This window comes from Myiozetetes cayanensis, unplaced genomic scaffold (genome assembly GCF_022539395.1).
Source record: "Myiozetetes cayanensis isolate MyiCay16 unplaced genomic scaffold, myiCay2020 scf5-8, whole genome shotgun sequence".
NCBI lineage: Eukaryota > Metazoa > Chordata > Aves > Passeriformes > Tyrannidae > Myiozetetes > Myiozetetes cayanensis.
The window spans coordinates 37,077,839-37,221,620 of record NW_026087742.1 but is presented as its reverse complement, the minus strand read 5'-3'; the positions used below and the strand labels follow the sequence as shown (position 1 = coordinate 37,221,620).

At 43.5% G+C, this 143,782-nt stretch overlaps 3 protein-coding genes across 4 annotated transcripts; 2 read left to right on the top strand and 1 right to left on the bottom strand.

Moving 5' to 3' along the window:
- The first annotated feature begins 50,177 nt into the window (after window positions 1–50,177).
- SESN3 (sestrin 3) lies at window positions 50,178–95,808 on the top strand. The gene is made up of 10 exons (XM_050331388.1): window positions 50,178–50,362; window positions 73,576–73,641; window positions 76,691–76,888; window positions 77,566–77,748; window positions 78,146–78,382; window positions 79,914–80,061; window positions 82,301–82,416; window positions 84,796–84,986; window positions 86,270–86,414; window positions 87,237–95,808. Exons 1-10 carry the CDS (start codon window positions 50,267–50,269, stop codon window positions 87,321–87,323), a joined length of 1,467 nt encoding a protein of 488 aa, XP_050187345.1. The 5' UTR covers window positions 50,178–50,266; the 3' UTR covers window positions 87,324–95,808.
- Window positions 95,809–102,243: 6,435 nt separating this feature from the next.
- ENDOD1 (endonuclease domain containing 1) lies at window positions 102,244–112,071 on the bottom strand. Its single transcript, XM_050331389.1, has 2 exons — window positions 111,394–112,071; window positions 102,244–106,352 (listed from the first exon to the last, which is right to left on the bottom strand). The coding sequence occupies exons 1-2, from the start codon at window positions 111,685–111,687 to the stop codon at window positions 105,219–105,221; spliced, it is 1,428 nt and encodes a 475-aa protein (XP_050187346.1). The 5' UTR covers window positions 111,688–112,071; the 3' UTR covers window positions 102,244–105,218.
- A 12,438-nt stretch (window positions 112,072–124,509) lies between these two features.
- CWC15 (CWC15 spliceosome associated protein homolog) lies at window positions 124,510–142,420 on the top strand. 2 transcript variants are annotated; one of them, XM_050333190.1, is made up of 7 exons: window positions 124,510–124,627; window positions 127,372–127,510; window positions 129,275–129,387; window positions 130,307–130,395; window positions 131,153–131,263; window positions 141,316–141,434; window positions 141,974–142,420. In XM_050333190.1, exons 2-7 carry the CDS (start codon window positions 127,380–127,382, stop codon window positions 142,101–142,103), a joined length of 693 nt encoding a protein of 230 aa, XP_050189147.1. In that variant the 5' UTR covers window positions 124,510–124,627; window positions 127,372–127,379; the 3' UTR covers window positions 142,104–142,420. The 2 variants fall into 2 exon arrangements, with proteins under 2 accessions (XP_050189147.1, XP_050189148.1); XM_050333191.1 differs by lacking the exon at window positions 124,510–124,627 and adding an exon at window positions 125,486–125,504.
- The last annotated feature ends 1,362 nt before the right edge of the window (window positions 142,421–143,782 follow it).

The window sequence follows — 143,782 nt, the reverse complement described above, 5'->3', positions numbered from 1 at the left end:
ATGAACAGTTCCTTACCACTGCAAGAAACTGTGAGGTTTATTTTACAGCATTTCATTCTTCATCTAATCTACAGGGCAAGAAATAGCATCTTTTTATCCTAAACTTCAAGCGGAGACAGATGCACAGAGTTAAACAATTACCTCTCACCTCCATTAAATGCAATTGATACTTTCCTAAGCGGCCAGCTATTCTCACTTCACTTTGCTTCCAGGTGCACAACCCAAGACCCTTCCAGAGGACCTATTTCTTGAGACTGGGGTGTGAACGAGGCGCTCTGGACATCTTAACCTGGACACCTTGTTCCTGATTCACACTTGTCTGAAAACAGAAACTAGACCCAAGACAGGCATGGAAGAGCCAGGTAGAGAAGCCCACCTTCCCGAAGGGAGCCCTCCCTGCCTACTCAGGCAGGGCAGCACTTCTCTTTCCAGCCCCTTGGATAATTAATTGCAAATAATTCAGTCAAACTTTACTGGTTAGGATATTTCAAGCCATCCTTCAGTGACAAAGCAGTATGTACTTGCCTAATAATCTTGAAATTACCATGGACTTTGACCGAGCAAGATTTTCATGAGTGGACATTAGAAAAAGCTTGAGTTCAGTGTAATGGGGTGAGACATTCACCACTGAGATGTGAAAGCTAGTTGCTGCAGTGCAGTTATTTGTGGCAACTGAAAGAAAACAACCATCAGGATACTAAAAAAGAAACAGACCTAATTAACACATAGCTCCTGTGTTCACTTACTGGATCACTGCAGAAATCATCAGGGATCAGCTATCTGACCCCAAGGGGGGCAAACACAGCTCGCTGAAATGCATTTCACTTTGGAAAAAAAGCAAATTAATTTTTTGCACAAGTCAGTGAAGAGCAATGGGACTTGAACACAGTGCCTCAAAGAAACTGGTGGACTGTCAGCCTTGATACCCCAGACAGAAAACTTCACTCACACCAGCACAAGGGGAATTTCTGCCATTTGACACCAGCATCAGTAGACTCATGGCAAAGATGAGACACTGGCCTCTAGCTCTCTGGCTGCTGAAGACCAGTGCTGTGAGTCAGGTGCTAAGGTTTTTTTTTTCCCCTCTGCATCAGCAGCTCCCAGGGCACGAATGTAAAACTGACAGAACACAAAATCCATATGAAGAAATTCATAAGGCTCAGCACTTCAGACCTGGAGTCTGCACTGCCAGCGACACCTGTATAAACCTCAAAGCGGGCGTCACTGGAGCTTGTGCTTGGCTTGTTGGGACAGGGAGCTGTGCAGGAAGGATTAAGTACAGAACTGGATCGGGCAAGCAAGTAATGTAAACCTCAGTTAGGCTGTGGAGTGGATGGGGTGGGAAGTGCTGCAAGCAGTATGACATGTCTTCATAACAAACCACTGCTGGAACACGCAGGTGGGCTTGGAGGAGGGACACTCATACCCTCACAGTGCCATACTCCAACTAGAAACTACCCTGCTTCTGGGCTCTGATTTGGGAAGAAGTAAATCCTTCATAAGGCTTGGGCATGGTCCTGAGGGCCATGGCAGCCCAGACTGAGCAAAGAGGTGCTTTGCATTAGGAAAGGCACATAGTAATGATACTGTGAACACAGGGAGAGCAGTCCTAGCCCCAGCTCTGCTGCTAACACTGGCAAAGGATGTCACTACACAGGGTGTGTTTCCACCAAAGAATCATTTGAATGAGAGGAACCAGGGCACAACTGGCTGGAGACAAAGCGTGGCACCCTGGCATATGGGTTATGTTTCCACTTACCAGGAACACTTTGACTTTCAGGCTCTTCCTGCCATTGATCCTGTCAGGTTGTGGTGTTTTCCCTTCTCATCCAGGCTGTGAAATGCACAGTGTTAATAGCTCCCTACAGAGATAATTTTGAGGTACATCTAAGCCAAATCCCATCCTTCATGGGTATTCAGAAGCCCAACACCTATGGACAACTTAATGCAAAGTTCTGCAGGGACTATGTCGTGAGACACAGACAGGGACTTTGACCAGTACCAGCCAAGCCTTAGTGGTGTAGTGACCAGCCAAATTACTGTCCTACATGCTGATTCTCTGCTAAGAGATACAACTGTTGCAAATCTTACTTAATCAATATCTGTCAAGACTCTTAGGTGGAAGGTTTTCTAGATGTAGATAGTCCCAAATCAATCCCACAGTTACTCATCAGGGCAAGGACTGTGGTAAGATGAGTGTGTTTGCACTGCATTTAATGACTAGAGCCTTGGCTCCGACTTGGGATCATGGTCCTACTGCAATGTAAATACAGAAGAGTAATGATTACCAAGAGAGGGGTTCTTGAAAGGCTCCATCTCTCACAGCAGAGATTTTTGACAGTGACTCAATGTTCTGTCTTTCATAACCATAATGACTCACAGCCCCCGGACAGAGAACGAGTGCAAGACAGCAAGTACTATTGTTCCAGAACCCATCAAAATAAGCAAGGTCATTTTCAGCACTTAAAAGAAAATGACAAGCCATTGGATTATCATGTGGTGGGGGAAAAATGCACAGAAAAAAAATAAAAAGAGGGATGAGTAAATTTTCAGATAATAAAGTTCACAAGGAGATACAAACTTGGATACAAACCACAAGCAAGACAGATCAGGAGCTTGACTTTGATACCATTTGCTCAGCTATAAATCAAGATTAACCCCATGTGGATTTATAATGGGATAAGTCTGGCATACAACAAGAAAAGGATCAGGCTTTGAGCACTAAGTGCATCTGGGTACCTTCTGCATTGCCTGATGCTATGAGGATGAGAGGGACTGTTTCTCACCACTGCGTGGCCTTACAACTTGGAGATGCATCTTAAGACAAATAAGTTATCTCTGAACATGTAGGAAGGATGGCTTAGACACAGGAGATAGCCTGCACCAGCTATAACACTCTCTGTGTTATGATCTGAATGATCTGCAGCTCCTCGAATCAGATGTCAAGGTCATGGGTTGAGATGGCTGATGCAATGCAGTTTTGAATTAGTAAGCTGGATCTTACATAGCTGGAGAGCAATGCTGATATCTGAACAAGGTGGACTGTGATTTTTTTATGCGTTCCTAAAATGGAAACTTGCTTGGCTAAAGGGTTTGATTTCTCAGGATTGCTGAGTATCTACCAGGAGGTCATTGGGTACTCAGTGCACCCGAAAATCAGACTAGTCAAATGATGCCACGTGGGAGAAGAGCTTCTTTAGTGGGGTGGATTCTGGGTTCTTGTCTGATTTCTGGAAGATTTCTGAAGGTACCTCCCACAAAAGAAGAGTTTTATGCATGTAAATGCCACACAAATGAGTCTCATCCCTCTCTTTCACAGAGTTCCTGTGCATACCATTTAGTTTCTGTCGTTCACATGGTAAGCTACAGCAGAAGGGGCAAATGATCCATCTCGGCTGACTGACAGCTGGACAACATTTCTGTCCTTCCTAAGAGTACACATGATACTCTTTGCCTATCAGAGAAGCATTTCAGCCAGTAGAATGCCCAGATCAGTTTCTTAGATCACAGGAAAGTTGTTCCCTCATGTTGGTATCATGTGGCCTGATCCTGCTGGCCCTGCTCAGGCAAAATGCCACTGCTGGATACTCCACAGCGCTGGGGCTCATCAGAGGAAAGGATCTGCTTTGGAGCAAGGTGACAAGTGCTGAACAGCAAATGCTGGGTATAGCTTTCCAGCATGGCTGCAAGAGAAAGCACAGCCCAGCGTCCCAGAGGAATCTATGATTCTGTCAGAGGTAGCTCCCATCCAGACCCCAGCCACTGGAGAAGGCTTGTTTGACCTCTGTTTGCAGAGAGGGCACTCCGATATCTCAGAGAGAAGACCACAAAAAGTTGTGAAATGTAGCCTGCATGGTCATTGTTTAAGCTTGATGCTTTTTAGTGTTCCCTGGCGCTGCATGTAGTACCAGAAGCCCTGTGCACCACCCCTGGGAAGAGGAAATAGCACCTACAAATTTGGAGAAGAATAAGGGGCAAGTTTGACATTTGACCCCCGGTGGTAGGCACTACCTAGGCAAATATTTGTAAAAGATAGCTCCGGCTCTTTAAACAAGGAAGGGAAGTGGAGGGGCAGGGACTTGCCCAAGGTCAGTCAGGCAATCTGCAGCAGATTGAGAGACCTTTGGGTCCCAACCCAACCCCCACAATGCTGTCCAGACAGCACTGTGTTTCACCAAGAATCAACAGCTTCACTCCTTGCTTTGCCTGTCTTATGTTTCCTTTCTCCTCTATGCTTGGGCCTTGCTTTGAAATCCTGGACATTCTCCCACTTTCTCAGATCATGTTTCTATTGTCATGAGCTGTGCTTCTGGGTGCAGTCGCTTGGGTCACTGAGTCCAAAGAATCTGAGATCTGGGAATAACATTATGCTTCAAAACATTTAATCAACAAGTCTTTCCTCTCACCTATCGAAAATACCATAAAGCTTATACATGTTGTTTGCTACAACCAACCTGAAGCCCTTGATTTCCACCAAGGACTGGCATCCCAATTAGTGCTTAATGGAAACTAGAAATTGCTTCTCCATAACACATAGAGTAGGTCACTGGGATTTCCGAGACATAGTGTTCTACCTGGAGTGTAAGGTTTGGAACACATTAATACCTAGTATATTGTTGACCTAAGTTTCCCATAGAGCAGAAGAGAGAATGAAGCTAACTAGCATTTGGATGAAGAAGAAAGTAAGCCATACTTTTCCCATCGGTAAGTTCTGGTCCTAGGTTTAATGTGACTTTATGCAATGTTTGCTGAAAGCTGTGGGATTTGCCATTGACTTCTCTGGGCTTTGGACAGACACTGTAGTTTGGAAGGGCCAAAACAGCCCAAGCCTGATACAGACATTTCAAAATGCCACGGGGGAGGTTTTACTTCTGGTTTTCAATGTTTTCTTAGTGGAAACCAGGTGCTACAGTAACACTACAGAAACCTCATAAAATCCCACATCAAGCCTTGCTTATCTAAATATGAAAAACAGCTTCTGCTCTGCAATGCTTTCTGATCTACATTTTACCTGAAGCCTGCAGATAATTTGCAGTGATGTGCTCAGTCTGCACATCAGCCACCCACTCTCACCTGCCCACTCCCTGGTACACAGGAGCAACGATCAGCAGAGGGAGAGAAGGAGGGCTCCATTATGCAGAGAGAAACTCCCAGAAAATGCTCTTTTACTAGAGAAATAATTGCTGCTTAGCACAATCCTCCTTGTCCCAGATTTTACTGAGAGTCCTCTTTTTTTTCCTAGATCTGAGGTGCAGAACATCAGCCGTGTTGAATCAGCTGATAATTGCACCCACATTGCTCATACAGAGCCTCACATCATCCTTGGGGTTCTACTGTACACCAGGTGTGTTCACTCTGTCTCCTGCTCAGCCTGGGAGGCTCCTTGAGGCACAGAGCCTCTCTGACTGCTTGCTGGGCTCCTTCCCTGCCTACCAGCAAGAGAGGGCTGTGATAAGTTCTCTGCATGCCATGTTTCCCTGCTCCAGAGCCAGGCCAAGCAGCCAGGCACAGCTCCTGTACCCGTGCTGTGCCACCTGAGGCTGCCAGGGGGTTTCCCACACGTGGGGCACAGGCCCCGGCATGCTCCACCACCACAAACACAACAGTGGTAACAAAGAGCAGTAAAAAGTGCATTTCTTCCCAAAACTTAGGTCAGATTTTGTCTCTTCACATTTAGAGCTCTAAGTTGCAGACATCTGTGACTTTTTTGACTGTATTTCACTTGAAACAAAAAAAAAAAGAATTAAAGCACTTCCTGTTACCAGGGTGAAAATTCAACAAAGGGCAGGATTTTGCTTTTTTTGAAGCAAGAAGGTCCAGTGTTGGGATGCAATGGCCTTGTGGAGGTAGAAAGTTTTGCAGCCCTTCCTAAAGGTTATCAGCCTCTGAATTCATTTGGAGAGGCTCATCAGTGAGACTGCTCCACTTGTAACCTCAGTGGCTTTATCCAGGTCTGCCAGCAGCTAACAGGCACCACTTGGAAAGCAGGATGGATGTCCTGCTGTTAGCCTGGTAGGGCCATCAGCTGTCTGGCTGAACCATAAAGGCAGTACTGATAAGGCATGTGGTAGCATGGGTGGTCCAATACAAGCAGAATATTAAGTAAGGAGATGACTATAAAAAGCAATTAGGATCCATTAAAACAAAATATGCTTTAATAAAGACTGATTTGTATCTGCTAGTACACAAAGCAAAGTTCAGATGATTTAAGACCAGAGCTGAGGAGCATCTCTTCAAAGTACGCAGTAAGAGGGCTTAAATGACCTTTGGATATTTAAACAAGAGAGCGGTGATTACAACAAGGAAGGTGATTTTACCTCTTCATACGGATTTGATAATTGCCATAAAGCTGTATTCAAGTTAAATGTCGGCATTTTTAAAGGCCTTTTGAAAAAAAATTTTAAAGGTGGCGGAAAATACTAAAACAAACAATGTGAAGGTAAGGAGAAATTCCTGCAATAAGAATTATGTGAGTCTTGCATTGCTCAATTTATCAGGAAGCAAATTGAGAGATGTTTCTGACTGGAGTGGGTAAGGATCCTTGCCAAGAAAAATGGGGGGATCTCAGATGGCTATTGTGCTCAACAGGACATGAAAAGACATGAAAAACTGGAAACCTCCACTCAGATAATGAAAAGGGAATCAGAACAGGTGAGGTGTTCTTTATCCAGTTGTAAGCAAATGGCCTCAAAATGGAGGTAGAGAGGTGATTACTCAGTGGCTGCAACAAGTGGTAGACCAGGCTGTTTGAAGAAATGCTAGACAAGCTTTAAGTCCAATTAGCTGATCTTCACCTCAGAACCCAATGTCAGGGATTGCTCCATGCAGCGACAGGCGCTGCTGCAGCCTGCAGGAGGCAAGGAGAAGGTATGAAGCAGGGTACAGATGGGCCCTCAGAAGAACAGACCTACAACTGAGACCCACAATGTCGGTACTCCTGGTCTTGCAAATGCAAATGGCAAAAAGCCTGGGAAGCAACTAGCAATGTTTTTTTGGTTTGTTTTGTTTTAATCCTTTGGAAACCCTAATAAATGTATTTTATCTCAAGCAGCTGAAGGTGTTGCTTACCTGGCGAGGGGCTGCATTACTTATGCTGTGGTGGAAAGAGAACCTCAGTAGCGAGGGAAGAAGGGGGGTTTTCTTCTTCCTGTGATGAGAAGCACAGGACCACAGCTTCTCCTCCAGTATACCCTGTGCTGCTCTTCTGGATCACTTCTGGCACAGTCTCACATTAACGAACCTCTGAAGCAATTCTTGGGCAGAAATCAGATAATGAATGTAGATGGGGCTGTCGGTGTGACCTGAGTGGTACAACAGGATTTTGGGGGACCCTTCAGTGGAGAAAAAGTAGACACCTAAGCTGATTCTGAGCTGGCAGCCTGCATCTCAGAATATTGGGAAGTATAACCCAAAGGGCAAAAGCAGCAATGACAATAGCTTGAGGAGTTTTTCCACCAATTAAGCAAAGATTTTATTGTGTGCTCATGTGAATAACTTACATACATACAACCAAGCTCTTGAACAAGAATTGTTTGCTGTTTCCACTACAAAAAAAACCCACACTCATGAAAAATCCAATGTAGGCCAGTAAAATAGATGAAACAGTTAAATTGAGGGCAATTCTTTCTGCCATCAAGGAAACCCCTGTTTTCCTGAAGCTGATGGCAACAGGAAGTGTATGTTCTGCTGTGGGGGTTCAGTAGGACAACAGAAGTATCTAAAGGTTGATAGGACTCGGAATTCACAAACCTGAAGCAGAGCAAATAACACCCATTTTGCTCCTCCAAAGCTGTTGTTGGGGAAAGGAACTGCCTCTTCTCTCACACACAGAAATTTTGGGGATCCAGGTCCAAACTGCCAGCATAAAAGTTAGTAACCAGGTCCTCCAGCTGAGGATGTCTCTTCCCTTGTCTGGCTCCACCTGAGGGGCTTGGGATCTGGGCAGAGCTCAGCACTAACCCTTCACCACACTTGGTTGAATTTCTTCTTTAAATGTGGGATGTTTGGGGCTGAGAAGACATTGGCACTGCCCAGCACTCACTGGTTACAGCAGGCCATCAAGTGCAGGAACGAGACAAGTGTTTGAAGGACAAGTTAGCCCTGCTTTCTGCAAGAAAATGATTTCCTTCAAAGTTCATCCCATATGTGTGCAGATTAGGTCAAGAAGGGTTAACATTCAGCAAAATTCATGTCACTAGCTTGGATAGACATGGCCATCCTGAAGCCTTCAAAAATCCTTGTATGTCCTATGTAGCAGAACTTCACCGTTCACACCTCTGCCACCCTGTCCCAACAGAGTTGGATCTACTCTAGGTAAATTGCCAGGTAAAATCAGAGACATTTCCTTCATGGTCCTTAGAAATCTGCCTGCAGCAAATGCTGATCCCCAGTGTGACTGCTACCTCTTTCCCAGGCATTAAGTGACCATATTTACTTTGGTTTCCTTTTCCTCAGCTGTTGGGCTTTGATTCCTCATGTCTGCTCCAGAGCTGAATCACTGCTGGATTCCTCCTCCTCTGTGAACCCAGACCCAGCTGGTATTTAGAGGGATGCAAAACTTTTGCTGCGGTAACTCACAGGATACTCATTTCAGAGAGGGTCCCTGTCAATATCAACCATGGGCAATGTTGCAGTGTAGGATTGTATGCATTATCCTTACATAAGACATCAGCAGATGGAGACTGGCTTCTTGCTCTCTAAACCCTGAAAGGGAACATGTGGCTTAATGACTGCAGAATAGGACTCCTCCAGATTAACTTTTTTTTCCTTCAGTCTAGAGAGACTTTTATCCAGATGTAGCTGGAGTCATCTGCACTGGGATTTTGCCTAAACTAGATGACATTGGCACTGGTGGTTTTTTATTTGGTCTGTTCCTTGAGATCCTTTCACAACTGTTATGCTGCCATGGATGGCAGATTTGGTGAGTGGATTTAGGAGATTTCATCTCCCTTAACAAATCTCATCAGTGGTATGGTCCCATTCGTATCTTCCCTGCTTGCCTCCAGTTCCTCAACACCATCTGTTAGACTAAAGAAGAAAGATGTCAGCTGCAGTGAGCTACCAGGGAAACAGGACATGGAAGACCACAGAGTGGTCTTGTGCCTTTCCCCAGTCAAAGTTCCCTCTACACAGTATACCTTGCCAGGTAACTCACTGTGAGGAGACCTTCTGTCACTATAAGGGTATGGCAACTCTCCTCTTTCCTTCTCACTAGGAAGGACTGACCTGTGTGGTTTACTTATGCCTAGATCTCAGCAAAACCAAGATCCTTTAACTCTTCACCCTGTGTCTTCAGTAAACTCAAACAGGGATGGAATGGACTACAGGTGGGTGCTAGAGAGAGGCAAGCAGCCACGGCATGGTGACTGTTGAAATGTAAACACTTGGCTCTTTCTTATTTCACATTCACCACTAAGCACCAGTATCTGCCAAAGCAGAACTGGTAAAATGCATGTCATTCCAGCACTGTCCTTGACCCAGATGCCTCTATGTTACCTGCCATTTATGGCAAACAGACATGTGCCACTCTGGTTAGAGAGGAGTTGTGTGAGGCTGGAGTAAGACTGGCTCTGTTGTGTGAGGAAAGTAGTAAGAGCCTACTTGCATAGTTCCTTCTTTACCAGAGGAATTTGGAGTTTCGGAGGAGCACAAGGTGAGGCGCCTCTTGTTCAGGACAGTGTACCACCACAAGGCAATGAGCCAGTCAGTGTAATCCATATGTTTTCATGTCTGAATGGCTCCTGTCCTTGGCCCAGGGGTACAAGTTCAGTCCTTCATCTTGGTTTGTGCTGATGGTCACTGCAGGCAGCTGTACCACAGAGCCTGGACTGAACAGTCCAAAGCAGATAGACAGGACGGTAACCTCTCTTCAGGTGCCAGCATGTCTCCACCACATTAGCTTATTACCTGCTAGGCTTGCAATATCCCTTCGACCAATCAGACAGTTGGTATAAACAAATTCTTGTCTCAGAAGGTTTAGAAATAGACTTTTTCCACAGTAGCTTCTTCCTAACAGGGTTTCTTACATCATCTTCTGAAGCGGCTTAAGTTGGTGCTTCGCTGTTGTTCCCTCATCTGTGCCGAAATCACAGAGTGGAAGAGTCCAAGTATTCATGCAGGTTGCAAGTGACTACCCAAAAAAAGGTGATGCTAATGACCTACAGCCCCTTCTGTGGCTGCTGCCTCTTGACTGCTGTCACCTCACCTCTGTCCTGAGGGATTAGCAGAGGACCTAATGGAGGGTACCACCGGTACCATGATCATCTGAGTCTGTAGGATGAGGCACCTACGTAGGCACCCTCAGATCAAAGAGGATCCCACAAGGACCTCACACTTACTGTGCTTCCCCTTACTGCTGCTGGACCATTGTGTTCATCCTGCAGAGTGGAAAAAACCAGCAACCTCAAACCTTATTCCAAGCAACCCACTACTTGAGCAGTTTTAAAAACAAATAGTAACAGATAAGCACCAAGAACCCTATCCTCTGTGATGACTTAGATGAAGGAACACCAGACATGGAACAGGATCTCTAACTGCAGTCTGCAAAAACATTGTCACTGTATGCTCAGATCTTCAGTTCATGTTTTCAGGTTGCCACAATTTAATACACTCCCTTTTTTTCAGAAGTGCAGGAATGAACCCTGTTTGTGAGAGTTCTTATTCCTATGTAGCTTTGCACAATGGTGATGAAGCCAAATGGGAATGCACAGGGCTGCAGGCAGTCTTAATTTCTTGAGCCAAACCTGAACTCTATAAAATCAAACTTGGACCAGCAGTGTTTATGTAGGACAGCATGTGGTCCTTCTGCTTTGGTGTGTGAGGTAAGCATAAAGACTTCTCAGCTCTGTAGAGAGGAAACAGGAAATACTTTAATTGAATGCATCTTTAATTTCCTTTATTTTTTGGATTATTATGTGTAGCCACAAATTTTTACATTTGCTACAGCTGGCTACTTCTATCAGAGACCTGGGCTTTCAAATGTTCTCCAACAATTTCTTGAAGTATTTTGGTTTTCTAGCGGTTTTCTCTTCCTGCAGGTGAAATTTAAACACATATGAAGCATATGGCTTCACATGGTCTCAGAACTGCATCTTACCCTCTGTCCACGTCTCATTCAGTGTAAGGCTAGCACAAATACCCTGTGGTCAACAAGAGTTAATTATCTTTGGTGAAACTGGGATCAATATCTGTCCTTCATATGCACTTTCCACTCTCTGTTGAAAAGTTCTTTATGGGCTGCCAGGGTCTCTTCGCTGGTGGGCTGGCTTTAAAATGTTTCTCTTCTTGGTAGCAAACTGCCTTTTCCACTCTCCCGTGGTAATATCTAGATTTCCTAGGCCACCTTCATAGGTGGTCTAATTTAGGCCAGATGCACACACTTGTTAACATGTCCGTGATGATATATAAAAGCTCTACATTTAGAAACACCTAATAGGGTATTTGAATAGTAAGAATTAAAAAGGGAAAAAAAAAAAAAAGTAAAATGAAGCTCTGTTCTGTAAGTCTATGCAATGCCAGTAAAATAACTCAGAAAAAGGTGGCTTTTGCTGACTGCTGAAACCAGCACTAGATTTTAGGTGCAGCAATGTAGTGGGAAATAACCCTGACAGTAAATCGCCCCAATCACAGATGCCCAGCTGAGTGCTTTACAAACTCAGAGAAGCTTTGGGATCCAGGCTCAATAAATCACTCCAGGTTCGGTTGTCATATTCATTGGGATAACACCCTAGGAAACCTAGGAAGACAGAGCAATGCATTTCTTTTGATCTCATTTGAATCATCCCTGTTGTAATCTTAAAACTCATTTTTAGGCAAGCAGTTGAAGACCACAAGAAAATATTTACTGCAGTTGCTGAAAATACTTGTCAGTCTTGCTGAGCATGCATCTTTTGGGACGATGGACCAAATCTGGCCTCATCCTTATTAAGGAAAGAGTTTGTGAATGCTGGCTAGTAAGCTCATATTTGAGCACCTGTTGAGCTCAGCTACCTAAAGAGATCTTTCCAGTCCAAGTGATAGCAGGTACAAGACTGAACCAACTGTGAATTGCAGCAAGCTTCTCACCTGTACTGGTGTAAACCTGGAATATCACCACAATCCCTTTGGTGCAAACCAGACTAAGTGCTATGAATTGGATTAGGTTCTATAGGGTTTAAATGGTTACCCATTTGGATTGACCCAGACAAAATGGAAAACATTTGAAAACATCTGTAAATGCTTATTTTGTAGTATTTGCAGGGCACAAGAACTCAGGAGGGTCTCTACATCTCTTCACATTAATTTGTGACATTTGGTTTTCTACCTCAGAGAAGGTTTCCAATTCAACTGATTTAGCAGACTGGACTTATTTGCTGTGCTGTGCCACATGATCCATCTCCATTTCTTACTCATCAGATGCAGCAATTGTCCTCTGGCAATCTGCTAATGAAGAACACTCAGATAAGAGAGCTGACCATGCTGCATGGAAATATCCTGATCCATGCACTCACCAGATGTGATGGGGAACCACTGCAACAAACCTTCAGAGACATCCATCTAGTTTTTGAAGGACTGCTCTGGATGGTAGAACTATCCTACCTGGTGTAAAACTTCTGTGTAAGATGTCCTCATAGAGGCAGAGGAGGTGAGGTGTACAGCTATTCAAGAAATGTACAAAATTCATTAAACAGTAAATACTTCCCAAGCTATAACCACCTAAGTCCCCAACACACACACATGGGAGGTGAAGGCTGACATCCTGTGATACCAGAACTCAGACATTCCCTTAAACTGTCTTAAAATCTTGGAAAATTTGAGTGCCCTTCATAACATGAAGGTTATGGTGAATGTACTTGAAGGGAGAGAGGAAAAGAGCAGAACATGAGGTCCCAGCCCACATTTACATTTTAGTGATTTTTCCTTAAAGGACATAGAGACTAAAAAACAAAATCTAGGTAAGAATATCCCAGGGTTTGCAATACTTGAAATTCTTGAAAACTTTGCCAATTAATTCTTTCCTTCTAAAGTCAGGAAATAAATCAGCAGCCTTAAACTCATCCTTTTTTACCTTACCCTGCCTCAAATGGGGTAGTCCAAACTTTTATCTGGAAAAAGGGAATAACTGGTTTACACGAAGACCTTTCGTTTTATTGCCAGCGCTCCATCAGTATTTGTGGGGAGCTAGAAACAAAACAGGAATAAAACCACAAGCTTAATTCAGGTTTCTCAGCTAAAAAAAACAAAAGGATGAAACCATCACCTAGCTGCCTACTCAGCGGGGACTCTCTGAGCTAACCTCCATGAGCTCTCAGCATATTCTTTTTCCTTAAAGTGGTCTTGAGCTGCCATAGATTGGAGTAGTACTATCTTAATTTACCCCAGATGGAGATCTCCCTTTTCTCCCCCCTTCTCCCTTCCCTTCACCACAGATTTTAACCAAGTCCAGACTCTGAGAGCCTCTGGCCCCATTCCTATAAGCCTGCAAAATTTACAATATTCAGAAGCTGCAGTAAGCAGAGGCTGAAGATAGTGATGCTCACTGCTGATCCAGCCAGGATTTGCAAAATAGCAGGAACCTTATGACAAAACCATGTGAGCACAAGCAGATGACTGTAACAGTCTGTAACAGCAGATGACTGTAAGTGCATCCCTATACTATCTATGATAGTGCCCAGATGGCGCACAGAACCAAAAATACATTTTTAGGATTTTAAACCTAACCATTAATTTTCTACATGTCATAATCAATTGCACTAATAATATGCATATATTTTATTTTTCCCTTCCTCCTTCCAGGTCCGAGTAATTTCCTGTACATATGGTAAATATTGGCTTTTTAACCAATTCTCTTTGTCAAATTAAGCTTGATATCGCTCCCTCAACTTCAGTGGTTTTGCTGTTTGTGAGCTGAGATGGTGTAGGGACGTAGTAGAATATTATGAATATTTTGTACCCTTTCAGTCCCCCCCAACTTCCACAATTCTACAATTATTCAAACTACATGACCCAAATGCTACTATGCCCAGTGTCCTCTTAAAGACTGAGTATAGGCCTGAAGTCCAACCTCTCTTGTGATGGTCTTTTTCATACTTTTTAGCACAGGGCCATGAATTTAAGCAGAGCTGTGGACTATCACTGGTTTAAAATGGTAACACATCATACCTTTACGATGCTCTGCCTTTCCAAAGGGCTGCTTAAGCAATAATTAACTCAGTGCAGCATCAGAGTACAGCAGGTGGGTTGGTATTCGCTGTGACCACCTGACAGAAGGGAAAAGCACAGTATGGAGGCTGAACGAACTGTGGCAGTGCTCCCTTCTCCTGCTCCCACGGGCAGGATATGGTCCTGCTGCACCGCTGGGCTGAGCCGTGTTTCGGCAACGTTCCTTGGGAAGCAAGAAGAGCAAGCAGGCCCAGCAAAGCCCTGCAAGGATGAAGCTCTCCACTGCCCCTCAGTGCAACCTGTGCATGACATGGTGTTGGGCCACTGGTGTCTTCAATGTGTCCTTCCTCCACAAGTCAGTGAAGAAGATTGTCCTCATTGCAAAGGAAAAGAAAAACCACTGGATAGGGAAGGGATTCATTCTGTCAGTATATTGATATATAAAATATTGTGACAAGTTATAACTTGCTATCTTTTATTGATGAAATCACAGGCTGGTTGGTAAAGGCTGTAGTGCTCATCTAAGAGATCCCCAGAAAGCATCCAAATGGCTTATGCTTGGCACTGTGACTCACAGACTCAAACAATGGGAAGAACAGCACAGTTCATGGTTGAACAAGGATTAAATGTTAGAATGAAAAATTTCAAATCTAAGGCTAACCAGGGAGACATCGTCAGGCAGGGGCAGGATCCCATGAGACTTTTCTTGAACTTCTGTTATTTAATATTTTTTACTATGAAAAGAAAAGTTAGTTAACTAAGTTGATAGCATATATATGTGCACAATAGCAACTAACGAGGATAGAGTAAACATCTAACAACAAAGACTATTTGTTTTATATACATGAAAGACAATGCTATGGAAAACAATGACTAAGGCCACAAGTGGGTAAATAAAAACTTGTAGCCAAAAGCAAATGAAGCCAACGTGACTGAATGAACACAAAAATGCTGAGTACCTCATGCAGGAATTGAAACAACAAAGGGTTCGCCATTCTCGTGGGAAAACCTACAACACGATCCAATGTCTGTAAGTTGGCATTTGACACACTCAGAGTAGAAAGATGAAGTTTAATAGGGAAAGTGTTAATCACCAGAATAGGTCACTAATTGCTATGAAGAATTCTCTATCGAAGGAAAATTTAAAATCAGGGCTCATGTTTTTCCATAGAAGTCATGCCTTAGTTCTGGTTGATTCATGGAAGTCACAGATTTAAAGATTCTGGCTTCAGTGAGTGACTAAAACCTGTAATAAGCCCTGTGTTGCACGAGAGATCAGACACCTGATATAATTTCTAAGTTTGCAGACTCTTAACTGAGAAAACCAGCAGATGACTGTTCTCCAGTTATGTGTTTGGGTTTGTAAGTGTACTCCGAATTGCAGCTAACTCCCAAGTTAAGACCTGGCTGATAATTAATAACTCCTTTCTCAAAGCCTTTAAAAGCATAAAAAGTTAGAAATTCAGGGGATGCAGTGAACTAACTTGAACTTTTTAGGATAATGATCCATTTTAAAAGTGGAATGAATTTCTTATTTCTCCATCTAAAGGTTAACAGTGAGGTGAGTTACAGATTGAGACAACTTTATGAGGGTGTCTGCCATGCACATGCAAGCTGTGTGTCAAAGGTCCTCCATACCCACAGAGATCTAGAGACTTGATTCATATAGGGCAGGTATTGGAGATGTCCCAGGGTATCCTGCCTATCCTCCATCTGCTTATCCAGAAGGTCTCAGATCTACCTCCAATCTACCTACCCACTGCGGATATCTTGATATTGCAAATCATCTCATATAGCACTACATTTCATGAGCAGGCAACAAAATTTTACCTCAGCCACTGGAGCCTAGGGACTGATTCACGTTACCTTTAAGTAGCTATCTGTACCTGCCCACCTTAATCTCTATCTAGGCTCCATTGACTGCAGTGATTAGATCTTCCCTGACTACAGTGAGAGTTTGGACACTCAACTCCCATGTAGTCAATGTCTAAAAGTAGGTGTCTGAATCTGCAGCTGCAACCCACCCTCAAGATTTAGTTTTGTTACTCATCTTGTGCCACATGATGTGTCCCTGACTGTCCTGCCTGCCTTCCAGCCATCACTCATTGGGGCACTCATGTCCACCAGCCTCATGCAGGTGTCTCACATGCCCTCAAGAGTATCAAATGGCACAAAATGCTGGTTTCAGGTAACCTAATAATGACCTAGTCCTCCATGTAAGGTAGTGAGCAAGTAAGGTAGCAAGCATACTGTGAGCAAGACAGCAGAAAGTGGAAAGAGAGGCTTATTGCAGGCTTGGAGTGCAAAGCTGACTGAGCCTAAGTCAGCAAGGTCTTTCTCCTAAGACAGGCTGTACAAAAGTGCTTTCTACCCCAGCCGTAGGAGGGAAGGAGGAAGAGTTTTCAAAGGAGCATTACCATCTCTTGAACACGAGGCTGTTGCCCTGGAAAGTTATGCTGTTTCCAACTGTGGAGGTTTCCAAAATCCTACTGGATAAAGCCCCAAGTAACCCAGTCTTATCTGAGAGCTGACTGTGCCTTTGAACAGTCTAGGTTCTCTGGACCACTGTTGAAGAACAAGAAGTACATTCAGAAGGTGATCAATCCCCTCTGCTTTTGGCATCTCTTTTGTCATTACTTGTCTTTCAGCACAGCAGCCCCACAATGTCCTATTGTTTTAATCTAATCTTGAACATTACATGCAAAACCTTCCTAACAACTTTTTCCTCGCTTCCTATCCATATCTTTTTGTCCGAGAATCTGCCTCACATTGACAGAACAATTTCCTATAGTCCAGCAATCAGCCAGATCAGTCAAATAGGAGCTGACATTTGCAACTTTCTTCCTTTTCCCTTTCAGCGGGTGGGAATAAATCGCTGAGCACATGAAAATGGATCCAGGCATCTTATAAAGGAGGTATGAAAAACGGAAACTGTTCAACAAAAGGCAAGCATTTGGGGAAATATCTGTTTCTGTGGTCAAGCCAAAGCCTGCACTCAAAAGCAACAAGGTACAAGAAATAATCCTTCAGCAAAACAAAATGGAAAAGGAATCCTTCGGTAAGATCCGTGGTCTCACGATGGGCCTTCATGCATCTGAGTCATGCCCAGCACCAGCTTGACATGGGCAGAGGGTAGGGTTCAGCCATGGCAATGCCAGGCTGATCCAGGAGCTCTCTAGTTCACTAGCACTGCTAGTCATCATCCAGACCCCCCAGCCAGGGCTGGGCTTGGCATGCTGAGCAGACACACTGCCAAAGCCTTCACTAGCTCATTTTGGAGTGCAGACATGCCCTGTGCATTCAGTCCTGGCCCTAGCAGACGGAAATAATGCTGACAGCAGCTTCATGGCCCTCCGCCAAGGGTTATATCATTCGATTCTTTTTAATAGGAAATGTATGTCTTTCTTCATTTACTTGCTGCCATCCAAGCTTTTAGAGCTCCTCACTTTGACTGCAAGCTTCGTCTTCATCTTTAAAAGTCAGACATTCTCTTAAAAGACAACAGTTGATACTAATGCAAGATCACTTGTTTCAAGAAGCTGAAGCTTTAAAACAGCAGATACTCAAGAATAACCAGCAGATTGAGCTCTGTCTGCCAGGCACCCACTGGTGTCAATTTGGCGTAGGGATGAAGAGAAGTGGGTCCACAGTCCTAAACCCAGGCATGGACTCTCGTGTAAACAGCAATTCTCCTGTTCTCTTTTACCTCCTGAACTACTGGTATGTTGACCCTGTTTTGACTTTAAACCTTTCTAAAAATCTTGCGTGCTAGCAGCCTCCCATGGAAACGGCAACAGTTGCACTTACTATTTTCTAAGCTATCATGTGCATGTCTAAATACTGGAAACACATACACCTATTTATGAAAGAGAAAGAGAGAAATGAAATTTCCCTCCTGCCCAGTTGCTTGAGACTACTTTTTCATGATTAGTAAAAAAAGTTCTTGATAAACTATGAAATGCAATGATCTCTGTTAATCTGCATGCTGAAAGTGGCACACAAAGCTATAAATACAGAACAGAAAAATCAGTGATCTCAGCAAGGCAACTGCCAGCAGGTGAACTAATGAAGCAGACACAATATTAACGTCACTTCTGCAGTCCTGTCTGAGTGCTGGTAGAAATAAGAAAGACTATTATCAGGTTGACATCATCTCAGTCTTTGCAAGCACACATCTAGGGGAGAACAAGCCAGGAGGGTCTGCTGAGCTTAATGGCCCTTTGTTCAGGAGCTTCTCAGTGTTCAGGCAAACTGCTTTATAAATTATGGGGGTCAAAATTGGGTAATTCTGTGAAGATGGCTCTGAAGAGCCTTGCAAACACGTGTCTAGACTCCATTTGATATGCACAGCATAAAGATTTCATTGCACAAATACTTGATGCCATATATCACACATGGCAGAGCAATGCTTGGATCCAAAGTCTCTATAAATCCATGAAAACTCTTGATTAAGGCAATAACCAATAGCAGTCTTACGAGGAGGAGCTGAGGGAGCTGATAACCCTTAGCCTAGAGAAAAAGGAGGCTCAGGGGAGACCTTCTCGCTCTCTGCAGCTGCCTGAAAGGAGGTTGTAGCCAGGTGGAGTCAGCCTCTTCTCCCAGGCAACAAGTGACAGGACAAGAGGAAATGACCTCAAGTTGTGGCAGAGGAGATTTAGATTGGATATTAGGAAAAATTTCTTCACTGAAAGGGTGGGAATTGCCATGCCTGTAAGTGTTCAAAAGGTGTGTGGTTGTGGCTTTTGGAGACATGGTTTAGTGGTGAACATGGTGGTGCTAATGGTTGGACTTGATGATTTTAAAGGTATTTTCCAACCTTAGTGATTCTGTGATTGATAAACAAATTGTGGAAGGCACCCTAAAAGGGACCAATTCCACTCTATGCCCCTCAACTTTTGACTTGCATTTTGTGCATCTTCTGTCCAAAAAACAAATCTCAAGCACAGTTGAAGGAGTTAATATTAACATCAAATATTCCTTCCAGACCCTTTTGTGTTAAGTTAAATATTTGTTTCTGTAAGTTCAGCTTCACAGGACTAAAACCAAGAAAAACATACAATTAATGAATTTTCAACACCTTTAATAATAATGTAAATTAAGTTTTCTGGAGCTAAAAATGTCATGACTTTAAGGTCTGCTCTATCTCATCTCGTCAGTCAATGTCAGTGGTCCTTGAAGAAGGCTGAGAATTTATCTTCTCCTGTAGTATAAAATTCCCTTTTTCTATCCTGCTTACTCAATCAGCAGTTGGACCTCAATCTTATTTTTGGTCCAGGATTCAATATTGTCTAACCTGCATTTCTATGGGGTGTCTCTTTGGGGTGGGTGGGAAAGGAATTTCCCAATGGAGGGGAAGGCATGAAGCAGTTTTGTGGCAGGTTGATCTTACTTCAATAACCATCTCCTGCTGGCAGCCTCAGGGAGGTATTGGAGAGAGAGAGAAGCACTCTTAGGAAATGAATTAGTGTGGCCAAGCATAGCGAAGGTGGTCAAAGGTGCACAATCAATTTATCAGGATCACTGCCACTGATTTTGTGTGCGTGTGTGTTTACGTGTGTGTTTACACCTATGCACAATGTAATACATCCACATTGTTGGTTAAAAGGATCACTGCCATCTAGCCAAATATTTCATAATTTTTTATGGTCTGCTTAGCCTTGGATCGGCTGATACATCGAAACGTACCATTAAGTGCTGTCTAATAGATTGCAGACCTCTGTGAAAAACCACTATCAGTGTTTTAGCAGTGCATGGTACATGTGTCAGAGAAGTGCACTGTCAGCAGGATAGCATCTGGGCATCCATCCACATTTTTCTTAGTTTTAAAAGAGCCTGTAGCCTCTTAGAGGCCTTGATCAGAATGGGATGAATAAAAACTAGGTTATGCATTGTAGCTCTCAGTGCAGCTTCTTTCATTGTGCATAAAATGGTCTGCATGTCCATTTGCGGGCACGAAGACCATGTCTGAGCACTTCTTGGGCACTCGGTGGGAATTCATCCTCACAGTCTGCTACCCTGCTGCCAAGAGCAAACTGCACCTACTGTGACAAGCTTCAGGAAAAGGATTTGCAAAGCTATAAAACAAACCAGCAAAAAACAAAATACACCTCCAAAGCACAAAACTCTGCTCACATATCCAGATTGCTTTTTGCTTTTGGTTCCTGCTTGCTTCGCTCTACTGAAACCTCATTGTGTGAAGGTATGGGCAGAATCTGCCTGCTGCTACATTTTGGGTATTTTAAGAGCCACGTGTTTACACAAGATATAAAAAGCACCGGGTGCAGGAGGAAAAGAGGCAGGAGGCAGAACAAGAAGGAGGCTGAGGAGATGCAAGGTAAGGTTAGAGAGTCTCTAGATACCGGGCATTTGGTGCTTCTTCCTAGTACTGGGAATTGGGTCACTCAACAGCTGCCAAAACCATGCTATGAGCATTACAGGGGGAAAAGGCATGCTGGATGGGGGGCCACGGGGCTCAGACAAGGGACCTTGAAACACTCCTTTTGGGTCTTAAGGTCTTCAGAATCACTGGAAATTCTTTCACTGATTTCCTTGACTTTTGGATTGGGACTTCCATCCACTGAGGAGCACTAGCAGTGTCAAAGTTGGAACGAAGGCTACAGGATTTCTCATTAAGCTCAGTTTGAGCCTGTACCAGACTGAACCACCAATCTCTACCAGGACTAGTGGAGCTTCTAAAAGTGTCCCAGGTACTTGCCCAAGTGGTAATGAGTCAGGGATCACTAGGGACCAGAAAGGCTGATCACCATTAAAAATCCTGCACCCTGGCTGGGCATAGAAACTGATTCCAGCTACCCTTGGTAAGTTAGGAGGTATCAGACCTTAAATCTCTTGCTTCTTGTTCCCATATCTTACATCTGGGACCGATCTTGTGTTTGTGCTCACAGAGTCAGGAGCTCTGCCTGTATTCAAGCCTGGGAAGGAGGCACAACTGCCCCATCCTGCTATGATAACTTGGGTCTCTGACTTGCTGCTGAGCCTGTCAAATGTCTAGATAGTGACCCTCTGGTGAAAATCCAAACAACTGACCTGACTGCATCCTCCACTGTGCTCCATTGCTGCTTCTGGTGGCTTCCCTCTTGCCCTGTGACACATGCCAGGCGTGGACTCGATGTGTGACCTATCTGGTGTCTCAGCATGGGGCCAGGGACAAGCTGGGAACATGTCACCTTGCAGGGCATTACATGCAGATGTAAATACATCCTTTCTCAGAGGCATCCTCCAAGTCTGAGCACTGTAGCCTTCCCTTTGGAGGAGCAATTAACACAGGGACCAATGGCAGGGTCCATCTGCCACGGCACAGAACACTTCATACCCCCTTCAACAGCTTCTGAGGTGTACAGACTCCTTGGTGCTGCAGGGAGGAACAGAAGCAGAAGGAAGGATCTGTAAATGGGTCAAAATGATGTATTACAGTCAAAACTGAAGAGATTTCTAGGCTTTTTTAGGAGGCACGCCATGCTCAGAGAACACCTGGGATAAGGGCTCCTTGGCTTTGGAGAAGCTCAAAGTATTGTTGAAACAAAAATTATAAATGCAGTTTTCAGAGCTTTCTAATGAAGTTGGAAGCACAGGAGCAGGCAGCCTAATCTGTCCTCTTCTAATGGGGAATTAACTCTTGGGGCTGTAGCACTAAAACAGACCCTCCTTGCTCACTGCATCCCAGCACAGAAGGCAAGCAAAGCCATTAGCTCCAGAGGCCGCATCAACAAAATGTAGCAGAGTTGCTGGCAGGAACAGCATGAGCTGCCTAGGCTCCCTGAGGCATTAGGGTTACCTGCAGCCACACAAGGAAAAGCTCAAGGTGCTACAGAAATTAAATCAGCTGTCAGGGTATGGTGACAGTCACACACATAACGATTTGAAAATGTCCCCGTCCCAGCCTCATCAGAGGCTGCCACCACACTGAGTCTCTACCTGTCTCACTTCTTTGCTCTTATCCTTCACCTGGTGTCTCCTCCTCACTTCTCCATCTGTGGGGTCCCACAAGTGTCCCCTCCTCAGCCTTAACCATTACTTGGGAACACATTCCCCATTCTGTCGCTCTTGGGTGTTACCATCCCCTGCTACCCAGCCCACAGCTTGAACCCAGCTAGCACTAGCCCCTCCCAGTGGTGGAGTACTGGGCACACCAGGAGGGCCCTCTGGCTCACTCAGTGTCAGTGCATGCCACTCTTTGCAGGGCCCTGCGACTCATCCCTTACAGGGGTACAAATATGATAATCAAGGGCAAAACAGGACATTCTAATGTGAAAACCACAGAGAAGAAATCAAGGGGTATTTTTACCACTGTCTTCTGCAGGGCAGGGCTAGGCCTGTCAAATTTGAGCTGTTTTAACTCTGTTTTCTTGGAATGTTGCTTTTCAGGAAATTCTATATTCTGGCTGTAAACCTATGGCAACAGATCTGGAAAGATGACCGGGGTACGTGCTCCTGCAGAGAACAGCAGTGGCAGGAATCCCTCCATCTTGCAGAGTTTACAGGGAGAGTGCCACTTGCTTTTTCTCAGTAAAAGACACTCAGAGGTAAGCTATCCTTTCCTGACAGCACGCTCGCCTTTCTCCTCTGCTCTCTCCGTCACCCCTGCCAAACTGGATGAACTAGATGCCTTCCCAAGATACACCCCAAATTTAAAGCGTTGTACTGCTGACATGGTCTAATTCACATCTCACTTCATCTCCTCTGTGTACAGTGGCACAACCTCTTTTGACTCCCAGATGGACAGGCATCATGCACTGGCCTGAGGTGCCGCACGGTGCAGGAAGGCAGACTGTGTGGCACTCGGAGCAGCTGGGCAGAGCTGGGTAGATGTTTCTCTCTGGATGATGAGGCAGCAGCAGAGCTGGAGGCAGCACTTCCCCAGCTGCAGGCTTGTGCATTCTCCGTGGGGTGTCCATTCAGGCTATCAGTCGTGTTCCTCTTCTACACTCACAGTTTCCACGAGGATCACAAGTGGTTTAGGACACATGACAGAGCAAAATGGGGTCTGGAAATTACTGTAGCAGCAAAAGCAGCTCGTATACTTTCATTATGGGTTTGGTGCCTTGACTGTGAAAAGGTGGTTGGTTTACATTGATGTAGGAGACAATTGACTCAACCTTAAATAGGGAGATCGTGGGGACCAAGGATGAGCTGCTCCACAGCATCTACCTCTCCTCCCACCGGGGACTGATGAGAGCCCTGGCTTGCCTTCATCCTTGAAGACCCTTGTCCCCTACACCCAAACCTCCCCAAGGACAGGACTGCAGCACCTGGGGTTTTGAGGCCCTGTACAGGACTTGGTCTCCAGATCCTCAAATGTACAAGAGCAATTTTGTGGCCTTGGTATTAATTTATTCAACTGTCATGGAAAGAAATTGGGTCATATTTTGAGGAGAATAGGATGTGCGTGCAAATAATAGCTCTCAAAATTTCATTAATTCTTTTAGCTTTTGCTGTATTTGATCTGTGATAGTCCAGCACCCAAACTGACCTTTAAAACAAATGAATAGGTGTACTTTTTCACCCAACACATAATTAAATTGTAGGCATGACAATTGGAGGCCAATAGTTTACGCAAGTTCATAAAGGACAGATCTACCAAGGGCTGCTGAAAATAATGTTCTGGATACAACCTCCAGGCCAAGAAGATCTTGGACTGCCAACTGTGAGAATATTTATCTCTTTCATTGAAGCTGCTGTTACTGACCAGATTGAACCCGGACTGAGCTGTGTGGACTTTTGCCATGGCTGCAAAAGGGGTTCTTCCCTCCATGCACAGCCTCTCTGCTGTGAACATAAAGCTCTTTTTCTCCAGTGCACCTTCTGCTGTAAGGTCAAACATCAACTTGTTCTGGAGGGGTTTTTGCTTGCTTGGGGTTTGGTTGATTTTGTTTTGCAGAGTGATGAGGTTAAATAAAAAGAAGTGCAGGCTGGACTCTTGCATTATTCATCAGTTAGGCAATCCCAAACAAAAGCCAGGTTGGCATTAGCGGGAGTTTCATGCGTAACTCGTTCCTCAACGAGATCTGCTCCAACAGTGCTAATTTGTAGCCTCAATACCAGGAGTCCACATCTCCGTCTCTGACTTGTCCAGGATATGACAACATGGGAGCACTCATGGCTGCTCCAGCCACCATCCAGGAGTAGAGAGGCAGCTAACCAGGTTGCAAGAAAAAGGAGAGGAAGGTGAGATGGATGAGTGAAATCGGAATAGGAAATGGGTAGATTGGGTTGGGTTTTCTTTTTGCATACAGTGCACAACAACAGCAAGATGTGCAGGGTTGTAGAGCAGATGGTGACAGCTCAGTAGAAAGCTCATGGAGCCAGTGGAGATTTGCTCCGCTATCCCTGTGTGGCATGCCGATGTGTGACACACCATGGGCCTGACTTATCCTCATGCTACTTTGGTGGATCCCCTTTGTTGTCAGGGTGGCAGCATCAGTACAAAACAAGGAATCACAAAACAGTGATTTTGGGAGCTGGGGAGCAGTGTTTCCACTAGAATCAGCCTCTATTTGCCATGGTCTTTGCTGTGAAGAACAAGTAAGGCTGTGGCATGAACTGAACTTTTAAACCCAGGCTGTTCAAGTTCATTTGAAATTAGGACTGTCCTTACTTAATTAAAAATGAAAGGCTCTTTACAGCATTAAGCTACCCTTTGATACAGTTAAAACTGTAAGAAGGGAGAAAAAACAGAATCTGAGTTCAGGTTTGGAGATGTAGTTGTTTCACCTCAGTGGAGCACAAGTTGTTTACAAAATTGATGTTTATAATAGGAACAAAGCACCCTCAGACAAAGCCTGAAAACCCTGTTCACCTGTGGAGAGAACTCGTAACAGGATGCCTGAGTTAAAATCCCTCATTCAGCAGGGCATACCAAAATGAGTTATTTTGTGCTACTTTCTGTTGATTTAAAATGAGATGACACAGAGACAGATTAGCTGAAACCACAGACTTTATAAATTGCGATTTGGTCTCAAAAGCTGAAATGCTTTGATCTGTGATTCAGTTGGGGCTGAACTGAAGTGCATTTAAAGAGGGGGAAACATGTACAAGGCAAAAAGAGCTTGGACATAAACAACATTTTCTCAAATTACGGTAGCTGACCTGAATAAGTCTTTGCCATTATTTTCATCGGATTTTAATCAAGTCCACCAGGAAAGTTGTACAGCAGCATCGCCACAGAGAGATTTTAAGACAAAATATGGCAGTCTCTGGTATGTTTATTAAGGACAGGCATAGAAAACATTTCATCTTTGTTGCCCAGTTTGGGGCTCATATTTGGTCTGGTCTTTCTGTGAGAAGTGTGGTAAGAGATTTTGCAGCTAATACATAAGCAATGTGATATTTTTTTTTTTTTTAATAGAGTCAGAAGATCTTGGATTTGGCAGCTTTGGAAGTTCTTAAGGGTTAAGAATATGCTTAAAGTTAAGTAGGTGAGTTGACGTGTGCTGAGGCAAGAGAGACACTGTCCTACTCTCGGGGGAAAAGGATTCTTCGTCTCTCCCTCCCTTGCTTTGGAAAGGTTTCTACTCTGGACAGCCCTCCCAGAATACACAGCACATTGTGAGACAGAAACCTGACTCATTTTCTCGGTAATGTGAGCTCCTCTCACTGCTCTTTGCACAGTCTGCCGATCTTATTCAGTCTTTTGCAACATCTATCTTTTGAAATAGCGTTTTATTTTCACCTTTTGAGCAGACCACCTTTGTGCTCCCAATCATCTTGACACATTTCACAACTCCTGCTTTTGCCAATGTGAAAGGGCAAGTCACAGCAGGGGGAGTTTGCCAGCAAGGGACTGAGCCTGACCACCCACATGAGCTGGGCTGAAGGAGGGAAGTGGTCCCTGAGCAGCTGGAAGTCTCCTCAGGCAACAGCTCAGGTGCTGGGGCAGGAGCTATGCTAGAGGACAACCCACATCTTTCCTGAACATCTCTGGAAGCCACCTCAAGGCCTCTCTACATCCCGATGTCAGAGTATATCCAATGGAGCCTCTCTGGAGCAGAGCAGAGCAGAGATGTCAGATTTGTTTTGTCACTGGTGGTTTAAAGACAAAGGATTTTCCTGATTCCCAGTGCATAAACAAAGTGCACCAATGTCCTTGTCCTGCTGACCTTGTTTCTGCCTAGCAAGCATTAACACAGCCATGTGAAGAACTCTTCCAGATCCATCAGTGCTACTTTTTCCTTTATTGGAGGTACAGTCATACCTGTATTTGTTTGTACTGCTTTTCAGAGGCTTACCAGTACAGTGTTGTCAATACTAACTCAATCTGAAGAAATGTCCTTCCAGATGAGAAAAGAGCCCTGGACTGGCAGGGATTATCCTAGACTGGAGGCAGGAGTCTTTCGGCTGACGTCCCTGGTGGCGGCATTTTGTGATCCAATGGTCTAGTCCCATGTCTGCCATGGCATTGACTGAGTCAATGCACATCATAACTCACTTGGTTGTTTTGTCCCAGCTTCCCTTTGGCAAAAAAACGGCACTCATATATCACAGGGTAATTGCACTGTTTAATGAGACAGCGGCCCTTGTCTTGCTCCTCTTTATTTAATTGCTCCTACTGAAGACAGACCCATCTTAGAGTAGGATTAGCAGGATTTAATGCACTATTTGCACAGACCTGTGGTATGAAACGCTGCTAGGGAAGTGTTTGAGTGGGAGAGTAAAGATGAACTACTTTGAAAAAGGCTCAATTTGGAGAGATCGATAGCTTAAATTTAGATACCAGTTCAACATATTGCCGAACCAAATGCCGCTCTTTTGTGTGCAATTCCACTCTTACCACTCATGTGCTTAAAATTAAACATATGCTTAAATACTTTGCCAGAGGAGGTCTTCAGAGCTCCATTAGCACTGTATGTTTTTGCTCTAAATTCACTGTAATTGTTTCTCATTGAATAGATGCTCACTGAGTAAGATATAAAAAGAGCATGGGAACAAAGGGGCCCTCAATCTGAGACTTTGATCCACATATTATTCAAATACATAATGACTGCTTTGATTTATGGATTTATAATTCTATTGAGGCATTCCGGAGATTACCCAAAACATTCCAGCTCCAGTCGATGCTGGAGGGTGTTAACCAGAGCCCCCGCTGGAATTAGATGGATGAAATTTAGTTGCCTGTTTGCTGCTGAGATTACATCACAGATTGCAGGATAAGAGCATGGTTCATGGCCATGCACTCACTTATATTTGGTGCTCATTCCAAAGGTTTTTTTTCCCTTTGTCACCTAAGAAAACATCTGAAAGTAGACACTCTCTTCTAGCCGCAGCATATAGAGTTTTGGCAGTATAACAAGACAGCAGACTACATAGTGGGTGTGTTGAAAGAAGGAGCAGATGGTGGATTGCTAGCACAAGGATTTAGCAATACATTTAGAAAACAGATTATTTTGGAAGATGAGAAATTGTGAAGCATGATTAGCCCCCTCCCTCCTCTTTACTCCCACTCCCCTCCCCAAACATATCCCCACAAGATGTTAGCTTGGCCATGCAGTGTAGGAGTGACTCAGCTCTGACACTGACTAAGACTTTTGCAAGAATTCAAACAGGTGACAGCTGTGAGGAAAACAATGCCCTGTTTCTCATTTGCATCAATACCAGTTTGGTTTTTAAAATTCATTTCACTTTACACAGCAGACCCACCTTGGTAACAGAGAGGATTACTAGTAAAGGGACCTGGCCTTTAAGAAGGACTCTTCCTAGGCAGTGTGGGCTAATCACTCAGGTCAGGAATTACCTGCTGTTTGCTTTGCTACAGACGTTTCTCAGTCAGTGGGAACTCAGATCTAGGTTGAGGACTTTCCTTCAAACCTCTCTGGCTGTAAAATTTCCTTTTCCCCAGTCGTTATGTATTGATTATATTGAGGGACAGGATACAGTGTGGTGGTTCTGCTGTGTGAGCAAACAGAAAGAATAAGACTTCATTAAGTGCTGAAACCCTAAGGTAATCCACATAGAAATGGGGGCAGTCTGTACCTGTAGACCCTAGGGAGCCTTCTAGTTACATAAAGAGTCCTCTCTTTCTTTAAGGTCTTATCATGGAAAGAGGAGAGCAGAGATGAAGGGCTTTGTACTGCAAATGAGTGAAACCCCTGGCACTGTGAGACAAACTGGTTTTGGGTTCCTCCCCACTTCTGGGACTCTGGCACCAGGACTTAGGGGCTAGCCAGAGATGAGCTTAGGGAGTGACTGTTAACATTTTCCTCTGTTTGGCCACAGTGACAAAAGGGGATTTAAGAAGGACATAAGAGGGACTGTAGTATAATATCTGGAAAGCCCTTCAGTGTGATACAAGGAGCAGGAGCTGGGCAGGAAATATGAGTGCTTTTCTAGTATGGTGCTGTGAGGTCACTCTTGTTATCAAATTCTGTGTTCAACAGCTGCATCTCATCAGAGGCTGCTGTCACTGGTACAGTAACAGGAACCCCATCTGAACATCAGCAAGGGAGTCTCCTGTCCTCAGTCACTGTGGCACCTTGAAATGAGGTAAGGGCAAACCATAGAGACAATATGGATCCTGGACAAGGAGTTTAATTTTGGTCCTTTACAGTTCATACTCTAAGGATCTCAAAGCCTTGGGACAAGGGGGAGATTCACCTGGAGACCTAGATCACTTTGTTTGTTTCGGTTCATGTCATCCTAAATAAGAGGGCTAAAGTAAAACAGGTACATTGTATTCTGAAGGTATCTGTTTCTTCCAATATCTACACACAAAGCCCAGAGTAATCAGCTCAGATGTTGCCTATTACTGATGGGTGAGATAAATGCCACCCAAAAATCCTGGTTAACCACAAGAAGTGTTCTCTTGGTAGAAAAATCAGCAACCTGCAATCCAATAAATAAATGTAGTATGCTACCTATGCACAACAATAGTACTGAACATAGTTGTCATTTAGCAATAAACCAGGATTTAAGGCCATTAGGGAGGAGGCTGTACTGATCCCTGAAGGGAGGTTCTCTTTGCAGATAAAAATGTCTACTTCAGCATGAAATGACACTGGGTTTAGTATGTTGTTTCCTCAGATGCACCATCAGGTTAGTTCATGTCACTTCACAACTTAAACGAATTCTACAGTGCAGTGACACTAGACATGGTCACTTGGGGCGATGTCCACCTGCCTGGGAATGACAGAACTGGGAAGCCTGATGTGAATTTCCTGATCATCAAAGCACCTGTGTCTCAGTGATTACCAGCAGATGAGTGTTTTGGTCTCATTTTCAAGTAGGGAGTGGAGTATAGCAAACTAGATCTTACATCATGCATCAACCACTACTTCAGCATTTCAGAGTGGAGGCACATCCCTCCAGAAACCACCTCTTTTCCATTGATGCTACAGCTGTGTCCTTTTCACTATCCAGAATCCTGGGAAAGGTTTCTTCTGGTTTTAGATAGACTGGTAAGTCTGGATGGTCTTGATCTCACAGCAAAGCCAGGTGATTATAAGGAGTTGCTTTTTTGTGGATAGGGCTGATCTGGTGGTGAAACAAACTCACAAGGTAACACAGTACTAATCTTCTCTTGTGGAGGGTACTCATAAGATAATGTAGAAGTTGGAAAAAAATAATGTCTTGCATCTGTGTTGTCTGTAGTGGATGAAAGCTGGTGGAGAACTATCAGCTCCTTGGCTTAGAAGTGGTCAGTACTACTTTTGAGGAAGACAGGTTGATTGTGCTTTGAAGGACTCAATAAAGTGGTTTTTGCTCAAGAAGTCATTGCTGAGTATTTTTAATTCTTGTCACTCTCAGCTACAGCATTTTCTTTCTGGGATTAGATTGTGGAGAGGCAGCTCACAGAGGAGCCAAGTGTCTTTGCTTTCCTTCACCCTCCTCAGTCTCACTATGGCCCTGGCTTAAAAACCTCCTTTTGGAGACTTGGAATCACCAGGGACATACTGCCATTGGGCTTATTGCTGACTGCAAACTTTCCAAATGAAAGTTTTTGTTTGCTCATTTTTTTGTTTGGTTGGGTTTGGGGTGTTTTTTGTGGGTTTTTTTTAGGGGGTGGGGGATGGTTGGGATTTTTTCCCACTGAAAATGCTGACCTGACACAGAGTAAACAGACTTTGGGAATGGGATGATTTTGACAATACCGTGACAGAATCTAGGCAAGTTTCCAGTGCAGCCTCACTTGCCAGGTGGGTTTCCAAACCCTCCCTGTTTCTTGTCAGCTCACGCACAGCACCCCTGGCAGGCTGCCCTGCTGAATCCCAGGCACAAGGATTGTGGGTACAGCAAGTTCCTGGAGTTTCCCTCTGCTGCATCAAAAGAGCCTAGCAAAAGTGACCAGTCTCAGGGTTGTCGTGCTAAGAAAGCCATCCTCCCTGAGTCTTCTCCTTGAGAGTTTTGGGAATACTTGTAAATGGTTGACACACAAAATACAGTCTTAACACTTTCTCAAGTGACTTTTGGAACTTTGCCATTTTTACTGTTTATTTGCTTTTGGAGTAAACTTTTTTTTTTTTGTTCCATCTGTGGAACTGAGCATGGAATAAAATGTAGATCCATCTGTTCCAACTACCAGTTACCTCTGACTCCATCAACAGCGAGGTGTTGCTGCACTGCCTGCAAATGCTTCTGGGACTAGACATGACCTCTCCTCAGCAGCTTCATTCTTTCTCCTTGGAAATCTCCACAAATTATCCCACTCCCCACACATCCTCCCAAAGGGTTCTTGACTGTGGGGCACCACAAGGTGTTAATCCTGACAACCTCTCGCCCCTTGTGGCCGTAATGAAAGGCTATTCAGCAAGATGCAGCATTCTTTTCTTTTTATCAGGCCTACGGTGGCCAAAATCATGCCACTGTATCCTCTGGGCTGGAGAACACAGGTCAGCCTCTGTAGGAGACCGACTGGTAAACTGCCAAGGATAACCCAGAAGGAACCCAAAGGTGAGATGAGGGTGACTATGGCAGCATAGAGACATGGTGAAAGACATGCCAGCTCTTTTGACTTCTGGATTGCACATTCTCATAATTCAGGGGAAAACTGCAGTTCAGAACTGATTTTAGTTTCCGTGCTTGTTCCCTGATGGGTTTGATTACAGCAGTGGCACAGACATACTTGCAGAGTTTGGGTCTGCCCAGCAGGCTGTGAAAAGGGGCAGCCCATATTTTCCTTTCTTTTCTCACCTGTGACCAGGTGACTGCAAAGTCCCAGAGTGTTCAATGGATGCTGCAGTCAGAGCCTTGCAAGAGCCTGGCTCTCCTGCTCAGCAGCTTCTCTCTAACCAAGTACATGAAACACGCTGGTTCCCAAGAGGAATTTAAGAAAACCCAAATTTAAAAAAAAAAAAATTACATTAAAACATCTGGTAATTTTTAAGCCAGTCTGACATTTTTGTGTTGAGAGAGGGGTGGATCTTGGGAATTTCATATGGTGCAGTGCCAGGCACAGCCAGGGAGCAGCTGGAAGCCCCTCACTGGTAAAGGGCTGGGCTGGCAGCTGATCGAAAGCACTTGGTTCATTCTTTAAAGAAAAACTTGAAAGGCTCCACCATGGGGAAAGAAAAACACAAAAGCAGTGGTATGAGGAGCTGGCTGAAGGGACAGAGAGAGGCTGCAAGCTGGGGTTTAGTAGCTGTAGTCTGTTAAATGGACAGATCAATCAATAGCCCTTTTAATAGGAAGGAAAGATCAATCTTTTTCTCTTTCCCTGCAAGGGCAACAAAGCTGGTGAAGTTTATATAGCACAAGTCTTATGAGAAGCAGCTGAGGGAGCTGGTTTAACGTGGAGAAAAGGCGTTTGAGGGGAGACCTTATCTGTCTCTACAACTACCTGAAAGGAGGTTGTAGTGAGGTAGGGGTTGGTCTCTTCTCCCAAGGAACAAGCAATAGGACAAGAAGAAACAGCCTCAAGTTGCACCAGAGGAGGTTTAAACTGGATATTAAAAATTTCTTCACCAAGAGGGCTGTAAAGCACTGGATGAGGCTGCCCAGGGAAGTTGTAGAGTCATCATCCTTGGAAATATTTAAAAGATGTGTAAATGTGGCATTTAGGCATATGGTTATGTGGTGAATGTGGCAGTGCTGGGTTCACAGTTCGACTCAATGAACTTTGAAGTCTTTTCCAACCTAAACAATTCTATGTTTCCATGATTCCGTGGCTTACTGTTACCCCAGCTCCCTTGTATTCACTTCCTATAACCAGGTAAATCCAGAAGAGCTGGACTTGGGAGTCTGGATTTGGCCCAGAAAATTTGCACTGGAGCAGGACCCTGCTGGGCTGTGCTGGATGCGGCAGAGGTCCCCACTCCATCCCAGTATAGCCAGTTGGTACTTACCAGCCCCTGGCACTGAACTTTGGGCTGCGCAATGGCCACATAACTAGGGGCAGGGAGGTGGGAAGTTGGTGACAGCCACGCTGGTATAACTTGTTAAAAAATTATACCGTTAAACATCAGGGTCAGACACAACACCTGGTTTTGATCAGAATCAAGTGAAGGAGAGACATCCTTATGATTTATATCTGCAGCTGAGGGGGCCACTTTTCTGTTTCCCACAGTGAGCAGTGGTGGAAGCTTAACAAGGGTCAAGAACCTCTATCAGTAAGCAGATGTGGTCTGTCCTGACTTAGCTTCAGAGAGATTAGCTTCAACCCTACCATGTTGCTTCAGAAATGTTCTTTTCAGCATTTTCAAGGATGTACTTGTCCACAGGCAAGCAAAAAGCCTATGAGCCTCAAGAGACTGGCCTTCAGCCATGGCTAATTCTCTGCCTACTTAACTTGTAAAGCTCCTGGGCACAGGCCTGTGTGCCTGCCTGATTGCAGAGCCCCCACAGAAACATGCAGTGTTCTAGACATGATTTTTATTCAGTCATGAAAATAGTCCACCCAGTCAGACAGCTTTGTATTGTTAGGAGCTGGTTCCACTGGGGAATTTTTGAATTCAGATTGCCCAACTCTAGCTCGGCAGGGCGGGGTGCCAAGGTATTTGGGCACAAAATGGTCAAGTGAGGTTTCATTCTTTTTTTGTAGACAGACAATATTTTTATGCCCCGTCATGGCTGGGCAATCAAAACAGCAATTAGGTTGCATCAGCAGATGTGCTTGCTTTTAGTGACTGTCGGTCTCAGCAGCGCACAAGCTATATTCTGTTTGGTACAAAGATCTTTTCATTTCCAAATAAATCTTGGACCTTTGCAGTGCTTTGTCAACCATCTGAAAAGCTGAGCAGGGTTGGCATTTGCTTTTAGCACTCTCAGCCCGGAAAAGTGCAGATGTTTATCTTTAGCACTCCTGTAAGGTGAGCAGAAAATGGAGACCTTGAACCTGTTCGGTGAAGGCAGAGCACAACTTGTGCCCTCGCTCACAGTCCTGCTGAGGAACAACAGAGCAGATTTTGTTTTCACATCAGCACAAAATCAGCCTGGCTTCCCAGGTCTGGCCAGCACAGCTCCACGTTGTTACTCTCTCCTTGGTGTGGTCTGGCCCAAATCTAAGCAGCTGTCCTTAGAGTCACATAACGTCCCTCTGTAACTGGGGACAGTGGCAGTGCTGCAGGAGTAACCTGCCATGAGTTCCCCAAGTTCACAGAGAGAAAGGGTGACTGACATGGTCCTGAGCATCTTAAACAGAAGGGAAAAACCCTCTGGTGAGGACTCTTGCCTCTGCAGCTGACTGGAGGAGAAGGGCCACCAAAACACTTACCTTATAGATGACCAAAGTTAGGTGCCATGAATCCTAAGCTCTACCTATACATTGCATCCATACCCATAATTTCCCAATCATCCTGCATTCCCAAATCCACCAAGCAACAATGAAACTTGCTGGTACCTGTCACTTTGGAAAGTCAGGTCTCAGCCATGCCTCAAGCTTTACAGGAATTTTTGCAGGTTGGAGCAACCAGGGGATTAAGTACAATAATATTTAAGTACATAAATTTCACTCAGATTAGCTGAGATGCAGCAGTGTAGAGGTCTAGGAGAAAGATTGTCTCCTGCCAGCCTAGGTCATCGTGGACACAGCCACGTGCTCATCCTGGCATGAAGGGAGGCCAGGAACATCCACCTAGCAACATGGGCACCTTGTTTTATAGCACACCACCCTGGAAACATGGTGCAAGGAGACAGTGCAGGGAAAGCTCAGGGTTTGGAAAGCACATAAGAAAATAAGGATCTATTTTCATTTGAGCTTCTTTGGTACTAACAGAATATGATCAGTTTTAACAGGCTATTACATACAACAAGAGTACAGCCTTGTCATCTTTGGATTGTCTGTAGGCTGCCTGCGAGGAGAACAGTTTCACCTCTTCACATTGCATCATTTCTAATAATTTTTGAAGTTAAGATAAAACCCTTATTTTTTTCATATTGATCTTACTTGTGTTGTATTCACTTTGCTATTTTTTCCACCTCTGTCTCCTCCCAGGTCTGCACATGTGTATTTGCACTGAGGATGATCAGCTTGTATGAAGTACATCATTAAAGGGATGCTAAAGGGACTGCCTCAGAAATTAATTCCAAGTCTGAAGTCTGAACTAAGGCAAGGGAAGGTCACCTGAAAGTTTCTTACTGACTTCAGAAGAATGCTGGATACTTCGTACATGTAAAAAGAAAAAAAAACAAAAAAAAAAAAAAAAAAAAAAGAAAATGAAAAAGAAAAAAGAGAGATAAGCAAATTCTGAGCCTTCTGTATTTGGCCCTGGCCCATCAGTTAGCCACTCCCTTTCCAGTGTCCAAAGCACCAGCTTTGTGGTGAACATGGGACAAACTGGAGAAAATATTCACGAATGCTGAGAGGGCAGGGACTTCTCCATACGAAGCTGAGGGCCCTGAGCTAGGGCTGATGGAGTGGCTGTGAAGGATGAGCCAGCACTGAGGGCCAAAAGGCTCCAAGGGCGCCAAGGGGGCTTTCTCCCCAGTATGTCCATTGTGGGCAGATTTCATCAGATGCAATTTAAAAGATATCAAGCTCTTTCCTAACTTCATTTGTCTGTATAAATAAGTACTGCAGTTGACAAAGGGCTGTTCTGGGGTCTCAAAAAGGATGGCAGCTAGTAGTCAGAGCTGGAAATGGGAGGACAGACTTGCGATAACAGTATTTTTTGCAGATGGACTGTCTGGGGCATCCTTTAAGCCTTTGCAGCACCCTGAATCCTCATCACCTCCTGCAGCACAAGGCTGCAGAACAACCCAGGAACTGTGGGGTGTCCCCAAACCACACTGACTGCAGTACTAGTGGGAGCATGGCTACGTGCACGGAACACATCTACAGTGTAAGCAGAGATCTTCGCACTTAGGCTAACAGTGGAACCCAAAGGCCAGGGTCAGACAAAAGTAAACCCTGAAATACTGATATACTGTAAGGTTTATGCTCATCCTATATCACCCACAATTATAGGAATTTCCAGTGATTCTTCGGATATCAAATAGGCTGATTTACCTTTTGGAAAGAACCATCCATCCAAGCTCACTGCAAAGGGAGTCCAGCATATCTGTGCTCCTAACTACTAACACCTTTGCTCTACACACAACTTAGGTGAGCTGAATAATGCCCATGAGTTGTCCATGAACTGTGCAAACACATGATGAACTCCTGAGAGGAAAATGTTTGTTCATTCCTTGATCCCTTATCTGGTGCACTGGAAATGTTAAAACAGGCCAAGGAATTCAACTCAAGAATAGTGATGGACTAGGAATGGAGATCAGCTTTGTGTGCCAAACAGGGGTTCTTGATGCAGTGGCATTTTGAAACAGGTGGCAAAAGGAGGGTATGAACTGCAAGCAAAGGTGCAGTTTGGTTTGAAAGCAAGCCTGAGGCTTTTTTTTTTTTTTTAAATACAAATTCAGTTTCAAAGTTGCCTAAGCATCTTTTCTTTTATCCTACCTCATTTTTACGTGATGGACAAATGTAGAGGGTAAGCAGGGGAACTGCAGCACCCTTTGTGAGTCATTTGTGTCCCTCACCATGCTCTATGTTTCAGCAACTACAGCAGAAGTGACCAAATGCCTACCAGAGCAGCTTGTAGCAAAGTGCTGGTGTTGCATATTTTCAATTAAAGCAGCCATTTGAACATCTTATTCCACCGTGGATTTTTCAAATCAGGTTTACATCCAAGGACCTGCTTTATTTGAAACAACTAGACAGAAACATTAACAAGAATAACTTCTCATAGCAGTGGCTGTTATAAAAATACTATTGTTCAAAATCTCCATCTCACTTGTTGGATGCTATCCCTTTAGATGATGATTTTGCAGTACCACTGGGATATCCTGTGCGATGCCCTTAACTAAAGAGCATCTCTGCTGGCAGCTGATTTTTCTGCTGGTGGGGGAGAGCTCACAGTACAATATAAGTAAGAGTACAGTCAAATCAAATGGTTTCTAGAGTGCACCACTTTAGAAAGAGAGATCCAAAAGTTCAGTTCTCAGCTGTGCCCATGACCTGGGCTATGACCTGTGCCAAGTCACTTCATTGTCTCATGCTTCCATTTCCGTTCCAACCTTTTTGCATTTATCCTTATGGCTTGTGAGCTGGGCAGATGAGTTTCATTGTGTCTGCACAATACATACTAAACCAGAGCTGTCAGCCTGATTTGTGCCTCTTGGCACTGCCAGTGTTAGAGTTCTTGGGGGTTTACTGAAGGTCTGCATGTTTGGAGGCTCTCCTGAAGTCTCCTTTCCTGGGATGTTGCACTGAATTAATTTTTCATTGAAAAGGAAAGTAGATTTTTGAGCAAGCTTGAAAAGGCAAGCACTAGCAGTTCATACTTCAGAATATATGTAGAGGTGAGGTGGTGTTATTTTGGGTATGATAATCATTATTTTTAACACTTGGTGTTAGCAGAATGGCAGTAACACGAAAAGAGCACAAATGACATGCCTACAACAGTAAAATTATTCAAAATGCTCCTGTTTCAAAGGCACTAGACAAACAAACATCTGACTACCATGTTTCAACAGTATGGAAAACCAGTTAATTTACCAGGGGTTGCATAATGTGTCTGCATATTCTCTTTACAAAGGAAGATGCTGCCATTCAAAGGCTGTGGGGTTGTCGGTGGGATTTTATTATGGTTTATCAGGCCAGCCTCACGCTCCTCTGCACTCTGCCACACACAGCGCTGGCGGCCCAGCGCTCCTCCCCTCCTCCAAACAGCACTGCCGAGCCAAAATCTGCCTGCTCCCTATGTGCTGAACAGGGCAGCTCTCCAGAGAGTAAGAAAAGGGGCTGGCAAAGAGGAAACATAGACTTTCTATTTTTTTGTTGTTGATTCCATGGCTAGCTTCTTATAGAGTGTGACGTCCACTAGCCTGCCTCTAAAATGGAGATAATGAGTAATTATTCTGCCAATAACAATGTGTATCTTTATTTAATTCTCCTCCCAGAACCCTAGTTGCCAGCAGGTGATGCAAATGGCCCAGAGTGGGTGACAGGGAGCAATTGCCAATCAGCTGGGTGAGTTCTGGGTGCCTGCGAAGGGTATACATAAACCACGCCGCCAAGGTGACACCTCCCAAAAGCCACCTCACCCACTGGCCTTTTGGGAAGGTTCTGGAGTGGGAATCATCACCCCAGAGAGCTGAGCACAGTGCAATGTACTGGGGAGAGGTGGGAAGCCCAGGGGCAGGGCTGCAGTCCACAGCCAAATGCCTCCCCTTACATTCACTTGCCTGAATAAAATACAAAAGCAGGTTTATGGAATTGCCCCTCCCAAGGTGGGAAGAGAAATTGCTTGCCCCAGGGTCACCCCTGGAACCTATGGAAAAGTCCAGCCTGCAGGCAGATTTGTGAAGGGAGTGAGAGATGAGACCTTCCTCAGATCTTATCCACCTGTATACAACATCCTGAGACTGCAGGGGGAAAAACTTGTTAACCTACAAATAATTTGATAACTGTGCTCAGATCCATCCTACCTTGGTAGTTTATGAGTTTCCCTGTGTATCTGACACTGGATGGGTGCACAGCGCAGCCCCACCGTGCCAGCCACCGCTGTGCTGTGCTCTCCCATTGGTACCTGCTCAGTCCCAGCTCTGCATTAACTTGGCGTCAGATCTCGCTGTGCTGGTGTGCTGTGTACAAACCATTACATGCAATAACAAGCAAAGTGCTGCTTGAACCTTAGCACAAAGAAGCAAAAAGCCAAAACAATAAATGCATTTTCCACAAGGGCAGAGACAGCAGCCTTTGAATAGGAATTGCTGGATCGGCTTATGACTCAGCTGGCTGCTCCCAGAGCACTTTAGCACATGCTCAGCTTGGGATGGCAGATGAGGCTCTGCTGGCTTTGTTGGATTCAAAGTGAAATGCACGCAGAGATGCATTGTAAAGAATGTGGTAGCGGTCTGCAGCACTGTTGGGGCAGTGGGGATGTGCTGCCCACACATCCTCCCTCCAAGCAACGTGGTCACCCCAGTGCAGGCAGCCCCTCAGGAGGAGCCCGGGTGTGAAATGGCGGGCGAAGGGCAGCCCATGCTGCACACAGGGCTCAGCACGGCGTGGGGTGCAACGCACAGGACTCGCGGGATGCGTTTCACCACCCGGGTCAAGCCCTGCTTGTTGGAGTAGGAGGAGGGAACCAGCCCAGGCGCCAAAATGTCTGTGACTCTGCTTAGATCATACTTATAATGTTTTTCTGCACAGGGATCTACGTAAATAGAAAGGAACCATTCATCTCAGCTGGGAGGACTGGCAGCCTTTGGAGTCACCCTGTCCACTGATATCCAGCCACCTTACTTCTTGCCCACTCTTTGATTTCTGCCCTCCTCCCCCCACCAGCGCTGTTCCCAGGGCATTGCCTTCATGAAGTGGCCTTTTGTTCATAGGTGCCTGAAGCCGACGTGCCTCTTTGACTGGCTGCTTCATTTCATGCTGACACCCTTAACTGCTGGTTTCATCTTCCTGGTAGCGATTGTCTCAGATGAAGTTTCAGTATCGCTGTTTCTCATCTGCGGCTTGAGAGTCCCATTTTCAGCAGCCAAAAGCCAAAACCCTTGCACTTGCCTGACCTCTGCAATTACCGGCAGGACTCTTGCTTCACAGCACTGCAGCCTCTGGCCATGGGGAACCTTTGGAGCAGGGGCCATTTGGATAAGGCACAGGAAACATGGTGCAGAAATGGTGCAGTTTGTTTAAGATGTCTAGTTCTTCCTGCAGTTTCACTCAAATTCACTGCTGTGACCTCACTTGCGATTACAGTGTCATTTGAAAACTGCCTGCCATGGCAGAGTGCCTGTCCTCACCTCTGGAGCGTTCTTCTCATTTTCTACTTTTTTGCTTCTTAATCAAAGAGAAAAGTTGCTAGCCACCCTAGGCTGCAAGTCTGCTGTGGATCTTCATGGGCAAGAGACGCAGCAGAAGTGCAAAGGAAAGCATTAAACAGATTTAGGGGATTTCTTCCCTCCAGTGCATATCTGTGCGAGAACTTATGCAAGTCTCCTGGTGCTGCTCAGGATATTCTGCTAGATGCACACCACCTTTAGTTTTCATTATACCATGAGCATCCCTGTTACTTCAACCAGCAGCTTTTAATAGCTCTTAGGCAAACCCCAAACATTTGCCAATGCCTTCAGTGGTGTGAGGAGCCTACAGCATGCATTTCTGCCATCCTTTTAAAAGATGAAGAGCAAGGCATCTTAATACTTCCACAACAGATTAAGTGGGAAAATGGCAAACCCGCCACATGCCTATAATGGTCTTGCACAGAGTAGGTCTGTTTCTGATTTCAGGTAGCACATTTCAGCTCCAGCATGTGGCAGTCAGGGCTGGAAACCCCCTGTCATGCTATTGCTGCACTGTGGGCATGTTCAGGCCCAAATGTAAACTTTGCAGATCAGTAAAGCACCCGAAAGCTGGTGGCCAGTGCAGTGCCCATGGGAAGCCTGGCATTGGACCAGATCTCCATAACTCCAAGTCCCCTGGAAATTTTGCAGCATTTTGGCAAGACATTTAGCATAATCAGAGGACCTGCTTGCCTTCCTACAGGCTCTTCTAAGGCAGATCTTTGTCCTCTCTAGAAATAGGATGCAATGAGATGAAGGCCTATGGTTCTGCTCGTTGGCTGGAAGAGGGATAGGCATTTAACCCAGCAGTGAGGAAATAATTGGCTCAGCTCATGAATCAGCCCCAGCACACCACTGTCCTGTGTGTCAGTACAAGCTCTAGGAAACACAAGCTTGTTGATCTGGGCTCCATGCTCCAGCACAGTCTATGGCCATGCCTTGGCTTACCCAAGATAAGAAATAATCTCCTCTTCTGACAGCACGCCATCTTTCAGGGGTGGATGCAACCATGGTACTGAGAAAGAGAGAGAGAGAGAGAGAGAATCTGCAGCTTTTCCCCTGTGCTAACTAGTGGCAGCTAATTAGATGGCTAATGTCCCACCAGGCCTCATGGCTGTCCTGGGAAACCATGACTTGGCTGATCACTTCAGCATGAAGTGCAGGAAAAGTGTGGATAGCAGAAGAAAATGAGATCATGGTAAAACTATCACAGTCTTTCTTGTAAGAAGAATAAAATTCATTTCTGTCAGTCACTCAGATAACTTCAGACACATTGTGCATGATCTCTTGAGTTCTTCCCATTGGTGCCACTATCAAGAGCTCAGCAACCACATCAGCTTTGTCTTCAGTTTGAGTATTTTCCTGTTTTACTTTCTCTGCAGCTTATCAAGTACAGACACTGTTCTTTGATAACTCCACAGATAACTGCTCTTTCTGGACTTTCATTTTCACCATTCATGAAGCACCTTACATGAGTGGATCTCCACGTACTTCAGGAAGCATTGAAAGGGAGTATCAGGAGGCAGATGGGGTCAATTCTCAGACTTGCATCATGCTGCCCTTTATAATTACATAAAGCTTAAGGACCTTCAAAGCAGTCCAGGCATGGGAAACAAGTATCCAGTTTCACAGAATTACAGATCCTGACTGCTTTTCATGATGAAGGTGGATGCTGGTGAGTATTGTGTCTCCAGAGAATATTTCTTCCACAAAAGAAGACACAAGAAGTCTGTGGCAGTCCCAGAAGGCAGCAGTCAGCTGTCCCAGCCCCCTTGCCTTGCTTTAAGAGAGAGCCTCAGCACACAGAGCCAGTGGAGACTTGGGCTCGGGTACCAGACGGCTTAGGAAGATGACAGCATTTTTAGTATTTAGGAGTTTCATTACTGCCCGGATGCCCACCCAAGACAGATGCCTCCACAGCAGCCAAGCAGCATCCCTTCTTGTTTCTGGGTGATCTCTCATGTCCATCATCCCAGTGGGAAAAGGAAAACATGCTGCAGACAGGACTTGCTGCGATATTTTTTTTTTTACCGGACAACTATTTTTTCCAATCTTTTCCATATTAAATATCCATTTCTCTGCTTTGGGACAGCTATCTATAAATCTGCAAACCAAAAAATGTGATTTATTCACTTGTGACCCTCCCTCTCACCCACAGTCAAACAAGTTGGCAATGCTTTAACAACAGCTGCACATGGCAGCTCAGAACACAACCGACAAAATTACCTGGCACAGTTGCAAGTTGTTCACCGCACTGACAAACAGTTACCAGTCACTTTCTTCTGCCTCCCCTAGCTTAATCCTGTTACAGACACCGCTTGTAAACCACATCCTTCTGCTGCAGTATGACTTGTTCCCACTGCTTACTATATGTTTTCTCATTAAATGCATGAATGCCATGTTTTATCGCAGGGAGAAGTCGTCGTGGAGGTTTGGAGGATCCCCAGTCTGCACAGAGGATGTTTTGCCCACCAGCTGCAGGAAGTTGCTTGAGGCACCAGGACCCCCTTTGCCTTTAGCCAACTGCTATCTTCATCCAGTGGTGGACTTTTTGGCACTCTTTCTCCAGCACTGTTGGCTCACACATTACTTGCTTGATAGCATGTCACTGCTGCTTTACTCAAAGGAAATCTAACAATCCTGCCAGAGAAATAAGGAAAGAAATTTACTTCTCATAAACTGACTAGAAAGAGACAAATTCTCTGCCTACCAACAGGAACGTGCCTATGAATAGTCCCTGAGTAAACACAGATTGCATACTGCAGAATGACATCGAGCATGGTTACTGCCAGCCATCTCTTCCTGAAATTCAATAGACATTGATATTTATACCCAGCCTTTGAGGTTTAGCATGCTTCAGCACAAATATACATTTATTAATACCGCATAACACCAGGCCTTATCGACTCTTATTGAGTCTCCTTTCACTCACAGATATACATATTTTCCAGGACTGTCATGCTCGAAATAAGTTAGGCCAGGAGCGAATGATCTTTTAACAGAGTAAGTAATATGCTTAAGGCCACATTCAACATTATTTCCCTTACTTCCCTTGACCAAAGTGATATTTATAGAGAGGTCTACATTCTGCTCAGCAGTAGATTAGTGCTTATGATATATGACTCCAGTGGTTTTAGCAGAGTGTGTCTGAATGTATATTGACAAAACAGAGAGTGTGAATTTGGCCCAGAATTCTCAGAATAAGAGCACTAGGACTGGAGTTGTGCCAGGGAAGAATTTGGTCCATACTGCTTCTGAAGCAAGAGAGCCAAATAATACAAAAAGGAAGCTGATCTGTAGTCTGTTTACAAGAAAATCCATGATCTCTAGTGATTTAAAGAGTCCAGATAGAAGAAGGTTAAGTTTCAAAAGCAATACAACATTACTAAAATAAGTTATTTCTCCCTGTAAATGGACATTTTAATAAAAATGAGGACAAATAAAATTCTTAAGACATGACCTTGCTGTGGAAATACAATCCTTTCATGTTTCCATCTCAGATCCTGCTCCTGTGCTGTACAAAGACATCACTTTGCCTATAAAGCAGTCATTCCTCTGCTTCTGCTGTCCAGCATTCTCCCAAACCTTTGTCAGTATAAATGCTTCAGAGTCAACAGTAAAGTAGACCAGTCTGTATGCCTGAGGTTCAGTTGTACCAGATGGATCTGGCAGTTACCAGAGCAAGGTGCAATGACCCCTGTTATTATTTATTTATTTGCCCAAACAGCAGTTGGTTTCTGCCATTTCCACTCAGGAGTCCCAGCAGTGAAGCAGTCAGTGACTGCCAGCACCAGCAGAGCAAGGTGTATTGATTAGATTCTTTTTTTTTTTCCTTCCAGACTGAGCCTCCCTTTTCCCTCTCCTGACATTATAAATAGAGCTCACATCTACTGCAACGCCAGGCTGAAATAGGTCAGGGAGCCTTCAAAGGAAAATCTACATGCAGGAGTCATGCATTTCCGTCTGGCAGCAGACAAACAGGCAGGCTAGAGGAGACAGGAGCAGAAAGGAGTTGGCTGATGTTGGTCCAGGGCAACTGCTTCTCCTTTTCTCTTGCTCTGCAGTGCCAGATGGCTGGGCCCATCGTGCTTGCTGTATTTTGGTGTATCGCAGCAGGCACCACCTGGCTGTGCAGGAGGGAGGGAGGCAGAAGTGCCAAGGTTAGCAGGTTGCATGGCTCTGCACAGGCACACTGTGCTGCTTATTCAGTCGGTCAGCTCCTCTGCAGGGGTCTTTCTTTAAGTCTGAATCTCAGAATTTGGGACCTCTCCTGTCCAAAACATCCCCAGCATCCAGACAGTGATCAATGAAAGAAGAAAACACACCATGCAAACAAGCCTTCAGCACTTCGCTGATTTTACTGGGAAAGATCCCATGTGCTAACTGCCTCCACTCACACGCCTAATTGCTTCTAAGTGTAGTACCTTCTGGCAAAATCCCACTTGCACTGACACTCTGGCTTTTCAAGGTGTAACCATCAGAAAAATAATTAAATAGGGTAAAAATATTTTAAAAATAAAAATAACCCAAGTCCATAACAGATGCAAATCTTTCAGCACTTCAGTTCTTCTTTGTCCAGAAACAAAGAATAAAACTATGCCATAATTCAGCCTGATCTTTCAAAATATATATGATCATATCTCATGGTCTTCAGTGAGAAATTAACTTAAACTATGTGCCATATACCAAAAGCTGCTGAGTTTTGTATTTGTTTTTTCTGTATTTTTATTTTGTATTTGAAAATAATGAAAGCCATAACTTTACCAGTGAACACAGGAAGCTAATTTCACTGATCAGCTCCATCCTTAATGTGTCATCATGCTGTACCAAGTGCTTCATTTTCAAAATACAAATAGACAAGTTCACTGCTTGAGAAGTTTTAGGGTTTTTCAGTCAGACAAAGACATTTGTGTGCTTTTCACTGGCCAGGCACAGACCCGAGCCAAAGCAGTGGGAGGAAACAGGCAGCAAAACCCCAGGTTCCAGTTCACCTCCCCAACCAGCAAGTATCTGAACCAGCTGCGTCCTGCTTGCCCTCTTCTGTCTCCTTGGCTTTTGAACTCTTGGCCTCATGGTATCCTGTCTGCAAAAGGAAGGCTTGAGGTGCTTTATCCAGCCTGACATGGTTAGGTTGAACTCTTCAGTGATATGTAATGTAGCCAAAGCAATGCAGCCAAGGCAGGAGCTCCCACTTTCCAGCCTAAGGCCAGCAGCATTTCTGTCTTCTGGAGGAAATCTTGCCACTTGGACCAAGGCCCACAGCACTGGAGGACACCTACCTCTCACAGAGATGTCGTAATTGCATCTTTGATGCAGGCACACACGTTTAGGAGAGGGATGAAACCTCAGGCACATCCTTCCCAGTGCTGCAACTTGTGCCTTGTGTTGTGGCTGTGCAGCCAGTGCAGAGATCCAGACTTGTCCCTGCTCCACGTGCATGACCCCAGGCATCTCTGTGAACTCCACCTCCAGTCCTGGAGAGGAGAGGCATTTCTGTTACCAAAGGTAGTCCTGCTGCTGTCATTAAATCTGCATGGTAGGATTACCTTCAATATTAATAAGAATACATTACAAGAGATTACTTGCAATTCTCCTTTTGCAGGGCGAAAGACCAGGGTACTTTTGTTCTGCTTTTCAGAAACTTTTTTTTTCATTTAATGCATTTCCCCACTGTATCACTCCCAAAAATCATACAGGCTGAAATACTTCCAAAGTTAACTTGAAGCGTAACATATTTTTTTTCCAGATGATCCCTCTTTATGGACTTGCAGCATTGGCCAGTGTGGTCTCAGAAGACTGAATTGAAGTAAACAACATGTTGAAATATATTTAGAGAATTATCTTGCAAACCACAAAAGAACATGAAGAGAGAGAGAGGAGAATAGGTTTCTTGGTTTTGTAGTGATTTCATATTTTTTAGAGTTATTTAACTGTCAAAGAAATTAGCTATTAAAAAGGCATATTAGGTCAGTGAGAGCAGCCCTCATGGGCCAGGCTATAATTGTTTTTTATGATAAACATAATTTCAAGTGCTTTCTCTAGTCAGGGTTTAAACTCTGCAAATGAAAAGGCAGGCACCCCCACCCTCAAGGAAGAATTCCACAAATCATCCCATATCCCTGTCTCACACAATTATCTGAACACCCATTTTGCAAATTAGGATGTGTAATTGTAAGGATGGGAAGTCATTTTGTAGTGGCAAAGTGTGCATAATATCACTCAGGGCACAAACTTTACCTGTTGCCCTTCCTTCTCATAACAACACAATATAAATTCTGTGCAAAGGATATTAAAACGGCATAACAAAAATTATGATAATGACAGCAGGACTATCACTGAATTGACATCATGTCAAGAGACTGGATTTTTCGCCTGGAGCAACTACATCTATTTTTCTGTGTATACCTGTTCAGTATGGCTTTACTGAGTGACTCATGGAGTCATGAAATGTAAGGCATGTGACATGTGTCAATCACCTCATTAACCAATGCACATAGATCTTTACTGTGGCAGGCAGACAGGGAGACTGGGTAAGGCTCCAGAGCTGGCTGCTCAGGCATGCTCTCTCTTCCTGCTTCTGGGCAAAACTTGAGGATCTTTTAATTTCGTGTGGGATTTCTAGTCTTGCAGCAATCCAGTCAGGGCTATTGCATGGCAGCTGCCCCCTCCCATCCTTTCTCTCCAAGCTGTCTGTGTATCCCAAACGTTTTCACTGCATAATAAGTTTGATTTTACAGCACTTGATCTTGTCAATCCAACCTTTTCAGGGCGCATCAAGCTGTTCATTAATGTATGAACAACAAAAGCACTACACGCTATTAGAGTAGGTGCATATCTTAGGGAAGCCTCTCGTGGGTTTTGCAAGCACTCGCATAGCATCTGCACAGCTCACTGCAGCCAGGCTGACTGTTCTGGGACACACAGCGTGGTCAGTACGGTACAGTCAATCTACAGAGCATCTTCTTTTTGCTCTTGAAATAAGTAGATGTTTATCGCTCTGTGCTCTCTCACAGAATGGTGGTGCAGTGGATGGTTGTTGGGTGTGATGCTTTCTGGAAGACAGCAGAGACGCATTGTGTCCAAATTCCTGGTGGAAATATTGCAGCCCAGCAGAAGTTCAAAGCTGGCATCACACTGTTAAACCACAGTATGAGTACTTGCTCTGGGGGAGGAAAGCAGCTCGATATTTGGATGCACCTGTGTCTCTGAGCTGATCCATTTGAGCCATGTTAGCTTGAAGGCTGCATAAGGTATTAGAAAAACTTTGACCTTCTAGCAAAGGCCATCACACCTCATCCAATTCTATGGCAAGGGCAGCAGTCCATGCCTGGCTGCAATGTGTCTACCAAAAATGTACCTGATGATGTCAGGAGGCAGAGAAATCCTTACTTCCTTTGGAAGTTTGTTCCTGCCTTCTTTTTCCATCATGGTGCTTGTTTTTTAAACTTTGAAAAAGTTTTGATCATTGATGATAAAAGTCTATTTAAACCAGGATGTGATGGTCTCTAACCAGTATGCTCCATGTCATCAAGATGGATAAAAAAAGTCTCCACCATATCCTTACACAGCAATAGCTCACAGTCTGTCTAGGTGACCTCAGCCAAGAGGACTGATTTGGTTTACAGAATTGTTAATCTTCTTAAAATTTTGAGGCGAGTCAAGATGCTGTGCTGCTTGTAACTCAAATAGATCTTAATTTTAGCATTCTGCTTTCCTTAATGACTCATTAGCTGGGCAAAAACTGAAGGAAATCCACAGCAGTGAATGGAAAGTGAGATGCAGTTGGATCATCTGCCAGACAATTGTAAAGGAGCACTGGATATTTTTGCATACTTCTTTGAGAAATAAGTTTACAAGGAAAACTTTCAAGAATGTGGATATGTTCACCAAGAAACCAGTTTGTACAAAGACAGGCTTTTATTCTGCAGTACTTATGCACATGTTTAGCTCAAAATGGAATGATTCAAGAGCTCAAAATCAGGACCACATGCACAAGCCTTTGCAGGCAGCAGGACTCTGCAGATGGCACATACACAGTATTTTACAGGATTAGTGTTACAAAGATCACGACAGTTCATTTCCAAACACCACATCTAGACAGACTTGAAAATTCTGATACTCTCTCTAGTTTATACACTAATTATGTGATACCGGGTAAGCACTGTGTCTGGCCCTGTTAGGTATACTTCTGATCTCTATTAGGCATTAAAATTGTTTATACAAAGAAAATGTAGTGGGAAAAAACGAACTTCAGAAAAGATATTTGAAAGAATTTTTGTTGGGTGCAAGAAAAGGTTTTAGGCAGCTTCCATTTGCTGTATTGTTTCCAAAAACAATGAAACCCTTTCAAAGTTTATGCTTCTCTTGACATTTCTCAGATACTAAAGTAGGGAAAGGCAAGACTGGGAGCCACAAAGGTACTTAAGTGCTTATTGTTTAAGTGAGGGTTAGTCCACCAAATGCTTCAAGCATCTGGGCATGCATGTCCCGCTCTCTTTCACAAGACCTTTGTGGCAGAACAGAGACTAGATATCAAATTTTTTTAATTTTAAATTGCCTTACAGGCCAGCCTAACTTTCATGCCTGGCTAATGCCAAATTTTCCTGGGTTTAATGGACTTTGCTAAAGATCTGAAGTTGTCACTCAAGGCAAAAATAGTTTCAGCAGGGGAATGGGACCCCAACTACATTTCTGAGGATGTCTAGTCATGTCTACTTGCCATTGTTGACATAAAATAAATGAATGGATGCTATTAGTGAAATCTGAGTATTTGCCAATGTTCCAATGTTAAAAGTAAGGAGTAACACAGCCAAAATCTTTCCCTTATATGTGTTTCAAACTTGCCTGCTACCATCTTTGCCAGTGGGTTTGAGTTTCGAACCAGACGCTTTAACAGCAAATGACTCAAAGTGATCTTACTCGAGCTGGAGAGTGAACTCTCCTGTGCTTGTGGCTTAATAACTCTGATCCTCTTCTGCTTCTTTTAAAAATTCTTATTTCAGATAACATTACAAGGGAGTTCAGCAAGAAACAAAAAGCCATTTACAGCATTCACATTGTTTACTTAAATATTAGCATTGCATTCATATAAGATGATGGAAACTAATCTGTTTGGCTACACTTTTTCCCTTGTTTAAACAGCACCATGCTGCAGTATGTGGGATTCAGACATGGCACAGCAAGTACCTGCACTCGAGTAAACTGTTTTCTCGTGTTGAGATGCCATTTCTAGTACACTAGAGACAACCCTTCTCCATTTATTCCTCTCCAAGCATTTTGTATGGCTGCCTGTGCCTGTAACATTTGGATGCATTCCATACTGAATTGAATGGCAGTAGCAGAGTCCACAGAGCGCCAGTCTGCTGAAGGCTTCATTGCCTGAGGAAAAGATCCCTTTGGAAACTCATGGAGGGGAAAGGATGGAGGAGAATGTTACTGTGGATGGGGTTTTGTTTACAGTGGCAAAGTCTGATCTGAGAAACTTTTCAAAGTTCTCAAAGACAGTCAGATCTAGGTTCAATTAGTCTCCTTTAAGAGATGTAAATTACTAATTGCATTGTGCCCTTTTTAGCCAGTCAGTTGACTAAATTACACAACGCTTCATTTTGCAAAAATACAGAGTATTCCCAAACAAAGCAGATCACAGTTCTCAAGCAGCTGATTTAAAATCGTTTTGCCAGGAGAAACCTTGAAAACAATATAGCACTCCAAATCTGCTTAGAAATTTCATAGGGTAACAGCGTTCTGTTTCCATAAAATACCCAAATCCTTCTATATCATCATGTTTCAAAATAGGAATTATATAACGCTCGACACTTAATGAACCTTTATTGACGTGGGTACGACTACTCATGTTAAAGCTCTTCTATGCGCATTTAAAAGCTAAGGAGCACACGGGCAAGGAAAACTGCAGCGATGCCGTGATGCAAAAGAGAGGTTCATAGCCCAGCTCTCCGAGCCTGCAGATTACAGATTTGCCTCTGTCCTAATTATACACTCCATCTCCGCGCATTAGCATGGAGCCCAGAAAACCTGACTCATCATTCCTAACAATCCCGGCGACCTGAGGCAAACACACACACACACACACACACACACACACACACAAACATACACACACTCGCATGCGTGCTCTCAACTTCCCCTAGAGCAAACACCTCATGCTGCTCTGCCTGGCAGCAGGGCAGTCGTGTCCCTGCATGTGCAGCCCGCCGCCCCGGGAGCGCAGCCCGCCCCGCGCACAGCCAGACCCCGCCACGGGGAGGGGACACCCGGCAGGAGGAGGGTGGCGATGGCCGGGCACTGGATCTGGCCCCGGGGCCGGCAGGCCAGCAGGCAGGCGAGGCGGGAGGCTGACCCCAGGCTGGGGATCCCTGGGGACGCTCCCGGAGGGAGCGGGAGCGGGATGGGGAGCGCCGGGACCGGCCCGCGGGGAGCCGAGGCCGCCGCCGAGCCCCCTGCCCTGGGGGCGGGGCCTCCGCCGCCGCGTTTGCATAGCGCTCACCCTATTGGCCGGGGGAAGGCACGCGCCGAGGCACCGGCCCCGCCCCGCTCTCCCCAAGGCTGCCCAGAGACGCGGCCGGCCCCGCCCCTCGGCAGTGGAGGCCCCGCCCCTGTCCCCGCCCCCTCTCTCAGGCTGCCCGGAGATGGGAGCCGGGCAGGGCGCTGCTCATTGGCCGGCGGCGGGCGGCCCGTCGTGATTGGCCGGCGGTGTCGGCGCTGGGCGGGGCGGGCGCTGCGGATTGGCGGGGCCCGCGGGGGTGTGAGCAGGGGGCGGCGGCGCGGAGCGGGCGCTGGGGCCGCGGCCGGGGATGGGGGCGGCGGGCGGCGCGGGCAGCTGAGCGCCGCGGACACGGAGCGTCCTGCGCCTCCCGTCCCGCCCGGCCTCGCCGCCACCATGAACCGCCTCGGCTCCGGGCCGGTGGGCAGCACCACCGCCGCTGCCGCCGGGCAGTACCGGGTGTGCGGCAACTGCCGGAAGGTGCCGAGACAGGTACCGGAGGGCGCCCGCTGAGAGGCGGCGGGAGCTGCGGGGACTGCGGGAGAGGCTTCCAGGAGCGATCGGGGGAGCGGGCGGCGGTGGGACAGAGACTTGGCTGGGGCGGAGGGGAGGGTGTACACGGACGGCGACAGTGGAGTGGGGAGAAATGGGCCGTAGGGCAGCAGTGGGGCGGGGGGTGGAGGAGGGCAGTGGGGAGCTGGGGGCAGTGGGCTGGGGGCTCTGCCGGGAGGTGGGTGCCTGCGGAGCGCGGGGTGGGGGGCAGCGGAGGGGCGAGGGGGACGTAGCCCCAGGGGGTGCCGAGGGGTGCCAGGTCCGAGCCCCCATCGCCCCCGTCCGCCTCGGGACGGCTGTCACCGGCCCCTGCCCCGGGCTGCCCCCCCACCGCATCCCGGGGGCTTGGAGGGCGCCCAGCCTCCCTGAAGGCTGGGGTTGTGGGAGTGGCGGGGGTGACTTGGAGCCCAGCCGCGCTTGGAAAGTTTATTATCCACATATTTCAACGGTGAAATTCGCCGCCGCGACCTCCGTCAAGTGCGGGGGGCTCCGAGCTTAGAGCTTTAAAAATATAAAGGCACCGAAGAACCCCCCGCCCCCCAGTCCACTAAGCCCCATCCATCCCTGCAGTGCCCAGCCGCTTCCCTGCGGACCCCCCGTGCCCCCGGAGGGGTGGGATGGCTGCACCCCCTGCTCCCGACATCTGCCTCACGGAGAGCATTAGTGGAGGTGCTTTTTGTTTGTCCAGTGCAAATGAATTAAAATTGCTGAGCTGTTCAAACGCGCCGAGTCCCCGAGCGCTCAAGATGAACGCGATGCCGGTTTTGGTTTTATTTTAATTCAATCTCTCCCAACACATTTTGCTCCAGGTTGGTTCTTGCAATTGCTAAGAAAGCCTGTAAGTCAATGAGCTCAAATATTTGCGCTCTTTGTCCAAAAAGTGTTTTTCTTCCTCTGTGGGTCAGGCCAAGTGCCAATCAAAGTTGTTTTTCAAGCCTCTCTTCCCTGCAGTAGGACTGCTTTTTTTCTTTCTTCCTTTTTTTTTTTTTTTTTTTTTTTTTTTAAGGGTTTGGTTTTTGGAAAGGAGGTGTGTATTTAGGGGAGGGGGAGGAGAAACGTTAAAAATCGGTGGAAGAGAGAAGCAGATCTTAAAAATCATGTTTCTTGAATATTTTAATGGAAACAAAATCTTATTAAATGTGCATGCTTGGTATGTGCAGTTATTTTTTCCATAAACTCTTGGATCATATTACAGTTGATACTTGGTGCTCAGCTCTTAGCTCAGCTTGCAAGAAATGTAATGGATCAGAGAAGCACACATCAGCAGAGTCTGATTTTTAACCATTTCGTTGCAGGATCGAATCCCTTCTTGGCTTTAGCTTGCTGCTGTTACAGCTTTAAGAAAAACAAGTACTTAAAAGAGAGAAGTTCTGCGGGGTTAAAGCCTGAAACAGCTTCAGACTTGACATATGTCTAAAGACATACAAATTAACCGGTGCCAAATATGTCTGTGGAGAAAGCAGGGAGGGTGCTTGCTTTGTTCTGCCAAATAATCAAAATGTTTTGTTGACAAATAAAGTGGTGCTTGGCAGCACTTGTAGATCTAAAATTAAATTTAAATTATTGGATTTTTTTTGAAGCTGTAGTCCCATCCTGCTGGGTAGGACTTTTTTTGTATACCTCTTTAATATCAGTGGGAGGTGGGAGGGGGGGACAGGGCTAGATGGCCCTTTTCTGGTAACAGGAAACTTGTATGGATTTTTTTTTTTTAATTATTTTATTTTAAAGTAATTTAGGGATGATGGTGAAATATAGGTACCCAGCTGGGTCTGTTGAGGAGGCAGCTTAGCGCTGTCTTGCTTTGTCTATGGTCATTTCACCCACTCTTACTGCAAAACTGAGGAAAGAATAAAGAAACTGAGTGACAGCCTGTAAAAACCTCTTGAAACATAGTTGTTCTGTGCTTTCAGTGGTTGTATTGGGACATTGTTGGATCTGTGTTGTAGGCTGAACAATAAACATAGAAGTACAAAGCTTCTGACTACATCTGTAATTATTTAAAAGTTGGTATAATAAAAATCACTGTAAATGTTAACCTTTTGCACTTCATTGGCAAGCATGCAAGTAGAAAACATGAGGGGGAAAAAAAAAAAAAAAAGAAAAGGCTTGATGGAAGCGAGATGCAAATTTGACCTGAGTCTCAGAGTAATAATCTTCAGATGAGTGCTGCCTCATCTGTTCTTTTGATGGTGTTGGGGTTTTTTTTAATGCTCATGTGATAGCATACCGGAAAAAAATGATAGGCCTTGAAATGTGTTGAATCTCTTCTGCCCTCCTCAGTCTTAAGTCTTTATTTAAAGCCACTTGAACACTCACAGTTTAGGTAGTGCTGTTGTCAAAATTATAAGGAGCAAGGTAAGCTTTCTACTCAGTGGCATGTAATGAAATTTGAAATAATCTCCAAGTTTTTGCATTCTCATGTGTGAAGGTAAGTTTCCCTTTCATCAGGGAAACAGGAAAAGCTAAATGCAGCACTTTAGGTTTCAGCCAATTTCAAACTAATCAAAGTTACATTTTATTCTGGAAAGTTCTATCAGGGTAGCACTAAGAATACTGCTAAGGATTCAAGGGTTAAGTTTGCCTATGAAGAAGGTTTTTCATATTAAAAAGATACAATTTCCAGTTGGGTTTATTGTTACAGGACATTTTAGATAACCAGATCTACTTGCAGAACAATTGCTGCTAATCAAAAGGGCTTAAACAGTCATAGATACAAGAGCTACATCATTATTTGATTGGGGGGGAGGAGGGAAGTGCTTAAAATGGCATGTGAGTTCTGTTCCCGTGAATTTCCTAGAGGTGGCTGCGAGTTGCTGCCATTGCAGTAACCAGCACAGCTCCAGCTCTTCCATTTGAAAATGCAGTATGTAAGAGAGACCCTGGGCAGGGGAGAGCTCCTGGGTGTAACCCTGGAGGGGATCTGGAGCCTTATGGGAACCCAAGGTTCTCCTGCCTAAATTAAGTCAATAGCCCAAGCGAGAAGAAAACATATAGGAAGGGCTCAGTATTTCTTTGGACAATTAACTGCTTCAGAAAGGCTTTTAGGAATAAACAAAAAGTCTTGGGGGATGGAAAAATCCTGATATGTCAGGAAGTGTAGGAACAGGGAGGGTTTGCCAACTGTTCAAGCTTAGTTGCAAATTGCAAAGCATGTGAAGTAAAAGGTTCTTTTTCATGTACATACAGGTCAGTAGGACAGAAAAGAAAATAAGTATAAACATGGTTCCAGGATTAAATATTTGGTTTATGTTAGATTTCAGTGAAGGAGCTAGAAGGGCAATGGCAAAACGGGTGATAGGGGCATACAGTTTCACAAAAGCAAACTGCATTGTTGGCAAGGTGCAAATGAACCTGGCTTAAGCCAGTCTCTGTGCTGGAGTCCTCATAAAGATATAAGAAATCTAGGATCTGTTGCTGGCTTTTGTAGACCTACCCAATCAGAGTGATCCTGAGTGAGAGGGGGAATACCCATCACTATGATGGACAAAATTTTCTGTTCTTCTCATCCTCCCATGCCAGTCTCCTTCTTTAGTACAAGTCTCAATACTGTACAAAGCTACTAAAGCAAATATGAAAAAAATATGTATGAGACGATACCACCAAAAGTAGGTTACGCTAGACTAATGTAGTGGTCTTTTGTTAGTAAGACAGATGCTAGAGTGTCCTCTTCTGAAAGCTTTGCATGGACTAAAAGTAGACTTCTTTCATTAAATATCTGAAGTAACATCAAAGGTTGAACTCGTCACTGCAAGCCAGCGCAAATTAAACTCTAGGATTCACTAACACCAAATGTTCTATACACCAAAAGGTTTAACTGGGTTTGGAAAATATTTGGGCAAATTAATAACAGAAAACTTAAACGAGACCTGTAAATATGAAATAGCAGCACCCCTCAGTATAGTTTCTCTGTGCTTTCCTGGCTCTTATGCGTCTGCTATTGCCCCCTCATAGGGACAGGTTACTGGGCAATAGGAACCTTTGATCTGACACATTTTGTGTGTTTTTCTGTTCCTGTTAATTACAGTGATTGGGAACTGATGGGAATGATGATGGGCTGTGCTGAAAGGAGAAGTCACTGTTGAGCCACTGCTGAGAGGAGAATGCCAGTGGGTTTTCAAAGGATCACTTGAAACTAATCTGGTTTAACCCTGCTTGGTATCATGACGAGAGTGTGACTTATTCCTAAAAGACATACACACAGCAGAAGTGGTAAATGTTGTTGGTCCAGGGAGAGAGGGATATTTCATGGAAAGCTGGGATACCTTGAGCACTGGCATAGTTAAAGATGTGTGAAATCCAGTAGTGTGAAATGTGAGAATTACAGATTTAGGTGTCTGGTATTCGTAACTTGGAAGGAGCAAGGAGAAGGATGTTGGTGCAGGAGGACCAGCAGCTTACTGTCACCCTGCAGGGCTGTGGTGTTGGGGAGCAGGGAAGCTGGGAAGGATGGACCTTAATTAAACAGGCACAAAGGTCAGCTGGCTGGGTGCTGGGAGAAACGGAGTACTGGTTTTGCAGAAGAAGACTGAAAGTTTGCTTTTCTAATCCAGCAAAAACAAAAACTGAGAGGAGATATGGTCTGTGTCTATAAATACATCTGATGGTGAGAGCCAATGAGGAGAAACTAACTCAGGAGTAGATGGAAGTAAAGTGGTTATTAATAAATTTAGGCTAGAAAATTGAAGTGTCCAGAGGTGAGGTTCTGGAAGAGTTTGTTCTGGGTCTGTTGCAGCCAAAAAAAGCACCTACTTTTAAGATAGAAAAATGTGTGAACGTCATTAAATGATGCAGTGCTTACAATAGCACTAGCCTAGGCTCAGGGAGTTGAGGTCATATCCAAAAAAAAAAAAAAAAAGACACACTTTCATTCACTTTATTGTTCTATGTGGGTGAGTAAGAAAGTAGCCCAAAAGTGAACCAAAAATAGTTTAATGTCAGGTCTCATAAGCCTGTGTAAGCTAATATATGTGTCACCATGAGTCATGAAGGTGCATGGAGATGCTGTTACCTGTGCTGTAGAAATCAAGAGGCCTTTCAAGGACGTTCCAACTATTTTGAGGGAAGTCAGTCTGGTTCAATCTATTCTGAGCATAGGCAAATCAAAGTTGCTTGGAAAACACCCTGAGTTTTCCACAATGCAGCGTCTTTTTTGTTGTTGAGTTGCATAGTCTAGTTGGCTTTGGAAATCAGACCAATAAGCCTTGGCTGTCACAGAGAATCCTAATTTGTAGAATCAAATGATGTCTTCTGTAGTTTGATGCCTCTTAATAATAGTTTCCTCACAGTACAGTTGTGAGGGGTTGCCTAGATAGCTTTGAATCTCCAAGTGTGCCTTTTCCTAAAGGAGTTCTCAAAACAGTCATGAAAGTCTGTCATGAAAACCCAACTCTGTTTGCATTGGTTCTAATTTTAGCAACATTCTCTTGTGTAAAACATGGTGTCTGCCTTCATTGTTTGTGTCTTCCAGTCCCCTGGAGCACTGGTGAAACATGGTGAAACCAGCTTGGGTCACTCCTTCAACTACTCCTGCCTGCACAGCTGTGGAGAGAAGATGGGTCTTTTAGGATCCAAAAATGTAAAGATATAAACCAAGAGCAACAAACCCAACTTTTTAGGGCAGATAAAATTGGCAGCAACAGGCCCCTCACTCATAATTCATTCTTACTTTTTCTTGAAAGATTTTGTTGAAAAAAACAAACAACCAAGAACAGGACTATTTCCTGTGAAATAAATGCAGTGAAAATCCAGAGTTGACCTGTTTATCTCTTTCTTCATCCTCTCAAGTGTTTCAGTAGTTTGTATCTTTTCAGAATCTGACCTCTTTAAATAATTGTTCTCCCACCTCCTGTGTGATTATTGTCTTTGTGTCGTGGAATCGAAGCGTAGTATTTGCTCTTTGCACACATGGTCCTGAGGGTTCCTGGATTCTTTGATTTTTGCCTTAAAAACTAGTGTAAAGAAATTTCCTTGTGTCTTCCTAGTCTTACAGGCTGAAAATGAGATAGCAGAAGTATTAAATTTTCATTAGACCTGTAATGAGAGTGTCATGAGTCAAATGAACCTCTGGTGAAGGACGCTGTTTTGCAATGAAAAGCTGTAAGAGGTGGCCTTGTAGGAACCACACTCATTTAGAATAGTCACTTTTATTTTAAAAAACCCCAAACAAACAGAAGCACAAACAAAGTCTTCTCGGAATTACAGGGAAGGAATGGAGGTGAGAAAGTAAAGAAAGTGGGGAGGAGGATTTTCTTCAAAAGAAACTTCGAGGTTTAGTGTTGGGGAGTGGGTTAATCAAGAATGGAGGTTGTCCTCTGCTAAAATTTACTTCTGCTGGTAGGAGTGGAGTGTTGCATTAGCCAAATTGGCTGTGGTTTGGAGATGTGGACTCTGTGAACGTTTGCTTTAAATTTATGCATATTACTTAATTAGGGCTTCAAATCTCACATCTCTTTAAATGGCAGTGTTTTGAAATCTGAAAAACATAATATGGTTCATTAAGCATCCTTAGTTTTTTCTCTCTCCCACATTGGCAAGGGAGCTGCTAATACTCATTTAGTTCTTTATTTGAACCTCTTTTTCCTGGCTAGGGAGATTTGAGTGAGAGAAGATAGTGGTATATTTCTCCCCTAGCTGTCCATAGCTAGGTGAGTTGGTCTGGAGATTTTATTATCAGATTTCCATTTGCAGGGCTGGAGAATGAGGAGGGATCTCAAGCATGGTTTGCATGGCCAGGCTGAACACTGGCTTTTGTCTAAGTGGGTCAGGATAAACTAGGGGGAAATGGGGCATTTTTAGTAGAAAAGAAATTTGTATTGTCAGGAGGGAGACCTCAGTTAATGAGAAATTGCACATCATTGGCTTTGGAAAAACCTGCATGGAAATAATTTATGCTGTTTAATTTCTCTGTTCTTTGCAGGTGTTCCTGTTTGTATGCAGAGGCCCTTCCCATTGTTGTCTCTGCAGCCCAGCCTGGTAGTCTTTGTGCTTTAAGTAGAAGCTATAGGGAACATCGTGCAGACAAGTCAAATATCTTGTGAAATGCCATTACAGGGAGCTAGGGATACTCTTCACAAACAATTTTTTTTCTGACTGTTTGCCTATCAGTCAGTCCATGAAATGCATTCACAATAGTTCAAGGCATTTTATGGGGTTCTTGGTATGCCATCCTGGGCAAACTAGTGTTTCTGATAATAGGGGAGGCCATGATCAAGGTGTATTAATTTAAAATGTCTCTCTTAACCACTAGTTGCAGACTTTTATTACAGGATGCTTCTTGCATATCAGACATTAGATAACTACCTGTTGGGGCAAAATACTGGTGTAGATGGTATTTAATTAATTAAATTAATTAATATTACATGTTTATGAAGCTGAGAAACGATTTTGTTCTTGTTACAGACCATATCAACTATTGATTTATTGAAATATCTTCATTCTCACATCTTATTTAAATTGCGAGTAAGGTGTTTTGAAGCATGGGCGTTTTTTTCTTCCAGGGCATAATCCATGTGACAGTCAAGAACTTAAGTTAGGGCTGATCAGGGTGTAAGTGATGGTGCTCAGTGTAAGAGATAGAAGTCAGTGCTCTTAATCTAGCAAGATATCATGAATCTTTCCTGAATGTCCCTGGTTACCCAAGTTAGGGTAAGATAAACAAACAGATACAACCTCCTGATTAAACACCTTTTTTTGTTGTTGTTGTTAATGACTCTCATATTTCTCTTAAGGTAAGCATCTTGTTTTGTTAGACCAACAATGGATTTCTAATGGATTCCAAGCTAGTGAACTTGGTAATAGTGTGAGGCTATAAGAGTCCCTTTCCTCAGGGGATCAGGTGGGAAAAAATAATAATGGAGTGGACTATGAAGTGTTCCTAACCTCATGTGTTCTGAGTAGACTGGAACAGAAGTAATAAGTCTGCATCACACAAGAATATTGTGTGGTCGGTGTGTGGATCACCCTTTGGATTGTGGTTTAAGTCTTCCAGCATCTACAAATGTTAGGTTAACATGTATGGAAGCCAGGACAAATCGCATTCTTGAGAATTCTTTGGAGCCATAGGTCTCTGTTATCTCTTCAATTGCAAAATAAATTTGGAAGCAAAGTAAAAGGTGACTTGAAAATCAGGTTTTCATCTATTCAGAATGAGCAATAAAATCATAAATACAGTCAATATGTCTCAATTGCTGCACTTTGGAATCAAAATGTGTAATTGTGTATCTGTTTTAGAGCATATTAAATTCAAAACTTAGTTTTGACATGAAACTAGAGAGAATTGTAAATTCTTTTAGATTCATTTGACACTATAAAGGATCAATTAAATTGTTCCTTAGAAGGGAGGAATGGTTGCAAGAATGACTCCTCACTTAACATTTTCAAATTAAGTATTTGTGCTTCTGAGCAAATCCACATAATCTCAGTAAAACAGAGATATGTTGATGACAGCGAAGAAGTACTAGCTGTCTTGGTGTAACCCATTCTTAGAGCAATACAGAACTGGTTACTCCAATTCATCTTTTATCTGTCTCTGGGCAGTTTATTATCACACTGGATTTGCTCTGGCTGATGCTAACAAAACAATTGACAGCCAGCATATATTCTCTCCTCTATGGATTGCACAGTTAAAAATTATTTGATAAGGCTGTATCTTAACAGTGTTGAACCTAATTTAATAGCACATGCTTGTAAATATGTTGAATATCTCCTGCTTTAGCATGTGGTGAAGGGAATATAGTTACATTATTGTCTAAATGTATCTGGAGGGGTTTTGGACATATGGTTCTAAATCTGTTTTAAAGTAATTATGCCTATTAACTAAAAAAATAAAAAATATTCCCTCTGAGTTGATTGACATTCCTCTCTCTAAAGCACTCTCATTGCTGATTAGAGGTGTGGAAATAGTAATTTGTTCTAGCATTTAGAAATTTGATTAGACCTCTAATGAAATGGAGCGCCTACACGCTGTCTAAATATTCTACCTGACACCAGTTGGATGTCATCCAGCATGGAAGAACACTTGAAATGTTGCTTTACTACAATATGTTTTGTGTCTTGAAGTCAACCAGCCTGCATGCAAATACTCACTGGCTGTTCAGCAGGCAGAGCAAAACCTTGACCCTTCCTGGAAATCAGCATCAACATTTGATTATTCCAGTGAGCACTTACTGCGATAACTGGCTTAGGGTTAGAAAATTAAGGCAACTGTTTACGGGGAAGCAGCCAGACTTCTAACTCTGTAAATTGGACTTCAGAGTGGCTGCGCACATGCATTACACACAGTTTGTGTATATGAGGTGGGAACATGCTGAAGCTCACAATTTGTCGCTGTTGTGGTCTGGTAATAAGGCGACAACAACACACTATAAATAAAATCTTAAAGCACCACATCTCTCCCTGTTATGAGGTGGTTCTTTTCCCTCCAAAAGCTGATTGAAACACCCACTGGATGCAGAGGCAGCTGTTTGAGCACCCATGTTAAGTCCTCTTTCATTCATTTGCAGCCGATTTCACTCCAGATTGCTACTGCTAGGAGACTCTAAATCAGGACTCTGTTAGTATCCTGTGGTGGAAACTCCCAGTCCCTAGTGGTAGGAGATATATTAAAACACTTGAGGTACACTAGAGGTGCATGATTTTCATGAGTCAACAGTTCATTTTGACTGGTTAGCTTTTCCCTCTGAAATTCAGAAGATAGGCTCTAATGCATCTGCACTAGAATCAGACATGGCCCTTTGTGTTCTTCCTTATGTTTTGGTTTTCTTTTTTCATTTTGTTTCTCCACCATATCTAATATTTTTACATTTTGCAGTCTCCACATTTAAACAAATGCAGTAGTAGGGTTGAACCAGAAAACTCCCAACTAGTTTATGCCATATTAATGCTTCAGAAAGTATTTTCATCTTCTGTTTCCTCCAGAAAACCCAAACAAAATGTTCAATTACATTAATACCTCAAGTTTTGTGTTACTGGATGAGGCAGTAACATCAGGGATCATTCGAGTAGAATCTGCTTTGAAATAAGTGACTTTTATTCCAGCAATTTAAAACTTGTCTCGCTTCTGTGCTGGCGCTTCACAGGTAGTTAGGAGGAAAGGTGTGTTGGTTGAAAAGGTCAACTTAACGTAATTAAAGGTTGAAGGAGCCTGCAGCCAGCATTGTAGTTCTTCAGGGGAGATGGAGCTTGGTGGTTGTTCCACCTGAGCAGAGGATAAGTGGAATGAGAGCAGGCTGCACCCACGGAGGGTATGGTGGAACGGTCTTTCATACATGGCTTAGTAAAGCAAAAGGGGAATGGAGGTGAAAGGAAGGTCTCCCTCCATGCCCCTGCTCTTTAGGCCACTTATGCAAAAGGTATTAGATAAAGGTGTAGTTACTTGACCTATTTATCCAACAGAAACTTGTCGTACAAGCAAAAGCAGTTTGACTATCCAGTGCTGTTGCTGTTTTGTATGGGACACTCCTTTGGGTTAAGCTGCACCTCATGAATACACAGAGGCAGCATTCAGCCCTCCAACATGATTAATTTGTATTGTTTGAGAAGGTAGGTCTATGGTGTTGGTTCTTATTTCACAGCAAAGTTGGAATAATCATTGCATGGACTAACCTTCGTCTGTACGGAGCTAAGCTGGTTGCAAGTACAGGCTGTGAACTTGCTCTGATGAAAAGGGCTCAGTTTGAGTTTGGTGACTTCATGAGAAGGAAGAGCAAATAAACTGGAGTGCAGTGGAGGACTTCATTAGGCAGTGCAGGTTATTCCTCTTCCATAGCTACAGAAGTCTTTATTCAGACAGGGTATAAAATAAGTGGATTTATTATTTCTGTAGTACTTGCTGGTGTTTTTTTTGTAGAGTTGTTAATTCACCAAAATATAGCAAAAGCCCTCTTAGTAAAAGTGTAGGCAATAATCTGAGGAGATGGTAGCACCTGTCGGCTCTGAGGTTGGAGGTAAATCTGCAATTCCATCAATTTGCTGGCCTGGGTGGCTGGAGAGAGCAGGAATAGCTGATCTGTCTCTGGACAAGTTTCTGTATTTACATGTAATAAATCTTCTCTAACAGTTATGAGTCTTCATTTTTGAAAATTTGTACCTTAGGTCTTCACTGCCGCCAGCTCAGCTACATTAAGTCAGCATGTTTTGGAGATTGCATCTCACTAGTGACTCACTTTGGTAAGATGTCGCTTAGGATGCAAAATGTTCTTTAAAAAAAAAAAAAAAGAAAAAGAAGAAGAAAGAGGAAGAAACTGCCAGACTACAAGTAGTCTTATTGTGATTCCAGCAAGTCAGTGGCTTGTGAATGTGCTACCGAGATGAAGCTGTTCCTCAATCTGTCTCTCACCCAGACCTCTCCCAGACTAATCAAATATAAAACAGTTAGTGTGTCAGCTCCCTGCTCACTGTACAATAGTCTCCAGCCTTTGCAAACAAGGCTCCTTGCAGAAGTAATTTTCTGTAATTGGTGACCGGTTTAGGATTTCCTATCAGGTGAAGAATCAAAATGGCTCACCCGCGGTTTTCCATCTGTGGCCCTAGCACCTATACAATTTTTCTGGAATTTTTTCAAGGACACTGTGTAAGAAGACTTACTTCAGTAAACTCAGAGGCATGGTGTGGATGCCATCTCCTTCTGAAAAATGCTTACGAGTCAACTAATCAAAAGAGGTTTAAACTCCTGGCTTAGACAGCAAGGCGCTAGCTCTTGGAAATTGTACCTTTAGGCTAGAGGTAAAGCGTGTTAGTCAGGGAGATTTTATTTTTCGTCTGGCACATTCTTTCTGTTTGAGTCATCAACCAGGGAAGATGGCAAAAAAAGGTGCTTCTCTTAAAGCAGGAGGACATTGCTCCTTTTGGATGTCCGGGAGGACTATCCCTTTCCAGGCAGAGCTAAGAGAACAGCATCAGCATTCCTTACATTATTTGAACTGTAGCAAAGATGGTCAGTGGTCATCAGTTGTATACGAGCATTTGTCCAAGAAACTTGTGCCAAGGGTGCTTCTCATTTTCTTTTAAAAGTTTTTCAGTGGATTAACTTAAAATTTAAGGAGCATTGACCCCAAATTTTGTTTGCTATAAATTAGAAACCTTATATATCAGCCTCGCGTTTTAATATTTTGATGTTGTCTTGAATGTTGACATGAACAGCTTAGCTAAAGTTCTTCATGGTGGGGTAGTGTAGCCAATATGGGCTTATTTTCTTCCAGTTAGATACCATCCATCTAAACAAACATCACCTACTCAGTCGAGTAGAAAGGGTTTGTAAGTATATTGTCTTCATGGTTTTTTTTCATGGATTTTTTTTCTTCACCTTTTTCAGATCTAAATTGATGGAACTTCTGATAAGGTGCATTCAGAAAAGGGGAAGAATAACACTTGCTTCCTAAAACCAGTGCTAGTAAAGAATTGAAGTGTAATGTAATAAAGATTCTGAAGTAAATCGTATGATACCACCTGTGTTGAACAGACAGTGTAGGAATTTGCTCACACAGTCACTAAGGAGCTCCGTAACATGTGCTGCATCTTCTAGACTGGATTAGAACAATGCTTATTTCTATAATGATCCAGTTTAGCTAAAACGTATCCTTGTTTGGGGGATGCCAATTCCTATCTCTGTTAGAAAATAGGTTCTGTTTTAAAATAGGATTTATAGAGTAAGTAGTATTGTCGAACCAATCTAATGCAGATATGTGACAGCATTAGGGCAGATACAGCAGGTCAGGTTGAAACTCAGTGTCCTGTCTCTGACAGTGCCCAAGGGAAGATACTGAAGGAAGAGGACACAAAATGGAGCAGTTTGTCATGACGTTCCCACAGCACTGTCTCCCAGTCTCCCAAGTATCTGCAACTTGTAAACTTCCTGAGCTAGAGGTGATTTCTCCGTATTTAATAAACATTCTTGTAATTCTCCTCCATGAACTTGAACACTTTTAAACACGCTGACTTCAGGTGTCTGCAGCATCTTACAGCAAGGATTTTCACAGCTTAGTTGCACATTGTGGAAAAGGTTAAGTACCTCTGCTTGAGTCTTGTCACCTGCTGGTTGGTTCCTAATCCTTTTACTGGAGGTGGTAAAAGCACACTATGCATGGACTGTGACAGCCAGGAGGCAATCAATTAAAATTTCTTGACACGCTTATGACAGCAAGCTCAGCAGTTCAGAGTTGCTTTCCAAGACTGAAGCTACTGCCTTTCACAATCCTGTGTGAAAGAGATGGCAGAAAACTAGCTGGGGAGCTTCAGTACTGAGGGGAGCATATTTCCCTCCTTAATCTGTATGACAGGATTTGGTTTTCTGAATTTTGGCAAGTCACTTCCATGACACTTAAGATATTTCCTGCACACAGATTTAAAATAGCTGCTATGATCATTTTGTATATAAAATGTGTGGGAAAAACAGTTTGAAAACCCATGCTAGTGCCATTTGCTTGACTTTCTTATGTCTCAGAGTAGAATTTGGTTGTGCATGGTGGTTGGTAAGTGAAAGGTGCTTGGGAGGATGTTTCTGTACCAGCTGTACCAGCAAATAGATACTGTCCTAAAAGTTTTTATCGAGCTGAAAACATTACAAGGATACTTATTAAAAGGGAGTGTCGGCTGGGACTCATGCTAAGTTTATTTCTGGAGTGTGGGGCTTCTGTCCCTATTCTGTCCCTTCTGTCCCCGTTCTTTGAGATGCAATGAAGAAGCACCTGTGATAGGCTTCACATAATGAAATGTGTCTCTGCAGCAGGCTTGCTGCTCTTGATAAAATTCAGACTTTCCATCTAAATGTCCTGCTTCAATGGCTGATCAGGGAAGCAGGCAGAGTGCATCTCCTCCTGAGTTTTAAGAGAACAGCTGCAAGAAGAGAGATCTGTAACCATACAATGACACTGCTTCGTGAAAAGTAGTGGAAGTGCCTGGAAAACAGGGCTGTATGATCTGAGATCTCATAGCTACAAATCAAACAGCTTTTCACATTGGAAAACTCAAACTTTGCCTTCTCGAGTTAAACTCTGTGGTAGATTTCCACACTTTACTAATGAATATTTTTCGGTTTTTGGTAGTAATAAAGAAGTAGAGGCCATTCACTTAAGAGTTGGACTTAATGATCCTTGTGGGACCCTTCCAACTCTGAATACTCTGTGACTCTATGTAGCATTTGACAGTACTCACAAACATTGCTTGACTAACACATCAGCCAGCAAAATACCTTGTGTGGCCAGGACACTGGTGCAGCCTTGTTGCTTCTGACAGCCTATCATGCAGGTAGTTGAAGCTGGGAAAGAAACAATTTTCAAGAGCTGGTGCAGAGCTAGAAGCAGCTAGAGCCCAGCTTCCTCCCCTACAGCTGTGGTGGGACTGGGATGCTAATCAGAGGAGAATATTGTTACTATTTTTTGCGTTAAAGTGCAAAGGTAGGACTCCATACTTGCTGTGAGCAGCTCTCTTTTTAGTACTGTTCACTCTGAACTGTCAAGCTTCACCATTTCAACTGAAAATTTGTCAGTGGCTGACTTAATATTTTTATGGTTTCTCAAGCTGGTTGTGCAGCTGCGCTTCATGTGCTCACCTGACTTAAGAACTGTTAACCAAGGACTTCTTCAAAACCACTGAAGCCAAGGATTTTTTTAAAGATAGCTTTAAGTATTTATAGAAGAGCAGCAGTTGTACTAGTAGCTGCTGTGGAGACATAACTGTAAGAGTCTTATTTGGTAAAAATCCAAATCTCACTGTTTTAAGGCACACTGCACCTGAAAAATCTCTCTCTGTGCTTTTTGTCATAATGAATGCAATGGAAAGACCAAAGAGGAAAGGTGAGAGAATGAAGCCTCGATGCCAGTCCCTGGTTAAAAATTTTCCCAGTCTGCTTTTATAGTAACCTGCAGTTAAATGCATCTTCTTTCCTATAAACCCTTGGTGATGATGATCTCTGCTTAAATGCTGTAGCACTGGAGGTTTTTCTAGCATGAATTGCAATGGAGTCCATTTAAGTCTTTCTATAAAAACTTGTTGGACTATTTTGCTGTGTACTGCTCTTACATTAATCTGGTATTTCAAACATTTAGCATCTTTGAAATACATTTTTAAAAAAATCAACCAACACTATACTCTAGGCCACTTTCTTAACAGTAGGAGGATGGCATTAGACATTTTCAGTATGGATGAATACCATTCTATTTTGCTTGCTTACAAGGCATGTATTTTCAGACAATACTTCTATTAAAAATTCGGTAGAGCATTCTTGGGAGACAGTTCTGCCAGGGATACATGATGGATTTGCATAACCCTAGGGGTCTTTCTCTCTTTTTGTTTTTTAATCTCTACCAGTTAGGCCTCTCCAGTTGGCAGTATGCCCAATAAATCAAATGTGTATGCGTTTATGAATTGAAGTATTTAACCATTCAGTTACTGTACTGTGAAGAGGCTGTGCTCTCAATAGTTAACTTAGGCATTAATTCAGGCCTGTCAAAGCAGCTGCTGCTCTATCTGCACTTTTTAGCAAACTTTTGTTGTACCTGTTGGTCTGCTGCGTGGATCGAATGGGGAAGTCAATACGGTCTCTCTGTAGGAGGATGGAGACCACACTCATGACCACACCATTGCTGCCCTTACCCACAGCGAGCCTCCAGCCTCCTGTGCACATGGGACCCCGCTGGCAGAGCGAAACTGGGCTTGGTTAGATGGGCTGTGCTCAGGCAGGACAAGGCAGCCCTCTGCATGGGAGGCAGTGGATTAAAGGATATGCCATGCTGCTTCAGAGACTCTTCATTAACACACAGCACTCTTGTCCTGGCTGATGAGGAGGCAGATTAACTCAGTGCAGTTTTGCCAATTTAATGGCTAAAGGCTATGTTCTCCAAACTAGATAATATTGGTCTGTCTAGTGTATGTCAGATTTGGACTAAACCTGAAGGTGGAAGGGAGCCAAGGTACAGATAAAACAAGTCCCAACTAAAACCACTGAAGTTTTCCACTGTAACTTTTACTCTTAATATCTGATGCTGTTGAAAAATAGAAAATGCTCTTCTGCTGTGCTTGTATATTGAGTCATCTAGACACTCACTCACTCACTCACTCACAAGATCTTCTGTCCTGAGGGCATTTGTTGGGGAGCACACAAGCTCCAGTGTTACTGTTTGGTGTGTGGGGAGGGAAGGAGGTGAAGTTCTCCAGGGACAGATAACGGAAGGATTGTTTTTCGCTTTTTAATTTCTTCTTCCCTGTTCTTTTTTTTTTTTTTTTTAATTTTTGTTTTTGAATGCTGAAGTAGACCAGAAGACCATTTGTTATCTGCTGGTGGTACATGTCTTGCCTAGCCTCAGATCACTACTACTGCTTAGCCATGGATTCCCGTTAGTCTATGGAGGAAATTCAGACCTTTCCATGGCACAGTTGATCTCACAGTTAGACACCACCTTTATTTTTTAGTTGTAACCAGAATCCAGCTGGCTAACTCTGATTTGGGTGTCTGGTTTTGGTCAGTTGAGTTTCAGCCTCAGTATCTGATAAGGATTGGGGCATGAATAAGAACTCAGATTTTGAGGTTTGGCTTAAATTAAATCGAAGTGATTCTCAAGCAACAAGAAAGTAGAAGAAGTAGCTGTTTGTCTCTAATCCTTTTTATGTGTTAATAATCAATGTTCAGGTCTGACTTGGCACCATTAGTTGAGCAAATTTCTTGAGGTCTTTTAATTTTTCTGGTCAGGAACCTCAGCCTTACTTTCCCAGTTGTATGTACTGTGTACTTTGATTGCTTCAGTCAATATTGAGATACAGGTGTGAATTTTACTTGATATATTTAGGTCTATTCTGACAAAAATGCAAAATGCAGTTCAGGTTTCTTAAATAAAGAAGTATTTTTCAGAACATTTGTTACTCTGACATTTGACTTGCAGTCCTTTGCCTGTCTGCTCCCAGCTGAATGTTGGTTTCGGTTCACAGAAAGTATCTCCAGGACAAGGAGAGCAATACAGCAGTGGGAATAATAAGGATGCAGATGCAGAGTTTTTTAATGAAAAAGGTGATAGGTTTTTCTGCCAGTAACTTCATGTTCAGTTCTGAGTTTTTCTTCTGTAGGTCCAAGTGTACTGCTCCAAGTGTCTCTTTCAAAGAATGAGGAACTGCCGTGGGACTTCTACTGTCTGGCCATCCATCTTGGGTTGGGTAGAAATTGCTGCCCTTTGGTTTCTAATTAGTGTGAATTGTGTTCTTATTAGCTGGTGGAGGGATGGGAACTTGGGATAGGCTTCCTTTTATTGTGTGAAATCCAAAAGGGCTGTAACCTGTTACCAAAGAAAAAGCTCCCCATCAATTGTACTACACTGGCTCTCTTCCCAGCTCTTTGCACCACTTCATCAGCTGTGAGGCACAAAGATGCCAAATTCTTAATGTTAAAAGTGACTGTTTTAAGTATTTTGAAATGCTGTTCCATAAAAAAGATTTCCTGCTGTTTGACTTCCTCTGCTAATTTTCATCCTTATGACTTAGTTTGCATTTTTGGAGTTGTACAGGCTGTTAGGAGGAAGAAACTGTTGCAAAATCACTTGAAATACCCCTAACAAATGACTGTAGGCCAGGACTTTTACTTTGTGAACTCTTAACATTTTGACATTGTTTGTTCTGAACATCTCTCTTATTGCTTCTGGAGGTCTGTCCAGGGTTTAATTATAGGAACGGATCAGTCATAAAGAGGAGTTCTGCATTGTCATCAAATAAAGTGTTGTGCATCATTCAGATTATTCCTCTTCAAATTCTGGGGGTTTGGCTTTTCTTTCTTTCTCAACAGAAATGGTTTTGAATAACAGCACATTGAAGTTTACCCTTCAAATGTGTATCCAAATTTTTGAGGTTGCAATGCAAACTTCGTTTGAGATGAACTCCAGATATATTCTGAAGCTATAAAGTTCCAAATTTTATTACATTATCTGCCATAAGCAGATTGTTTCTTTTAAAAAAATAATGCATCAATAAATGTTTGTCAATAAATGTCAAAATTTCACAGATTTGATGAATACAGTTTTTTGTTCTTGTCAATCAGAGCCTCACAGGAGTACTGACATGTGAAGACAGGTAAATTGTGGCTACTTAGTTTTCTTTTTAGTCAGCAAGATTATGTGTAGCTTTACCTTTTATACTAATCCTCTGCAAATTTATGAAAAGCATTAAAGTTTCCATCTAAAATGAATTGGATGCATCCTAAGTTTCTTCAAAAGCATTTCTTCTGCCTAAACATTTCTCAGCTCTTCTTCCTCTGCCAAAGTTAGGTGGATAAATTAAGATGCAAGTTGGATGGATAAACAAAATCCCTTCTGCATCCCAAGGAAGGATTTGAATAAAAGAAGAAGCTCAGACAAAATCAGTGTTCAGACTTATTTTTTTTCATGCTCTCTTCTGTCTTCAGTGAGGATGGAATGAGCAGATGGGCCAGTGTGACTGTAAAATTGTGTTACAATTTACTGAAACCTGGATCATCTCACTATGACCAGAACCAGTGAAGGTAGACTGCTCCAGGATCTTAGGACTGAAAGTGAAAATGTGTTCAGTGAGCAACAGTGGGAGCAGGAGAAACCAGTTTGTAGGTAGGGTTTTAACCAGCAACAGTAGCAAACAGTGCTGCCTATACTGTATGAACCAAAACACAAGGGATTTGTGTCTGTCAGGCTGAAAACCAAAAGTGGGCTCTGCAGCATTAAATCTGTGAGATTGAACTGGTGTGTTTTGAGTTTGAAGAACTATAAGATAAAGGTGGGAAACTGGGAAAACCAGTTTTGCCTTGGGGGAGATTCAGCCCCAGACAGGGAATCCTATATCTAGTTCTCCACTCACACCCAGGTGTCTCAGTGACAGACTTGACTCAGATTATTGCTGCAGATGATCATGTGTATTAAAAAGAGATAGAGTACTGAATGTAAATAACAAAGATCCTTATAAATGCTGGATGGTAGCAAAGTTGCTTGTAAATTATAATATAAGAAAAGGTGTAATAAAAAGTATGTACTCACTACCTTACCCCCCAAAAAAATTCCTTCTTGTTTAAAAAAGAGGTTTTTCCTCAGGAAAAGCTAATTTGTGGTGCCTTTAGGCTTTATATTTGATCTGGTGCTGTTTATTATCCTGATGTCTTCATAGCCGTGGCAGGTTTTGTCAGAGGGGAGACTGAGCCCCTTCATGAGTGTTTCTCGGAACTGCTCTGGGAGTTTGGGGACACAAGACAGAGCTTACAAAATTCTGTCTTGATGTGCAAAATGATTATTTTCTTTTCCCAGAAGCATGACCACCTTGATGTCTAGTTCAGGATGAATCAGTTTTTATGTGCCACGTGTGTGAGAAGTGCCTGTGCACCTGCAGCAGCTCAACCACTTGCTTCTTGCCCATGTTTTCTGCATTCATAGGCATTCAGAAGTACTTCCTAAAACAGCTCTTTGATCAGCCCTGCCAGCTAGCACCTCTATCCTCAAATAAAACAGCTTCCTTTTACAGCTTGCTAAAAATAGCCATTTTTTTAAAGCCTGAGGACATAGTGATTCATGTGATAGCGAAGAGGAAGAAGGGTTATTTCTTTTGCTTTAGGCTTTGGAAGGAAAGCTGCTGTGCTTGTTCCAGTGCCAACTGGGCTCTTGCTTGCTCCCACTTGGACTTCATGGCCGCATTGCCAACCAAGTGTCTCTGGCATCCCTTGATCTGCCATGGCAGCCCATCAGCTATTTGAGATGCAGGTGCCATGTCCCAGTGCCCATCTTGGCTCTGGAGAGAGGGTGCACAGTCACTGCCACAATTGAAAACAAACCCTGAGATGATGGCAAGTTGCGGCTTTTGTCTCTGAGCTCTTGTGCAGAGCTCACCCAAGGATGAAGGTATTTCTTGCAATTTATAGACACGGAAAGGGGAAATGCTTCCACTCTGTCGCTGTTAAAATTCCTGATGAAGCTCCCGACACCATTGCAAGTGCAGTGTAAGGACAGGAAGAAGTCACAGACAGAGCTGACACAGGCCTGTTTTTTCATGAATTCCTGTAGCAGCTCTGCAGAGGTCTCATTTTGCTGTCTGACATCACAGTGTATGACTGCTAAACCTGCTTCTAGGCTCTGGCTTGCAGCGGCCCGTCTCTCAGTAACCTGCTCAGGTGCAGTTTTTTCTGCTTTGAAGCTCTTCATCTTCTCTTTTCTCCTGAAGAAACAGGAGAAAGGCACTAGTTTTAATGTAAATGGAATTGGTTGCCAACCTTTTAAGATTCTTATTCCCTCCCCAGCAATGTGTTTCTGGAGGAACGTGACGCAGAAAATGGCTGGTATATGTGCGTACAACATTTTAGTTGCTGAGCAACCTCTTTCTTGCTTCAGCCACTTAGCATAAGAATCCCATTTCAAATAAGATACTTGGGACCCTGGCTGACTCAGTGATAGCTAGTGTAACCTGCAAAGGCTACTTGGACAGGAAAACAAAAGCACTTTCTCGAAAAACAAGAAGCTTTGCAAGAACTTTCACTGTAAAGGACCATATATCTGCAGTGTTGCTTTCTATTTCCCATACACGGTTTTTTATATTTGGGTTCTTGGGTAGACCTTAAATCACTGTTCTAGATAAAGCATGCCCAGAAGCAGTGGTTCTTATCTACAGCTCAACAAAGTTATCTTTCTTAATGCTTATAAACTTACCATGTTTTTTATTAATAGCATCCTGAGAACTTGTGCAACCAGATGATGTTTGTGCCTTTTCTTCTGACAAGCTTGTTTGAACCAGTTTTAATAAAATAAAAGCTTTGGCATGAAGGCAAAATAATATTTCGCGTTGATGGAAGGGGGAAGAGTATGCACTTCTAATACTGAAAAAAACCAAGGTCCCTGAAAGTGTGCAGTGATAAGACCCACCAACTTGAATAATCATGTTTGAGCTTTCGGTTTTTTGTTCTTCTTTTGGTTGTTTGTCTTTTTTTTCTTTTCCGGCTTGTGCTTGTTGGAATTGCCACCACCCAAAAGGAGCTGGGTTTGTTCTTTTTGTAAAAAGATTTAACACACATTTTTCATGTCTGACTATCTTCTTGGCTTTCTGTCATCATTCAGAGGAATTAATTGTTGATACTTGCCTATATTCATCCACCCAAGTACCATTTCCTCCTTTCCTTCTCAGCAGTAGCTTATCTGCAGGGTCAAAGGAGTAATACAAGTCACACTGAATGGGAGAACAGGGGAATGGGGCCCAGATCCTGCTAGAAGCAACATATGGATTTTTTTTGCCTTGATCTGGCCTCGAGGACCAGCTTTGCAGGGCCTGAAGAAGGTACAGATCAGAGAGCAAGATGGAGAACTCAGTGGTTCAGCTCTAGTTTAGACTTGTGCTCCAGCGAGAGCTGACAATGCGCAGCTGTCCAAGTTGTGTCGTTCACGCAAGCTGCTTCCTCCAAATTATTCAATATGAAATGAAGGTTTCAAACTTTAATTTTCAGATAACCTTTACAAAACAAGCAAAATGCAACCTTACTAGCAATTTTGGAAAGCATTTGTTTTTTTTTCGTGGCAGAAAACTGGCTGCTGGCAAGATTGTGTATTTCAAGTGAGAAGATGTCTTCGTTTGCCTTGTGTAACTGTGTGAAGAAGGGGCTGTATGTGCAGATACCTGGTATCTCTGCATCCTACTTTAGACTGAGTACATTTTATACATATACAAGTATTTTTGTGGCTGTGACAGCGGGCAGCAGATGCAGTAAATTGTCTCCTGGCTGCTAGGTTTCACTCAGTTGATCCAGCTTGTTTCTGCATCTTTTAGCAGCTAATTGTTCCAAAGTCACAAATTCAATTGTCCTGTGAGAGTTTGCTTTGGAACATCTTTCCTGAATAATCGCTGCTGATTTTTGCATGTTATTTTTTAATCTAATTTAGAAAGGACAGGATGTTTTTAAGGATCAGGACAATGGTTACGCAGCTTCCAGTGGCTTGATTTTCCTTTGTGGAAATCAGTGGCACATTCATTCTGGGACTGGCACTGCTGTTTGTGCACATGGTGGTTAAGCTTAAGCCCCCTGGTAGAGGTATTTAAGGGTCATTTGTTATGGAAAACCTGAGACTTTATGTTAGGGGCATGAAATATTTAGTATGCAAATCCAATACTGCTGTTTATGGATAACATATTAAGAGTCACCAATGCAGTAGAGCAATTAGGGACTTGAGAAAAGTGTGCAGTCACCCAGATAGGTGGAAAATAACCATAAAGAGGAAAAGAAGAAAAGACAACAAGCAACTGCTTTAAATTACTGAAAGGGAAATTCAGGTTAGACGTAAGGAAAACTTTTTAACAATCTGAGGGGTTAGTCACTGAAATAAATGACCCATGGAGAACGGAGAAACCTCCAGGAGGATTAGATCAACATTGGTCAGGAATGACGTGGACAGTGCTGGTCCTGCCTCTGGTGACCCAGAGGAGCAGGCAGCCTCCCCAGGTCCCCTTCACCCCTCTGGCTGACAGCAACCATGCTGTAAAAGGCTCCAGAGTTTATCTTAGTTCAGTTTCTTATCCCTAATAAATCTAAAAAGTCCTCTGGCTCTTGTTACATTATCAGCTTGTTCTGTACTAAATATATCCTCATGCCTTGTAGCTGGAGTTTGCACACCAAGGCTTGTGCTGCATGCATTTTTCTCCAGGCTCGGCAGTGAGCAAGGTGGCCATTTCATCAGGTTTCTAGAACAAGCCTGCTGGTTTGCTTGGACTGTGCTTTTCTTGCCAATATTTGGCACACAAAGTGCTTATGCTCTTCGCAACACTAACGATCTCATCAGATGCTGATATTGAAAAAAACCCAGCATCTTGCTTATAATTTCCTGAGTGTGGCTTTTTTCCCCCTCAGTTTTCAAACTTCCATTCAGTCCAGTAAATGGCTAATTTTAGCATCATGCCAGATGTTCTGTTGCTATTGTCTATGTATCTTCAAGCTGGTCTGTAAACCAACTGGGATTAGATTTTTTTGAGTTTTTTCCTGCCTTATCCCTTGCTAAAATTGGTGCCGTTCCTTCATGCAAAGTACAGGGGATGCAAAGCTGATTTAAATGCGATGTGGTGGCATCACCTCCTCATGGGCTGTAAAACACCCAGTGGCTTTGGGAAGAGAACTGAATCCAGATCTTGTGAGATAAAGCAAGTTAGTATGTTATTCTTGACACTGACTGAATTATGTGACTGTTTTACAGGAGAAGAGAGTACAAGTCTCCCCGCCACTGACAAGAGGACCAAGTGCCTTTATACCAGAGAATGAAGTAAGTTTGCAGTTAGCTGGGCCAGGCTGGTGGTAGCTTTTAAAATAGAAATACTGAAAGACAGTTCTACGACCCTGCTTGTTCCATGGTACCCAGATGAGCTCCCTTGAGAGCAAAAGTGATGGTTTCTCTGGAGCAGGTTCCAGTGGGTAAGAACCACCTTGTCCTTGCACACAAGTGGTGCTATTTGACATCTTTTCAGTCACCAGCACTCCTGGAGACAGCCATGAGTGACAGCTCTGCTCTTCTCAGGTGGCAGTTGAACACATTACTCATAATGCCAGACCTGAGGGGAGGCCTGTCCAGTATTGCAGCAGAATGATTATACAGCTCTCAGAGCAGTGTCTGACCTTCAATTTGAGAGAGCTTGCAAGTATGACTTCACTCCTCAGACTAGCTGTGGCTCTTGAGAGAATTTATGGTTGAAAGGTATGGTTGGATTTCAGACTCAAGACTTCTGCCCATGACTGAATGTTCGAGGTAAGCTCTGATTTGCAACTTGCTGCAGTAGGTAGAAAGTTTGCTATGGTGGTGTTCTCCTGTGTTCTCAATCTTCACAGAGTCTTATTTATTAATTAGTTAATTATTTGGGGTGGTTGACTATAAAACCAGGACCTTTTGTTTTAAGTAGTTGCTAAAGACAGATAATTCACATGCCAGAAGGGCCAAAAAGACATTGTGAAAGATGAGATAGCTGCTGTTCTCTGAGTCTCTCTCCATTTATATACCAGCAAGATTTGAATTTAAAAGCAAACAGAGAGGATGTAAAGGATGCCAACAAGAAAACATAATTAGGCAAAAAGAAAGAGAGGTCAAAAGGAGTCTTTTAAACTTAGGACGAGAGGAGTAGAATGAGTTCCAGACAGTCAAACTTGTGAAGAGAACACCACCCTTTCGCATGAAATACAAGATGAAATAGAGATGCCAAACTTTGTAATGACGTAGTTTTCTCATAAAGTCAATAATTATATTAAAAGTAGAAAAATAAATGTAGTTAAAATTGTAACATATTTTGAGAGAATTGTTAATGAATTTATTTCAAAGCTGAGAAGCTGAGACACTTGGTACAGGCACTAGCTGAGAGTGCAGGAGAAATCTCAGAAAGGAGTAACCCAAGCGGTTGCCCAATACAAGCAGGGACCCTCCAGCTGTATGGATAAAACATCTATTCAGTATCACCAACAAATGCTACTCTGTGGTTTGTTAAGCAACTTACTACCTTTTTCCCTCACTCCTTGTCATGAAATAATGGAGCGAATAGGAAGGATTTAGTTAGAGACTGAATGTCTCACAAATCTTGATAAAAACACTGCTGGTGCCAAAGCCTCCTTTATTGTTGTAATGGAAGGAATATGGGCAGAGCAATAACAACTTAATTGTAAAGGTTCGTTTAAAGCTGTTAAAGTGCCATAAGGCTTTAAAAGCAGAGTAAAAAAATATGTTTATGGACGGTAATAAATCAGGAGGAAATACGTGCACAGTATGAAGAGGAAAGTAATAGAGGTAGAGATAAATCTTAGAAATAATAACGTAGCATATTGCTAGGCCTAGTATAGCAACAGTGCAGTCCTACATGACTATATTTTGATGCTGTCAGCAGAATTCTATCCATAATTTATACTGTTACAGGGAAAATCCCTTACAAGCTGAAGAAGATTAGAAGCCTATGTTTGAAAAGTGTGATTTCCCCAAGAAACCACAAAATGAGACAAAGATCTCTTAAATACACTTGCTGAAGAATAAGGGGGACTCCTTGCAGTAGAGCAAGGGATGCACGGTAATAAGTGAGATAAAATGATCTCTAATGTGTGAATAAACTTCTGACAGTAAAAACATTATTAAGGAAAACTGAGAAGGCATCATTTTGAGTACAAAGCACAGAAAAGTTGTCATAATGAAGATGCACATGTAAAAATGATGGAGCTGCCTAACTGTGTAGCTGCTTCTTCCCTTTCTCTCTGGGCTAACAAATTAAAACAGGAAAGTACGCTCATGAGAAGTGAAAATGTAGTATGTTGCTGGTGTTTCTTTACATGTAACTTCTATATAAGATCTGATAGAAAAATATTTGAGACACAGTCCACTCCTCATCCCATCACAAAGAAAGAAAACTTATTTGAAATAGAATAGTTCAGCAAAAGCATTGTATCTTCTTGGCTTAGGGCACTTTCTAGCTTCATGTGCAGTAAGCCATCTAAAATGTGTTCTCATGTCATGGTGTTTGCAATAGTAGACTGGCTGTTTTATTACTATGCAGTGTCAGAATAAATACTGGGTACTCTAGTCTTGTGCTTGTAACTTCAGTGGTGAACATGTTGAGAGTGGCTGTTCTTGGTGATAAACACTGAGTAATAGCAGTAATACTGTGTCAGGGCTTGCAATGCAAGAGCTACTTATTCTTCTGCTGTTTCATTTCATCTTGTGCCCAAGGTTTGGATTGGTTGGAATAATTAAAGAACAGCTTTTGTTTAAAGAAAGCATTAAATTCCTATTCTAAATAATACCTGAATGTTATGGACAAATTAGCATTTGGTCTCCTCTTCAATTATACAAGCACAGAAGGGGTAGCTTGCCAGGCTGTTTCTATAATTTAGTTACATAACCTAGTTCCTCTCCATTAATTTTGAAATTGGTTTTAGAGCTGAATGCTCGGGTAGTATGTGTCTATACAGGCTGTCTTCCACAAAGAATTTACTTTCCATTTAGTTCTTACTTACTTCCAGCTCTCTATGCAGGTTTGACTTAAAGCATCTGTGACTTTAGCTGTTTTGAAAAGATCTACAGAACAATGTTTTTGGGTTTTGTAAAAACATTAAAATAACAGAGGTTCTGTATAAAATGCTCTTCAGTTCTCAGTATACAAGTAGGATTTGTATGTGTGTATTTGCATGCATGCAAGCATGTATGTTTATAAATATACATCCAGATCTCCATCATTGCCTTTAAATCTGTACACAAGGAAACCTTTCATACCACGGTATGTTTCTCCCCAGGGCTAAAACTAAAGAAAATCTCTTTCTCTGCTAAAATATGTCCATCTTATTTTTAGGTTATGCAAGCAAACGGTTTGGATGAACGTACTAATCTTCTTGTGGAAGAATATTCTACGTCTGGTCGCCTGGACAACATCACACAGGTCATGAGTATCCACACTCAGTACCTGGAGTCTTTCCTCCGCAGCCAGTTCTATATGCTGCGCATGGATGGGCCCCTTCCTTTGCCCTATAGGCACTACATTGCTATAATGGTAGGTACCAGCAGCCTGTGTATCTTCTCCTGCAACCTTGACTTTTGTATTTAAAAAAGGAAGAAAAAAGGGAGACTTTAGAAAGCAGAGGTTAGTGTGATACTTTGACAGTGGGTGAACTTTTGTAGCAGATTTTTATCAGAATAAAACATGCCTTTCAGTGAGAAGGGAAAATAGGCAACGTACTTCATTCCCTGTTTCCCACAGCGATACACTTCTCACATGCCAACATCACTGTGCAGCAGTAAGATGAGATGCAGTGGACTCGAGTCACAACAAATTCCATGTAGACACTAGGAAAGCAATTTTTACTGTGAGAATGTTCAGATATTACAGTGGGGACCAAGACAGGTTCTGTGATCTCCAAGGGTGGAGATCTTGTCTGGACAATGCTCTGAGCAACCTGTTCTAAGTCAGCCCTACTGTGAGCAGGGGCTTCTCCTCTAGTGTTCTTTTCCAACTTAAAATATATTCTGCAATTCAGAATAAACAAATGTATTTTTACTAGTTGAATCCTCCATATTGTATAGAAATGCATTGCAATATAAAACAAGGCCCTTTGGAATGAAATTGTACTTAAAGCATTGTTTTGTTTTAGTAACCTGTCTTCCACCCTCAGCAAAATCAGATTACATGATAATGTGCTGCACTTTTCCCTCTGTGTTTAATTATTCCAGGCTGCTGCCAGACATCAGTGTTCCTACCTAATTAATATGCACGTTGATGAGTTTCTGAAGACTGGTGGGATTGCAGAGTGGTTGAACGGCTTGGAATACATTCCCCAAAGACTGAAAAATCTGAACGAAATAAACAAACTCCTTGCACACCGGCCCTGGCTAATCACAAAAGAGCACATTCAGGTACCTCTTCAGTCATGCCCTGTAAATAGCAATAAATATCTGGTAAAAAGGACTATGCAGGTGTCTGGTTAGGCTCCATTACCCTGAGTTAAAAAATTCCAGGAAGTACTAGTGCATTGAAGAAGCTAATAAATTCTCCTGTGTGACAGTAGAATTTGTGTGACAAAGCCAACAAGATTTTCTTTTTAGGAATAGCATTGGCTAAAATGGTCCCAAAGGAAAAGAGGTAATCTATTAGTTGTCTCTTTTGTTTTAGCCAGTGAGAGTTTGTGTGCAAGAGGAATATGGTATTATTGGAAGAAAAGAATTGATCCCTTTTTAAAATGCATAGTATTTTATAGAAAAGCTGGGGGCCAAAGGAAATTTTATATTTACACTTCTTTTATTCTCATTTCAGAAACTTGTCAAGACTGGGGAAAATAATTGGTCTCTTCCTGAACTGGTGCATGCTGTTGTCCTGTTGGCACATTATCATGCCTTGGCAAGTTTTGTATTTGGTAGTGGCATTAATCCAGAGAGAGATCCGGATACATCTAATGGAGTCAGACTTATAGCAGTCAACAACTTCTGTGTCTGTGATCTTGCCAATGACAACAACATAGAAAATGCATCCCTCACAAGTAGCAACTTTGGGGTTAGTGTTGCAAGAAAATTCTTTTGCTTGCCTCTGTTTTGCATTAGAAAACTTTCTTCCTTTTTTTCCTGCTGAAATTTCACGGTAGTTTGAAAGTTTTTGTCTACTTTATGGGAATGCTCGAGTCTGGTAATTCTTACATTCAGTCTAGCAATTTTCTATATAATGCATGGAAAACCAGGATTGTAACTGTGGATGGTAGTCAGAGCAATGTGATTTTGACAGTTAATCTCACAACCCATTTGGCAAGACTAAAACTTTCCTTTCAGCAGAAAGCTTCAAGTCCCAGTTTCTTCAGACAGTGTGGCATTGACTGGAGCATCCATGTTCCTAACATGTGGAATAAAAAAAAGAAATGGAAAAAGATAGTAGTAGTAGTAAAAATAATAATAATTATTTTAACTTCAAGGCCTGCAATCACAAAAAAGTTCAGTTCTGAAACACTTCCATGTAGATGGGAGGAAATGTTTGAAATAAAATAACTTAATTCTTCATGCTGGTGTTTCAGTCTTGCATCAACAGAGAACTTTGACTACTAGTTAATTAACTTAAATGTGGACATTTTTCGTGAAAGGGGCTCTATAATGCTTTTTAAGACATGTTGTTGAATTAATGCCGACTGATGAATTAGCCTCATTGCCTTTGATGGAAGATCAGGACTACGAGAGACTCACTAGATATAATTTTTACAATCAGCAGTAGGACGTGAACATATGATCACTCAGTTCAGTTGCTGTGTCTTAAACTTCTAGCCTGTAAGACATGCTAGCTCATACAACGGAGGTGTCTTACTGCCCATTTGTGCTGGGCAGAGGGTTGCTGCTGAGTCTATGCTGCTGGTTGAGCACTGAGCAGCATCCTAGAAAACAATTATAGCTGTGGGCACAAGAACAGACTCAAAAAGATGGAAAAAAAACCCCACACAAACAATTTATCCTACGAAAAATCTGAATGATAAGTACATTTCAGGGCACCCAAAACTTTGATGTATTTCTAGGAAAAAGTGGTTTGTTTTCCTCACAAAAGTAAGAAAAAGGGTCAGCATGATAGTTATTTTGATCACACATAATGAAAAGCACTGATTTGCCATCTGAGGTTGTGTTTCTGTATTATAGTATTGCAGTGTATCTCTTCAGAAACATATTTTCATTACCAATACACTGAAAAATGTTACCTTAATATTAAAAGTTGTTTTCTGATAGAGGTAGGGCCCGCAGATGGATTTTCCTGAGCTATCTACATCGGCGAATGTATAAGTGGCTATGGTTTCCACACTCAAATACCACCTCCATGCTGTTAATCCCACTGCAGAAATTACTGCAACAGGTTACATCAACACTTCCCAGCTCTTGTCTTCTTGCTGTCTGAAAGCTGTTGTCTGCGCTGGATGTGACAAAATGCATTCTGGCTTCAGTTTTTGTGTTTGCTGCTGCTGTCTGTTTTTGAGAGCGCTTGTTGTCAAGCATGAAATCCGAAGATGACACACGTTGTCTATCTTCTAATTTTGCAGAATGTCATGGTGTTTTTGCAGATTGCAGATTCTTTAAGTGAGCTGGAGGCCTTGATGGAAAGGATGAAGAGACTACAAGAAGATAAAGAGGATGAAGAAGCCTCTCAGGAAGAAATGGCAACTCGCTTTGAAAAGGAGAAGAAGGAGAGTCTACTAGTTATTAGTGGAGGTATTCGTGCTTTTCCAGTTCCATTTTGCTTATGCTTTGTAAGAAAAAAATACTTGAGACTAGTTCAGTGACTGAAACTTCTTCTGTTTCTTTATTCTGGCTCTTCATGAAGTAGGAGTGTATTAGGTGGTCTTGTCACTTGCTTCATCTGCTTAAGATTTCTTGACTGTCAAATAACACCATCCTTTGTACTACTTGAAATTTAGCTTTTGTATATTAAAAAAAAGGCTGTAGGCTTCTTTAAAAAGTAGTGAGTAAATTTCTCTTTCTTTATATGCTCTGTATCTTCAAAATAATTCATTCATATAAAGATTCACTAATGCTTCACAGGTTTACATTTTACAGCACTTAGAACTTCAATTACGCTCCTAAGTAGCCTTCAGATATGGCATTTAGTTTAGGAATAAGATTGGGATGAGACTCAACTTCTTCACCATTTACTGCCCAGATGGAAAGGACATTTACAACTTGCCGTTCTGAGTGATCATACTGCTGTGCTGTTCCACTGTCTGTGTTGTGATAGAGATTCATAGCATTTTTTTATTCTTAAATAATGTTCCAAATTCTGAGCTGGAACCTTCTTTTCCATATTCTTCATGTGCTCTGGAGGCTGCCATCTCTAAAAAAACATACAGCAAAGTCTGCTTCCTGTAGACAGGAAGATGGGGGTTTTTTTGCAAAGAAAGTGTTAGAAGAAAGAATATTATTAAGGCAATCAGAACCTCAAGCTACTTGCTCATAGTAGAGGCTACTTGAAGGTGATTGCTAAGGTCATTTTGAGAAGTCACCCATAAAATGCTTCACATTTTACTACACTGTTCTTAGTGAATTTAGTTCTCAGTAGCTTTAGATCAAATGTGTTTTAAGGTATCAGTGTCTTTGTGCAATGAGCACAAAAGGGAGGAAGAATGTGCTACGGATCAGCAGAGAGATTGTTTTGTGAATCTCTAGGAACATGCAAAGTCTCTGAAAGAAGATACATCTAACAACATTGTGGCTGGATTTTCAGAAATGGTCACTGTATATTCTTGCTCTGTTTTCCTTTGGTCAGGCAGTGTCAGCAGTGCAGATAGACAGCCATTGCAGCTGCATTATCAAATCATAACTTCTGTGATTCTGCAACTTCAGGCGTATGAGGAAGAGGACTGAAGGGTTTTTATGGATGAGGTTGCTAGTAGTTTTGTTGACTTTCCTCTCCCTTTGCCTTCTGCTGGTTTTAGTTGAGGAGTCTGTGTGTTGGGCCTTTACCCTTTCATGAAATTCAGTGCTTGTCAGGGGAGAGGACTGTATGTATACAGGTTTTTTTATTCTTTGCTGAGAATTTACTGTGGCAGATGTTGTGCAAGCTTCTTCCTACGCAGTTATGTTTTGATTGTTTAATGAGGCAAAGAGGAGATAAAGCACTTCTGCAATTCTTAGATTAACTGACTTTTCAAGGTGCTAACAGGGGACATATGGCAACTGTTCTGTCAATGCATGTGGAAGCGAGCCACGGTTTTAACATCAGGGTCAAATGCAGTCAGCTATGCAGTGGTCAACTTCTGCAAAGGTAGTTACACAATCAAGCCACCTGTTTATTTGTGAGGGAAATATTGATTCCTGATAGAGAACCTGCGCTTGCTTAGTGATATGTTTTGGAGCTCTTTGAAGATGCCTAGTTACTAGAGCTTCTGGCAGAATTCCACCCTGATGTACTGTAGAGCTCTTTGTTTTCATATCCTCTTCATCTGATATTTACAGTGGAGTGTTGCATTGCTTTCTGGTTGCTCATACTCCGGATTATGGAACAGAGCTGGTGTGATTCCTGACACCATACCTGCTCAGTGTAGCAATCCCATTGTCAAGGGTACATTTTTCTGTTTCTTAGCCAAACACAATGACCTTACTAATGGGATTCATCTTCCTGATTTAAGATACCTAGACTCCCTCAGAAGTCAGCAGAGAGAAAAGCAAAGCTCCAGACTGAAGTTTAGCCCATCTCTTCCCTGTTTGTAGAAGTATGTTAAGATGTCTGGTATAGGCTGACATTTAGTGGGCTCAGTGAAAGTGATGGATCCCATACAAGCAGATTAGGATTGAAATGTTTCTTTCTTTTGTACCACTATTCTCCTTTGCATTACTCTTCTCCTTTGCTCAACTTCTAAAATTGTCCTCTCATCCTGTTGTAGAGTGGTAGTTGGAAGTCGGCGCTAACTCATGAGCTTGCCTAAAGCAAAGCATTTTGCTGTTTTATTCACAGCATTTGACGATGAAATAGTTTCTACAGATGTCTCCCGTTATATTGAAGATCCTGGGTTTGGGTACAAAGACTTTGCAAGGCGAGGAGAAGACCATCTGCCAACATTCAGAGCTCAGGTACCATCTCTTTAAAGCGCATTCACTCGAAGAATGTTCATATATCTCACTACAGGGCAAGTAGCATAAAGCAGTTGTAGTCAGGCATGTTTTTTACATGCTCCTTTTCTTGTCCTGATCCATTAAATAACGCACAAGCTTCCACAGATGTCCCTGAGATAGAGTCTTTTACTGTTTTTTAAATCTCAGACAAGGTAGCACATGGCTTTCTGTCTTATGTCCATTATTACCAATATTAATGTTTTAAAACTGTAAAACATATTGCTACATCTGGAATAAAAATGAAAGACAGAAAAGAAACAACTCCTTTCCCATCCCTCCAGATGTTGTATAAAAAAAAAAATCACTGGAGGAACTCTTTATTCCTTTCATTTTATCAAGTATTCTCTACCCAGTGGTTATCAATACCTGAATATATGTATATGTCTGTGAGAGCGATTTAGTGAGTATAGTTCTCATATGTGCACCACATCACTGGACTTTGCATGTTGGGAAAGAAAAGGAGTTCCTAAAAATGATTACTGAAGTTTTTGCTAGACTTTAATACATCTTTTTCAGTGCTGTTGAAAGAACATCATATATATGTTACCTGTACATTGTCTTATATATTGGCATCTTTTTCCATGGCCAGAATCCTGAACTTTATGAAATATATAACAGAAGGGACATTTTAAGTTGTTCTGTTCTATCTTATAGAGTACATTAATGAGCAGATTAGTAATAAATTGAAAGCAATGGAAGAAACCTTAAACCAAATTGGAGAACTTCAATTAAAACAACAGTGGGTGCAGGAAAACTTCATGGTCAGAAGATGTATCTAAGACTGTAAAATACAGAATCCAAAATCACTCTCAGGAAATGTATTTAGCTGTATAGCAGTCTCTGCCGATCTGGATAATTTATGCTGTGGTCTTTATATGAGCCTGAAGTAGCTTGTTACTGCCAAAAAGAATAAGGCAAAGTCTGTGCCTCTAAATCAAACCTTCTGCTTAACTACTTTAGGAGCAGCAGGGTCCCTTGGAAAAAAGCTCCAAAGAAGTTGAAATTGGAACTAGAACATCTCTGCTCTTAAATAAACAGAAAAGCTTCTGACCTATATTGAAAGTATCACCCTGATAATTTATTATGTCCTCCTCTTAACAATTATGTGTATATACCCACAGCCTCACAAATGCTCTGCTGCTAATGGTATTTAAATTGCAGTAGCATCCCAAAGTCCTGCAAAGAAATCTAATCTTTATTCTGATAAAGCAAAAGTGCTTTATCTCTATGGGTTTAAATTTAGTAACAGAAAAAGGTATTCTATACACATTCTGCCATTTAAACTTCGGGGCTTTTTTGGTTTTTTTTTCACTGTTAGTGAACAGCACTTTACCACCTCTAGGCCTTTTGGCTTTCAGAGGCTTTTGTGATGCCCAAGGTGTCCTGGACATCTTTCCAGGGCTGTGTAGGTAGGGCATATTTCTCACATGCCTTTTGGTCTTTTGTACTGGCAGCCAGAGGCCCAGTGTGATGTCGTGGCATGTTTCAGATGTCACTGAATGCCTCTGTTAGGCAACTGAGTAATATCCTACGTGCTCTTCCGTACTGTGCTAATCAGGGGTACAGTGCAGTAGATATGCTCCAAAGTGCCTGGGAGAAGACCCTTGACCAGCAGTACCTTTTGAAAACAGCTAGGCACAGGAAGGATGTGGAGATGATGCCCTCGATTGTTAAAGCTGCCATCAGTGATTGAATGATCAAACACTTGCCAAGGATGTGGGCAAACTAATGTATTCTATGTGACCACAGCACGGATTGGGGTTGCACTCTGCTCTGAAGCAGGGTGCTTCTCCACTGCTGATGCCTCTGCGAAGATTTCCCATTCCTGATAGGAGCAGGCAGGCTTTTATCCTTTCAGTCCAGGTGATTGTCTAAGACCAAAGCAGCCTGGATTCTGTCAGTGTTTTCAGGGACAGTTCAGTGCTTTACCCAATGATTGTACATCCTGTCTGGAAGTAAATACTCCATTTCTACTCAGAGCTAAGCATCAAAGCCCCTAAGAGGCACAAGTTTTTAAACTCACAGGCCAATCCCACACAGAATGATAACTTTCAGAGTGACAAAGCAGAAGAAAATTCCCTCAGTACTTCAGGAGAACCTTGGGTTTTTTCTACTGTATGCTAATGATATCCAGCTGGAGATAGGGTGTTGCAATATGATATTCATTGCCAGGAAGTCTAGGGGAATGGAGCAGGTGATGTGGATGAAGAATTCAAAATGAAAACTTTTGGAAGAGAATAAAGTTATTATTATCAGACAACAAAAACTGTTGAGCCATGGAGAGGATCAGATAGGGAATTCATTTGTGCATTTATATATTTCCTTCTCTTCCTGCAGGACTATACTTGGGAGAATCATGGCTTTTCCCTTGTAAACAGGCTTTATTCTGATATTGGGCATCTTCTGGATGAGAAGTTTCGGATGGTATATAACCTCACATATAACACTATGGCTACACATGAAGATGTTGATACGACGACGCTAAGAAGAGCTTTATTTAACTATGTCCACTGTATGTATGGAATCAGGTATGGAGAAAAATCCTGGCTTAGGAATCCCCTGGCTTAGGAATACATTTTAAAACTAAGTAAACAGAAAAATGAACCATGTGAAAAGCGTGATTTTAGACTCTGGGTGTTTAAAGTGAAGACAATACCTTGGTCTGGAAGTTAGAGTGGGTTTGCTGGCATATCAGTATAACTTTTCCTTCCAGTACAGAAAACAATTATCAGGATATCGGGATAGAAATTGTTACAGAAATATCTTCTCTGAAGCCAGTCTGAAACCTTTGTTCAGGAAAGACAACATCTCAAAGCAAGTTCACAGACAACACCAAGTTGGGCAGGAGTGTTAAACTGCTGGAGGGTAGGAAGGCTCTGATGAGGGATCTGGATGGGCTGGATCGATGGGCCAAGGCCAATTGTATGAGGTTCAACAAGGCCATGTGCCAGCCTGCGCTTGGGTCACAACAATCCCAGGCAGTGCTACAGGCTGGGGGAAGAGAGGCTGGAAAACTGCCTGGTGTCAAAGGACCTGGGATGCTGGTCCACAGTGGCTGAATAGCAGTGAGTCCAAGTGGCCAAGAAGGCCAAGGGCATCCTGGCCTGTATCAGCAATAGTGTGGGCAGCAGGACCAGGGCAGTGATTGTCCCCCCATACTCAGCACTGGTGAGGCCACACCTCAAATCCTGTGTTCGGCTTTGGGTCCCTCACAACAAGAAGGATCTTGAGGTGCTGGAGCATGTCCAGAGACAGGCAGCAGAGCTGGTAAGGGGTCTGAAGCACAATGTCTATGAAGAGTGGCTGAGGGAGCTGAGGGTGTTTAGTCTGGAGACTCAGGGGGACCTTCTCTACAATCCTGAAAGGAGATTGTAGCCAGGTGGGTGTCGATCTCTTCTCCCAGGTAACAAGTGACAGGATGAGAGCAAATAGCCTCAAGTCGAAGCAGGGGAGGTTTAGATTGGATATTAAACCTTTTCACAGAAAGGGTTGTGACGTATTGGAACAGACTATCTAGGGAAGTGGTGGAGTCACCATCTCTGTAAGTGCCCATGTGAATATGGCACCTTGAGGACATGGTTTATTGTTTATCATGGTGGTAGTGCTGACTAAACAGTGAACTTAATGATCTTAAAGGTCTTTTCCAGCCTTAACAATTCTATGATTCTGCTAAGCCTTTCAGATGTTAGCAGGTGGTTTTCTGTCATGTATAATAAATGCTCCAATTCCCAGGCTTAAGAACATAATGCTGCAAAAGACAATGCTTTTAAAAACTTAGATCAAACAGAGCGATTGCCTGTGTTATTTTTAGGTATGATGACTATGATTATGGGGAAGTTAATCAGCTACTTGAACGCAGCCTGAAGGTTTACATAAAGACAGTGACCTGCTACCCAGAGAGAACTACCAAGCGCATGTACGATAGTTACTGGCGTCAGTTCAAGCACTCGGAGAAGGTGTGTATCTCAAAGCCAAAGTGCCTTCACAGAGACCCCTGTGCTGTTTAAGAATGAAAATATGGGGACACCTAAAAATGGCAGAATCTATCAAATGAACTGTTTTAAACCAGAGAAAACCAAATGAAATTAATTCGTTGAGTGTTAGTTACCAATTTTACAAAACTACTTCTTAATGTACTGGAAATACTTACATTTCATTATCATTATTATTTTGAATGGCTTCTTCATAAAATGGACAACTGTAAAAGAAAAGTAGATAAACTTGGGAGTGCAGAAGTGGTGAACTATGCCAATACTTGGGATTTAGGGATCAAAAAATACTTAAATTCATATATATATATTTATATAATCTACATGGGGTTTTTTAACAATAAAAATGTTAACGTGCCTTCAGATATCCCCATGAAATGCTTCCTGACAAGGGTTCAGTGCCTGTGTGCCTGTTAGCCTATCTGGCATGGAAACTATTCCTTATTCTGTGTTCCTGTAGTGCTCAAAGGTGCTAGTAAAGGAAACAAAATACAATTCGGGAAGAACTGATGCCATTAAAATTTAAAAAAGGTTTTATTGGGAATTCTCAGATGGAAGATTTTTTAAAGCAGTAGTTGAGGCTAGTTTCTTGCAGTCTTGGGATGTTGTCCATATTGGCATACCACACAGCTGTCTCAAGAGGAACTGTAGTACTGCAGGAGAGTACGGGAAGAAAGGACATAGTTTTCTTGTGGCAATACTTTACTAAAGGTAGGAAATTTTAGCCCAGACAAATAGTGATGTTGCATTCAGAGGTGAGCTAAATGGCTGATTTAATTTTTTTAACAGGTTCATGTCAATCTACTTCTAATGGAAGCTCGGATGCAAGCTGAACTTCTGTATGCCCTTCGTGCCATAACTCGTCACTTAACCTGAAGGATTCGCTGGGCAGGAGTAAAGGAGTTTTTACTGAGTATGTAAAGACCTTTTGAAATAGATACACACCAGAAGCTGTTTGTGATGTAGCATCAGGTTATTCAATTCTCTAGTGTCAAAGTTTAGCCGTGCTTCTTGGCGGCTGTAATGTGCAATGACGTGTTTTATTTTCTTGATGCTTAACATTACTAATGATAACAAAAGTAACACTGAGGAGCACTACTCTGCATTGTTTCTGCCTGGATTTCTGCGCAGTGGTCAGGATCCTGAAACTGTTTTTATTATATCCAATCCTAGCGCTTTGTTCTTTAAGCACTGGAGTGAAGTGCTTAGAGACTTCTTTTTTCCAAGCAATCATTTTTCAGATTAGTGGAGTCCAGCAGAAGATCAGTTCTGCCTGTCCTGAGAATGTACCACCATGCCGTGACTCGTGACAGAGACACGCGGGCTGTGTTGCATTGAAATGCCCACTGGATTCTTCTGTGTCTCCCGGAGACTGCTGCCAGTCACTGTCTTACTACAGCAATTGGAGGTGATGCGAGATGTGGATGCAAACATCGAGCACACTTTAATGTGAAATTAATCTTGATAAATCCTACAGCATGCTACTGAAGTGCGAAATTCATCTGCTTTGTCATGCCCCTTCCCAAGAGAAGAGGCCTCACGATTTGCCATTTCAGTCACACTTACTGTGTTCCAACCATGCATAACCTCGTTTTACTGACAGTCACCCTCAGTCGTCCTGGCAATATCCATGCTCATCACATGTTGCAATTTTTTTAGTTGGCACCTATAAAATTAATACGCAGGCTGACCAAAAATAGGGTTGTGGGGTTTTTTGCACTCTCTCCTTTATCGATGTTGTAACTAAGGAAAGTAAAGGAAGGCTAGCATATCTGTTCTTTCATATTGGATGTATAGAAATTTACTTCCCATAACTTTTTCATAGCATAAAATTGTAATATTCAAAGTTTTAAAAGTTTCTATGCATTAGTGTGAGTGAACAAAAGAAAAGTGCAATATTTAAAAAGAAAGCAAGCTTTTTTCCCTGACATGCCACTGCTAAAGTGTCCTTCTTATATAGCCATAAAGAAATTTTAAAACCAAATTTCTTTATTGTCTAAGGCCTAGCAGTTTTGTTTTAGCTTTTACGGCTTAAGACAACCTGATACCGAGATGCCAAAGCATCCCCAAAACAAAGCATTTTTGGACAACCAGTAATATTGGGGAAGGGAAGAAATAAGCTGCCAAAAATGTCACACTTTTGTGCTGGGTTTTGTTGCTTCTGACTAATTTTTAAGAGCACAAAATGTTGATATTTATAGCTTTATTTTGTATTGCATTAATGAACCAGTGAAGTGCCTAAAGAGATGCTTAAATTTACCCAGTAGAACACAAGTTGTCACTGCTTCAACTTTTGTCTGTTGGTTTGGACTTTTCATATTTCTTTTCAAGAGGGTGACCTTTATTTCTGTGGCATACATTCTAAACTAACTAGACAGGTTTGTTTTTAATGTTCCATTGGATTGTAGAAATTAATACAGATTTTTTTTTTTCATTGGTGATTGCAGAATAGTTAAAAAAATACTACCAGTCATATTTTGACACTTTTCATTTACAAAATCATGGACCAGTACTCTACTAAAGTTAGTTTTCTCTTTTCTTCCCTTTTATGATCCTTGCTGTGACTTCGCATGTTGGTTTTTCTGCTTTATCTGTCTGTTCCAGATTGGAAAGCTAAATGATTGTACACTTTTCTGCACTTTCAGACTGCAGACTCTGCATGTGAAAACGTTTTGAGGAAGAAATCAGTAATTATTTTTTTAATGTCATGTTGGCTATTTAGAAAACTACCCAACAGGCAGCATCAGACTGTCTTCTAGAGAGAGCATTGGGTAGAACATCAGATTTATTTATCTTGTATAGCTAACTGCAAAGATTTCTCAGAATTATTGAGATGTTCATATGTATGAACTTAGATTAACATTCTAAGTTGTTATGATTCTTTTTCCTCCCTCTTGTGATTGTAGTGGCCACACCTAATGGCTTTTGTGCATAAAACAGTTCTGCTGAGAGAAGTTTTCATGCAATACTTTTGCTTTTTTCAAGTGATGTGAACTGTTCAGTACTATTTTAAATTCCTTTGTTTTGAAAAGTCAAGTAGTTCTCAAGAAGCACAGTTGAGCTCTGGAAAAGAGGGGAAACTAGATTTGGATAATTAATATGGTGGCTTAGTTTCCCTTCAGAAATGCAAAGACTTCTTGGGTAGTTTGAGTTTTACATTTGGAATCATGAGTGCCTTTACTTCTTTCATTATGAAATATACTTGCCAGCTCAAATGCCTTCTGAGCAAAGTACATGAGCAGATTTAAAACACAGAAACCATAAATGGATTGCTTCATAAAATTTGTAGTAAACCAGTGTTTTGTTTTTTTTAAGGTGCCATATCAAGTCACATATGGCCTGCAAGAAATTCCATCATAGGAAATGTCATTGTACAACTAGTTTGCTATTTCAATTTTTTTTTTTTTGTAACATTAGATGCAAACTTGAAACATCTGGAAATGTTTTCCACGTGGCATTTTTTTTTCCAAAGTATTGCATTTACAGTGCAACAATTTATAGCCTAGTTTTTATAATCAAATTTTGGATTTTTATTAGATGTTTGTTCAGAATAGGTGTTTAAAGTCAGACAGTGCTACCATACTCTTTACGCACGCTTTGGGTTCACACTGTGCCAAATTTTAATGTGCAAGTGTTCTTGGATTTTTTTTTGCATTTTTAAGCACTCGTGAATGTGAATCTTCACACTTCGTTCATTAATATTTTTCTTAAGAGTACGGTAATCATTGGAAGCATAGACACTCTCCCTCTGTGTTCCTTTATTAAAATTGGTAATTTCCAGCATTAACATTAGTCTACAAAATCCCAGCCATGACCAACCTAAAAACAAAGTGTACAGTTCTCCTTTCTACTGAAGAGAAAGCTTGTTAGGTACAAATTAACCAACTAGGCCAGGGAACACTGTAAGCAGGGAACAGAGCTTTTGAGTATGGACAGCTTCTTATCATTGCAGAGTCACTTTAAAATGTGAGTTGCAATACAGTATATCCTTGCTGAAATTGCTCCATTTCTTTGGTAATGAAGAGAAGTGAAAAAGGTGCCAATTGGAGAAAGCATTTACATTTTCCTGAGCACTCTACCCACAGCTGAACATCACAAGACTGTCATCATACAAGAACAGAAATAATTTTTAAAAAAGAAATAATAATTTTAAACTTGGGCGCAGTTTGTGCAGATAGCTGCTACAGCTACTGCTATATGAGAATTTTGGTGAGCTGTAGATGGGTTTATTTTCACCAAGGCTGAACTGAAACATATATCCTTTCCCTAAAGCCTTCATTAAAATGAAAATCATAAAATCATAGAATATGCTGAGTTGGAAGAGACTCATCAAGATTGAGTCCAGCTCCTGGCCCTGCACAGGACCACCCCCAAGAGGCACACCATGTGCCTGAGAGTACTGTCCAAACACTTCCTGAACTCTGTCAGGCTTGGTGAGGCTGTTCCAGTGCCCAATCACCTTCTGAGTGAAAAACCTTTCCCTGATATCCAGCCTAAATCTCCTCAGACACAGCTTCATGCCATTCCCTCGAGTCCTGTCACTGGTCATTGGTGAAGAGATTGGTGATGTATCCCCTCAGTCTCCTTCAGGCTGAACAGACAAGTGACCTCAGCTGCTCCTCATCCAGCTTCTCCTCCAGACCCTTCACCACCTTTGTTGTCCTCCTTTGGACACTCTAATAGTTTAATGTCTTTTTTATATTGTGGTGCCCAAAACTGCACACAGAACACAAAGTGAAGCTGCACCAATGCAGAGTAGAGTGGGACAATCATCTCTGACCAGCACCTTGATCCTTGAAAAGGATGTACTTTCAGCTGTAAGAGTTAAAGAATTGCCACTATCAGCTCTTCCTATGTATTAAAAAAAGCCTTTAAGGGCAGGAAAATCAATGATTGTAAACAATTATATATGTGGGTCTCTCTAAATGTAAAACAGATCAGAACAGAACAAAAATGAAAACATTTTGCTGCTCTGTTACTTGAGTGCAGAAGTTCAAAGCACCAAATTCTTCAAAAGTATTTTTGTTTGTAGTGATGCTGATAGATATTTTCATGGGTTTGGAAAAAGCAGCTAGCTGTCTAAATTTCAGTGGGCATTTAAGCACCCAGGCGCTCAGAAAAATCCTAGCAGGTGCCCACTTGCATTTTTGAGTCAGATTTTTAAAGAAACTTAGTCATCTAAATTCAACAGAATAAAATTAGTTTCCATAGAGATTAAAGGAATAATGTGTATCAGATCCATGTGATTTGCAGCAATTGTTAATGAAATGGCTTGTTTGGGGACTTAATGTAGGCATAGAGAAATCTCTCCCAAAGCAGTTAAACTGTAAGCTGCTGCTCTTGCAGAACAGGTTCTCGATGTTTCTTATGCATGTGTGTTTTCCATGAACATAGGCATGCATTTCAGGCTCATGTTCCAGAATTTGGACTCCTTTTCAGAAGAGCTGTATTATTTTATTTCTACTTGCAGAAAAGATTCATTGGAGGTAGTAAGTGGATAGCTTGGGCTTGGACTAAAAAGTTTTGGCTAGAAAGAAATACTCAAGTCTTCTTGATCTCAACCGATGTTCTTTCAGTTACTTTCCTTAGAGGTTTGGATCCTTCTCCCGTAAGGGGTGATGTTGCACAAAATAAAGGAAGAGAGGAGTGGATTCATTGTAAATGAACTTTCACAGAGCAGATCTGAATATAAAGGTGTAAGAATTAATTTTCTGTTAATGATCATTCCAAGAGCTGGACAAAAATGTCAGTTTTCACTAGCTGAACTTCAGATTTACGGTCCCTAATGTCCCCCAGCACTATGTCTGTCTCAAGAGATGCATCCACCAGCTTTTCTGTATCTAGGAATTATAAGTGAAAGTTTTTATCTCCAAATGAAAATTAATTTAGCATTTCATACCTACTGCATAGATCACAGGTGTGGGAGGTGGAGAGAGCACAGTAATATGAGGAAACTTTAGAAGCATCTTGATCAGTGTTAATTTATTCCGTAGAGCACATTTCCTGTCATGTGGTCATGATCTGCCCCACCAACAAAAACATCAGGTCTGTTTTGCAGACATTTAATCCTTCTGCCACTCATTAGGGGCAAAAATTGTCATTTTCCGACCTGTCACCACCCCTGTCCTCCGTGAAGTGCTTCCTGTCCTCCCAATTCACAGCCCTGAGCAGCCATGCAGGGACAACCGCCCAGCCTTAACCTTGAAAAAACAAGATTGAGTTGAGTGCAGAGGCTCTTTCTTATGTTTAGAAACACTTAATTGCCATATTAGGTTATTTCTGGACAGGAAAATTCTAAATGTGGTTTGAAAGGATGAAACTCAGTATATTTAGGTAGCATTTGCCAGTAGCATGTCAGAGCCCATCTCTGGAGTTACAGTAGAAATCCAGTGGATCCACTAAGGAAACACTTTCTTTGGTGAAGCACCCCATGCTTGAGCTATTCAGCTGTGCAGGTTTCTCTGGGGGACATCTAATGGGGGATTTGAGGTCCCCTTGTGCCAGGCAGGCTTACAGGGCCATTGGGTTGGCATCCCCTCAGGTGCCTTGCAGCCTGGCAGACTGCATCCAGCCTCTGGCACAAGTGGATTTGGGTTTTTCACTTACCTATGGGAAAAAATCCAAATGCTCACCATCGAGTGGCTGCTGGGGACAGCGGCAAGGTTGGGTGTTTTTCCAGGTACTGAGTATCATCAGGGCTTGTGGAAAATAGAAACCTGAATTCTACCCTTGTTCCTGACAGCAGTTAGAGGTGGTACTGAAAATGCCACTTATTGTACTAATTGTGGGGAGCAAGCCGCACGATCAGCATCAGGAGGTACAGATCAGAGGCATTCTTGAGGGGACACAGCCAGCACAGGAGGAGTTGACGTGTTGGTCAGTTGCAGAAACCTCACTGATGTGTGCAAGAGGTTCTTTTCTATGCCTGTGCATAGCGGAGATGGTGGAAGATGCCTCCTTCCAAGGTGTCCAGAGGGCTTCTCTGGGAAAAGAGCTGGGACCCTTTGCTTACTCCACAGGTGGAGCAGGGGAAGGGAACCAAGTTCTTTCGCCCGAGAAAAACTTGCCACTGTTGAATTGCATTTTCTTGCCCCCATCAGGCATTTGAAGGGAGTTTTCAGGCAAAATGGGTGAATCACCAAGCATTGTGTCTCCAGCTGAGGGGTCTGAGGGGCAGCGACAGCAGCAGGTCCAAACATGCACTGTCCAAAACTGTTTCTCATTCCTCACTTCATGCTCACGTCGTGCCACCAGACCCAAACTGCTTCCCTCCAACCCGGCTGCCTACCAACCCAGGTGGCTGCAGGAGCAGCCCACTCAGGGTGGTGAGTAATGCAGCCACTTTTAGGGAAAAAATAATAATAATTAGGCTACAGCCCTTGGACTCTGCAAGGCAACACAGTCAGAGATCTTTCCACAACTGTGACCGGAACTGGATATGAACTGTAGCTTAAAAAAATAGGAATTTTGTAAACTTGAAATCTCTCAGTTTTACCCTCTTCTCCTTTTGCTGGAAAGCCACACGATGAATGTATATGCTTTACTTTCTATCTGACATAACTGAAAATCAGACTGCCAACTCCTTGTTTTGTATTAGCCTTTTTTTAAAAAAAAGAAAAAAGTTTGTGAGCAATATATGTAGCATGCTGTGAACGTCTGTTTTGATCTTTATAGTTACTCTTTAATCCATCAGTATTAACACCAGTTCTTTTTTGTGTTCCCCTTGGTACTTTGTATGCAGTGTAAGCAGAAGCTGTGATCGGCTTTGCAGTCCTGTGCCATGTTACTGTAAATCCTTGATTTTTTAGGAAGCACCTGACTGTGGGCCACTCTGGGGCAGAAAGCGTGCCCGAACACGACTGCCACTTTTCGGTCTCTTGTACTATGTATAGTTTTAAGTAGAATAAGCTTTTTAACAGAATATTGATGCGGTTTATGAGTCACGCAGGCTGCAAGTGTCTGGTGTGTGAGAGTCTTTGTATTTATAGTTGTTGGGGTTTGGTTTTTTGTTTTGTTGTTGTTTTTTTGGTTTTTTTTTTTAATTCATAAAGTAGCAAACTTGATAAACATAGCCACTTTAAACTGCTCTTGCTAAACAGACCCTGCTGTAGATAAAATACCACTGTAGATACAGGGAGGAGCGCCAGCTGTCCTCTCTGGACTGTGGGTGAGCTGAGCCCCTCTCTGCAAAAAGCATGATTCGAGCTGCACAGCCACCTTGTGTTTGACTCCATTGGGACCCAAACACCGGGAAGGCTGGGGTCTGGCATGTGTTTCAGCCCCTTGTGCCCATAAGCCTGCCACTGGCTTCCCCCCACAGTCTGCTTACCAGTGCATGGGGGAGAACTTGGGCCTTGCTGGTGTGAGAGAGATGGATGGACAAGCCGCTGGACCACAGACATGGTCACGGTGTTCCTGCAGCTGAAAAACTTCTAAGCCTCTCTCGAGTGCAAAAATTAGCCCTAGATTTGCTGTCTGCAGAGCCTGGCACGCTGGGGAAAGAAGCAGTGCTGGCTCCCCGTTGGCAGCCGTGGGTCTGAGCCCTCTTGGCCGTGGTGAGAGGCAGGCCAGGGCAGGGCAGGGCAGTGCTGTGCCTGGGGAGAGGCGTTTCCTTGCATCTCCCACCTCTGACCCTCTGGACAGGGGATAAATTGTACCCAGCCCAGCAGCTCTCAGCTTCTTGCCTCCTCCTGCCACGGCCATGTGGGTGTTTCAGGATGGAGGGTTAAGGACAAAGCTCTGATCCTGCTGCTCCCTCCCACCACCACAAAGTGAGGAAGCATGGTAGCTCTATGGGTCCCACAGTCCCTACAGCATCCTGTGGGCAGGTGGCACATCACCTGTCCTGCCTCCCAGGCCACCTGCCCTGAGCTCTGGAGATAGGCTACAAACTCCGTGCTTTCACAGGAGGTTTGCCTGCAAGGTGAGGCAGCTGCTAGGAGCTCACTGTGGGTTCCCACAGCAGCTTTTATCTTTTTTTTTTTTTTTTCTGTTGTTGCTGGTTGGGTTTGTTTTTTTTCTGCAGAGGACAGACTGACCTAGTGGGATGGATTTTTTTTGTGTGTGACTTTTGTTAGTTTTTAAGTTACCCGACTTGAATTTATCTGAACAGATGCAGAAGGAACTTTTTTTTTTTTTTTGTGAGTTAAGAGACAAAAACGCATTTTTAAACAAAGGAATCATGTATTAACATTTTAACAGCAATTCATAAATCTGCACTTTTTATGAGGTTTTGAAAAATCTATTTATAGGTACGGAACAATGGGGTTTGTTTAAAACTGTATCGCATTTATACTTGCTGAAATTACTTTCATTGTTATCAGTAGGAATTTCATTGGTTAAATAAAATGGATAAAACCTGTTTACTGTTTGAGCCATCATTTGCCACATGCTGGGGAACATGTCTCTGGAGCAAAACATCCTGTGTTTTGGGACAAAATCCAGTCCTTGGAAGTGTCTTTCCCCTCCATGCCCTTGTTGTGGGTTTTAATCTATGTATTATTTAATACAGAGGTTATTTAATTCCTCTTCCAGGGTGTCCAGAGTGAACTCCAGAGCAGCGGAGGGTGAGAGCCATAAACCATGAAGGAAATGTGAAGGAGAGAGGAAATGTGTGCCAACAGTGCTGGCTCAGGGCAGTGCCAAGCTTATCTAGAACCAAATTGCCCTCAATTCACCCAGTCCTGCCCTCTGCCCTGTCCAGCCCACAGGGAAGGGTGACTTAGAGCTGAGGGATCACCAGTTGGTTTGTCCTGGGAGAGGTGCTCAACTCCCCTCCAAACAGACAAAACTACTGAACACAAGCTGCAGACCTGGGGTGTTTCAGGTATATCTTATCCTCCAGCTGTAGGATGGTCAGCTGGCCTGTCTTCACAATGGAAATAACTCCCAAAGTTATTTAAAGTTCATTCGGAGGTAGTGTGTGCTCTGAGGAGGGCTGTGACTGATGGCCATTACCTGCTGGCATCTCTAGCTGGGTCAGCTTCATCCTGTCCTGAAAAATGCACTGATCACAATAAAATAATTACATATATAATACATATTCTTTATTTAGAGAGAGAGAGTAGAGTGTATATATATATATACATATATGTACATAAAGTGCTTATTTATTTACTTTCAGTGGGAGTTTCAAAACCCTGAAAATATCTGTCATCTTAGGTCCAGCACCGTCAGGAAAAAGATAATAAACTTTCAGTATTCCTCAAAGCCAAGGGCTGCTGTGGAATTCCTGCTTTAGTTCCTAGAAGTCCCAGAGGACAGGTGAGCAGCAGGGCAGGATGGTGCTCTCCTCAAGTGAGCCTTGCCCTGATTTTGGTCCCTGCACCTTCCCCCAGCACATGGTGTGAGTGCTCAGATGGGGGTACCCAGCACAGGCAGAGGGCATCCCCACTTCCCTGCACCTCGTCCTCACCTCTCCAGATGGTTCCCCCAGGAAATCCAAAGCCAAAAAAAATCTCTGTGTTGGTGACTTCCCAGAACTTCTCCTTGACCCTCCACCTGGCTGCCATGGCTCTGCTGCCATCTACCCACTGCCTGCTGCGCCCACACTGCTCACGCTGGAACCAGCCCGTGGCCAGAGACACGCAGAGACCAGAGGGCAGTGGCAGACCAGGGACCATGGCACAGGGATGCTCATGTGACCATGCTGGTGGCTGCAGGACAGCCTCCCTGCAGCCCATAGGTGACCCCTGTGGGATGCCCCTGGGATCTGGGAAGGGGCCATGGCTAGGATAAAGGTGGGCAGCCATGGGCTGTTCATGGGCTGAACGTCCTTGGGGAGACACCTGTCTGGGATGACCCCAAGCTGCGCCAGGTCCCTCCCCTTCTCACAAAGCATGGGGAGACATCCTGGTGTGCCCCATGTACTCCCATCAGCTGGGAGTACAGCCACCCACATGCTCCCAGATGGATCCGAGGAGCCACGAGCAGCAGCAGGGTGGGCAGCAGCACTAATGTGCCATCGCAACCAGAGATCGGCTACACACTCGTGGCCTGAGCAAGCCCACATCTGTAGGGGTGGATTTCCACTTGTGCTGGTGTCTCCTTTGCTTCTTCCCAGCATCACCTCAGGCTCCTCATGCCTCCATGGCACTGGGAAGAAATCTGGCCCCCTGTACAAAACTATCAGTGGATGTATCTTCTCCCAAGTGTACAAGAACTGCTGCTGAAGTGCACCTACCAGCATGACTTCATTTCAGCCACACACAGTAAATTAGCCCAAATTACAGGCAAAAGGGGAGCATGCAAACTCCCCCCAAAAACTTCTAATGGGATTATGATGTAGCAGTTTGGTAAGGCACCTGGCCAGAGGAGCAGAGGCTTTACAAACCCAAGGTAGAATTATAGAGGTTATAAGTAACATCACTCATCATGCTAATAAGCTCATTTAAATATAATTGATTCTTGTATGTTTTTCAATATATAAAAGAAGATAATCACTGGATTTGTATTTCCTGCTAAATTAAAACCTACCCTCTGTGTCCTCTGCATGTGGTTTTTGTCACTGGGCTTTCTTGAGACCCTTGGAGCAAAACTGGAATATTTCTGACCTGCAGGAAAGTGCTTTTGCAGAAGCGAAGTTCTCTTCCTCCTCCTGTCTGAAACTGGTGTTCAGAGTATCAACATATTTAGCCAATAAAATGTTGCCAAAACTGGATACAGAAAATACAACAAAACACGTGATTTCATCCAGAATGGAAGCGTTTCAGTGGCTGTGACCTGTGACATTCCAGTTTCGAATTTCCCAGGAAGGAGTTCCCCAGCAGCTGCCGCTGCAGCATGTGACCCCACCAAGAAGGGTTTAGCTTCAGCCCAGCCTACCTTTCCCATGCAGACCTCGTGGTGCCGTGTCTCTCATGATGCACTGAGAGTACCAGGACAAGAGCTGAGCTGAGGAGATGCTGCTACCTGAATACAGGCACTTAATTTGTCTTGCTAAATTACCTAGCTAATCTCTCTTGGCTTCCTCTGCAGCCCATGGAGAGAGGGAGAGGCTCCACCAGAGGGTGACATCTGCCCTGAATTATCTCCTGGGAGACTCTGATCCACCTCCATAGGGTTAGCATGCAGTGTTCAGCTCACGGAAGTTTAAACTGAAGCTTACATCTGCAATACAGCACAGTGATATTTAAAATATCATCTGAAAACACAGTGTTAGATTTAAGATAATTCCTAGGCTTTTTCTTTTCTAGTTTTTTCCTGCCAGGGGGAAAATAAAAACAAAAACAAAAACAAAACAAAACACCCACACACACAAAACAAACAAACAAACAAACAAAACCCCACACACACACAATTTTTGGTAAAAGAATGAACAGAAGCAGCTCAGCTGGAGGTATCATTACCAGCTCTAATTAGTAGACCTGAATGCAGAATCCCCACAACCACAAGAGGTCCAGAACCTCAGTGTTGTGTCCCTCTGTGCAGTACCAGCAGGGCACACTGGGGGAATGTGCTCTGTGATCACCTGCATCTGCTCTCAGCTTGGGAATGGGAATTGGAAAGAGATGGAGACTTTGAATACACTCCTGAGAGAAATAAAAAACCCATGTACCAGGTTCCCAGATAGATCCCACACCACTAAACCTCCCTTGAGAATTCCCCCCATGGGGGGATGATTTGAAGCATTACAGGATCTGGGGATGAAGAGAACTGTCTAATCACTGGAGCCTGAGCACTTATTCCCTTGTCCTTGATGACACTTGAAAGGAGGTCGTAGCAAGGTGGGGGTCTGTCTCTTCTCTCAGGTAACAAGCGACGGGATGAGAGGAAATGGCCTCAAACTGCACCAGGGGAGGTTTAGATTAGAGATTAGGAAAAATGTGGTCAGGGATTACAACAGTCTGCCCAGGGAAGTGGTAGAGTCAGCATCCCTGGAAGTGTTCAGGAAACATGTGGATGTGGCACTTGGGGACATGGTTTAGTGGTGCACTTGGCAGTACTGGGTTAATGGTTGGACTCAATGATCTTAAATGATTCTGTGATTCTCTCTGAGTTGTCGTCCTGCTTAACTGATGGGATGATGAGGCTCAGAGACTATTTGCACCCCTCTGACACCAGGATGCCCATTGTTACCATTAAAACCTCTTCTGCAGCCATGGGCTCCAAGCTCTCACAGATCCTTGAGAAGGCAGCCCCTTTGCTCCACATCAGATACTCATCTCATTTTTGGAAAGTGCAGTGGTGTTTTCAAGTGCAGGCTGTCACTTACAGTGCAAAGGTGTACAGTTACACCCCACAGATGCCTGAGGGTGAAGGATGAACTCAGCCACTCCACAAATGCGCATGTTTTCTGTGAACTCAAAAAACTGTGGGCCAAGTTCTCTGCGGTCTGGAATCATTCCACACAGGTCAGGCCAGCTCATGAGGTTGAGGTGCACACAGTGGTTAATCCAATCTGTTTCAGTGGGACCACACACAAATCTCTATCCCCATCCAAACGTGGCTGCGAGCACTGTGGGTCACTTCAAGCAGCACTCGGGAGGCATCAGACCCTGGTATCAGTCCTACCTGTATGGAAGGACTTAGTGACCCAAGAGCCTTCCACAGGACTGTGGGAAAGATCACCCCACCTGTACCATCGTTTGGATGAACCACATCAATGGACACCTCAAAGGTCTTCATGGGAGCAACAAACCCCATCAGCCACCAACCCCAGCTAAGCTTCACTGGTCCCAGCTTCAGGTAGCCGGATGAGATGCCCAGGTAAAAGCCTGGGGAGATATTTATACTGAATGGAAGGACTCTGGTGCCTGAAGAGAAGAAATTTTAAATGACTACATTTGGGTGGCATAAATCCAGAAAGTGATGTCTCCATGAGTCCATCCCTCTGGAGCTGCTCCACTTATCTCAGCAGCTTTTTGGTGTCAGGACCAAGCAGAGACCTGCTGCAGCTCCTGGCTTTGGTCCGTAACTGTCTTCTACCAGTAGGTACTGGGGGTTTGGAAAAGTCAAACAGTGACAACTGCTCCAGATGTCCATTCCTCACCACGTTAAATTAGTTTAAAACATCAAGTTATTAATAAAGATGATACTACAGAGGATTTTGAAGCCTCCGCTTCAGTTTTGCAGGCAATTTTGCTTGTGGCTCAGTAGAAAATGGCTTCTACCTCCCAGGAATATTGTCACAATTTCAGTATTTTTGGAAAGGACGCAGGGTTTTTGCCACCCTTACAAATGGGAGAAATTACACTTATGCTAAGGTAGGCCATGGCTGAAGGATACTCCTCTAAGATGGAGACAGCCACAGTCACATGCCAAACCTACTGTTAGGCAGAAGCAGGTGCTGAATGTCCATGTCCAAATCTCTAATCCAGACCCTGGGCTGCTCTTGGATGATTCTTGTCCTTGCTTGTTCCAGCCTGGACCTGAAAAATCTTTTCCACTAAAAATGGTAAATTGCCATGAAAAAAACTCTGTTTGATAAATCACCCCTTTCTGACAGGATATCTTTCCTTGGAGATTTTCCAAACAGCTGTAACACTAACACCACTGGAAAGTCTTTAGGCATTTCTGTTTTGCTAGAAACACCAGTTCTATGGAAATCAATGGCAGATGTTACCCAGTGAATCCATTCCCAAATCAAAGTAAGTCAAACAGCCCAGGAGACTGTGCAGTGAAGAGAAATCATCCCATGCCAAACCCACGGTATTGCAACTTCACACACACCCTGGACACACCTCACCCTCCATGCTCCCAGACAATCCCTCCTGGCCAAACGAGTTACACTGGTATTTATTTTCCAATACCTTTCCCATTTTCTGGCACTGACTATGCTGGAGAGATAACCTGTGAACAAGCATGGCTCGATTCCCTCCTGAACAGCAGCAGCTCCCTAGCCAGAGGGAGGAATGGAGCTGGTTATGGAGCTCCACACAGAGGTGAGCAACATGCAATGGCAGCAGAGGTGTGGTCCAGAGGGCCTGAGACCAGGGCTGTGCTGCTGGGGTTGTTGAGTCCCTCTGCCATCATCAATGCCTGGTCCCAGGGTGGATGCAGCAGAGACCAGGGTTGCCTTGAGGTGCAGAGACCCCTGTGTCAAAGTTTTGGGTGCCCTGATTGAGGCAGGGACACCTTCCACTAGACCATGTTGCTCAAAGCTCCACACAACCTGCCAACCTGATTTCAACTGTTTCCAATGATGGGGAAGGCACAGCTTCTCCAGGCAACCTGTGCCTGTGCCAGTGCCTCACCAGCTCCTTCACACCTGAGACGGATACAGACTTGGCTGCAGGGGGTTCATCTGCCTAAAGAGAGGTACTTGCAAAATATAGGTGCCAACATTTGGTTTACTCTTTCCAGGATCTCTATACTGTCAGAGAAGGAAAACTGTCATTTTCAGAGAGTGCTTGTTCTCCTTCTAAAGAAGTTGTGATAAAGCCGGTCCAGGGACCAGCACCATACGAGAGGGAGCGTCTCCCTGACATCTGCGAAGAACCATGATGCTGTAATGTTACTTCTGTGTCAAACCGGCCATCATGCTGCACCCCAGTTGCACCTTACCACATCTCACAAGAATCAAACAATCCCCTCTCCTGGCACATGCAGAGCTAAATTTGCTGCATGCAACCCCTCAGCTTTTTCCTATATATTCTGCAGCTTAATGAATTGAGTTTTAGAGTGCTTTGAGAGAGGAAAGGTGTTTTAAAAGCACTAAAAGCACAAAAAGGCCATTAATACCAGATGTCAAGCTGTAACAAAGAACAACTGTGCTGCTGATGCTTTCTTGATTAGTCAGGGCACCCCAGATTACATTATCTCCTTTGCAACTACCACAGAAAGTTATACAAGCCCCTCTTTGGAAAAGCCATTTTATTTTGTTGAAGCCATATGTTTCCAAGGATAGAGTAAAGCTCAGGAACCATAAATCATGCCTAGATAAGAATAATCTCAAACAGCATTTTGTAGCAGGATGTTGCTTGTTCTGTGATAACTGCTCAGCATTTGAGGCAGATTTCCCATCACCTGCCCAGACATGCATCCAGGAAGAAAAATGCCCCATGATGGTTACGGTTCTTAGTGTTTGAAATCTGAGCATGTTAAGACAATTTTAATAACACTGTTACACATCTGCCCAAATCCTACAGAGCTGCAGTGCCTTAGATTTCAAGGACTGTCCACTTGCAGTCAGAAGTCACAGATGCAGCAGAGACCTGGTTGCCTTACTCGAGCTAGGCTGGGGAGCAACTGTGATGGGGGTGTGACAATCCAGACCACTTGACAGCTTTGCTGTCTCTCAGCACATGAGCTCCCATATCACTGTGACTGGGCGCTGCACTGGAGATGCTGGTGGAGCTGGGGTGCAGGGGTTGCTGGGTTAAGGTGTGGGGAGGCTGCTCTGAGTGAAGAACCCCCAAGAAGTGCATCACCGGCCGCTGCGCAACATTGCACAGCTAAGATGGGTCAGAGACAAGGCCACACAAAAGGCACAAGAGAGGCAGCTGTGGGGGGTAGCTCCTCCTCCTCAGTGCTCGGGCTGCATTTGAGAACTACTGCTACGACAGGTGCCTTCAGAGGCTGCTGGGGATTCTGGATCCTGTCACCCCACTCTTACATCTCCTGGGACCTGAGTTGGATGTTTTCCTGCCTTGACAGTTGCCATGCAGCCCAAGAAGAGTGCTGGGGTTAAGACAGGGTCTCGTGAAGGAGTGGGAAACCAGCTCCGCACCTGTCTCGACAGCAGAGAAGGCATATTTAAGTGGACAGAGATGCAAAGTTTAGTTTGGAGAGCATCAGCAGACTGCTGCTGGCCTGCTGGGAGCAGTGACTTGGACCTTGTACTTTGCACCCAAAATCCCTGAAGTAAAACACTGCTGACTTTACCCATTATAGCCATATTGGCATACAAAAGCCACCTTTCCTCTTGAACAAAGCCAGCACTGCTTGCAGATGGCTTCTCTTTCTCCATAAACCGGCTGTGTCCCATGAAGGGTGAGGCAAGGAGTCATCCTTTTTTACAACTCACCCAACAGCCTTCCCACTTCATCCCCATTGTTGGCATCCCCAACTTTGCCGTTTGCATCACTGCTGAACAGAGTGTCACCTGATCAGGGTGTGATGATCTGGGAGTGCATACACATCTGCTTGCCTTGGACACAACCCCAGAGCCCCAACTCTCTGTCCCATCATGAACCAGGCAATTCTCCTTTTCCCTTTTAATCCATCCACCCCCAGCTCAGCCTTGCTGCAGGCAGTACGACACAGAAAGGCAAAGCTGCCGTGTTAGTAACTGGGTTTTCTTCAACCCAGGACTGGCCACTACCAACAGAGCACTACTGGGTCCCCCATGAGATGGCAGCATCAGCTTGCTCACTCCTGGGACTCATTATGGGATGCTACGGCACATCAGAGGTCCACACCAACCTGGTGTTGAAGGGAGGGACAGAGATGGGGGTGAAGGGAAAGATCCATGTATGTAGGACTCCCAAATGCCTCTTGGAGTCCAGCAAAAGTAAATGCTACTAAGACCTAGAGCCTCCCTCCTGCAGGCAACTGCTCCAAGAGATCCAAAGCCCTGGGGAAGGGGTAGCACCCCTGTGCCCTCCTCCAGCAGCATCAGATGTCCCTGTACCCCTCATGTGGCTGCAAGCCCCTTACAGTCCCCTTCAAATCCCCCATGTGTGCCCCAGCTCCAGTATCCAGATGTCAGGGGACATGGCTCATGCTAGCAGGCAGAAGGCGTGAAGAGTGAGAAGAGATGATGAGCAATGCAGGAGAAGGATTGCTTCTGCCTCCAATATTAAGGTGTCTGCTTGTGCATGGGCTCACTCTGTGGGTGTTCACACAAGCAAAATAAGTGCTGCACCCCAGGACCCCCTCCTGCCTCTCCTCCCACCTGGCAGTCTGTAGTCCCCTGTGTCCCTCAGGAGCAGTCAGCTCTCAAGGGAGGCAAGGCAGGTGGCAACAGATTTGAAGCCAAAAGTGCAATTCCTGGGTGCTGCTGAGCTTTGGAGCAGGCAAAAGGGCTTCCACACTCAGACATTCAAGGGCTTAGACCTCCAGAGAACATCACATCTTGAAGCTTCAGGGATTAGACCTTCAGTGGTCACCAAGAGAGCAAGGAAGGATTGGGGGAAGATGGCCTTGGTATGGCTAAGGGAAAGTGCTTTCCCAACATGCAAAAAAATGGGCAGTGGGTCTTTCCTTGCAGCAAGATCCACTCCATTTTAGATACCTGGAAGGGCCTGAGGACCACGAGATGCACCCAGTTGCACTGCCTCCACCAGTGGGACTCCAGTGCAATGAGCAATGCAAGCAACAGCAGGACTTTGCCCTCATTCCACCCTGCTCCCCGCTGTTTCCCAGCCCCAAGTCCTTGCACTCTTGTCTCCTTCTGTTTTTTTCAAGTCCCAGAAAACCCTCTGGAACAAAAATCTTTCTCTGACCACCATCACCTTCTTAGCAGGGATGGGCTTCTGCAGAGCTCACTGCCACTGTGCAAGTCTCAGTGTCATCATAGATAGAAAGAAATAACCTCGTACCACATTTAGTGAGCATTTCCCAGAGGAAGCATCTTGACACCTGCAAATCACAGAAACTTTGTTGCCTGAACCAATAAAACCCGAGCATTTTACAACAGGCAGAATTTGAGTTACAATGGTGGCGGCCCCCAGAGACATTGCCTCTGCCCTCCCTGTTATTCCCCAGTCAGTTCATAATGTCACTACAATAAATACCATAACAAAATTGACAGCGTTTGTCCACGTATCTTAAAGCATTGCCCCACTGCTCCTTCACTCCGTGTATTTGCAGCCTTGGTTTCCATCCTTATCAGTCATCAGAGGAGACTTTAGGGACAAACCGTTTGACTATGTGAGCAGCCAGGTAATAAAAGCCATGCAGAACCGCGGCTGTGGCATCGATGACCAGAGAGAAGGTGCCCCCAAGCCCGGTGGCTATGTCTTTAAGGACAGACGGAATGGCACAGATGGAGTGGTAGGGGAAAGCAGCGAGGTGAAGGACAAACCCCACTGGGATGCTCAGGATCCTGTAGGTGAGAGACACCACATCTTGAACAATTTGCAGAAAGCCCAGGAATATGTTGATGATGACCCTCCCCAAATCATAGGGGATGCTTATGAGGACCATGCTGATGGCTTTTAGGTAGGACACCAACCCACTCCACAGGCTGTAAAGTCCATCCAAAACTGTACCACAAACTCGCTTGACAACAAGCCACAGAAAATAAAACACAAATTTCACCAGCTCCACAAAGATGTAGATGAGGAGTTCCAGAAGTTTGATGAAAGGGGTAGCAACGATGCCAGCCACTTTTCTCACCCAGCCACTGTCTTTGGTCTCCTGGTTGTCAGTTGTTTCTACTTGCTCCCCAGAGCGGATCTGACTGACAGCTTGCAACACTGCTTCTCTTTTCTCCTGGTTTTGTTTGTCTTTCCCACAGTTGCCCTTGAACAAGCGAACTTCTGCTAGAAGCTGCTTCTCCAGCTCTCCCACCGTGAGGTCTGCCAGGCTGTTTTCATCATTAACCTTTTTCACTAGTCCCAGGGACCATCCCTCCGGAGCATCACAGCAGGCTGCCAGCCACAGGCTCTCTGGCACTGACACCTTGCCTTTAACTCGGACACTGGAAGGAATTGCACCCGTGAGGAGATACAGATGATCCTTCTTGGAGCAGTGAGGGATCAGAGCTTGCTCCACTACTTTCCCAATGTCTCTGTGCCAGCTTTTGCTCAGAGCTGGGCTCAGAGGGACGGCATTCGTGAGCGTGTAAGTGGCCATCTGGAAATCCTCCTCATGAAGCAAGCTGGGATTGAGTAGCCCTCTCTCATAGCCAGAGCCCACATAGTCTGAGGTCAGGGCTTGATTTGCACCAAGGTTGGCCACAGTGCCAATGATATCGGCCTCACGCACCATCTCATGCAAGTCATTTTCTGGATCATCTATCTGAAACAGTAGAAAGAAGAGTTATTGGATGCAATTAGCCTTTCTAGAAAGCAATGTATAAAATGGACCTTCAAATATACTTTTCATTATGACTGCTACTACATGCCATACCTTGGATTAATATCCTGCACTGCCTCCTTATTTTCCTTGCAGTGCTTCAGAGGAGTGTATTCTCTACTTAGCTTCCCTGCCAAACACATCGGTTTAGGCTGCAAAGCTTACTTGCAGCTCTCCAGTCTGGTCTACAGCACAGCCTCCAGATTCTCACCAACCACCCTGCACCGAGACTCTAACTTTGGCTTTTTTCTAGAAGAGATTTGAATAGATGGCTTGATTCAGGACCATGTTGTCACCTCCTATGATGGTGGTACATGCAGTTCATTAAGAAGCTACCATGGTACCTTAATTCAGTCCCTCTGAACTATCAAATCCAAGCCATGGGGGCTGGGGTGGGGAAACAACCCATGGTATCTAAGATGCCTAGAGAAGGCATTTACCTCTCACCACTTATAAAAGAAGCCAGAATGAAGACAGGCACCATGTGAGGTGACCTGAACTTCCCTCCCTTGAACAAGAGATACAGAAGTGAGCTCCTAGGGCTCTCGCTGGGCTGATCATTAGTAGTCTGATCGTCCTGTCATTAGTCGTCTGAACCTCATCCTTAATGACCGCACAGATCCTGGCATAACATGGATGAGGGTGCCATCACCACAGGTCCTCAATGGAATGTGTGCTGCCTGCTTGTGTCTGGAGTGCAGTGGAGCCAGAGGTAGCAATTACTGCAGTGGGAATTTGTCCTGGAGTCATGCACGACGGGAGGGCGCAGGGGAGGGGGCAGGCAGTTACAGCAGTGGGAGGAGAAGCACTACATGTCAGGGTGTGTTCAGGTCTTTCTCAGAAGCATTAAATGCCAGGGTGTGTCCGGTCTTTCCCAGGTGGCTGCAACCCTGTCTCCTCCGTAGTCACTCCGACTGACGCTGCCTGCAGCTGCTCCAAAGGGCTGTGCCAGATTGTCATTTTCATCCCCAAATTAGAGGGTGAACATGTTGGTAGAAGCTTGGGAGTGCCAGACGATCTCCGGCAGTCACTGCCTCTGGATAGTGTCTGTTTCAGAGGCTGTGTCCCTCAGCTCCCAGCACTGTGCTGGCCCAATTAAACCTGCTGCCTTTGCCCCTGGCCTATAAACTGTTTACTGTACTAATATGTACTTCAGAGACATCTATGGCAGTCAGTTCATAGTCTACCTTGAATCACTGCCCAGTCATTCCCTGTCTCCTGGTCATCCTGCAGTGCACTTGGACAGACATCCAGCTACGTCCTTGCAACCTTACAACAGAGTTTGCATCCACATTACCTTCTCAAGTTCACCAGCCTGTGCTGAGAGTGAGGGTGAAAGGGCCAGCGCCAGCAAGTGTCAGCAGCTGTCCATCACCCTCGCCCAGGAACTGGAGCTCTTGCTGGCCTCCTGCATCAGCCAAACCCCTGCAGTCAAGGCACAGAGCTCCCTCTGCACCAAGTCTGGTCACAGTGCCAAGACTGGCCATTGCAGAGGGCTACATTGCCTCCACCTCCAGCTAAAGGAGGTTTCTTGCTCTTCATTTTGAAGCATCTGATGCTTCTTGCTTCAGGACTGGAAGGACACAGTGAGTTCCATGTGCTGATGCACAAATCATAGCTTTTTCTAAATGTACCACTTAAAAAAGACTTATTCTGCACTACTGCTGACTTGTTCTGCTCCTCTTGCTCAGACACACCAAACTCACAGGTTGCAGCTGGCTGATGAGCATTCAACAAAATCAGTCTCATCCTGCCTACTCCCAGCCCCCATTCTCCAGAGTGTTCTGATGAGATGATGGTGTGCCATGGGACAAGGGATGCACCTAGTGTGTTTAATTCCACAGTACAGGTGAGGGGGAGAGGGCACAGGTGAGAGGCTGTGCCCAGGATCTGCCCTCAGTGCTATGACCCTCTGGAACTTTACACCCTCACAGAGATACTCATCGTGTCTCACTCCCATAGCAAATGCTGCCATACCACAAGGATACGAAAACCCAAGGCAGATCAGCTCTACTTCCTGGCAAAGATTCCCAGTCTACACTAAACAGATGGTATAAACTTAATTTTTCTCTCTTTATGAGCTGCTGCATACAAATCTTGAGGTGCCTATCAAGAAAATATGTCCCTGCTTACCTGCCCAGCTTCAGGCTTTTGCACATACCATTGGGATTGTTTAGGTGCAATTAAAAAAGACCATGATAAAAACGGAGCTGTGTGCTGTTCATGTGTAAGGCTCTGACATCACCTAGTTATGCTTATAATAACTCATATTATGGTTTGTAATAACTCACGCATAACTGAGGTTTCTATGCCTCCTCCAGCTCAGCCCCAAAGGCAAGCTGTCTCCAGCACCACTGCATCTAATCTGCATTGCAAGCTACCTTTCCTCACTGCTTCAAAAAGCTTTTGGCTTGTGTCACCCCAAAGCATATCTGTGTTGATGGAGTCAGCCATGAAGCCACCTGTCCTGGAACAGCTCAGGGCAAGATCCAAGCAGACAGGTAAACACCTCACTCATAGGATGGGGATTTAAAAAAAAAATTACCCACCTGAACGCCTGTATGGATGTTAGCACATAACAATATTGATGTGTCATAAATGGGGGGTGCAGTATCACAAATGGGGCAGAGGCAGAGGGGGATTAAAAGTATGGCAACACACAGCAATTAGGGCAGGCAACTTCCACTGAGTTTGGTCATTTAACAAGGCAGGACACTGCCACCTCCCACCTTCCCCACCCTAGTGAACTTCACCATCCTACTCCCCTTACTACTGCCTCAGGCATGCTTATACATTTGATTGCAGTGGAAATATGTAATCCAAACTCAGTGTGGGATTCATTTCTCAGGGAAAAGGCAAAGTGTGTCTTATGCCAGCATTTCTGTAGAAAGACATGGCTCTAGAAGTACCTGTTTCTCTTGACTCTCTACCAGGAGAGATGGCAAGAGCAGTTCAGAGGTAGCTCTACTATAGCTGCACAATCCCACCTTGGTCATCTGCCTGGTGGTAGTCATCAACCAAATGAAAACACAAGGGTATTCATCCAGCCCCTCATATATTAGGATATAAAAAGCAACTCCAGAGTTTTCCATGTCTCTCTAAGCTACAGAAAGAATCAAATACAGATTTTCAGACAACCAAAATGATATGAGGTGAAAGACACCTAAGTGACTTGCTCTTAACCCCTAGGAAATCTGTGGCAGAGCAGGTTTTCAGACCTGCGCCTGGAGGAGTCCCATCAGTCTACCCTTCCTGCTCTCTAATTTTTCACTAATTGCTGAATAAATTCACTGTTTCCAGCTGCCAGTTGGCAGTGGGTGGCACTGACATTCCTCACACTTCTCACCCAATTATTGGCTCTGTGCTGCATTTGGCAATTGTTTTTCAGGCAGACATTCCTGAGGAGGTAGGCATGCAGGGAGTGAGATGGTTTCCTCACCACTTACGTCATTATCCCCCAAAAAACATATGACAAGCCTGAGGCCCTCATCAAAGTGCTGAGTGTGTTTCTATCGTGGTTTCTTTCTGTTTGCTATGTTTCTGCATCTCCATGTGCATGCACATACCACTGTGCAGTTTAGCCAGCTCATGCCTGGCTATCTCTGTCTTGGCAAGGAAATTGCCCAGGAAAGCAAAACCTCATTGGACTATTCTGCAAAGCAGGTGTTGCTAAGGATTCCCTTCAGAAGCCATCTGACCTAGCCTTGATAGAGCATACATAATGGGTGTGAAAGTTCTTCCCCACTTTGTCATTCCAGATCTAGTGTGGTACTGCCTGAGAAGGGTGTATGTACTTATTTCTCAAGTCATAGGCAATTCTCATTGTCCAGATTTCTTCCCTTACAGTTTCTTCTGCAGACTTTTTTCCTAGTACTTTTCTGTCTCACATGGAGGTTCCTGCTGTGAACTGCAGAGCTGCTACCTTCTATCTCTGAGTCACACGCAGTTGAGCAATGGGTGAAGGGGACCCACTAATGTCAAATAAGAAACCTGCGGGGATGCTTTGGAGAAGCCAGAGCAACTAAAAGTAGCATCTGGCCAATTATTTCCAAGGCTGCAGTAGGTTTTAGTGGCAGGATACACAAGATTTGGGGCTCTAAAGTGCTGGCAGGAACAAAGACAAGGTGAGGGGTAAAGAGGAAAGGAGTAAGGAAGGGCATAGAAGCCAGATAGAGGAAGGAGCAGGAGAAACAAAGTTGCTATGGAAGGGCTGCCCACTGCTCCATGGCAGGAACAGCTTTTGAGCCTGCCTGGGCAGGTCTGGAGAGTTAGACCACAAGGAGCAGGAGGAAATATGGGAGCTAGAGGTTACAAAAGGTGTCAGTGCCCAAAGCAAGTGAGGAAGGATCTCATCTCAGCAGCTCTACCTTGCTGCCTCCATGGCATTGACCAAAAATCCTTTCAGGAGAGACAAAAACCACTGAGGTACTAGTGACAAAACATTTATACGGCATACTTCTGACCTGATTGAAGCCTGTACGCTCCAGGACACAGCAAGTTATTTCCCCACAACAGTCTGCAACACAGGGACACACCAAAAAGCTGCAGCATCAACTTGGTGAACCACAAATGGATGTTTTATTTCTGCTCAGTGAAGCTAAAGAACTCCTATCAACACTGCGATCACACTGGCAACAGAATAAACTTCAACTTCACACTGCGATGTTTAACCCAGTGGCAGTTCTCCCTGCCCCCAAGAGCTGGCTGGGCAGGACAGACACATCAGCTGGTGTCAAAGAGGACTTCCCTCTCCCCTGGCATTGCAGCAAGCCTCACAGTTTTCATTATAACTAACAGGGGACAAGAAACTATTTGTTTGCTTAGTTCCAAGAAGAAGAATAAGTTCCGTTCATATGAAATTCATACCAACAGAAGTTCAACAAGCAGAGTTCCTGCCTCCTTAGCAGAATCCTAGCCCAGCTTTACCCCAGAGGAAATGTTCACCAGGAACACTTGCTTTACAGCAAAGGAAAAGCTGACTTACCTGCGGTTCAACCAGCCAGTTCTCCTCCTTGCTTTGGGCTGGCTTTGTAAACTTAAAAGCTGAAAAAAGAGGGATTTTGTCCTTAGTACTGTAGAGGGTTGCAAAGCGTGGCTCTTTGTTGTACTGCTGACAGATTTTCACATGGAACGGCTCGGTAAATCCTTCGGGTGGGACTTGTCCAGGGAAGAAGACGTTACACTCAGCAAAACCAGTTTCATCCTCTCTAACAACTCTGCCCTGGGAAAAGCCTGGGAAAACCGAGATGCAAAGCAAAAATACAATTGACGTCCTCATGGTCCACTCCCTGGCGCTGAGGGAAGCCCCGTCTGCCTCCGCTGGGTATGGCAAAAGACCTATGCTCTGAGTCCATGCAGCAGCGAAGCCAGAAAGCGTCTGGAATTCGGGTGTAGCGTGCGAGGGAAATGAAATATGAAACCACAGCCGATCCCTTCGGGGAGCCAGCGCGTTCTGCAGGCAGCACGTTGAGAAACCGACCGTGCGCCGGGCTGCTCTGACACACGCTGCGGACGCCAACTGCCCGCGGGAGAGAACGCCGAGCAACCTGAAATCATCCGGCTCCTTGGGAAGAGGAGGAGGGAAGCCTATGGCAGTGCAGGGCTGGAGCTGAGCAGCACCGGCTGTCCAGGCTGGAGCTCAGTGCCGGCGGGGGTGTGGTGTGCTGCATTGCAGCAGTCCCCGGCAGGAATTTTGGCTGACACAGCCAGAAGTGTTCCTGGGGCTGTCAAGGGGGATGCTGCAAAGTCAGATTCACCGCCCCAAAGAAGGTGTTAGTTGTCCTCTCCAGCTGCGAGCCTGGACAAAGGAGAGGAAGTGGAAGAAGAGAGGTGGCAGGTATTGGAGCTGCTGGGAATCCACTTTTCCCCTTTTGGGGGTGACTGTAATCACTACTGCTGCCAGCTGCTTAGATGCCTGGGAAAAGCATTCGCCCCCCATCTCTCCTGGCACTGTATGGGGCATTCAAAACCCTCCAGCATCACCTCACCGTGGCAAGTCATTTCTCAGAAGAGATTAAAAAGAAGCAGAAGAATGAAGACCCTCAGATCACATACCCCTCTGAACATTTTGACCAAACCTGTAGAACTGGCAATAAAGGGAATGAAACCGGTCCTCTGAGTTTATGTTCAGGAGAGCAACTATCTCTCCAGTGAACAGCTGCCTATGATACCTTGGCTACTGCTGAGTAAAAGGCTCTATTCCTTCAGTGACTTGGAAAATTGATGTTTTCAGGATAGTGGGGATGGAAAAGAGATTACAGGGCAGTTCCTCAGAGTCAAGAAATAGCATTTTCCCGACCATGAAGTGAAATGTGATCAGCTGTGTTACCAACAATTTTAAAAATCCTGGGTGCCAATAGGGCACAACTTCCTTTTAAAATGTGTTTTCCAAGCAAAAAAGTCCAAGTGCTACCATTCCACAAGTGCTACCATTCCACAAAGTAGGAGTAGTCCATATTACAAGTGATGAAATGGTACAATGAGTGCTTGAAGTGCCTCCCCAAGGTCAGAGAAGGAGCCTGTAAAAGGCTAAAAATAGACTGCACTCTATAATTCCTCTACTCAGGGATGACTTCTGGAAGTATCAAGACAAGGAAATACGTCAGCACCTCTTGGTGTGGTGATATCATCTGGGGAGACAGAAGCAGGCTGGACAGGATGGAGAACAGCAGGAAATGTAGTAAGTGGTCTTGATTTTGGTCCAGGCAGATGACTGGTCACCCATGCCTGACAGAAAGAGTTAGTCATGTTCAGGAAAGGCAACGGAAAGGAAAGCACAGACACAAAATTTCATTTTCCTGCATGTAAAAAGGCTCTTGGGAAATCAAGAACTGAAGCTAAATCTTAGCTATTAGATGTCTTTCTGATCTCAGACTTGCAATTACCTGGGCAGCAGAAGAAAATATTTTCACAGTTGGTCAGAGGTTTTGATGACTCAGTGCTGCAGTAGCTTATCTGCTATCAGGTGCTTTTATGGGCACAACAGGGAGTGATGCCTATAGGTAGGGATAGGGAATGAGGCCTATAGGGACTGATGCCAAAAGGAGTATTAAGATCAGATCCAAAACAGCCCTAAGGCTGTTTATCTGAGCAGAAAGGCTCTGGGAGAATACTCATTACATTGGCAGTGGGCAGTGTCAGCTGGTGGTGGCAGCATGAGCTGGTGGCTGCAGTGAGGGCTCACAGGAGCTGGAGTTGCCTCCTGCAAACCCATTGAGGGGTGAGAGTACAACAAGCCCATCAATGCCAGCAGTGCACCCAATATTTAATATGATGTAGCACTGGGAGCCCAAGGAAGATGCAAAGAGGCAGATGATGTGGTCAAAGGGACATGTGAGAAAAGCAATCATAGAATCAGAGCATATTCTGAGTTGGAAGGGACCCACAAGGATCATCGAGTCCAGCTCCTGGCCCTGCACAGGACTACACCAAGGGTCACACCATGTGCCGGAGAGCGTTGTCCAAACACATCTTGAACTCTGTCATGCTTGGTGCTGTGACTGCTTCCCTGGGCAGCCTGTTCCAGTGCCCAAACACCCTCTGGGTGAAGAATTTTTTCCTGATATCCAACCTAAACCTCCCCTGACACAACTTCAGGCCATTCCTTCGGGTCCTGTCACTGGTCACCACAGAGAAGAGATCAGTGCCTGCCCCTCCATTTCCCTTTGTGAGGAAGATGATCTCTCAGTGGCAGACAGGAGAGGCTGTAGGCAGCAGACCGCATGTACACAGAGTTTGCAAGGCATAACAGAGATAAAGCCTGTTGGGAAAAATAAAGACCGAGAGACTGGAGAGAAGGAAGGGCAAGAAAAGAGATAAAGACCCAGGATATGGTGTTGACCAGGGGGAAAAGGAGGATATTGGGCAAAATTTGGAGTCGAGAAAAACTGGGTTACTAAGGAAATGTTAAGGAGGAAAACAAATAGAAACAGGTGTGAGGAAACACAGTAGGCAGATTGTGATAGGTCAAGTGAGAATATGAGGGCATTTTGAGAAGTCACCTGTGATAAGAAAAGAAGGAGAAAGTATTAGGAGGAAGACAGGAAAAGGAGAAATAAAAGGAGAATGAAAGGAGGTTTTCATCCACCTTCATTGACCTGACATGGATGACCAATATTCCTCTTCCCAAGGGTCTCAAGCATCAAGACCAATGTCTCAATGAAAAGAATACTTCCCTGCAAAACAAACCTGAAAAGCATGAGAGCATCCAAACCCTTTAGCCACTAAGAAGCTGCTAGGCTTGTCTGCCTGCTTTCCCACACTGCTCCTCCAGCCCTGTCTCTGTTCACATGGCTTACACTGGATTTGCTACAAATAGAAGATCTATCTCCTCACATGCCTGACCCCTCTACTCTAGTCTTTCAAAACATTCTTGACTCCAAATATTTTTCTGGGCTGGATCTCCTGTCTCCTACCATGACCTCTGGGAGACTCCAGTGCTGTATGTGACTGTCCTTTTCTTCTGAGAAGGAAAGGAGAAAGAAAGGGCAAGCAGTCTCACTGGAGAGACACCATTTTATTCAGCATACTGAGATTTGGCTTGGAGCACAACAGTGCCAGCAAACATGCCATGGCATGTCAGAGAGCGTATCTGCCTCCTCTCTGTCTCATGGGGAAACAGTCTCTTTTTAAAATTAGTTTAAAAACTTGGTCTGGGAAAGGAGCCCAGCGCTGAGCTAGAGAGAAAAGCAAGAGGGAAACAATTTTCCTATTATAACTAAGATATCCAAAGACTAAAGGAGGGGGTGGGCGAAAGGACAATAAACTCTCTAAGAAAGGGCTTAGAAACACTTTGTTGGGATTTTGATTCCCACCTTAAACCAGGCCTTGATGCCAATCTTTGCAATCTTTTGTCTTCACAACTTCCCCAAGGTGTCGCTGATGCTGGTGAGGAATGTCCTTCCACTGACTGTGCTGCTTTGTTGCTCACCTCTGCCACAATGCTCACAAGCAAGGGTGGGCCAGTGAGAGGCCATTAACTGCCTCTGACTGCTGAGGATGCTGATCTGGCTCTTCTGCTTCCTCATGTGCCTTTTCTCCTGTCCAGACTCACAGTCTCAACCCACAGCAGCCAGTGGATGCCTCAAAGTAGTGTCACAGCCAAAATCAGAGGAGAAAAAGATGGAGAGGTTTCAAACATAAAATTATGGAGGAGGTTGTCCATGGTGCAGAGCCAGAGGAAGAGGGTGACAGCCAGGAACAGTGAAGCACCCAAACATACTGCTCTCTGCTCACCGTTAGGACAGGGACATATTCTGTTTTGTACAAAACCTTGCACACTGGGAGCCTGGCAGGGACCTTGTAAACCATGAAGTAAAAATGCATTGCATAAATACTGAATAACATTAATAAAATCCAAAGGCTACATCCTTTAGCACTTTATCACAGTCTTCAGACTCAAGAGATCTCTGTTAATCTTCAGGCTGCTTGAAACAGGCACAATGACAATCCCATGCTAGACAGCAGAACTGGGATAGACTTAGATTAGCAATATAAGGCAATGTTTTCAATAGTGCAAATGATTTACTGTCAAAATGAGTTATTTAGAGATGTGCTGAAAGCTCCAATACTTTTATTCTTTAAATTAGGAGATGCTTTTTAACACAATAACAACTACAATAAAAGTGTTGATGTTTCAACTGTAATGGGCTTTATTTTGCAGATTATCAGTTGGTCAGAGTCACAAGAGTTCTTACACACCTTAAATCTGTTTTGGACAGGAAAGTTACCCACTTACATGCTTTTCTTCTAGGTATTAACACTGATTTTTTATTACGTGACTTGTTTTATTTTTTCCAAAGTGTGGTGTGATTCAGTCAATGCTGAGAGCTCCCCATGCTACATGCTGCCTGAAAACAAGGTCTGAGGCAGCTCCTGACAGTCTGCATTGGCAGAAGACTGATGAGTGGGAACAAAATTAGAGGTACAGACTTGTTATGCTTGCATCACCTCAGAGGAGGGAAGTAGAAAGGCATAATCCTTGAGAAAGCTAAACCCGATGACGGGATCCAGAACCTTTGATCAAGAGGCAAGATAGTGGCCACACCCAGTAACACCACTGTCTCCAGTAACACCACTATCTGCACTAACACCACTGTGTTTTGGAACCAAGGAGTGGGAGGAGGAGCAAGATGTTCTGCATTAAAGGTTTGGCCAGACCTGACAGGTGGAGGTGAGGTTCCAGCTGCTTCTCAGCTCCAGTGTCCTCTGTGCCACTTGGATTGTCAGTGGAGATGCCCATATGGAGCCTACTTATCCCAACAGGCAAAGGAGAGAGGCAAGCACTGCAAGGGTGTGACTTGCATCATCCTACATGTCCAGGGGAAGACAAGACGGAATCTTCCAGATGTGCCTCTGTCTCTGCACTGGCTTTAAAGTGAGCCCAGGATGTTCACATCTGGTCAGACAAACCTCAGGCAGGACCTAACGTACTCCTGCCACCACAGGGATTTAGCCCCCAAAAAATAAAGTATGTTGGCAGTGTGAGAGAAGAGTGAGCAGCTCTTTCTCCATTCTCATTTCAGGCCTCAGCCTTGCTACTGAAATACATATTACAACTGCTGCTAGGCATAAACATAATACTATATTTTTCACATACACTGCTTCTTGTCCAGTACTGCCTGGGGAAAGAGTCAGATGTGAAAAACACAGTCACCAGTCCCAGGATCCTGTCACTGCCATGGGTACAGGGCTCAGATTCTGCCCTTAGAGTTCACAGAATAGCACTGGTGCACCACAGCCAGGACAAGGTATTTCCTCTAAAATAAAAAAGCAGTAGGGCTTTTTTTCCTGACAGGATGGAAGGAAGTATTAGCCTCAAATTAGAGCTCTAAACAAACAGGTGGCTATTGGAACTGCAGCTTAAATTACAAGTGCAAAACCCAAAGCCTCTGAAGAGCAGACCTGGAAGCCTCCTGATTTCAGGACTAGCTCAGAAGAATTGGGTTTTGCAGTGCCTGCTGGGATCCGCTGTGTAACTGCTGACTTGACTTTCTTGGGAGGTGGTATCAGCTTGTCTGTGTCTGTGTAACACTTGTCATATACCAGGCTGAGGAGCAGCCAGTCCCCAGACACATGGTTCATCAGCTGATATTCAGGGTACACTACTCTTCAGTGATGTAGAGTCTCATGTCAAGATCTCCTTCCACGCAGTAAAACTCAGGATCTCAGGATAGGTTTCCCACAGGAAGCAATAGAACAGTACTCATAGAAGCCAGCACATTACACAGGGACCCTCTTAAGCTACACAGTCACTGTAACACAGTATATGGCCTTGGCACCGCTTTGTAAAGAAAACTGAGAGCCTGCTCAGGCCATGACAATCATCTCTGTGCAGCACCAAATGAACCAGAACTCCCTTGAGACCACCCCAACCTTCTAACATCCGTCCAGCATAAGCCAGTGCATAACCACTCCACATGTTTCTAACTGAACATCCTGACACCTGATGGGAATTGCTTTGAGGCCTACCAATCATGGACTACAGAGCTCATAGCTGGTAAGGACTGCAGGAGTTGCAGTTGTTGGAGTAGGCACGCTCCAGCACAGTGAAAACTAGAAGGGGAGAGAGATGTAAATAGTGCAGAAAGCACATTCATCACACGCCAAACATTCCTGTGCAAGCCCTACCCCCACAGGCACCATCTCTATCGGTCTTCCCTCCACAGCTGCTCACAGCACTGCTGTACTGTGGTGAGTGGGACTCCCCACCAGTGGGATGCAGCACCTTGTACATGACCTGGACTACTCCCTCTATTCCTGCTTAAAGTTTTACCTTTAAGGATGGCAAACCAAAGTTACTAGGGGTGCAGTAAGGTAGTATGGATAGAAGCAATGAGGTCAAGCTGCTCAATGTGCATGTTTTTGCAGGGACAGACGTGAGATGGGGCTGCTTGCACTATGCTCATGGCAGGCAAGTGGCCAAGGAGAACAGGAAAAGGGAGGGGAATGTAAAATTCAGTTTCAGTTACTAATCCTCAGCAGCAATGATACAGAAACAGGCAGGGTCTTGCCAAGACGAGGCACGTCTGCAGAGGTGTTTGCAGCACACACACCTTCTTGATGTGCCCTGAGTCTTCAGCGGAGCAAGCAATGCTGTGTTCAGAAGACCTCCTGCTTCTGCAGATAGGGCTTTGCTTACACCCACTGTGAAGCTCCATGTTCTACTGAAGGAACTGGACACCACAGATCCTGAACCAACCCACTCTGATAATTGGGTTTTGACACTCTTAACCGTCACTAGCCACTTAAACTTCAGCTGAACACCTCCTGCCCCCCTGCACAAATCCCAAAACAGAGATCAAAACCCAGGAAGGGAACAAATTTTGCCAGGTTCTGCTCATTCATGAAGGATTTTGTTCTGGGTTACTGAACTTGTAGGAGAAGCCTGCCTTATCTGTAGTCTGAGTCCCACAGCAGGACTCATTTACTAGTCTACCTCAAATAGAGGTGATGGTTCTGATGGTAAAATTATACATCAAAGCCCTCTAGGCTTTGTAATACAAGAAATCAAATTTCATAGCCTGCTCTTACATTGGACATTGCAGCTATAAGTCAGAGAGCAAATGCCTTTGGTCCATTATTCCTAGTTTTATAAAGAGGGAAATGCAAAAGACTTGAGGAGAGGGGATCATTATGTCAAGGTCCCCTGGCTAGTGGGAGTGCTAAGAGGAAAAGAGCAGTTTCCTGGGTGCCAGCCCTCTGCACTGACACAGTTCCACATATGCAAAGGGCTCCCTTGAAGCCTCAGCAGCTAAAATACTGTGAATTTGCAATCAAGAGCTAAAAGGAAAACAACCTGTTTGATGCCATTTGTGGGTCAAGAGTTCATTGTTTTCCAAGCTGTTGTTCTTTGTTTCCATCTGAATCAGAGTAACCTCGCTTCTGCCCACATCTGAAAGAAACAATGCAAGTGGTTAAAACTCTTCCAAAGCCAGAGTTGCCTCTCTACTATGCAAACCCTTTGTACACTGTGCTAGTTCAGTAACTAAAGGACTACTAAAAGTTATCACAGTGGTTAACAGAACTCACTGCTGGCTGATACTAGCTAGAATCCTCTTGGGTAGGAAAACTTGTTACATTCATGTGCCATCTTTGGAGGTAGTGGAAATTGATCCTATGGCTGACCTTCTTTTCAATGAGTTTGAGGACTGCACTACTGAGATATTCCTGGAAAGGACACTGAATTGTGTTTTAACTTGGTCAGGATGACATATAGCTGTTTTACTCTTCTTATAAACTCTTCCTTCTACTCCTGGTTTGGAAGCTCGAGATAAATTAGGAGATTCTGTGTTTTCACACTGGCTGCTCTATTCCTTACAGCCCTGTTTATGACAAGTACTTATCTGCATCTTGAAGCTTTCAGTAGCTGAAATTTTAAATCCAGATGGATCACATCTAACTTAATCTCCTCTTTGGAACTAAACTATCGATTGAACAAATATTGATAAAAGAACTTACAGAGCAGTGTGGGTACCAGCTCCTGATGTTATTGCTAGAAGTCGCAGCTACAGCTGGCTCTTACAGAGAGCCTGAAACCTCACTTGTGGAATACTTTACTGGTTCCTTGTTCCACATCTACACTGAGAAGACAGAGGGAAAGTGAGCTGGGCCAAAGCCAGAGCCACAGTGGTGCATGGACAGCCAGTTTTTCAGAGTCTGGGCGCTGTGCTACTGAGACTCCTCCCAGTCAGACTGGGTCACCATCACTAAGGAAAGGATAAAATTAGCTTGGCTATTAGAAATGTTTGGCTAATAAATAAAACAGTGGAACACTTTTGCATAACAGTGGATGCAACCATAGACAGAGGTATGTTCTGGCCGCTTGCCTGGATGTAAATACTGCATGACTAAAATTATTTGCTTTGTTCAAGCTCAAAAACAATCAATTCAGTAGAAACAAGAGAGATTTCACAGAGCTGAGCCTGTATCCAAAGCTGTGAGTACAGGAAGCATGAACTGTGTGTGTCTTGGGGCACCACTCCTTCCTCCAGCACTCTCCCTCCCCAGGTCCCTGAGTGCCTTTTGGTTGACATCTCATGTTGAAAAGCACAGGGATCTCAGCAGAGAGCCGAATGCATGGGGAAGCAGAGGGGGAAAGACACAATAAACAGAAGACGTATCCAAAACCAGTGTGTCGGACCTGCAGCACTGGTCCAGCTCGTTTAATGTCTGGCAAAGGAACCACAGTCTGCGGTGTCTGATGAATGTCATGACTGCCTTGGGTAGGATCCAGATCAGGTCCTCATCCTGTGTCTTTTCTTGCAGAGAATTACTGCTGACTCCTGGGATTTTCCCTCTGTGGTGAATAGGTCACAATGTCTCTCTGTTGCTGCAAAGCAGGCGCTTGTAGCTGCTAAATCCACCCAGAACTGGAGCACTGAAGGCACAAAAACAAACAGCAGCCCAGGGGATGGGATGAAGCACAGAAGCAGAAAGTTGGAGAGACAATGCAGTGGGAGGTGTCAGGGAAGAGGTTAAGGGCCAAGATGACTTTGTGAGCAAAGAGAAGCAGCAGTAAAAGATTTTTACTGTCCCATGGCAGCAGGCAAGGTGTGACGGAGAGCTAAAGAGCCAAGATGGCCTCATCGGAAAGCAGCCCCTGCTGACTCACTGACTGAGTCACAGCCTTGCCCAGCCTCTGTTCTTTTTCCAATCAAGGAAACAGCAACTTCCCACAAACTTCTTTAAAGGCTGCCATTTGGATGCTGAGCATTCCTGCACCAAGTTTCCACTCTTGAACAATCCCCTGTGCCCTTCCATGTCTGTTACCCAGCAGGAGGCACAGTCATTCAAAGCACACCATGTCCTGAGGGAGGAAATGCTGCTGTGGCCTCTCCAAAGCAGAAAAGGGATTTTCTGCTGATCGGCCCATGCCGGCAAAAGACAGGCTCTCACAGGAAGGGAGGCAAGGGGAAAATTCAAGCTGGGAGATTTCCATTCTGACACTGAACCTCCGCCCTGCTGGGGAAAATGCTCACCTTCACAGTACCGCACTGCTTTGAAAGAGGAGATTGCACACCCTGCTGCTGTACTTTTAGGGTGGGCAGAAGATGGCCTACAGTGAGAGACACAAAAACTCAGGAATAACAATTGCCTCAACTGAATTCCTGTTTGGATTCAGAAAAAAATCAGTGAAAATCAACAAGTAAGACTAATGTTACAGATGGAAGAAAGAGGAACCAGATAGCAAAGAGTATACTTGAGAAGATTTCAAGAACAGGAAAATGACACAGGAGATAGGGAAAAATCTCTACACTGGCAAGGCTAAAAGTGAGTTTTAAAAGTCCATTAGGAACATAAGCAATCTTCGTCACACTACAGGCCAAGAAGTAGATAAGAAAAACATTATTAAGGCTCGTAAAAGGCACGAGATCTTTATAAATGTTTTTGTTCTCTTTCAGGACGCAATGTCTTTTGGGATCTTGCCATAATCTCAGAGAATGACCAGCATTTAGGTGAGATCAGCACCCTAGAGCACTGGGATAACCAAAGAATGTTGGTCTCCTGGTATGACCCACAAGTAAATATAAAATTGCACTGAGAATATGTGCAGGTACCATAAAGAATTTGGGACATTAACTAAGAGGCTATGCCAGTGACACCAGCAAGGGATTTATTTTCAAGACAGAAGCCTTTAACACAGTCAAATATGTTTATTTGTCTCAGCTCAAAGACTATGTGGAATTTTCTAATCCAGAAAACAAAAACCCTGAGAAGGAGTCAAGAGCCACCATGGACATGTATCTGGACTCAATCACCCAAGGTAGTGGTGTGGGTAAAAAGGCCAGTGTGGCCCTCAGACAACCAACCATGTAGAAAGCTGGGGGAGAAAAGTGGTTGTATCTCTCTAGTTCATATTGATGGAGCAGATGCCGAAACTGTTCTTATCTTTTTGTTGTTTATAAATTGGATAGAGAGCAAGAAAAAGCCCTCAAATAATTGGTGAGAAGAAGGAAACAATCCTAAGACCAGAAGAGCCCAGGCTGCTTACCTTATCCAAAGGTAGAGGCAAGACTAGATTACAAAGTATATCTGGTGAGAAAACAGGCTTTTAAAATTGCCACAGAAAGGCACAACAGGCACCCATGGTTCGAAACACAGCTGAAATTAAAAATAACGTGCAATTTTAAACTGTGAGGGTAATTAATCACTGGAGGAAATGACCAAGGGAGGTGGTGACTTCTCCTGCTTTTCACGTTTTCCATGTGGTACATAATACCTTTCTAAGGGCTGCTACAGCCAAATCACTCAGCAAAGATTACAGTAGCCATGGGAAGGCGGAATATCCGGGGGTTCGTTATTGTCTGGTTGTTTACACTGTCTGATGACATTTCAATGCATCATCTGGAATACAGGAATTCACACTTGTCACCTTTGCCATTGAACTTGAGTGGTGCTCCCTTCTACATCCATGCTCTTCTTCTTGATGGATCTTTAATCCCTTCCCTTATGCTTGACTAATCAGCTTCAAAAACACATGGAGAACATCCCTAAATGGCAAAGCAGCCTAGAGCTGGCCAGCCTGGTGGGGCAGTAATTCTTCACATGCGGAGTCAGCCCTGCTTGGGTAAGAGCTACAGGATGCGCCCTGGAGGGACTGAGAGGCTGATGGCAACACTGAAGAGTGCAGACATGGTCTGAGAATAATTACTGGATGAAGGCTCCCTGAGCACCTGAGCTTGGAAAGAGATCTGTTAGGCCCCAAAGAGAGCATGATCCTAAACTTCTTAGACCTAAACTGAGTCCAAACAAGTTCAAGGTTGGGCAAAACTCTGTATGTTCAGAGATCTTTAAACCCAAAAGTTGTGGGCCTGTGAAGGTTAAGTGCCTCTGCAGCAAGACTTCAGGAGTCTGGACTCAGGCACCTCCACTCCACCAATCTGTAGCGTTCAAGTCTTCCAAGGAAACCAAACCCTGCACTATAAAACACATCTGTAACTACTTGTACTTCACATTGATACACACAAGGGGGGGGAAGGAAAGCTCCTTGGGGAACAATTTTGGCCAAAGACACTAGGCCATTCCTTTCCTATTTGAAGAATCTTTCTAGTCTGTTCAGAGCAGGAACTGTGCCAGGTTTTAGCACACACACAGAATGTCTGCCTTTTCCTCTAACACAACAGCAGAAGTCCCTTTGGTTCTTGATGTCTGTAATAGAGACTCGATACCTTCTTCCAGATAGATATTACAACTAAACAGTAGACACTGCCTTCAGGACATGTTACTGAGAAAAACACAACATTCTGCTGTACCACGACAGTCAAATGAGCAAAAGAGCTCCTCCACAGATTTGTAGTCTAGGAACAACACCCACCATCGTAGGATGATGCACGAATTTCAGGCTGCTGTGATCTGTAGCCCAGCAGTACCAAATTCTTTAAGCCAGAGTTCTCTGTGATCTTGTGTCTAAATTGGCTGTAGTGGAAGAAATCATAAACCCATTCCACGGGGAGCAGATTGAGGCTTGCAGATGAGAAAGTGCAATGGTGGATGCTTGGTTACTGACAGGTATAGTTCTTAGGAAATGGCACAGTTGTTATTATTACTATTTACCCGACTTCAGAGTGAAGCTAAACATTTTTTGAAAAACTGCTTGAAATAATTGGTTTATTTCTATACTGAAGGCCCACTTTTCCCAAGTGCTTTCTTTCTCTGATGGCTCGCTGACCCACAGGGTGCAGTTTCCATCGTTGCTGCAGAGCAGCTCCCTGCACGGCAATGTCTGTGGGACCTCTTGTGGGCTCTCTCCTAAACTGCACGTAGGGTGCACAGCGCTGGGGGGAAAAATGTTTCCGCGTTCATATGTAGGTGCATCAAAGAGCCTTTTACTGCACGTCCCGTCGTGTGGATTCGCAGAAGTTTGATGCTAACGTGCACATCTACAGGGAACGGTAAACACAAGGAAAGAATTGCTTTTTAAGGGGGGAAATTCGATCCCCGAGCGACGCTCGGTTCATGCTTTGGCTACTTTACAGAGATAGCAGTGAATGTAAAATCACGGAACGGTTTAGGCTGGAAGGGACCTCACAGACCGCCTAATTCCAGCCCCCCGCCCCGGGCAGGAACCCCTCCCACTACCCCAGTGCCTCAGAGCCGCCATGGCGGACGCGCTCGCGCCCCGCTCTATGGTCCGCGCGGCCGCCGCGGTGCATTGTGGGCGCGTGGCGGAGCTATGGCGGCGCTGTAGAGCCTGTTGGCGGGGCGGAGGAGGCCGCGCTGTGAGTGACCGGGAGGGCGGCTCGGGGGCGGCCTGGGGGGCTGCGGGGGAAGCTCTGAGGGGGGTAAAAGGCGGCCCTGGGGCAGGGGGGGAGCTCTCCCAGCGAGGGGACGGGCTGCGGCCCGGCGCTGCGATTCGGGCCCCCCCGTGAGGGCGCAGCTCGGCGAGGCCGAGCCAGATCAGCTCCAGGCCGAGCCGGTCACTCTCTCTTGGACCATAATTCATGGTAGCGCTAAAGAGGCTCTTTCGGGCCCGCGTCTCTGAAACCTCAGAGGTTTCAGAGTGGTGACGGTTCGCGAGTGGTTTCAGGTGGGGTTTGGGTCCTTTTAGGGCAAGGTGAATACAGACTGACTTAGCCCTGTACGGAACGGCTGAGGGAGCTGGGGGTGTTCAACCTAGAGTAAAGGAGGCTTAAGGGGGACTTTCTCACTGTCTGCAACCACCTGAAAGGAGGATATCGCCAGTGGGGGTTGGTCTCTTCTCCTAGACAACTAGTATCAGGATGAGAGAACACAGCTTTAAGCCACAACAGTGGAGGTTCGGGTTGGACATTAGGAGGAATTTCTTCATAGAAAGGGTGACTAGACATTGAAATGGGCTGCCCGGAGAGGTGTTGGAGTCACCGACCCTGGAGATGTTTAAGGAAAGACTGGACGTGGCATTTAGTGCCATGATCTGGTTGGCAAGGTGGTGATCAGTCATAGGTTGGACTCAGTGATCTCAGGGGTCTTTTCCAACCTAATTGATTCTGTGACTTAAACAAATCAGGGCCGCTTGCCAGGCAATTTGTTAATGCTTCATGAAACTAACGCAGCCACATTGGATCTCATTCTTCACCTGAACTCCTGGATCCACCCTGTTACACATTATTAGCATAGGTAAGTTAGGAGAGCAGGTGACTTTCTTGGATCATGGATCTGGCAGAGTCTATGCCAAGGCCGAGCTAAAATGTCTCGCTGAGCTTCAGCTGACTTGCACAGCATCAGTGAAATGTGTCAGCTCTTCTTGATTAACAGAGCCAAGCCTAGTTACTGTCTCACTTCTTTTTAAGGATGTTTCCTTCTGTTAATTTTGTTTTCTCAGTGTGTGACCCACTCAGTGGGTCAGTGGCAGGAACTGTGTTCTGCCTGATGGGATGTTACTTTCAGCCACACATTATATTGTAATTTTGACACTGAAGTTGTGTGCTTTGTGCTCTCGTTAAAAGTGACTAAATAACAAATAATGTAAGTAGAGCATAAATATTTTTGTACCACAAAAGCATACAAAGCAATGTCATGGTTTTTTTTCTTTGCTTTTTAATATTATTACTAGATTCTCTTGTCACCCTTCAACATTCAACCTTCTGGTTGGTATGACTAGTGCCTTTATATTCTCTGCAGGTCTCTGTGTCCTAAATATCTTTAGGCTCTGGTTAGTGGATGTGTGTCTTGGTGAGGCAGGAATAAGAATTATTTCAGATAGATTTAAGGTGACAGAATTATAGAATAAGCTGAGTTGGAAGGGCCCCACAAGGATGATCAAAGTCCAGCTCCTGGCCCTGCACAGGACAGCCCCAAGAGTCACACCGTGTGCCTCAGAGCTTTGTCCAAACACTTCTTGAATTCAGTCAGGCTTGGTGCTGTGACCATTTCCCTGGGGAGCCTGTTCCAGTGCCCAGCCACCCATCTGCATGAGGAACCTTTTCCTGATAGCCAATGCAAACCTTCCCTGACACGGCATCATGCTGTTACCTAGGTCTTGAAGGTGCTGGTTGATCACGCAGGGTTTTCTGGCATTGGTTAACCTGCTCCAACTCTTGGCTGGCACAGTGGTTTGGGATTGCAGGGTCTCTAGGTCCCCTCTGGCAGCACTGAACACAGTAAGGGCTAACAGAGTATCTGCATGGCTGAGGCTGGCTGAGTCTGTTTCGCTCCTTTGCCACAGAATAATTGATAGGAGGAATTTTGGGGCATCAGCCAGGTTTTTTTTTTTAGGACATGCTGGCAATATGTGAGTTCCTGCAGCTTCTCAGGGAGAGCTGGTGACAACTTCTCCATTTGCTTTTGTACTTACACTTTGCTTACATAAGGGTGAAGCTGTCAGCCTTGTGCCACCAGGAAAACATTGATCCCCCTTCAGAAGGTGCTGCTGACCAGCTGGAGCTCTGCACAGGTCAATCCCAAAGGACTGTGCCCCAGCATTGATAACAGGGTTGTGCCTGCACTGGAGAATGGAGCAGGGCCGTGGCCAGGGCTGGAGTGGTCAGGTTGTGTGATCTTTATCAGTATTTAACAACCAGCACCATCCTGGGTGTGCTGTGCTATGTGTCCACCAGCATTTCTGGTGATGGTACCTAGATACAGTTTGTGGAATAATGAAGGGAACATTCCCTGCAGGCAGCCATTTTTGACTGCAGTTTTTCAGGAGGAGAAAGAGTTCCTTTGCAAGACTGAGATGCTTGCTTTAAGGGTTGGAGACCAGCTCCTGGACGGTTTTATTTACTTTACAAAGGTACTTTACATATTCTTGTTAGAGTCTGTGTGTTGTCTTTCAAGCATGTTGGCAGAGATTTTATTTTGAAAATCTAGATAAATTCTGTTCAATAAAAAGCTCCTTAAGTTTGGAGGACCAGGAGCTGAGTGATAGCTGATGTTCTGTGGTGGGACTTGTCTCTGCTTTTACAGTTCAGGAGCAAAGTAGCTTCTGATGAGTGTCTTTCACTGCACGTTTAGTAACATCTGGGTTTATCCCCTGATTGTTTAGGAGTTAAAATGACGACAGCAGCAAGGCCGACGTTTGAACCTGCAAGAGGAGGAAGAGGAAAAGGTGAAGGAGACTTAAGCCAGCTATCCAAACAATATTCCAGCAGAGATCTTCCTTCTCATACTAAAATCAAATACAGGTCAGTACTGGGGTTTTGGGTCTTAGGGCAAAACAGGCTGGGAAAGATATTTTTGTTATGAGTGGTACTCTGAAATTTTCATGGTAGATGTTGATGTGCTCGACAGTGAGCAGGGTTCAGAGCTTGTGCAGCAATGCTGTACAAGTGGGCTGAAAGTCTCAAAAGCAGACCTAGGAGATCAAATGCAGTGCAGGTAACTGGAGAGGTTTAATTTTAGTGGTATTTGCTACTGCCTGTGGATGTGAAACATCAGAAGGAGAATATGAGCATTGGAGACTGAGTATTTTAGGTAGTGGAGTGGAAAGGAAGTTGTTATTGGGACTGAGCCACAAGATGGGATGAGAGAAGCCAAGTTGAGCATGTCTTAAAAGCAGGAAAACCATATCATGGTGTTGGTGAAAGACCACTTGATAATGGCATTAAGAGGAGGCAGGAAAATCATGGAATAGTACTCAGGCAGTACTATGTATTGGAAGAGCTGATATTTAACACTGCAGGTGGTTCATGCAGGTCCTACGAGAGGAAATTGCTTTAGTCACCAAGAAAGATAATGTGATCTTAGGAATATTTTCCTCCGTTTGAAATGCATAAAAATCTTTGTTATCTTTTTGAAAGATTAAATAAAATCTGGAGTCAATGTGGTACATAGAATTTATATTAAATGTGGCAATCTGAAAATGTTCATTTTATCTAACTGATGTTGCTCTTTTCCATGAAATTACTGTCAAGGTTTTATGTCTGTGCATTTTTTGTGTAGATGTTTACCCTGACACCTCTTCCGTCCTGGCCCTCTGCTTTTTAAGAATACATATTCATAAGGGAGTTGGAGTGTTTTGGAGGATACCAAAATCAGCAGCACAAAAAGTGCTGTCAAATGTGTTTTGCTGGTGCTTTGTTTCTGTAAACAAAAGTAGGATTTGGAGCACCAGTCTGTTGCTTTGAAAGAAGTGTGTGGGGACAGGTATGTACAGGAATAAACAATGTATGTTTTAACAAATCCATCTGTTTGTGTGAGAGGGAGAGATGGAGGGAGCATTAAGTGTCATCTATTCTTTCTCCCAAATACTAATACAAAGTTGTCTTTGTTAAATTGCCAGGACTGCATCATTGCAGGAAAAGTTCAGTGTTTCAGTCCCACTCATGTTCGCCTGAATGACACAGGGTTTGGGGGGATTTTGCAGCTCTAACAGGAATTCCAAGTTCAGGTTTTTAATTACAAAAGTAAATTAAATACTTCATCATAAAGACAGGCCGTGCACACAATGTGTTTATAATGGCTCAAGTATGGGTTTCTTCCAGGCACTCTTATTTCCAGCACTGGGTTCACAGAGAGGTGAAAGGAATTGCTGCTTGTTTTTATTCCTTAGTTCTTTTCAAGATTTCCACAGCAATTTCAGCACTCTCTAGGTGGAACTTTGTGTGACTTGGATATGCGTAGTTCATTGCTTTTGGTCAGCATGTTATATAAAAGAGGGACAAACATGTTTCAAGATGCTTCACTAAAGCTCGTGTTTTGCTTGTTCTCCCAACCTTCTTTTTAGTGGCTATGGTTTATGAAGGTTTATGAGAAGGATGTTCTAGTCTTGGTCTTGTCTGTAAGCCTCAGAGACTGGGTTTGCAGCAGCGACTTTGGGGAATAAAATGGTGAAGAGAGGTCCCCATAGCGCTGTTCATCCCAGGATTTATTGGCCTCCTTGGAAAAATTGCTCTCAGGTGCAGACTGTCAAAATTCAGGCTTTCTTTCACCCTTGTTTGTCATTTTAGGCAGACCACTCAGGATGCTCCTGAAGAGGTGCGTAACCGTGATTTCAGAAGGGAGCTGGAGGAGAGAGAACGGGTCGCTGCAAGAGAGAAGAACAGAGACAGACCAACCAGAGGTAAAAACAGAGAAACAAAAATCTCAATGGCTTTGTGTGACACCGCTCTTGCATGAAGCTTAGCGTTGTAAGAAGTTTGCAGGTTGCAGACAGCATGTCATGGGAGTAGAATTTAGGGTATTGGTCTGATAGTTCAGAGCTGTTGACCTGCAAGGGAATGTCTGCTGGCTTTCATTCTGGCTTCATGCTAGCAGGAATCTAGGCCAGCCAGTAGAAAAGCCTAGGCCATCATGCAGGCCAGCTGATACAGCCTGGTTGTAATGAATTGGCAACAAGTACGTACAGCTAATAAAGAGCTTTTTCTTGTACTTGGACAAGCGAGACAGGGAGGAGAAGGGGGAATGACTCATCCTCTGGTGTTAACAGCACCAGTGTAACAATAAATCTGTTTTGAAAGTACACAGTTCTGTTAATACACAGGGAAGTAATAATTAAAATGAAAGAGCGCTTTGAGAAATACTCATTTTTAGCATTAAACTTGGCAGACTTTTAAGCACTTTAAGTTTAGGTATAAAGGTATTGCACGGCTTTAAAATTTCAAATTTTGGTTTGGGCAAAACTACCCAACAGTAATGCTTTGGGGTGGTCCTAAATGAGAATCCTCCAGTTGGATATATACAATATGTATATTTTTTCCACGACTATTTCTTCTGCTATTCTTTCTGCCTCAAATCATGGCTTAAAAAATTTCTGGAGGCTGAATTGTAAGTTTGGGATGTTATTGCTTCTCTTGAGGATATCTACAGGGGAGGAATTAGCATAGGCATTGAGATTGAGAAGTGAGGGAAAAGTGAGCATAAGCTTGTTTCTCTTACTGTAATGCAAGACAAATATTTTGTGAAGATTTTTGCTTTCTGACATTAGATGCTGTTAAATGAAGTAACTTAGTCCCTTTTTTTTTTAAACTCTTCTACCACAGAACATACAACATCATCTTCTGTGTCTAAGAAGCCTCGGCTAGACCAGATTCCTGCAGCAAATCTTGATGCAGATGATCCGCTTACGGATGTATGTATCTTTTGTCTGTCTTCTTTCCTTTTATTGTCCTACCTTCAGGATTTGCTGTCAATGGAATATGTAGTTTTACATTTGCTAAAGATTTAAGACAAGCTCCAGCTTATCTTCCTTTTACAGTTTCTCTACTGTGGTGGAAGTCCAGAGTGGTTGGAGGATTCCGGTCCTTGCTGTAATGCTATTCTTGGAAAGCACACAAAAACTAGGGAACTGAAAATACCACTTACAGTGTGGGTAGTGGGTGACTTTTTGGTCAGCTACTGGGTTAGTTAGAATTCCCGAAAGGTAGAACTGCTGGGATATATGCAAATGACTGTCTGCATGAGCAAAAGATGCTTACCCTTGGCTCCTTTCCTCATGCTGACATCTAGGAGCTAGGTCAAAGGTTTGACAATAAGCTCAGGGTTTTTTAATCCTGTGATACTGGGTCCCAGCAGTATAGGATGGGGTATTCAAGCACACTGTTGTAATAACTTATGTCACAGTGATTGGAGAGTGTTTGAGGATGGCTGTTCTCTGGGGTCTGTCAGTTACACTGCATTTTTAATTGCAGTCGTCCTGAAAGCACAAACATGTTTTTATTTTGACTTTACCATACAAGAGCAAGCAAAATGTCTGTGTTGTGTTTTGCTGCTACAAGCACCCACGTACTTCAGAAATCAGCAAATTGCAACCTTAACTGGGCAGACCAGGATTGATTTTATTAAATGAAATGAACGAGCTGATTCTTGCTTCTATTTGTTGCTATTAGGAAGATGATGAAGATGAGGACTTGGAAGACAGTGATGATGATGACACTGCAGCTCTTCTGGCTGAACTGGAAAAAATCAAGAAAGAACGAGCTGAGGAACAGGCTCGAAAGGTAAAATCTCACCCATTAAAGAGCACCTGGTTTTTTTGTAAACTGGTGTTTATTAAAACTGGTGTGCCTGAAGTACTTAGGACAAGTGAGAACTGGTAAACACAATGCTCTTCAAGTATGATGTATTTGTTCTTCTATCTAATAATTGCCAAGAATATAGATATACTGAATGTTTTACTCACTGAAACATTTTATTCACTTTTTCTACACTTTGTAGAGGCAGTCAGTCAAGATAGTCTTGCTTTTCATAGGCAAGTCGTCTGAAGACGGCTATCCTGCCAAATTGTGTAAGTGGCATTAGTGAGCTGCATACTATACAGTGTAATTTAATTTGTTAATTAGCTTTTATGAAACAAAAAAATTATTTCTGAAATAAAGATACGTGCTTTTTGATGCTGCTTCTTATGGCTGCAGGTTTCATATAGTCGTTGTTTTTCATAGAATTGGTGCTGTGTTGCCTTGACAAGGAGCACCAGTTTTAGCTGTAAGACTGGAACTGTTTCCATGTGGTTATACACAGGCAAATTCATTTGAAAAATGTCTCTGCAAAAACGAACAATAATGCTGCAGTCTTTTCAGAACTGGGAAACTCAATGCACACGTAGCTTTCAGACATCCCTATAATATCTGTCTACAGACAGAAACACCATTTTCTGCCTTGAAAGGGGAGTGAAGTCCCTCCAGTTACGGATGTTTCCCTGTGAGTGGGATTAAATCCTAAGCTTTTGGCTCCTTTGTGTAAGAGAGATAGCTGGGCTGGAGTGAATTAGCAAAATCCTTGACTGATTAACGGAGTTCCAGGGACTGTTCCTGGGAGTAGTCTGTGTAGATCTGTCAAACTGATCAGGATTTAGAATTGTATTGGGTACTGGCTATAACATTGTATTGCAATAAAATTTACAGTCCAGGTATTTAATCTTCACTGCTGAAACGCTCTGCCTTTGGGGGTGCAACAGAAGTGGATATGTGCAGCATTCCCTCATCTACTTTTACCAAGTGCTTTCTTTTTTTGAATAGGGCTTAAATCATCTTAGTGCATTTGTAAAACGTTACTTCCTTTAGCTAAAGTAGTTTTGTACGTTTTTATAAGTATATTCTCCTCTACTGTAAACCAAAACAAAACAAAAACCCCAAAGCAAACAAACAAAAAAAATCTGTCAGAAAACCAAGCCACCTGTCACCTTTTAATAAGCTAGTCTAAGATGTGTTTTTAGAACATGCTGAATAAACACATTAAATGCTGAACAGGAGGCTATTTAAAGGCTGCTCTGTCAACTTAATGTTTTGAAGCCACTGACCTTTCCTGTAGCTTAACACACTTATTCGTAGTTTAATGTTTTTCGTGAATGCTTAGCTGGCAGTGAATCAGGCATAGCCTCTAGCAGACACTAGAAACAGCTAGGAGAGGATGACGTTTTAATTGCTGTAGGCAGCAATGCAATGCAGGCCTGTTCTTGCCGAAAAATACAGAAATTTACCTTTAGAATCAGCAAGGCCTGTAAAGCCAGTGAGCTCTGCAGTTTTGGAGTTAAGTAGTACGGAAGGCTAAAAGCTGTATCATGCTGCTTCAGTGCAGAAATTTTGCCCTAGAAGACTGTTGATACTTGATTCTCCATCTGGCCTGTGAGTGGTCTCCTGCATTAAAGTATGTCTGAAGGCATCTCTCGTCTCTTTATCTGGACATTTGAGGCACATCACACAGAAATGAAATTGTCTTTTGCAGTAACAACATGGTGAAAGTGACTTAAAAACACTGGCAACAATTCTTCCATGTATTCCTGTGTGAAATCGTACAAAACTGCAAATAAGGTGTAGCCATGTGTAGGAAGGACTTTGGCTTCATCTGTCCTTGCACAGTGCTTAAAATGAAAGCTTAGGTCCATGTGGATTTTTCATTTTACCTGATTGTTTAAATTATACATCTAGATTAAAGAGCATAACTTGTTACATTTCAGTCTAGAGAACTTGCATTAGAAAAATAATGGTGGTAAATTGCAGCTCAGACAATCAAGTGCGTGCTTCTCTTTTCATGTGTGGCAAGTAGGAATCTCCATGAAATTCTAATTTTGTCACTAGAGGGTGCTAAAAGCCATGAAGTATTTAGGATAGCAATTGTTTGATTTTGCTTTCTTAACAGGTATTATGTTTTACCGTCATGGACATTCTCCTTCCCCCAGAAGCAGAGTTTATAATGTCCAATGCTATGTGCATACTGAATATTTGCATGCTTACATGAAATGAATGTTTGTTTCTTCCTAAAAATTAGTATGTTATTTATTTGCAATAGTGCCCACTATTGCACACTCGCTGTCTAGACCTGCACTGTTCATCCTTTCACTCGATGGTGGCAGGTAGGCTCTCTTTAAAACTGGCATCTTCAGTAAATAGAGGGTGCTCTACAAATCCTTAGAATTTTATTTTCTTGGGTTTTTTTGAGAGTAGGAAACTCTATGTTGATGAAAAAAGTGGAAACCAGGGTGGGGCTCAGTCTTGGAAAGAGTCTTTTAGGGTAAGTAAGGATCTCCTTCAGAAAGATTGCTTATGTGTGTTGGTTCTTAAGTGGTGCAGTCTCTTTAGATTATGCCTTGTTTTCCATGGCATTGAGATAAGGTGTTACTGGCAAAGGATTTTATAGTAATTTTATGTAAATTCCTTTTCCCTTCAGATATGGGGGATTTCATATAGCTATGTACTGCAAGCTGTAATGTAAACATAATTTTGTAAGTAACCTTGCATTAATCATTCAGCTGACTTCAGGATGACATCTCATGTAAAGTCTTAATTGTGTAGTTGCTGTTAATCCTAATCCATGGAATGCTTTATCTGCTGAAATGCTGCTGTCCATAGCAGGCAGTGTGGGTAAAACAGTGTTCAGGCAAAGGGAAACTGCAGAGTGAATGCCTGTTCTCTCTCCACTCTGCAGGTCATTCTTGAATGTCTTTGTTATATGGACAGATTAATGTGTCTTTTCTTGTCATCTTCTTGGAACATCCTAGGGTCTTAATAAGATTAAGTGGGTCAAGTAAGTAAGGTATCCCAAACCTGTGCAATATGTAAATTTCCCGGATACTTTAGTTATTTTGATTTATTAAAATGTTAGTCCAATTATTTCTGAGACTTCAGTTAAACTGTATTTTTGTTGATTGTTTTGACTCGTCACTTTGGTGTCCATGACTTGCATTGCCATGAAAGGAGGACTGCTCCTTTCAAAATGCGTATCTGGTGAGACAGCTGTTAAAAAGAAAATTTGAGAATCTGCTTTTTTCGGGTCATTGTGTTCCCTGTTAACTTCCCTTGTGTGGTAATACCAATTTCCGTAGAAATCATCTAAATCTAATTTTGACAATATTAGTTTTAAGAGGTTGTAATAGTTTGTCAGCCAAATAAGCAATTCCTCTCAAAGCTTGTTAACTTCTCAAAATGCTTAAATTCTCTTGAATAACGTAGAATCATTAAACAAATACTACGCATGTTTTTTTAAAAACTGAGCATGGGAGTCCTCCTGACTTTTTTCACTCCATCCACGATTGTAATCTCAGGTTGTTTCTAGTAGACACTAAACTGACCAGGAAGGTCTAGTTTTGAAAGCCTTTTCTGTGGAATAATTCTAGGTCTTTATAAAACTATGCAAACACTAGGTCTGTGTCTGTGTTATCCATGGATAGGTTTCATAGAAGCATTTCACTGTTCTAAATTCAGCTTTACAATGCTCCTGATTTTCAATTTTCAAGTGCTTCCTTAAAAGGTGAATTGAAATAATTAAAAGCAAACTTCAAATCAGCGAGCAGCTGAATGTACATGTGCAGTTCCAGCAAAGCTCTTTGAACATCCAGTCATTTTTTGCTTAGTTGAGAGCAGACTTTAAGTTTTTGATATGTTTTCTTAACGGTTTTATTTCACCAAATGTTTCTCTGTAACTGAATATATTGCTTTACCAGTGGTCACAGTAGATCTTAGCTCTGCCCTGTGTTTTAGCCATGTCACAGGCATTCAAATAAAACATCAGAAAATAAGTCTTGGTAAAAATTAACCTTTTCCCTTAGATCTTAAGGGTCTGACTAAAACTAGAATATCAAATTGGTGATATAAGAAAGAATTTCAGTAAAGAGGCAAAAGCAGTTTCAGTCAGTTATTTGAATCGCTGTGTTGCACAGTTAGTAATTTGCACAGGATCAAATAACTGGGGTGGATCTCTGCATTATTGAGTTTAGTTCCCTGCTGCTAAGGGCAAGGGCTGTCACAGTGTGTCACTCAAAAATTAGCATTCAAATCAGGTTATGTGATGTATTTTATTTTATTTTTTTTTAACTTTTTTTTCAGCCTTCAGTGAAATGTGGGTATTTCAGGTTTCCTTTTAGCTACTCAACATCTATAAAACAAAGTAGGGTAACTGACTTTAATACAATGGAATTGTTTCAGGAATTTCAGCACTTTCTGTAAAAGTAATCTTGCTCTGTGCTAAGGGTAGGAACTATACTAAAAAAAAAATAACCATGGTAACAATACTGTTTTTCTTTCCTTTGCTGTCAGAAACAAATATGCCCAGGGACTGTTAAATCTTACAGCAAGATAAGGAATAACTGTTTAGTTAAGGTTAATATAGTTCTGTCTGCTTTTTCCCCCAGCTGTGATGCTGTGTGGTGAGTGCAGCCGTGCAGCGCAGGCTTGCTGCGAGATCCAATTTACATAGCAGCATGTCTATCTGCTTGCTCGGGGTATGGGGCTCCCTCTGCCAGTCCCGTTGTATTCCCCACCCCACAATATTCGTGTATTGTTGCCTCTGCCCCAGAACACGGTGGTGGCTACGTGGCTGATGTCTGATTGATCTCTGCAGAGAGCTGGTGCAGCACGCTGCCTCTGAACAGCACAGCGCTGCTGGCTGCAGTGAGGGAATAATCCCTAGCGTGTTCTTTTGCTAAAATGGCTTAGGAAGAGCGTTGTAAACCACCTCGTGTTGCGAAACAGGAAGGCAGGCAAAGAGGCATTATTTTAGAAAGGGTGGAGTGAATACAGATGTATTGTTTTCCCCCTTAGGCTTTTCTTCTGTTGTGGGTTTGTTGCATTCATAGTGCTGTAGTTAATAAGCCTTTGTTCCACCTCACACAAGAACAAGGGAGGCACTGGAAGCCGCTTATTTTGTGAACAGCTGTGCTTGATTGTGCCTCAGAGGTGTGAAGCTCAGACAGCTATGAAGGTTATGTCTGGTCTGTTTGATTTGATACAACCCATGCTCCAGCGCCTGCAGCGTCCCAGCTTTCGGTGGAGGAGTGGGCAGTGGAAGATTTATGTGGAAAATTATGAGAAATAATGAAAACCTCTTTTGGCTGGAAATGAGGGATTCTGTATCTCTGGCCAAAATGTATCACTTAGCTTAAGTGAAAATGTCAACTTTACAACACTGTGAATTACACCTAGTATTTTCTTCATGTCATGTCTCTAAGATACAAAACTTAGTGACTTATCTTTTTTTTTTTTCTTGAATACCTTCTTTGGGAGGTTTTAGTGAAGCTAAATAATGCAAAAAAAAAAAATCTTTGAGATCAGCCTTTAGAATTAGCCTGTTTCCTGAAAATCATAGCAAATATATTGAAATGTCATCCAACCTAAAACAGCTTTGAACAACTGAATTCCATAAATAAATTACCATGTGTGGTGGTTCTTCTTTGTAAAGTGACTGAAAGTGGCGATGCCTTAGTCAACAGATCCGCTTCCTTCTGTTCTGAAAAATATATCTGTTTCTGGTATTATGAGCCTCAAAAATATCTCAGAGACAGAGGAGCTAATTAAAACTGTTACTCTAATAAAAGGGAGAGTACACTAGACAATCCCCAGTGAGATCTCTCCACTTGATAAAGGTGACAACCTCTTTTTATCCCCTTGCCTGAAACCCATGTCCCTCCTTGTTTCCCCATTGGCTGAGGTACTCCCAGGTTACAGGCTTCCTGACACCCTACAGTGTGTCCCCCTTTCCATTGTCACTAAGGGTGAGGTCCCCAGCATTTTCAAAATGGAGGTTCCTGATCCTTTGCTGCTGATAGATCCCCTTGTTTCTGGGCAAACTGCATCTTTCTGTGACTGACAACTGAACAACCAGTAATTTGTCACTTCCCACCACCAAATGCAACCACACTACAAACTTCGCAAGAACACCTATTTATTCCTAATACTTCTTTGCTTTCACACTCTAAATCTGTTGATTTTTAATGACAAAGATAAACCTGTGCAGTTTGTTAGTACTTTAGTTGTTCTGCCTCTGCAGGTCTAAAGGACAGCAGAGCTGTGTTTGTGAACAGAGCTGAGAAGCAGTGAAGGGCCACACGAAGTGCCCATGGGCTCTGCAGTGTCTCCTACTGCAAATACAGTGAACGTGGGGTTTTTTGTATTTTCTGAAATTTTTTCTGTATTATTGTCACTATAAAAGAACATTTGACAGTTTCTATTATGTTCATAATTGTTTTTGTTTATTTAATAGATGCAAAAGTAAAATGTAATCATATTAAATTCCCAAGATTGCCCCTGCCACTTCTTTTCAATTATAATGCAGTTTTTGCCACCCTCTAGTCCTCTGCAATTGTAGTTGACTTAAGTCAATGCAATACGTTGTTAGCAATAACCAGCTTTAGACAGAATTCAGTTGAGCCTGAAAGGCCAAGCTGTTGGGGCCAATGTACACGTTATGTATCCCATCCTCCACGGTGGTGCCGTGGAAATGCAGTCAGTAGAGCCTGGAGTGTGGTTGGTCTCCTGTGTGAGTAGTTCAGTAGGAGCAGAAGGACCATCTTGACTCCGTATTGTACCCTCTTGATCTCTGCCGAGATGTGAGCTCAGGTGCCTAGGGGCCCCTGTCTAGCTGTAAGTGTCTTAACCCAGACCTCAATCCCTCTTTTGGTTTTATACAATTGCTTGTATAAAACTTGTTAAAAGTGTTGTTTCAGTTTTGGGGGTTTTTTTTCTATCACCACATTTTATCACTTCAGTCTCATAATGCTTTTCTTTGTTATCAGGAAGCGAGCTATGTGAGGCTAATTGAGGCTGAGGGATATTACATGGGTTATGTCAAGCAGATAGAAGTTAGGATGAAGTGTAACATGCCTTTTTAAAATCTTATTATCGAAAATTTGAATGTACATCTTTATGTAATAAGAACACTGGAGTACTGTATGCATATTTTTTATGATTCTTAATATTGGCTTTATCATTCTCTAGTGATTTTGAGTGTTTACAATTCAAATGACTGAGTGCCTTTCACTTCTTTTCATGTAGGGTAGAGAGTGCTGGAACTCCCAGCTTTGTAGGAACTGTTGAGATTAAATCTTAAATGGGGGAAGGGAGGGAAGAAGAACTGTGATTTCCACCAAAAGGTGCTGGCTGACTCCAGTTGACCCTTGATCATTAAAACCACTGTGTGTGGAGGGTATTGTAGTTCTGTATTTGTCAGTGGTCTGTGGATGCATTTTCATGCATCATAAAAACCCAGCCTAAGATGGTAATGTCTGCCCCAGATAAAGTAATGTGTGATGCACAGGTTTAGTAACTTTGGGTCACGGCTGAGGTTACTGTCTTGGAGGTTTGAGGGCAAGGCTATACTGTGCTTTACATGCCACCTTCAGAAGAGTTCACCTGGAGTTCAGCTCTGAAATGGAAAACTGCCGTGCCTGTTTGCATATGTAGGACTTGGAAGAAGTTCTTTCCACAGAAGCATTTTTCAACAGAGGACTATTATTTTCTTACAATGGTCTTATTAGTGCTACCTTCTCTTGAGTATGAATTTTTGGTATGCAGCTTTCTTATTTGCTTTCGAGGTTTGTCCCACGCTTCCTGTGTTTTCAAAGTCTCACTTTTAAACGGAGCATTGAAGATTAATGATGCAGAGCTCACCTCACTTTGGACAACAGAGAGACACTTCACACGCTTGCATCCTGTTGTAAATTTGCTTAATGGTCTTAAAGAGAATGTGATCACCTCCCAGGAGGCACCTGAAGATCAATGCTAGGGTTTTTTTCGCTCGTACTAGTATCCTAGATTTTGCTTGGTTTTGAATCAGTGCTTTGCATGCATGTGCTGTACAGTAGTCTGAGGGTTGCTGGACTTCTGGTGGAAAGACATGACACAGACTGCAGTAAATTGTATTTCACTGCTGTTGGCTCCTCCATGTTACAGGGAAGGAAAATGGTAAATCAAAGATTGACATGCTGCGCAGAGAAGCTGCATACATTTCTTCTCTCTTATCCACAGAGAAAAGTATAATTTGAGTTTATATTTCAAATACGGGGAGAAATTGTTGTTCCGTATAAAATACTTTTGCTCTCTGTGTTTCCTTATTTACTGTGGTGGTAATAACTGAAGTTGGAATGCAAATGTTGGATTTAGAGCTATGTTTGAAAATGCAGAAGTTTAGTTGATTTATGTTAATAACTTTTAACTGCTGTGGTTTGTGTTAAAGCTCCATGGATACAGCAGCAAGGGCAAGTTTGACCTATGCATATGTTTTAATAAGGGCATTACAGTGCTCGTCCTGAAGCTGTGCCATGTTTTTAAGCAATATGCCCTTTTGGGGAGCTTTTCTCATCCCACTGGCAGTTAATTGCAGCTGGTTCTACATTTTATTTGTGAGAAGCAGCGCAATGGTGGGTATTTTCCATAACTAAAACTTGAGTAGATTTTGGAAGGTAATCATATGGTATTTTTTAAGTGTATGAAATCTGTGTTGTTCTTAGGAGAGTTGAGGTATTCTAAAAGAAAATTTCATAGAATCATGAAATGGTTTGAGTTGTAAGGGACCTTAAAGATCATCTAGTTCCAACCCTCCTGCCATGGGCAGGGATACCTTCCACTAGACCAGGTTGCTTACAGCTCCATCCAGCCTGGCCTTGAACACTTCCAGGGATGGGGCATCCATCCAAAATTTCACATACCTGATCAATTTCATTGAACAATATCGTAATTTGTAGTTAGTAATAAATCACTTAGTATTGATTAAATATTTAAAGCTAGAGAGCTCTGGCTAGCATCAGCACCAAGTTTAGCACTTAAACCTGGTAAACACTTGCATCAAGGATATGGCTTCCTCTTTGGGGATCCTGTAAAAGTCCTCAGGCATGAATTTTCTGCAGTTTGGGGAAAAAAACCCACAAACCTTGTGATCTCTTTGCCTTTAGTTTATATAATTTTTAAAAGCCCTGGTTTGATTCTTCTGCAGTGCTAATGAGTCTTCATTTTTTAACTAGAATGTCTTCAGACCTGGTTAGTCATCCAAATTTAAATTTTTCTTTTTCCTTCTGGTTCTTTCATCAGAGATCACTCCCGGCAATATTTGTGAAAGGTTGTGGAAAAATACGGTGACATAAAATGAATATTACACATCCATTTTGAAGTCTGTGAACATTTAAGTCACTAGATATGTTAATAGATCTTGGAAGCGTGGGCAGTGAAATTACTTTGTGTTGCTTGTAGTGCATTGCTTCACTTAGGCTTGAGTTACATGCATTTGACAGTACAAGGAGAAGAAAATTTTTCTGCTCCTTAATATTGGAACTCTTAAATAGTCTTATGGCATCTTTTGTTCAGTTTCACTGAGGAATTCTCAATATTCTTTTTAATTGGTCCCTAGGGAAGTTTTAGTTGTAAAACCCAAACAGCTGCTGAAAACAGAGAAGTTTCAACATGCTGTAAGGTTTCTTCTACCTAGGGAATATTGTATGATGTAGTCTCTTTTCTCATGAGGATAAAGAAAGTCTTTTAATCTGTATACAATTTTTAATATAATAAATATGTAAATGGTAAAGCTGGAATTTAAATGAATATTTGATGGAGCATCACAGCTAAGTAGAGCAGATATCAGTGTTTCTGGTTTGACAGTTTATTAGCAAAGTTAAGCTCTTTAGAGTATCTCTGCTTCTATCCTCATAAGCAAGTGCCAAACACACTGAAAAGTCTGAGCTAGAAATTAAAGCTCCATCTGTGCCAGTGTTCACAACTAAATAATGTTTATCTCTACCAACTAGAGTAGAAAAGTGGCCTAGAAAAGTAATATATACTCTTCTGGTTCTCAGGAACAAGAGCAAAAGGCTGAAGAAGAAAGAATTCGGATGGAGAACATTCTGAGTGGTAACCCACTGCTGAACCTAACCGGCCCAGCACAGCCTCAGGCAAACTTCAAAGTGAAGAGGAGGTACTGTGCAGTTTGTTTGCTGATGCCCATCTCCTTACTCCCTCTTGCTATTCAGTCAGAAAATGTTGTCACTGCTTCTGGTTTTTGTTTCCTTCCTCAGATCTCGTCACAAGCAGTGTAATGTAGGATTGGGATAGTGATGCATGTAGTGATTGTCTTGTGCCTATTAAAATTAATAAATACAAGCCTTTTTCTCAACACAGGTATCCCACTTGTTTGCAGGTATCCCAGTTATTGTTGTGTTTATCAAAAATTAGGCCTATCAGATTAAAGGGTTTTTTTCTGCTCTGTTCAAATTGTCATTAATTTCTATGAAGATAACCTTTTTAATCTGCTGATACTCACCTTGCTTCTAACTCATGAGTATGTAGGAGATGCCTTAGAATAGAAAAATAGATCTTCTTTTCTGAAAGACTCAAATCTAGTCCTAATGACTAGTTGTTCTTTAAACAGGAGCATCAAACTTCTTTTATATGTTTTTTGTAAATTGCATCTAATTTTCATACAAGCTTACTGAAGGTAAAAACTTTTGTTTTCAGGTGGGATGATGATGTTGTCTTCAAGAACTGTGCCAAGGGGATAGACGAAACAAAAAAGGACAAAAGATTTGTGAATGATACTCTGCGATCAGAATTTCACAAAAAGTTCATGGAAAAATATATCAAGTAGTACAGTTTTATGTGGAGTGGTGCGGAAGGACTTGGAAGGTCATGGTTGTTTCCTCCCTTTCCCTCAGAATTTAAGTCTGAATATTTGGTCGTGGATTCCCAAATCCTTTTCCAAGATCATCAGCAGCTTCACAATTAATAATTGCTATGTACCTGGAGTTTTTATTCCTGCATTATGTGTTTTCCTTTTCAGTTTTAATTAAACCCGTTTGTGTTTCATGAATGTTTTTCTGTTCGCGTGTGCTTACTTTTATTGGCCACCTTGTAAACTGTAGAAGAGAGAAACTGATTTGCAATAAACACTGCTGATCCTTTAAATTGCTTTCCAAAATACCCGGTATTTGTAGTGATGGTGTGTTGTAACTTGCACAATGTAGATAAATGTCAGTATTATCAAAGGTGGGGAAGAGCCGAGTATGGTAAACAGTGTGAACTGAAAAGAGCTATCCTTGCTTTAGCAAACTGGACTTCCTCTTAATAGCTAGTTAGAAACTTAGTCTTTGGTTTTTGTTTCTTCCTACGGACAAGTGAGTTAAGATTTGGCAGGATAGCTCCAAGTTCTTAGCAGCTTTCCTGCTTTCTGGGCTCTCTTTTCTCAGCACATCTGGAGCCATGCTGTGTAATGCCAAGGGGAGCCTTGAGTGGGGAATGCTCTGTGGAATCATGGGGGTTTTTTTCCTTCCTTAATAAACGACTGCAGTGCTCAAGCCCTCAGCCACAACCACGTGGCCACAAGGTTCAGCCTCTGTGTGTGTCCTTCTGTGGTAATAACAGCACTGACAGAAACTTGCCAGTGTTCTTATCAAACAAGTGATCTCAAGATACCATAGTATACTTTATGCCTTAAGTGTCCATTTTAACACTTAATTGGACAGTATAAAATATGACTGCAAAAAAAAAAATCTCAATTGCGAAGGGGTTTATTTTTTTCTACTCTTCTGTCATTTTCAGTTGCATTTGAAATCTTGGCCAAGTGATGCACTGAATACGAACATAACTTTTTCAAACTGCAGTAGTTACCTCTCTGCCTAGAAGGTTACAGTGGCAGAACTTCAGTGTGTTTATGGAAAATTCTAGCCTTTTTCCTTGCCTATATTATGCTCAGTTGAGTTCATTCTTACAGACGTTGTGGTTTAGTGTCACTTTTAAGCTCTTAATTTGAAAATGTATCTGATTTTCTTTTTGAAGAGAGTAAATGTAAAGCACAATGTTTTAGATTTTTGTTGGGCATGACTCTGGTATCCTGTAAAAGCTTTCCTTAGTTTTATCTGTATTTGCCACCGTTTCATTAAGCTATGCATAGCTTACTAATGCCAGCAGCTAATACCCATATTTACTTGGAAACGAGATTTTCAGCATGCTTAAGGTCATGTGAGCTCCCACAGCTACCGGAGGAATATGTGTTTGTGTTACTTCTGCTCCCTGCCTCATGATAGACGTGATTCTTGGGAAGAAGAAAAAATGGGTGTAGTTTGTAATTTGCTCTCTTAAAATTAAAGGTACTAAAATCTTGGTATATAGGCAACATACTTAGAAAGGGAGCAGGGGCGGTGTTGAAGTTAAGAGCTGTAGTTATCAGGGTCTGGCAGTGGAGCAGGCAGCTGCTGCTTTAGGTCTGACCTAACAGCACCGTTGTCATGGCAACAGCAAAAAAAAAAATACATCGGTCTCGCAGTATTC

Bases quoted from the DNA above. Each gene is read 5' to 3' on its own strand.
- SESN3 (XM_050331388.1), top strand. From the start codon at position 50,267: ATGAACCGCCTCGGCTCCGGGCCGGTGGGCAGCACCACCGCCGCTGCC. The intron at 50,363-73,575 runs GTACCGGAGGGC...ACTGTTTTACAG, and splicing joins GCCGGAAGGTGCCGAGACAG to GAGAAGAGAGTACAAGTCTC. The intron at 80,062-82,300 runs GTATTCGTGCTT...TTTTATTCACAG, and splicing joins TCTACTAGTTATTAGTGGAG to CATTTGACGATGAAATAGTT.
- ENDOD1 (XM_050331389.1), bottom strand. From the start codon at position 111,687: ATGAGGACGTCAATTGTATTTTTGCTTTGCATCTCGGTTTTCCCAGGC. The intron at 106,353-111,393 runs GTAAGTCAGCTT...CTACTGTTTCAG, and splicing joins ACTGGCTGGTTGAACCGCAG to ATAGATGATCCAGAAAATGA.
- CWC15 (XM_050333190.1), top strand. From the start codon at position 127,380: ATGACGACAGCAGCAAGGCCGACGTTTGAACCTGCAAGAGGAGGAAGA. The intron at 127,511-129,274 runs GTCAGTACTGGG...TTGTCATTTTAG, and splicing joins CATACTAAAATCAAATACAG to GCAGACCACTCAGGATGCTC. The intron at 129,388-130,306 runs GTAAAAACAGAG...CTTCTACCACAG, and splicing joins CAGAGACAGACCAACCAGAG to AACATACAACATCATCTTCT.